At 42.0% G+C, this 144,179-nt stretch overlaps 4 protein-coding genes and 1 long non-coding RNA gene across 8 annotated transcripts; all 5 read right to left on the bottom strand.

The window, feature by feature from the left end:
* Positions 1 to 30,828: 30,828 nt before the first annotated feature.
* Positions 30,829 to 68,504, bottom strand: impg2a (interphotoreceptor matrix proteoglycan 2a). Its single transcript, XM_075478502.1, has 21 exons — positions 68,426 to 68,504; positions 68,090 to 68,320; positions 64,690 to 64,856; positions 64,592 to 64,607; positions 64,440 to 64,472; positions 63,218 to 63,303; positions 62,969 to 63,124; positions 61,924 to 61,982; positions 61,771 to 61,791; positions 58,741 to 58,949; positions 56,609 to 56,652; positions 43,136 to 43,316; positions 41,352 to 42,394; positions 40,316 to 40,597; positions 40,001 to 40,220; positions 37,777 to 37,987; positions 36,485 to 36,673; positions 34,125 to 34,326; positions 32,410 to 32,489; positions 31,885 to 31,948; positions 30,829 to 31,349 (listed from the first exon to the last, which is right to left on the bottom strand). The coding sequence occupies exons 1-20, from the start codon at positions 68,502 to 68,504 to the stop codon at positions 31,912 to 31,914; spliced, it is 3,546 nt and encodes a 1,181-aa protein (XP_075334617.1). The 3' UTR covers positions 30,829 to 31,349; positions 31,885 to 31,911.
* A 3,930-nt stretch (positions 68,505 to 72,434) lies between these two features.
* Positions 72,435 to 95,428, bottom strand: LOC142396489 (uncharacterized). 2 transcript variants are annotated; one of them, XM_075479293.1, is made up of 23 exons: positions 95,276 to 95,428; positions 92,972 to 93,060; positions 91,504 to 91,569; positions 91,297 to 91,412; positions 88,375 to 88,638; positions 87,705 to 87,853; positions 86,612 to 86,730; positions 85,282 to 85,612; positions 82,549 to 82,709; positions 80,666 to 80,806; positions 80,535 to 80,568; positions 78,476 to 78,703; positions 77,810 to 78,270; positions 76,806 to 76,933; positions 76,467 to 76,583; positions 76,111 to 76,227; positions 75,674 to 75,769; positions 75,425 to 75,597; positions 75,249 to 75,295; positions 75,093 to 75,136; positions 74,195 to 74,263; positions 73,959 to 74,109; positions 72,435 to 73,790 (listed from the first exon to the last, which is right to left on the bottom strand). In XM_075479293.1, the coding sequence occupies exons 2-23, from the start codon at positions 93,029 to 93,031 to the stop codon at positions 73,635 to 73,637; spliced, it is 3,228 nt and encodes a 1,075-aa protein (XP_075335408.1). In that variant the 5' UTR covers positions 93,032 to 93,060; positions 95,276 to 95,428; the 3' UTR covers positions 72,435 to 73,634. The 2 variants fall into 2 exon arrangements, with proteins under 2 accessions (XP_075335408.1, XP_075335409.1); XM_075479294.1 differs by having other exon boundaries at positions 87,705 to 87,829.
* A 906-nt stretch (positions 95,429 to 96,334) lies between these two features.
* On the bottom strand, positions 96,335 to 98,116 carry LOC142396120 (uncharacterized). The gene is made up of 3 exons (XR_012772512.1): positions 97,980 to 98,116; positions 97,349 to 97,438; positions 96,335 to 96,965 (listed from the first exon to the last, which is right to left on the bottom strand). It is a non-coding gene; the product is annotated as an uncharacterized LOC142396120 (long non-coding RNA).
* Positions 98,117 to 98,747: 631 nt separating this feature from the next.
* Positions 98,748 to 105,532, bottom strand: atp6ap2 (ATPase H+ transporting accessory protein 2). Its single transcript, XM_075479292.1, has 9 exons — positions 105,423 to 105,532; positions 102,795 to 102,925; positions 102,521 to 102,649; positions 102,330 to 102,425; positions 102,087 to 102,224; positions 101,884 to 101,937; positions 101,614 to 101,763; positions 101,394 to 101,513; positions 98,748 to 100,519 (listed from the first exon to the last, which is right to left on the bottom strand). The coding sequence occupies exons 1-9, from the start codon at positions 105,496 to 105,498 to the stop codon at positions 100,325 to 100,327; spliced, it is 1,089 nt and encodes a 362-aa protein (XP_075335407.1). The 5' UTR covers positions 105,499 to 105,532; the 3' UTR covers positions 98,748 to 100,324.
* A 5,449-nt stretch (positions 105,533 to 110,981) lies between these two features.
* On the bottom strand, positions 110,982 to 141,619 carry bcor (BCL6 corepressor). 3 transcript variants are annotated; one of them, XM_075479289.1, is made up of 14 exons: positions 140,772 to 141,619; positions 132,343 to 132,424; positions 129,032 to 132,163; positions 127,513 to 127,569; positions 126,821 to 126,992; positions 125,609 to 125,929; positions 124,354 to 124,638; positions 122,496 to 122,809; positions 121,196 to 121,471; positions 115,106 to 115,272; positions 114,628 to 114,773; positions 112,629 to 112,706; positions 112,297 to 112,450; positions 110,982 to 112,173 (listed from the first exon to the last, which is right to left on the bottom strand). In XM_075479289.1, the coding sequence occupies exons 2-14, from the start codon at positions 132,343 to 132,345 to the stop codon at positions 111,843 to 111,845; spliced, it is 5,436 nt and encodes a 1,811-aa protein (XP_075335404.1). In that variant the 5' UTR covers positions 132,346 to 132,424; positions 140,772 to 141,619; the 3' UTR covers positions 110,982 to 111,842. The 3 variants fall into 3 exon arrangements, with proteins under 3 accessions (XP_075335404.1, XP_075335405.1, XP_075335406.1); XM_075479290.1 differs by lacking the exon at positions 140,772 to 141,619 and adding an exon at positions 135,324 to 135,478; XM_075479291.1 differs by lacking the exon at positions 127,513 to 127,569.
* Positions 141,620 to 144,179: the final 2,560 nt, after the last annotated feature.

The following is a 144,179-nucleotide window of genomic DNA, read 5'->3' as shown; positions in this document are numbered from 1 at the left end:
ACCCACTTTAAATATGTCTCTGAGGGCAGCAGAGAGCCACCAAAAACTCAATGTGGTTTTCATTTTGTGTGCTTGGTTGTGTGTTAGTGTGTGTGTGTGATCACTGCGCCTGTGCAAACGTGCACAAACTTTCAAGTGTTCTGAGAGATAAATAACCACATTACATGGGAGGATGAGGCCTGCAGCTTAGAGCTGACAGTAGATGGATACTAATCCAGAGAGTTAAAGCAAGAATCTGGTTCTGTCATAAAAACACATCAATTCCAGTCTCATGAAATGTTTTACATGCATTCTGCGCTGCTTATTTAACACCCAGTCGTTTTAAAAAGTGACAAAGAAAATAGCGGTGTTTCAATTCCACAGTAAAATGATCAGTTTAATATTGTTAATTATGACTGCTAATGATCACCTATGAACCTTGAGAGCTGTTGGTTTTTCAGCGTGCAAATAGACTTTTATAGCAGCCAAAATAAAAATAACTTCTAAAATCTATCTCTCCCAAACCCTTCACTGCCAATTAATCACATGTTTCAACGCACTGGGTGCTCCTTTATCAGGATTTTTCAAAGCAAACGGAAGTAATCCAGAACTGTATTGTGTTGGGTGTTGAAGTTAATAGCCATATGACTTCGAGGTTCATGCCCTGTGCCTCCATTTAAAGTTTTCTTTATTGGTATATTTCCTTGTTGTTCTATTCTTCCTCCTCAGAGGCTGTTTGGTGAGGTCCAAGCACCAAATGTACCTACTTAGGTTTAGAAAAACCATTGCCGTTTGGATTGACATGCACAAATTTAAGAAATCAAACTTATATCAGGCAGCTCAGTTCTTTCTACCTTCTTCTCCGTTCTTCCTTCCTGTTCTGGATTTGTGTGATGCTGAAATAACCCAATGAAAGAATCTGGCTCCGGGCCTCAGACAGCCTGCCACCCTGCATGTTGACAGATGACACTGAGGAGATACCCTGTGCATTAAAACTTGATGAAATAGATCCTGAATAAGATTCCCAATGTCAGGTGGTAAAAGTAGACTAGCTGTTTTGTACTAAGCCCAGTCCAACAACAACTGGTAGACAGGTTTCTGTCAGGGGGCTTCTTTTCTGTTAAAAAAAAAACAACTAAATTTGGTCAATTATGGTTCTTCTGACCCTAACATGGAAATAAACTGTAGCAAATGTTTCCCCTGCAACTGTACAGGCCTGGTGGGCCAATGAGAACCCCTGCCAGGCCAAAAATATAATTCTTTCGACAAATATCCATTCATCATTATTACGTGTTAGGGCAGTTACTTGGACGTCCTGTTTTTATTAAAACAAACAACAATGTTCAGGCAGCACTGGCCGTTAAACACAAGTATCCGCAGGCCTTTTGTGGACTACATTGTTTTACTTTTGAAACACGTGCACAAAGAACTTTAGGGTCACATGCGAACGGTGTGGTAGGTTTTTTTCAAACTTGGGTTTCACAAAGACGCCTAAGCAACTTGGTTAAGTTAAGAAAACACAATACCCGGTTAAGGTTAGGGGACAGTATATTGCTCGGAGTTCAATACAATCCCATTTGCAGAAAAATAATACATGAAGACAGTGTGCTCATTAGTTTAAAAAAAAAAAACACGTGCAATCATTATCTGTGGAAAATACACATGGGCTAGAACATTAAGATTTGCATATAATGAAATAGTCCCTTAATGGACACTTTTCATAATTAAACATGAACAGCAAGAAATTAATTCTACTTTAAGCACGACCTAAAAGAAACACGTTAATGCCAAAACCATAAAGCTTTGACTATCACAGATTCAGTTTCTTTGTCCTTCACAATTATAAAAGTTATGACTGTTTAGTTCTTCAAAACTAATTCAATCCTAAAACATTGGCCAAATTTGTTTTTCTGTAAACTGCTAGGGAAGTGATTCATTTCAGATATCTCAGTATCACATTCCTCAAAGAAAATAAAAGAAACTGGATGCATGTCCAAGGAAAAGTAGATCTTGTGTGTGTATTACCTTCTGCAGCGTAATGACCTCCCTTAAATAACTTTTCACTTCCACATATGCTTTGTGCGAAATGAATATAGCCAATATCACCATCAACTCCATCCATGTCCAACATTTATGCTGAACTAAGCACTTAGCATGTGCTGCACTGACTGGTGTTAATGTTCTGTTTTTGTTGTTGGGGTTAATGAGTGTTTTTGACAAAAACCTGCACTCTACAACAGGAACAAACCATTCTTAGTCTAAAGCTGATCAAATAAACTCTGCGAATAAGGGGGGGGGAGTATGCATTAAGAAAAGTCAAAACTTGAAGGTCATTGAGGTGTGTTACCATTCAACCATCGTAAAACATAGGCTGCATTCTCCATGGTCTCACCAGTCCGTTAAGTATCCAAATTCAAAACAGAGACCAGTAAAACACAAGGTTCAGACGATGGCTGACAATGTTTAAAGCAGCAAATACTTTACGCAACACATTTACGACTAAAATCACAAAGCAGATGCAGATCTTGCAAAAATCATTTTCAGACTGGGACACACTGAAAACTATTCAACTCGGCCTCCTTTTGAGCCCCACTTTGTTTTAGAGTTAGGACACGCGATCAAATAATGTTTCATAGTGGAACATTTAGAAGCAGTGCGAGGGCAGTCTTGTAATGTACACAAGTACACAGAGTGGGTCAGTGTGCACACAGCAGAACAAATACAGGAGACCGCAGAAGTGTAAGAATAAACTGTTTAGATATATTGGTAAACAGCACACATCCACTTTGAATTTTATGGTGTATTGTAGAAGTTAACGCCGTACTTTTGGACGGCAAATGGTTTTCTTTTTTTTCGGGCTTGATAGACATAGATGAGTCTTTTACAATGGCGTAGCTCAACCATACACAGTAGTCAGCCTTCCTTTGAATTGAGCTGTTTAGTTCTGGACCAAATAAAAGAACTTTGCTTTGATTTCGGTGTAAACTGAGAATGTCTTCTGAAAGGAAAACACATGTCCGACTAAACAAACATTCTTTCAAACAGCTCAACTCCTTCCATTCAAGTTTACATTTTTTTGTTTTTCGTAGCTACAGGGACATTCTATTCTAAAGCACAAGAGAAACACAATGTACAAACTCAGCTCAGATGCTTTAGCTTCTGGATGAGGATAACTGATTCTGGAATGTAAGGAAACTTTTGTTGCGCAGGCAAAACACGATACTTTAAACTCTACAAACTGTAAAAAACATAAATAAATAATATTTATCATAAAAAGTCATTTGAAGTACATTTTGCCACCAAATTCTTGCCTGCTTCAGACAATGAAAACCATAGCATTATATACGCAATGTGTTGATTCATTATCTTGGACCTGACTTTCTCTTTTTTTACTTGCTCTTCGTAAAACAGTCTTTCTATGCATTCTACGGATTGCTGTCCTGGTTTGGATGCAGTGCTGCAGGAAAGGCTTCAGCTGGTAACTAACACTTATTTACACCTGCTATGATACATAGCCATGGCAACAAGAAAGTTCGTAACCTACTGGAGCAGCTAACTGAGCTTTCCGAAGCTCAAGTAATACCCCAAATCAAGATCAGTTGAAGAGGAGACATCTAGGATACAGAGCAGGAAGAAAAAGGAGAAAAGGGTGAAAGGGAGTTAAACTATTTCTTCCCTTGATCATCATGGGAAGTGTGAGATCACCCACAGATGAAAAGGACAAGCTTGAAGCCCTGATGACAAACACTTCTCTACTTATCTTGAAGACCATACGGGACACGGAGACTGCAGACAGAGAGGTAACAGTGAAGGACGAGGATTACAGAGCTTGTTAACAACAGATGGTGTAACCCTGAACATGTCACTGTGAAGGAGCATCTCTGCACTCCAGATGTTTGAACTGTTGGCTGTGAGTCCCTGTCTATTTTGTCTACTGAGAAAGTTCACCTGTGTTACCTGCCAGTGTTGCGTGTGCACTCATCAGCTAAGTTGTATAGAAATAGTATTTATGCAATACTGATTAATAGTGCAGCAATATAATAACTTCCCCTCTGGGATTAATAAGATATTATTGAATTGATTTGAAATTAATTGAGTCTATCAAACATTTTGGAGTGTGAAATGGAAATGAAAGAATGAGAGATTTTACTGGACGGAAGCCAGAATAAATCAACATGTTATACATGATGAAGAGGCTGTAAATGTATAGGCTACAGAGCAGTCCTTGTTTAACCTCACAGGAGATACATATGTATATAACTCTCAACAGGTGTCTCTGTAGAGCTTCGTCTATTTGTCTTCATGTCAAATGATGGAGGGTTGGCGCAGCAGTAGAGTCTGTTACTGCATCGTGAGCTGGCAAGGTTAGGCTTATGATTTATTCACAGTATGATAGATTATGGGAGAGAAAATGGAAAAAGTCCGAAAAAAGTATGACTGTTTAAGACACATTGCTAGTAGAGAAAATTGATTCACTGCCCAGTTTAAAACAAAGAATCAGGTTTGTTAGCCAAGTATGAGCATACAAATTATGTTTCCTGGCCTCTACTCCACAAAAGCAACATAGAAAACACTCAAATAGAGCCAAATTGAACAAGGAAAAAAAATCTTAAACAAAATCTACAGTCTATTTTGAGACAATTGTGATCATTTTTAAATGGGATGTACATGTTTGAAAGGAAAAATGGAATTTGCTATGAAGAAAGAGGCGAGATGTATGGTATAGACGAAAGAGCCTGAAACTGGATGTCATGCAACAAATAAATAAACTGAACATCAGTGGAGTTGGAAACTAAGTTTGAATTTCAAGTTCGTTTGAAAGGATCAGATGAGGAATGTGCAACCAGTAAGTAAACAGTGGAGTTACAGTGTAGTCCAGATTAGTTAAACAAATGGGTCTGCAAACCGACTGTTTCTGTATCACGGAAAGGTGCCAAAACATCAGTAAAAAGCATCAGAATTTAAAAAATTCCTTAAGTATGATTGGCCCCAGTTTCCATCAAAGTTTATCATTCTTTTTCAAAATGCCTTGGAGCGGGGCTCATTGTGGTGGAACTCACGGGGAATGGAAAACTTGGTTGTGATCCGCAAACTATTTTTGTCCAAAATTCCACCTGAAAAACAGTCCCTAAATTCAATCAGTAGCTGCAAAAAAACTCTAACAATCTCGGGCAACAATCTGTGGAAAATGAGACAATTTGGATTTTGGAAGACATTGGTCTTCTGATTACTTGACTACCACATCAGAGTGAAGTCTTAAGGACATTTTTACATCTATCTCATAGAATCAATAGACCTACATGGAAGTAAATAACCACCTCATAACCAAACAAACTTAGACCAATCAAACGTTGCTGTTTAAATAGATGGTAAAAAGTTGAAATGAGTGAACAACTAAACGCATAGTGTCAACTTTGCTGACACGCATAGCTAAAGTTTGTTGAATTATTAACAAAATATTCAATTTTAATATTAAAACCTGGCATTTTCTGGCCACTTGAGGCAAGATAAACAAGTTTTGAACACAATAGTAATCTGAAAACATTATCCCCTTTTAAGGCTATCGTACAAATTTGTAGGCAAACATGTCTATTTGCATCAAACAGTCATCAAACCAGTTTGTGATCCTTTCATTGTAAAAGAAAGGATTTTAACAACTCTTTTGGACTAGATCTAGTGGTTTAGTGATATCTAGTGGTGAAGCTGACAAACAACAAACAGAATAGAGCCGGACTTAGGCAAGGCAAGGCAAGGCATCTTTATTTATATAGCGCATTTCATACTACAGGCAACTCAATGTGCAATACATAAAGACAAGGCATTTAAAAGATAAAAATTAAAACACAGTTAAAAGCAATCAAAGAGGGGGGAAAATAAAAATATAAAAAATAATAATAATTAATTAATTAATTTAAAAGTGAATTTAAAGGAAATATGGACAAAAACATTGACTCATTGATCCTTCTGTTCATGTGATCCCGCACATATGAAAGGTTATTATATTTCTTTTTTTGACAACAGATCCAATTGGAACTTGAAAAAAAAATAAGGGCATGAGTTGGTATATTCATTGTATGGCCCTTATGTTAGCTAACCAGAAGACGAGATATGAAAATCTGGATGGATGCATTGGATTAACAACTTCTTATGTAATATATGTTTCTGTTTCTAGTGATTTTTAAAAGAAAAAAAAAAAACAATTTGACAATAAGACAAAAAGACAAAAAGAACAGGTCAAATCTAGCTAAGAATTAAAGATAGGTCAGACAAGCAATGTACAAGTGATGAAAGGAATTTCAGACGTTACTCAATGTACAAAAACATCCCAAAAATAACATGAAACTTGTCATGTACCCTGGAACTACTGATAGCAATTAAACAAAACAACAGAGATCAGACAAAGGCTTCAGGACACCAAATTAACATCTCCCAAAAGGTTGGAAAGGCTCATATAAAATGTATTAAAAATACTCTTAAGACTGAGCACACACTGGATGCAGACTGAGGTCTGAATGTGATGAATCCAGTCAGCACAGATGCTGATACTCAGTACATTTTATCTTTACTGAAGCATGCTGCGTCCTCAGGACAAAACATGCAAAGTGAATCTAAATGACAGCCATTGTGAGCGAGTAACGCAGAGCCGTTGCCTGAAGTCGGCAGTCCCGGCAGAGACGGATTTCGTCCAACTGTCAGACAGACACGTGAACGAGTGGTCTGTGGTTGTTTTCTGTGTTTTCCATCTCCGAAGGCAAAAACACTGAACTGTCATCACATGGACTCACAGGACGAGAGAGGAGAGAAGTCTATCCTGGGGAGGATCACAAAATATAACTCTGGACAAAAGGGCGGTAACTTAAAATTGCTTATCATGCAGAAACTGCATCAACAGCGCCTGTTCCAAAGAAGAGCAGCAACAAATGCCTACACAGAATGCAAATAATGAGTTACATTTTTGATTACTCCTAAGCTGATCTAACAAAAGAAATTCCTCTCATCTGTTACACTTGTTAAAGCAACATCCAGAGAACTTTTTGAACCTTTGCATTTTGAAGTACACTGACTTTTGTTCTGCATAATATCGACCAGAGTTCACAACTTTAGTTTCCACCTTCACACCGCACCATTTTTTCAAATTCATGTAAAAAGTTCCTGTGTACGGCTGCACCTTTGCAGGGCTCATACGGACATTTGTTTTTATGATCGTGGTGTGACATCCCACATCTGTAGGAGGTGCCAAAGAGCAAATCTGCCAAATTCTCTTGTGTTATTTTAGGACAAATGCAGCAATTCATCAATTCCTCAGCTAATCAGAAATAATCCAAGCAAAGCAGATTGTTATAAAGCATGTGATCAAGACATTAAACAAATAAAACAGTTTTAAAAGAACAAGTCTAAAAATTAGAGCTGCACAACACAGATAGCTTCTTTTTTTTCTTTTTAAAATTGATTTCTCAAACTTTCGGCGAGGGTTTAGCTTACTAGAAAAACTCATAAAATCAATTTATCAGAGGCAGCTCCCGCAGAACTTTTTTAAAATTTATAGAAACTTATAGCATCCACATTTTATGTTTAAAATGACAGAAAATGGTGGAAAACAGGTGCTCAAAAAAAGGATTAAGCCTTTACTGCAGTATCTGTATGACTAACACACATGCAATAAATCACAAGACACACACACACACATCTGTCTCAATTGCCAGTGTTTATCTTGCAAGATTATATTTTTCCAGACACTTTTTTCTTCTACAATCATACTTTCTTCTTTCTCAAGAGGAAACAAACACAAGTGAAACCCATCAGAAAATTCTGGCACCAACCCAAATTGACCCCAAACATGCACAACTGCATCCAGCAAACAGTCGAAAAGTGAATAAATACACACCAGAAAGGCGCCTTAAGGGAAGTGGAGGAGGCTGCAGTGAACCTGACATGTGCAGCATGTGGGAGATATTTTACAGTACAGCAGTCAGAGCCAGGTCTGTAACCACCTCTCTAATGCTTGATTGCATATAATTTGATAAAAATGAGCACATTGTTCGGCTATATACCAGAAAGCAATTATTACTTAATGCTTCGATTTATTGCTAACAGGCTAGTCACATCAAACACAAAATATCAATTCAGAACTCTGACTTTCTAAAACTCTCTGTCTCTCTGTGCTGCAAAGAGATGAGCTGCTGCTGTTATACTACGATTCCCTGATATACTGCTGAAAGATTCCTGACAGAAACAGGCCAACGGCTAATTGGGCCTGAAGAGGGAGGACGTTCCAGCTCTTAACTCTTTTTTATTATTATTCTTATTATACATCCCTGTGTTTCACATTAAAATAGTTTCCAACCACTTAGAAGAGGATTTGAAACAGCCAGCCTCAGGTAGTACCTGCCGGAGCTTTTGCCAGACAGTTGGGCCAATTTCTAGACTCTTCTCCTGATGTTTAACTTTTCCGATGCAGATAACTTTCAACCTTTCAGCTGCAAAACGTTTTGTTCTAGTCTCTCTTTTTAATCCGAAACACAGAGACGACTTTGGACGTTCTGTGTTTAAAAAGAAGACAAATGACTGGTGATTGTCGGATTGTTGTTTTCTCTGTGTGTTCTGTCACTTAGAGAAACACATGAATAGAATTGTTTTAATCACAGTTTTAATTTCACTTATTGCTTAGAACCAGTCGAAAGTAAATAAAGTAATGTTTCTGGAGATGGCCGCATGAAAAAGTGTGTGTCAAGTAAGATATTTGAAAAGGGGGCAGGGGGAGTATATCAAAGTAGTTCTATCAGATTTTCATCCAGATGGAAAACTTCTGGTTTTATTTTCTTCCCCTTCTGTTTCCTATATCTTACAGCTTTAATAATCTCTGTCACTATAATGGAAAAAACAGTTCAACAACTACAGTTTCGGGCAAGTTCTTCAGAACAATTTGATCGTGAAATAAATCCAAATCAGAATCATCTTTGTTGGCAATGTATGAACACACAAACAAGGAATTTGACATTCTTTTCTCTCATTGAAGTAGAAAAAAAACAAAACAGATGACAAATAAAAAAGAAATGAAGAAAAATAATGGATGTATTTACAAGCAACGTCAAAGTATCACAGAATTAAATAGAGTGATCACTTTGTGCAAGTGTTTCTTAAACAATATGTACAAGTTTTAATACACTATGTTCAGTAAGGTATACAGAATTTACAGGTAAGTGTGCAGTGCGTACAGTAAGTAAAGATTCAAAAGATGGTAAGTGTCCAAGGAATGACCAGGTGTGGATTTATTTGTGGGCCATCAGGGTGATTATTGCCTATTGAAAAGAGCTGTTCTTGAATCTATAAGCAAAGTCAACCAGGGGGCTGAAGCTGGAACATGTGGTACCCAGGTTCTGGGGGGGGGGGTTTCTCTGTTTTTACTGTTTTGCTCTGTGTTTCCTGATTCTGGATGTGTAAAGGACCAGAATGGAGGACAGGTCACCTCACAGAAGAGGCTCAGCAGCTCCTGAGGCAAGTTGAACGTGCTCATCTGGCACTGTAGATACTTTAACTCGAAGATAAGCCTGCCTGGTTCTTTTGGTGGGTGGTTGTGAAGATACATGAATAACACATTGACATTTACTGTTTAACAAGCGTGTTCTTACATTTTCTACCACCAAAATAAGTTATACTCTCAGACTTTTTGGAACACACACGAGCCCTGCATCCTGGGTTTGGTGCAGCACTGGATTATTACATTTGGCTTGACTACATATCAAAAGAAAAACAAAGTCTCTTTTCTAACTATACTCAAGATTTGAACAATACCATTCTCCACCACTGACTCAGGGATGTGGATATTGGTCTGGCGAGGCAGTAATAGAATTATATTCTGAGGGAATTTTGTTGAAAAGAAAATGAATCAGGGAAATCATAAATCAACATGACTTGTTTTTCTCTTGTTTGAGAGACAATCAATGAAATAGTGAAAGGAATAGATTATGAAAATAATCCACAACCTTACCAACTCATCATCTGTCCATTCATCCATTTCCTGTACCTGCTTGTCAATCCGTTCTCACTCCCAACCCAACACATGGTTAGCAGGCTGCATTGGTTTTGAGTGCAGGGGGCTTTCAGTCATGAAATTATATTACATTGCAACATTGTGTGTAACCTTAACCACTCAGTTTTAATGCCTAAGCCTAACCGTCCAGCTCAAATTTAAATGATTGCCTCTTAATCCACTTGTTACTAATATTACCTTCACCCAGGACATTTTCAGTCCACCTCCTTCCTTTGTCTTCCTTGGACCATCCTGATCCCCCCTCCTTCTCCAGTCCCCCCCACTGGAAGAACTCTGAAGAAGGCTCCATCTGAAACCTCAATCGAGCCACCTTCCTCTTCCTGTTCCACCTTCTTTCATGAAGGAAACACACAGCACAGGTACCCGGGACTGCATTACCTTTGGCTCGCTTTTGCAAACTGTTCTGATCATTTGACTGATTCAGAAAGAGTTATCGAGACAGATTTGATGTAAAGTAGTAAAGCAAGAAGTAAAGATTTCAAAATCAAAACCAATATCAATGGATATGTTATCATCAAACTAAGCATATTGCAATCCCAACACAACAGCAAACTACCATCTACTATGTTGAGGAAGAAAGCACAAGGAGCAGCATGGCAGCTGACATGGTAAAGAAAATGAGTGAAAGTGGAAAGGCTCTGCTGCTAACAAAATTGGACTCCCACAAGTATCATCTGATCCTGTGGGGAAACAAATCAAGAAGCTCAGCCAGTTTGCCAACACTTTACCAAACCCAAAAACAAAATCATATGTTAAGCATATGTTTCATCTCCATAGGCATACAGCATAGTTGACAATAAAGGCTTTAGATTTAATTCAGTCTTAACTTATTATACTTCTATAGTGACTCCAGAATCATTCTTACAAAAGAATTTATTTCCAATTGTGAATATTTAGATTCACAGTCCTATTACAGAAGTAACAAGTTCTGGCGCCAACATCATCCATTATTTCCCAATGATGGCCACCACAGCATGCTTTAAACCTGACTTAAACTACTCTTTCAACAACAGGTTTAAACCTGCTTGAAGAATTTGGGAGGACAAAGAGTCTTACAGCCAGCATTTTATGTACATAAACAAATCCTGCGCTGTTTGTCTTAAAGCAGAACCCTATGAAAGTGTATTTCTATCCTTTAATCCTTTGGTCCTAGCCTTTGAAATGTGACAAGACAAGTATGCCCCTGTGATTTCAGAGGCCACTGAAGGACAGAAGAGCAAAGTCATCTAGGTCTGAATGTGAGCAGGTGATTGGCAGGGGAACAGCAGTCAGACTGGAAAAACTGCCTGTTCTTCCAGATGCCAGTCACCTGAACTGGCCCGTCTCCCTCACAGGCCTTTTTAATTTTCAAAATATTCCCTAATCCACCCGGCCGACTGTACACACAGCATACCCAGATATGTGCAAACACACAGATACACATACCTTCTTGTCATGCATGATGTTACCAGTGCATGGAAGTGTACATGGGTACAAGTACAAGTTTCAACTTAAATAAGGCTACGTTCAGACAGCACACTGAAGTGACCCAAATCCGATTTTTTTTTGGCCCTATGCGACCTGTATCTGATCTTTTCATGACAGTCTGAACAGCACAGATGGGATTTTTTCAAATCCGATCCAGGCCACTTGGATATGTGGTCCTAATTCCGATACGTATCTGATCTTTTGCCATGTGACTGCAGTCTGAACGGCCAGGGCGCATTTATCCGACCTACGCGTCTGAAAAGCCGCTCACATCACAGTCCCACCACTCCTGGCTACGACGACGCACCCAAACGTGTCTTTGGATAGACGATGCCACTGCCCCACAAAAGGCCAGGGCCAAAAACCTAGCTCTTTTTCTTTTTAATATCCTCTTTAAAATTATGCCGTGCTTAATGTGCTGGCTCCGGCTGGACAACAACTTTAAAATCGCAATATATGCATTCCTACTCTTTCCATCCATGGTGCCCGCAAACACTAGTATGACGTCATCGTACGCTCTTCTGCGCATGTGGGATAGTATGGGGCGGCAAAGGCTGATTGAAGGGCGGATTATAGTTCTGCGTCTATCGTCTTGACGTGTTGCTTTGCTCTGGTCGCGAACCACTTTTCATGTTATGGTTCTGCAACCTCGGTCTGGAATTTCTAGGGACGCACAGCAGTGTCCCCTCGCGAGAATTTCGGTGGGCGGTGACGAGAACTTTCGGCGGCGCCGGCGGAAGTATTTATCTTTCAAAAAAAAAAAAAGTGTATGCAAGATATGGATCTGGAGTTGCTCGACATCGAAGAAGAATAGCTTCTTTTATTGGAGTTGGCGAAAATGCAAAGGAGGAAGCCACACAGACAACCGGAAAGGCACACCGAGGACCAATCACAGCCGCTTTTGTCTGCGCACTTCCGTTGGTGGTCTGCGTGCGTCTGTCGCGTAGTCAGGATTTTTCTGAGGTGCTGAGCGTCAGAGGCTTTGCGTCTGAAGCATAAATCAGGCTTTATGCTTCAGACGCAAAGCCTCTGACGCTCGGACGCAGAGCCTCTGCGAGTGTCAAAATCTTGACCACTCCCCCACGCAGAGGCTCTGTGCGCGTTGTCGTGCACCTCAGAAAAATCCTGACTACACGTCGGACGCACGCAGACCACCAACGGAAGTGCGCAGACAAAAGCGGCTGTGATTGGTCCTCGGTGTGCCTTTCCGGTTGTCTGTGTGGCTTCCTCCTTTGCATTTTCGCCAACTCCAATAAAATAAGCTGTTCTTCTTTGATGTCGAGCAACTCCAAATCCACATCTTTCATACACTTTTTTTTTTTTTGAAAAATAAACACTTCCGCCCGCGCCCCCGAAGTTCTCGTCACCGCCCACCGAAATTCTCGCGAGGGGAAACTGCTGTGCGTCCCGAGAAATTCCAGACCGAGGTTGCAGAACCATAACATGAAAAGTGGTTCGAGACCAGAGCAAAGCAACACGTCAAGACGATAGACGCAGAACTATAATCTGCCCTTGAGCCGTTCACACACCAGGCCACATACAGGTTGCATTTAATTGCAATGTGAACGACCTCACAAAAAAATTGAGCATCAAGGCCTGCAGTCTGAACGTAGCCTAAGTCAAGATCTGCAAAAAATTTTGACATAAAGACAACAAGGAGATCGGGAGGTTTGTGAAACATACTAATACATAACAGTATGCAGCATGCAAGACTGAGTTCTTCATCTTCAGCTTGCAAGTTAGTGTGGAAGCCACAAGCAGACACAAAGTGTTGGAGAATTTGTTTGGGCACAGAACCATCTGGTTTCCATTTGTCTGTCACAAACATGTCTAACAGTTGGCTGGCTATTTAAATAAAAAATAATCTGCATTGTTATGATCAGCAGCTGGCGTCCCGAGGAGAACAGAGAGCATCTGTGATCAGAAGAGATGGATTTTTCATGCAAGTGCTGTTTGTTGCACCTCAGACTTAAATCAATTTAACTAAATGCAGCACTTGAACCTTAGTCCTTTGCTGTCAGTCACAGAACATAGAAATAAGTCAGAGAAATGAAATGTAAAAAGACTGATTGTTTCACAGTGATTATGTTTTCAACCACAAATCCCAAAATCCAATGGAAAGGTGCTGCATTGACACACCTAAGAGGAAAGTGTTTGTGTATGTCTAAGCAGCTGTTAAAACTTATCACTGAACTCATCTGTGGGGTTTTGACACAAGGAGAAAGCGGGACATGATGTAATTTTGCTTTTTCAATGGCAGTGGGTGGAATAAAAAGATTAAGACATGAAGGCAAGAAGAGAAGGTAAACCAAGAAGGGAATTATGTTGGACAGAGCAAGAAGAAAACACATCTGTGCAGAAAATGAAATAGGAACTACAAGGTTCTGTTTAAGAAGTATTGCAATGACAGATGACATGAAACACCCTCTCATGTTTAGCCTAGAATGTTATTTCTGCTTTAAATGGCTTGGTAAGCCACAGTTTCCTCCAAAAACACAGTGTATCTAAACTATTATCGCTGTCGACCACAGATATGATGAGAAATATGTCAGTGAAAGGTCCAAGCAAAACATTCTGAGGAACTGAAACCCGGCAGGGCGGATACAGAAACAGTTGTATCAAATCTGTTTTGCTTCACCATTCCTTTGAAGTTTTCCTTTAAATGACATCAAATGTCGTCCTAAATGTATTCCCTTTGGTTCTCAAGCGAGCCAGCTGTCGGTTATCTTTGCTAAGCCCAGACGGGAAAAGGGGAAAAGGCTACAGTAGCCTGGCTCTGTACACATGTGACAAAATCTGTCTGACCAGTTCAATAAATGTGGTTTATGAGAAAGTTTATTCATGAGAAGGGACATTCCCTGGCAGAGAGGTAATTTTACCTGGCAGAGAGATGACGGTTAGTCATTTACTCTTTTCAAACATATACATACAGTTGTTGATCTTATTATGTGAACACTACGAATATATGATGTTGCAGTAAAATACTAATTTCAGAATCCTTGAAAAGAGAAGGGTTCAAGAAAAACAGATCTTCAGGATGTGGAATATTTGAAATCTATCTGAGCAGGGATAAAGTACCACCTTTTACAGTAGCTCACCACAATAAGTTTAAAAAATGTCTTTACTTAAAAAGATTTTTAAAAATGCACCTGATAAGAAGAGTCAGTTGTCCAGCGGCGCTGCAGCAACCTGCGCTTGTTTTCATGTGGTCTCACACAGTGTTTTACTGTTCTGGCTTTATTGCTGTTCTGAGGCCCAGCAGGACAGGCTGTCCCAAGAGAAAGAGATAGGAGCTTGGGGAAGATTGTCTGCTCCTCATCTGGTCCACAGCACAGCCTCAGACAGTGAACAGTTTTATCTCTGCTATTTTTGGCCCACAGATAAATGATCTACGTGTGGAATATACATGGCGATCTAACTATTACATCTACCAGTTGTTAAACATTAGCTACTTTCTCATAGATGGAGGTAAAAAGCAAAGCTGGATGAACAGTTGGGATGCAGTCAAATGGAGACTTACTTCATTCAAGCATTAAAGGTGTGACACAAAGCAGTTCTGTGGTGCCTTGTTTTAAGCAATCAGACAGGTAACTGGTTACATATTTTGGTCCACTCACTGCCGGTGGTGTATATTCTACTCTACATCACACTAGCCAAGATATTTGATTGATATTCCCCCTGCAGGCAGTTACTGTTGTCCATTACTTTTAGCACACAAAGAAAAGATTAGTTAAAATGGTCAGTCGATCGCAGTGAACATTAAGCTGTGTTCCTTTTTTTTATGTCCAAAGTTACACTCCGTGGTGATGTAATTTTAAGTTGGACGTTGAACAAACTCACACTACCTTTTTCCTGTCATCTACTGTGGGCTTGGTTATTGTTTGTCTTCGCCACGTTCCGCCAAGTTTAGTCTTCAAATGAATTCCTGCTGCCAGCTGCAAAGAACTGGAACACATTTTCACTGTGATAGATAATGTTCTACAGATTTACCGTCTCCTAAATTCGATTTTCATACCACTGTCAAACAACCAGAAACCTCTACTTACCTGTGAGGCAGGAAATCTGCATCTGGCGGACTTTAGAAAATGATCAGCAATAGTCATCAACTTTATATAAACCACATCACAGACATTTTTTGTGAGTATTCAGTTGGTTGAATATAAGCTAAGTTCAAGCAAGTTGTTTTGACAATATAAGCGGAAAAATGAGAGCTTTTTGAAAAAGAGAGCCAAAGTGAAACTTTGAGGTTACAGTAGGGAAAAAAAAAGCTCATAGTAAAATATATTAAATCATAGAATATAAAAACAAAAATATCCCAATGAATGAAAAGGAGTTTTTTTTTTGTTGATAGTAGGGTGAAACTGGGGTTTAGAGGTCTGGCTGGATAACACAAAGGCCTATAGCATCATGCAGGTCATATATGGAAACAAGGTGACTGCTATACGGTCTCCTTAGCTGCAGAGGGACATCTAATTATATACCCAGTGCCATTTTTCTTGTCTGTTGCATCATAGTCTAACTGGTGGCCTTTTAAGGAAACTAACATACACTTTATTCTTGCTCAGACAGTATAAATCCTGGCTGCAGAGAGCTGACCTTCAAAAATGATGCATGTTGTCTTTGTGGGCTGTATCTGCATTTCTACTTTCTGTAATACAGGGTTTTCATCTTTCTTCCCACCTGACATCCTCTGTGAAGCTCTTTTGTGATAGGCAACATTATTTTTTTCCATAATGGTGACGCTGGTAACAACATATCCAGCCCTAGAACGACAATAGACTCTGTCAACAACTTTCATGCAACTCAGATCCAATGCAAGCTTTGATTTATTCTTGATAGGAAGAGAGAAATTCTGAAGATGATATATCTTTAAACAGTGGAGAATAAGGTTCAAGAAATCACGTGAATTATGTTTGCACACAAGACTGTTACAGGAACTCTTTAAAAGACCACGTGTGATTTGTTAAGAGTTTGCACCACATAACCACTTAACTCTTAGTTGATTAGAGTAATGACAAGTAGTGAATATATTGAAAAGAAATTAGTAAAATGATTTTATTTGGCAGTTTTTCTGAAAATTCAGTTTAAATTTATGAAAAACTGGCATCAAAATCAAGCAACAGACCTGAAGCAGTTTGCAAAATTGTCACAAAATGTAATAAATTGTCACAAAAATTTTTATTTGCCTTTAGCAGGCTGGAGGAATGGAGGAGGTTACAAATGTGGCCATACGTGCTCCATCTACAAAGAAAAACATGGTGCAGGCATGTGTTTATTTTACATCAAAAAGAACCACAACTTGAAAACCACACAAGAAATTAGTAGAATGTACCTTTGAGCAGTAAATTATTCTACAGTTTGATTGATTCCACAGTTAAAAATCTTACTGTAGGGTACATGTAGATTTTCGTGTCAATGCAAGAGTAAAACATAAGAGTCATCTGAACCGTTACCATGCCAGCGCACGCCAGTTGCTGGAAATAAGAAGAGTCTACAAAACCATTCAAACAGCGCATCACAGCTGGCATGCCGATGGATGCCACGCACGGATCTAGCAGCAAAAGCAGCACATACACCCAACATCATTGTCTAGGAGTTAAAAACAAATACAACGTGTCTGATTACCAACACTGACATGGTTTATGATGCACTGTCAAATCTAACATCTGGAAATGATTTGATTTTATTCAGTAAGAAGGAACAAGCAAGAACAGCAACACACAAGATAAAGAAATTGATATTGAAGACAAAAACCATACAATGCTGAGAGAGGCCATGCTTGAAAAACGTTGTTTTTTTTTTATATCAATACCTCAAGATAACAAAGCTCATTATGCATTGATAACGGGTTAATTATGTAATTTTCTCAAGATAATAAGAACTGTTTTCTTGAGATAACAGGTTAGTTTATTTTGTTAGCTCAGACATATTTTGTAGTTTTTGTTAGTTTGTTGTCTGAAACCTACATGAAACCTAAGTTTATTTTCTCTTTATAACAGGTTATTATACGTCATGATGTCATGAAAACAAAAGGCCATTCTCTCATGACAAACTGGATTAATTAACTTGTACTTAAACAAGATGACAGAATAACCAACTCATGACCTTGAGATAATGGCATCAAAATGATAAATTGCAGGCTAAGGCTGCTCTCAGCTTCTGTTGAAAAAAACAAAAGCATCGTCTTTTATCAAAAATGTCTATGTGAAGGTGGCTTACAAATGCCACAGTGAACACTATATTCTAAATCAAACTTCATCAGAACTGCATCAATGTGGCCGTGGCTCAGTAGTAGAGTGGGAAGTCCAATAACCTGAAGGTTGGCAGTTCAAATCTCAATCTCTCTGCTGAACTGACAGCTGGTGGGGTGGCGGTCCACATCCTTGCCACGGCCGAGGTGCCCTCGAGTAAGGCACCGTACGTGTTATGTCTTGTTACATTTAGTTGTGTTCATGTTCAAGCACTTCCTGTTTTATTTTGTATTCACCTTTTCCCTTTGGTTTCAGGTTACTTGCCCATCCCTCATGTGTCAGCGGTCTGATTGACTTTCCCTGATTCCTGATTTTGTTCCACCTGTTCCACATAACCCCTGTGTTTAAATAGTCTCCCTTTGTCTTTGTCAGTTCGTCTTGTTCTGTCCAAGTTAAGTGTATGTCAAGTGTGACCTTCCAGTCTTCAGGAATTATCGTGTTTCAAGTCAAGTTAGAATTATTATCGTCATCCTCCTCGAGAGCGTCTTTTGTTGTTTTGGAAAATAAATAGTTTTTGTTGGATTATCTCGTCTCCTGAGTTGTGCAATTGAATCCATCTGGATTGTGTCTCAGGTCGGGACAGGACCCCCCCAACATCTGCTCCCTGGGTGCTGTATGTGAATATGGCTCCAGTGAATATGGCATCTGTCTCTATAAGTATGTGACCCTGTGCATGTGCATGTGTGTGTTCCAACAGGTGCCAACCTGGATGGGTTAAATGCGGAGGAGTAGTTTTTTGTATCTCAACATGATTAATAAAGTTTCATCTTAACTTAAATCAAATCTCTATAAATCTATGAATAAATATTATAAATACAGTTTTCTTGAATTATTACCTTTTTTGATTCGTCTAAGAGCGATATACACCTCTATCATGCTGTCGAAATAGCAAAGATTTCAACCACCGACAATATCGCAAAGACAATTTATCACAAAACGGTTTCTTCTAATTCTAACATTCAGCAGAGTGCCCATTTAAATCAGAATTATACAGGACCGTTACACAGAAGTTCGGTGAGCAGCTTCTTCCTCACCCAGAGCAGACCTGTCCCATAAGCTAGAGGAGGTTTCCCTGTAACATGTTTGTTCCCAGCCACCCCCGCTGAGGTCTCTGCTGACAGATGGTCTGGAACAAAACAGCTGAGATCATGTCTTTCACAACCTTGATTTAGCATTTCGGTGCAGTTATGAATGATATCCCAGAGAAAATGCTCCATTACGCCGATGTAGTCGAGCAGCAACATGACTGGAAAAGATTAATAATCACGTTTCTAATTAGTTTTGTTTTCATGATTTCAGTGGGAACAAATGCCTCATCAAAGTTTGTAACATTGGATTTCCCAGCCTGTGACTGTGTGTTGAGTGTTTGTGCAACAACACAACAACAATCACCAAAGCAAAGGGACAACCAGAACCAAAATTTAAACGCGAAAAGTCATTTTGCTGCCAAGAACTCTTTGGTGAAACTTCCCCTGATAAATGAAGGGTGACAATAAGAGCTATTTTTGATCTTTGATCTTAAATCTTGTTTAAGAACATAAATTAATTTTATCAAAGAGAAAATACTTCCTACAATGTGAAATCTGCTGTAAAATACATGCTGCCTGTGAGTGCGGGTGAATTGATGAACAACAGCATCAAAGACGCATGAAATGGACGACTGAAAAAGCAGTTAAAACACTCTCTGAGTAGACACAGCTTCAACCTTGAGTACATCTGATAGAACTATAACTGCAAAAAAATGTGCCTATTTAAACAGATACTTAAAAGAAGGAATGTCATTTCTGTAGAAGAGGAAAATAAATTAAGAAAAACTCAATTTTTTCATTACAGGACCTTAAGGGTTTCTTTGGACTACTCTCTGTCACAGCCAATAACGTTACACTCACCACACAACCACATACTCACTTCCCAGCAGGATCACTGCTCATCCCGAAACATCTGTGCGGAATAAATCACCTCTCAGGGTGACTAAGAGAGAGAAGCCCACTGGCAATTTTACAATCACAAACAGCTATACATCAATTTTAATTGATAAAACACTAAAGTCATGCTCAGAGAGGGATTTGTGGGTGAGTAGTAGAAGCAGGCTATGAAATGAGGTGATGCAACGGCAAGTTGAAATCAACACCCCATTATGGTAAATGTATCTCCAGAGGTCTGCATAATCTACCTTGGATGCTACCATGCTACTATGAATTATATGAGGCAGAAAGGGAAGTCCATATATTGTGCTATCAGGCAGCTGGCTGAGGGTCATCTGTTGCCTGTGGATCCACGTCAGAATAAGTTAAACAAAAATGGAAACTTAGAAAGCCAAATGGAGTGAAAAGATATTTTTATTGAAAACACAGAGTAGGACATTTATCAAGCAAAGTTCTCTTCCTTGCTGTAGCTGTGAACCGATCATGACCATATAATCGTCGTGAAGACGCGCAATGTGGATTTCAGCTCTGTTTCCATTCATTCCTGCCCATCAAAAAAACACTGTGTATGATTGAGGTCTGATGATCGGTTTGGGTTTCGACTTCTGCTGTCATCTGCCTTGTTTTGGATTCTGTTATTTATGTTCACGATTATTATATATATATATATAAATATATATATATAGCAACAGCAGTTGATTTTTACTCCAGCTTCGTTACATAATACAGTTTGAGTTTGCTCTTCATCCACTGCCTCCCTCCTTGTTTGCTCTGTGTTTTGGTCCTCTACCTTTAACCTCACTTCATGACATGAGGTTTAACACGAGAAGAGAATAAAACCCAAACTCATGACAGTACGTGCAGTAGCTTCATCAGTCCATAGTGCAAAATATTGCAGTTTCACAGGAAAGGCTAAAATATTGCACAACTATACTTTCCTCATCATATTGCCCTCACAGACATTGCTTATAAGTCAACATTCACCGTCTCTTCACCCGTTTCTACCTTGGGGTCCACTTTCCACGTCTTGCTCTTGTTCGTTTGGCCACAAAGTTTGTAAGGAGATGACGGCAGAGAGCCCTAATCCATTGGATGTTTATAGAAGAGATTTTGTCTTGGAGTACGTTTCCATTATTATTGCCCTTTTCTGCAAATGTCTGGGGTTAAGAATTAAAAGTACATGATTAGGTTTAGATATTATAAAATATGTGGTTGCACAGTTACAAAAATAGACATGGTTAAGGCTGACATTTTACCATTCATGAATACTGCCTGAAAGAAAACATCAGCATAGCCATGCATAACCATAGTCATTATAGATAATATAATAATAAGTACATATTCAGCATTTGATGGTGGGGCCAGGCTGAGAACACACTAAATTCTTTGCAAAACAGAGTTCCCTTTTAAATTTTTGCTGCGATCTGGGTCACAGGTAGGAGGATTAAGGAGAAAGGCAGACAAGGAGGCACAAATTATTTAAACCATATTAGCCTTATAGTTGCAACATCTACACGTCCTTAGTCCTGCAGCTGCCTGTTTTACGCATCCTAAGCCAAATATAAAGAGCATACTTGTGTATTACCGTCAATTGTATCTTTTTGTTAATTTGTTTACTTGTTTGTTTATTCATGATCGACTAGCATGTGCGCACCCTAACATTCGAACACTACCATATATTTCTGTAACACCATCACTAACGTTGGGTGCATTTCACCTGATATAATACAGCCCACGATGAAATATTTCTCATCAAAACGTATTAAAGCAAAACAACAAATGGAAAATTGAAGTACTCTTCTAATGCACCTGGGAACTTGTTCTTCATTCCACCCGTTCCTGAGACATGTGCGCCACATGGATGAAAATCACCCGACCTTAATGTTCTAGGGTTAATCTCCTATCAGTCAGTGATTTCCTTAACACCCATAGCATCCATTACACGGCTGGGAAAACAAGTGAAGTAAAAAGAGGGCAATAATCCAGCAATGTGCCTTTTGTGACTCTTTCCCCTTCAGTCCAATCCGGGGAATACACATATGACGGGGAACATATTTCACACATTCAAAGGTCCACACCAGACACACAAAGAACCTACAATGAGATAAACTAAGGGGGGAAACAATCTGAGGAGGCACCAGTGTTAAAATCAGGAATGCAAAATTATCATGAAAGTCAGTGGAAAGTCACAGACAATCTTGCAATAAACTGCCTTCTGGCTTTATTTGCTGCAGTAAAACACAGTCTTTATGAAAGCTGATGTGCCTCAGGACATATCAATTTAATATGATCTTTAACAAAGAATGCCCCCTAGGATCGCCTAGAGAAGTACCAGCTTGCTCAAAGTAAAACCATTTCAGTTATTGTATGGCAGTTACAAGAGACCAACGATATAGACCACCTTTCACAGCCAGCTGGTGACAGCCAAGGTTCACTTCCTGCTCCTTCTGTCATTTATCTGCTCATAAATCAGTCGACGTTTATAAGACACTTAACAAGAGTCGGCAGACACACAACGAAAAGAGACACAAGGAAAGACTTGCCATATCAGGTAACACCTCCACAGGCTCATCAGCATAATTACAAGCTGTTGTTGAGGCAAAAGGGAGATCAGCCATGTATGGATGCAAAAGAGTTTTGCAGTCAGACATTTCATCAGATCCATTACAAAATGTGAAAACATTGGTACTGGACAAAAAATAAACAATATTTATAAACATAACAATTTATAATCCCATTTGAAGAGTTGAAGCACTCACACACTTTGTATGGCAACGTAGCAAAGGCTCATAGTGGCTCTAAAATGTCTTTGTCTGGTTACTTTAAAAAAAAAAAAAAAATCCAATGCCCTTGTGTGCAAAAAAAACTTAATATTCATCTGTTTCAGCCTCTAAACTGTGATGATTTGCTGCCGTCAAAGATTCAATTACCTGGCGCTTCATCTCTCTGGGCTCGATAAATAAACTGCTTTCATTACAGTAATTGTTACAGCTGGCAACGAGATTGTCTCCAGGAAGTCATTTGGCATACCTTAACCTTTTCACCCCGTTTGCCTTCCTTAAAAATGACTTCTCGGAAGCCACCCCTCCATGGAGACCATTTCTGAATGGGCTTCAGTAGATGTATCAAGTGAAGGTCCAGATTCATCTGTCAGGTGTTTGCTGGATTTTTTTTTCCTGTTCTTAAGGACATCACTTTCAGTTACTCTTAATCTGCTGTAGATCGTTTTTTAGGCCTGACACCTGCTCCAGTTTCCTCTAATCGTTTAAGTCCACACTGTATTCAATGCTGAGGTGCCAAGCTCGTTCATCCCTCGAGTTAGATTCCTATGCATGAACGATTCACTATTCAGTGTGTGGTGGCTTAACAAAAAAAACACACACACACATTCCTCCAAAAAACGATCAGGTTGAAGGACTGGACTGTGAACGTGTGAAAGCAACCAATGTCCAAAGAAAAACTTTGAAAGACCTTCAGAAAGCCTGCAGAGCTACAGCTCAAGACCACCTTAAAAGATTACAAGATAGTCTCGCTGCTTGGAATCAAATTCCAAAGAAATTAAGAGTGGATCAAGATTTTTTTTTTTTCAACAGTACTGTGCGTGCAGTTAATTAGTAATGGAAAAATGAAGTGTCCTTGTTTACTAACTTTCCAGCTGTGTTGTTGACATGCTAGTTAGTAACTATGGAGTATGACCGTAATGAGTAGTATGTCGTATTTCAAAAGCCACTTTTTAAGCTCTGCCACCTTTTTTTTTTTTTTAAAGTGTTGCCACTTTTCAAAGTTACTTTTGGCTCCAAAAACATATTGAAAAAGGCCAAAACAAAAATATGGCATTCTAATCAATCCACCCGTGACTCTAGGTGAACATTGCTACAAATCTGAAGCAATTCCCTCAAGGTGTTCTTGAGATATTGCTGTCAAAGTAGCCTGGAAAACCAGCGCCAACTGCTGGACGGCAAAATGTTTTGCCTGCGGTTGGGTCTGGCCTCGATCCACTTGTCATTTTGAAAATACTGCCCTGAATCTGGCAGATGGCAACTAAACCAATCACAACGCAGAGATGTGTTTTGAATCAACGCGGGCGGGCCAGAGGGTTCTGAGGGAGTGACGACAGAGCAGTGCGACGTTGGGCAGTGGAAGCGAACATAGACAAGCGAAAGCACAACAAGAAAGATGGCGGCGGCAATGGAACAGTGCTCGTTTGATTCAGCCTTGGCACACAGCCATTATAACGAACAGCCTTGCCACTCTCTATTAAGCCCCATTGTACCGGCTTTTTGGCTGCAGTTCCACCAGAATTCCACTGGGAGCGTCGGTGGAGACCAGAATGAATGGGGCCCAATGGAGCTAGATGCTACAAATGGTCAGTTTCACCTAAGTCTCCTCAAGAGCGCTCAGATTTGAATGTAGTTTCTGAGAGCTCAACATGGGTTTCAAGTAAAAAATCAACTGAACGAGTACATATATCCCTTTGATTTCTTACTGGTTGGCTTCTTGTTGTCCACAACGCGCTAGCATTGTGCTAATGACAGCTGGTCGACCAGCTATGTATGACGTCATATACACTTCAAATCCTTTTTTTAAGCAAATGAGTGGCTCTAAAAATCTAAAACTCAGCCATGGGTATTTTCTAAACACCCTCTTTCGAAAACAACATTCGAATTACTAGAGAAAAAATTATATCTTGAGATAAGGGCACGAAAGGGCGTATAGCTCCATAGGACTCCATTCATTCTGGTCTCCAAAATTGGGCGCCCCACGTGGAAAGAGGGTGGAACTGCAACCAAAATCGCCTCGTTGGAAACCGGAAATGCACCGTGAGTGGCGTATCTTTTTTTTTTTTTTTTTTTTTTTTTTTTTTTTTTTTTTTTTTATAAACTTTATTGAAAAATTGGTCATTACAAATTCAAAAAACAGTTAGGTATTCATAGTATTACATTCATATATTGTTAAATTCAAAGAACATTACAATGCCAGGGGTCACAGTGTTCAAAATAATATATAAGCTTTGTTAAGTTAGTCCAGTAAAATATTATATAAAATGCATAGCTCAGTGGTCTTGATGGCTTTTTTGTTTGAAGAATATTGGATTGTTGTAAAGTATTGTTTGAGTTCCTTCTCAAAAATTAAAAATGATGGATTGTGATTAGAGAATTTGGATTTGTGTATGTGGTATTTTGCAAGTAGAGTAAGCAAGTTGATGAGGTAATAATGATCTTTGTTGATCGCAGGATAGGAGTGGAACCCAAACAGCACATTCACATATGAAAGAGACACATCAGACAAGACATTCAGGGAAATAAATGTACAAACATCTTGCCAGAAAGCACATGAAACAGGGCAGGACCAGAACAGATGATAAAGATCTTCTTCACATTGGTTGCAGAATGAACAGTCCACAGCAATGTCTTTTTTGTATCTACATAAAAATAATTTACAGGGATAAAATCTATGAATCATTTTAAAAGAAACTTCTTTAATCTTGTTTGTAATCAGAAATTTAAAAGGAAGGCACCAGATTCTTTTCCAGTTCAAGTCTGAAGTAAGGCTATTCCAGTGAGAAACTACATTTGGAACAGAGATTAAGTCTTTTTGAAATAAAGCACGTATATTACAGTTGTTATTACTCTTCTTCGTAGAAAAACAAATCTGACCAACAGTAGTGACAGCAGGGTCTAATTCCAAAAAAGACAGTTCAGATGTAATGGAGCTTTTAAGTAGCATAATCACACCAGACGGAACAGCGTCAAAAACAATAGCATATTCTTTTGGCGAAATGGGGATACTGTATTTGTTGAGAAATTCAGAGTAAGACATTAAAAAGCCATTAGAGTTGAGAAGCTGTTTGACTAAATAAATACCATGGTCAAACCAGTTTTCCAAAAATAAAGATTTTCTTTTGTATAATATATCTCTATTGTTCCAGATATAATATCTGTGAGGTGAGAAATTGTGCTTATAAATTAAAGACCAAGAAAGAAGCATTTGTTTATGGAAATTAGAAAGCTTTAGAGGAATCTTTTCAATGCTGTAGTTGCAAAGTAAAATAAATTTAAGGCCACCAAGTTTAGAAAATAGGAAGTTTGGGATAAAGTTCCATGTTGAGGATGGGTTTTTAAGAAATTGTTTTATCCAATTTATTTTGAAGGTATTATTTAGGGTTGAAAAATCAAGAAAATTCATTCCACCGTGTTCATACGAGTTCCTTAGAACTGACTTCCTAATATAATGAATCCTATTTCTCCATACAAATTTACATAGCATATTATCAACTGCTTCAGCGGTCTGTTTGTTCACATCAAGAGACAGGCCAGCATAAGTCAAACGGGAAATGCCTTCTGCTTTGGATAGCAGGATTCTTCCTCTAATCGACAGGTCTCTTTGGAGCCATGAATTCAGCTTTTTCTGTACCTTACTTATAATGGGGTTGAAATTCAGACAGCATCTAGTATTTTGATTTTTGTTAATTGTTACGCCGAGATAGGTTACAGAATCTTTCACAGGAATGTTAGAGATGGAGGATACATTACAATTTTTGAGAGCTAACAGTTCACATTTACTGATGTTTAAGCAGAGCCCAGAGGCATTAGAAAAAGACTTAATTATGTCAACAGCTACTGAAACTTGAGAAGCATCCTTTAAAAATAAAGTGGTGTCATCAGCCAGCTGACTAATTATGATTTCCTTTTCAGCTATAGTAATGCCTTTGAGGTGGCTGAGTTTAATAAAATCTGAAAGTAGTTGAGTGCAAATTAGGAACAAGTACGGTGAGACCGGGCAGCCTTGTCTAACACCACGCTCTAGGTTAAACCTGGGAGATGTGCCTGCATGTAGTTTAATTGAACAGTTAGCATTATTATACATGGTCTTGATGGCTGCACAGAAGTAAGGACCAAAACCGAATATTTTTAGGGCTTGAAACATAAAATTATGTTCGATGGTATCAAAAGCTTTCCTAAAATCTAAGAACAAAATTAAGCTGTTATCATTGCAAAGATCAGCATAATCGATAAGGTCTAGTACAAGCCTGATGTTATTAGCTATGTGTCTATGTCTCATGAAACCACTTTGTGTTTCATCAATAATGTGATCTAAAACAGATTTCATTCTAATAGCAAAAATTCGAGCTAAAATTTTGTAGTCATTGTTAAGAAGGCAGATCGGTCTCCAATTATCAATCAAGAGAGGATCTTTTTTCGGCTTTGGAATTAGGGTTAAGAGTCCTTGACACAAGGTGGGAGGAAGGGTTTGTTCATCAATGCTCTCTACAAACACACCATGGAGGAAGGGGGACAGCTGCTCTGCAAAAGTAATATAGAATTCAGACGTTAGGCCGTCAACACCAGGGGATTTATTAGGCTTTAAGTGTTTGATTGCAAACAGAACTTCGTTTGGAGTTAAGGGACTATCACAAACATTTTTTTGGTCTTCACCGATTAATTTTAATTCAGTGAAGTGTGCAAAAAAGTTGTCGGCTTCAGTTTCATTATATTGTGACTCATATAGGGATTTATAAAATGTGGCGCAATAATTAGCTATCTTTTTAGGATCATCAGTGATAATATCATTAATACTGAGTTTTTGAATAGAGTTGCTTTTACCACGCGCTCTTTCTAACTGAAAGAAATATGCAGAGTTACGTTCCCCCTCCTCCAACCATTTTCTTCTTGACCTTACAAAGGCTCCTTCTGCTTTCATTCTGTATATGTCATTTAACTTATTTTGTTGTGAAATTAACTCTTGTAAGTCATTTTCTGATAAATTTTCAGGAGAAATTTGAGTAAGTGTCATTATTCTAGAAATCACATTTGTTTCTTCGATATTTCTAGATTTTGATAACGATGCACCGAATTCTCTCAAATATATTGATACCTCAAATTTAAAAAGTTCCCAGTTTCTGAAAAAACAGTTGTCAACTAAAGCTTTGTTCCAATGGATGTGAGTGGCGTATCTGTCCTATTATAGAATCTGTGCTTGGCATCAGTTTTGGAAGAGTCCCCTCCCACCAAAGCTTTCTGTCGCGCTTACTACGTCACAGTCAGTTGCGCTGATTGGTCAGAGCGTTGGCCTATAGGCACAGACGCGGTTTGAAAGACAACGGGTTGTGCTCATCAACAATGTTCCGTTGTATCCATTGATCGGTGCCAGACTAAATTAGACATCCAATCCATTTAGGCTGGTTTATCAGGCTAGCTGTCAAAGTATAAGATGGACGGACATCCCAGAAAACATAAAGCTTCCAGCTACATCTGGCGCCAACGTGGAGGCAGAAGAGGGAGCAGCTGGATCCAATATTTCCTGCATGCAGTATAATGACACTCTGTTTATAGTTGTATTGTTTCAGCACGTTAGTGGTATGTTTACAGTGTCTAGTGCTTGTGAATAGGCGATAAATTACATGGCTTGATCTCAGCACACGAGCTCTTAGTGTTTGTGTTTGTCACACAGTGTGATTACTGGTATGCCCTCTTTTAGAAACTGTAATGGCGGCAGATGAGCCTATAAACCACACTTTTTGAGGTTAATCTCATCTCCGGATTATCCGAACAGAACAGCTGAACACCAACAACAGCTTGACATTAGAAAGAGCAACGTCTACTCTCCAATTCTACAACAATATTCAGCTTCGTCACAAGTAAAAGATTTATACCCACAATGTTGCCTATTAATAGTTTTTTACCTTGCAGATATGTGAAGCGGTATTTTACTTTTGTGGTAGTGCTTTTACTCACAGTTGGGTAGTTTATCTGTAACAAATCATCCTATTCCAGATGCTGATTTGAAAAATATTATCTTATATAATGTATTAAATGTAGCACAGCATGATAAAAAAAATTTATGTAGCGGAACTGCAAAGTTGGAGTAAATGCACCTTTTTTGCAGTTAATCACCAGACTAGTTTATGCACTTTTATTATATAAAACCTTTTATTTTTTTAACCCATTATACTTTTTTATTATACACAGCTGCACAAGATGATAACAGTGTTAACATGGTAAAAGAGTCATAAGTATAAAAGGAAGATGTTCGCATATTGAAACAGACTCACGTGATTGACATCCAACAAAACAATACAATTACTGATAATATCTACAATGTCATTTACAAGACAGAACTCTGTATCTTAGAACTGGCTGTTTGTCCGGGTGACAGATGCTGAAGGACATTGAAGGAAACTGTCAAAAAAAACAGGGAGAATCATAAAAAAAAAAAAAACTGAACAAACAGAATGCAAAAGGCAGGACAATGTCACGAGGGTCTGCTCTACAACCGTTTTCTACTTGTGCAGAGAGCTAAAAGAAGAGCAAAGTACGCAAAGCATGAAATGTAAACAAGAAGCTAAGATGTGATCTATGTGTGAGACTGTGACCTCGGAACAGTACTGACGGTCACACTGGCCGACAGCAAAACCAAAAGCCCACAGATCATAATCAGCTGCAGCTGTGAGGGTCCACTCAATGGACGATAAGGGTCAAGTACAACAAATCCAGAGAGGAACGCATATGAATACCAAAGAAAACACCAGAATTAGTCTGTCCGAAGGTTTCAGATTGAGGAGCAGCATTGCAGCCAAATAGGTAGTCACGGGACTGATCCTTCACTAAGAATTCCTCGCTTTTTCAACACTGGATGCAGCTAGAGATGGTCTTTCCAGAGAGCATATGTTGTTTATCAGCTTGTTTTTCTTGGGCTTTTTCTTGTCCTCTAATTTGCATTACATGTGACATCTGAAAGCACACTATTTGACCAAATCCCTGGGCCGCATGCCTCAGAGCATTTTTCCACTGAAATGTGTTTTCACTTATTTCTGGAGCGAAGGGTTCATGCTCTCAGCCTCTCTTTCCTCAGCACAGTTTCTTTTCTCTCTCGCCTACCTTGTCATACATTTGCAGACACAAAAGCTTCTCACTGATGCAGCTCTTAGAAAAAAAAGGCAGAAAAATGACCTGCCAGAAGAAGAAAAAAGCTTAAGTAAACCTTCTGCTAAACCTTCAGACTGCCAAATCTTATGTTGATATTAATGAATGATACTATACATACAGAAGCATATATTTGGCGGCTTTAAAGGAAAAAATATTATCTTTCTGACATTTAGGTGTAAATTGGAAGGCTGATACACTTTCACATCTGTGCATTGAATATAATGCTACAGCCAGCAGCCATTTAGCTTAGCACAAAGCCTGGAAACAAGGGGGAAATTTATAGTACAGCTCTGTCTGGCTGTGGTTGCAAAATCAGCACCTCTGATGGCGAATCCATACAGAAAGCATTTTTTAAGCATGATCATCACAACAGATTTTGGGGCTTTTTTTAAATGGTAGAAGTCCATGTTTTTCCTTTGGCTCATTTAGTGAAGCATGACCTAAAATTGAATCTATTCATATGTCCTCAACTTTACTGTTTACGGGCTTACATTGGCTACAGTATTAACCACTGAACCAACGTGCCACCCTTCAGTGTATCCATACAGGAATATTTTTCTATAGTTTTAATAGTTTTCTTCCATCTAGTGAATTACAGCCAGGTCAGAATTGATGTGGGCTGAATGGATTACACTTATCAATATTTGCTCCATTTGTTTCTATTTCTAACTCCTGTTAAAGGTTACACATTGGTTCTGTTTGTTGAATAAATACAAAAGCTAAATTGTAGAAATGACTGTTTGCCATCCCCTGAGCTGATTCTGGTGGATTCAAGCAGGGAAACAGTACAACAGCTTCAATTCTGCTGGAAACAGTCGTGAAAAAGTAAGCCTTTGAGTCCAACATCCACTGGGGCAATGTGTGCTTTCCTGTTTTCGAGGTGGGGTGGGGGGAGGGGGGGGAGGGGGGGGGGGGGGGGGGGGGGGGGGGCAGTAATCCAACCCATCTACACAAGATACCCTTTGTCATATGAATGGAAGAATGTGCGTCCGCTGTTTGCATCAGTGTGTCAACCACGATTTGGCCTCTTGTGTTTTTCCCACAATGTTGAGCCATTCTTTTAATATACAGTGCAAAAGCTGATCTACTGGTGTTTCAGTCTAGATGATTAATCATAGATCGATATGTTTCAAAAAGCGTTTTGAATTATAAATAGCACCGTGGACTAAAACAGAACAGCTCTCTCAGCGCGTCCCTGACACTTAAAAAGTCAATCTGAGCATTCGAGACAAAAAAAGACAAGCAGAGTCGAGAAAACTCTGACCCGAAACTGAAAACTGTTTAAATATAATCTTAACTAAGCAATGTCAGTTGAACTATTTACATTCTCACAGTTTATGTTCTTCCTTTTATGTAAGGGGTTGACCCAACATGGTAAAAAGAAAAAAAAAATAAAGATGCCAATAAACAAGAAGAACAGCTTAGTATATTTATGTGTCTGTCAACATTTCAAGTAAAAGGATGCAGTCCACTTTGCCTTTATAGGGAGACATTCAGTGGATAAGCAGCAAACACATGAGCAGACACAAGCCTTAATGTCACAGCAAGCTCACCCAGTCAAGAAAAGGCACAGAGGAACATGGAGTCATGGAGTCATGGAGTCGTCAACACATGCAGCCTTACTGTCAAGATTCTAAAAGCGCCCGGAAGACAGCACATTACAAACAGTGCCATCTAGGCTTTGAAGACCATGGCGAACAAGAAGAGCGTCTTTACAGGGAGCCTCACATTTAATCAGAGACGCATGTTTCTGTGAAGCAGAAGAACGCATGTCAGCATGAAAATATACCAAATACTTGGCACAGAAGCTACACAGTCCTCTGCTACTCTATCTTTAGCTGCTAATATCATCTCAAACATTGTAGAAAATGGTGGACTTTGGCAGCTAGACATAGCCTTGTTTTTGTTTTTAACCACAGAGAGAATGTATCATCTAATCCATCTCTTCTTAAGAAAGAAGCTAATTTTCAGAAACATTGAGGAGTCATAGTACTGATAAATGTTTGAAAGATGAATTTCTTTCACATCTGCAGTGACCTCATAACGTGTGATTAGTAAAACATGTACAGTTGCTCAGCTTCTCCCCATCTAGCTTTTACAGTGTTTTGTGCAAACCAGTCCAAGCCTGTTCTGTGGTCATTCTTTAGAATCTGAAGTGATAAACCATAGTTCTCCTCACTGTGTCATTTAGTGGATCACATTACTTGTATTTATTATCATATATAAAAATGCCTCCCTCAACCATGAAATTGCACAGAAGAGTGTTCAATTAAAGAAAAAAATACCTTTTTGTCCACAGGACAGTTTCGTGTCTACGTGGTTGAACTCTCTCTGCGGGTATCCACGACACTGCAGGACACGTAGAAACAAATCAGACACAATATTTATGGGTCAATCAGTCACATTATTCACTGCAGAAAGAAAAGCACCCCCAACTGAATTCAGCTTCATCTAGCATGAAGATTCACCACCGTACGCACAGGGCTGATCTAGATCCAAATAGGACTCAAAGAACAGCCACTACCATTACACACCAACATACTGCTACTGCCAGGCTGTCGGCAGTAAAAGAAATGTCTGCATCTCGTGGCTTCTGTCTAATTGCATCAGCTCCAGGCCTGAATAGTGGCTATTTAGCAAAGACAAACTCAACTCCTTGTCTCCTCCAGCCCTGGACAAACAAACTACCCCCCCTTTTAACTCAAATCTGTCAGCCCTCTTGTATCTCAAACCCACATCCCTTTCCACCCTCATTTCCTGCTATTTCCTTATCTAAAAATCTGAAAGGGCAAAACAAGTCGAGCACTCACGCTTGGTGGTGCCTCACGAAGTCCGCAAACTGCCGGTCCTTGGCGTAGAGCTCAATGATGCGTATCCTATCTTGGATTTCCTGCAGAAAGACAAGATATCAGAGGAGACGGAACATTACATGGGCACAGACAGTTTAACGGCAAACTGAACCCGGCCGGGGACGAATGAAGAAAAATTCACTGTGAGAACAAACTTTGACAGCAATGATAATCGTGATCATGTTAAGGCTGCACAAACGAGACGCTGACAAAAACAAAGTTTGTAACCTCAGTTCACCTGATGAGGTCAAATTTGGGATGCATAAATGGAAAATAATCAAAGCCCATCTCTATCTTCACTTTGGAAAACTATAGAAATGTTTACATTTGAAAGTAGGTACTTAAAGATACATCTTATCCCCGTACACCCGTGCAAAAATCGAGCTTTGACAAAAAAGTTTTCAAAGTTTCAAATTCAATGGGTACCCTCAATGTTAGACTGCATACAGATACAGGAGATGTTCTTGAACAGCAGCACAAGTAAAATCAGGATTTTTTTATATTTTGTTTCAAATTAAATGCATGTAATAATCTTCTCAGGACCTGAAGACAGCCAAACGCTAATCACAGTGGCAACGCTGGGTACCAGCTTCAATGCTTGTTGGAGTTTGTTTAATGCAGTGTGTAGTTCAGCTAGCCAGGAACCAGCAGGGTATACAGTTTCAGATTTGTTTTTTTTAGTAGTTGGTTGGTAATGAATTTGCAATTCAATTTAAAGATATACAGATGTCGAACTACGATGAAAAAATTCTGCATAACAAACACTGGAGTAAGACTATGGAATGGACCGAGTGTGGATCTGAAACAACGTCAAAGCATCAACCAGTTTAAAAACAAATATAAGCATGTGATTTTTGCAAGATACAATAAAGAGGAGACATGAGGTGTGTGTGTATGTATGTACGTGTGTATGCACCTTAAAATCAATCAAGATTCCTCACAAATTTTTTATTTACTTGTTTATTTATTTTCTATTGTTAAGCGAAGGCAAATATGTTTAGTTAGTTGTGTTTTTGAGTCTGTGATGGGGATACAGAGGAAAGTAAACTAATCATAAATTAATTACGAAGCGGTTTCAGTTGTTTTCAATTATTCTTAAGTGTTTTCTTTTGTTCTTTTTTCTGTTATTATTGTTCTTTTTTTTTTGTTTCCCTTTTTGTATTATTTTCACGTGTTCAAAATAAAAGCCTTCATTCATTCATTCATTCATTTAGACTGTGGAAACACATTTCCTCCTAGACTATATCCTGAGAAAGAACTCACAGCAAGGAGCGAGTATTGCTATAACTGCCTTTAGTGAGATTCAGTGGGCTATGACTCGGTCATTCCGAAACTCTCCAACTCTTCATTGAGCGAATTCCCTTCCTTGAACTTTCACATGCACTAAGGAGCATTACCCTGTTGAAAGGTTGTCTTCGAGTTCAAAGGCGATTTTGACACAAGTGGCTGTTCTCCATCTATAAACTCCCGCTCATTGTTGGAGCAGAGAGTGAAAAGCTGCCAATTCTTTGAGACGGCAAAGCAGCCCTAAACTATAACCATATAACTAAACACTGTAGTACCAAAACTTAGGCTCACATTTTATTTGAAAGTTAAGGTAGTGGAGTAAAGAAAAGTGAGCGTCCACTTAATCATATGACTTATTATTTATCCAGTGGATGGCAGTCCCTACACACCTCTTTGGTCAGTTCGCTGTTTTCATAGATGTGTCGTATCTCCTCGCTGCTGAAGTCAGTGGAGGCCTCCACACTGGCACTGCTGAACACAGGAGCTTCAGGGTAGCGTCTGTAGTAGTGGCTGTAGCCCATTGTGGCCTCACTCTCGTACATGGGGTTGTACTTGGTTGCTCTTTCCAAAGATGGGAGACTCTCCGCTCTCCTGCAAAATGAGACAGAGAAATATAATAACTGAGAAATCCGCCACAACGTGGAGACAGATCAATCAATTTGAAGTTTAAGGCTTCTTATAAATAGATCTGTACCAAATCTGATCAGTTATTTGGCAGAGGTTAACACAATGATTCTGAAGAGGCTGTTCTGGGAGACAAAGTCAAAGGATGGGGCAAACCAGAAGAATATAAAAGAAACACTAGACACCAAGCTGCCAGACAGAGGAAGACAGTGTCCAGACAGCTGTGAGTGAAGAAGGATAAAAAATTTGAGCTGACTTTGGAAACAAAGGATTTCTCATCTAACTTTTCACCCTCAATAAAATAACCAGGCCTCTTTCGTCTAAATTAAAGCAACTCTGCCCACTATCAAACAGAAAAATTACCTTTACACACATTCATGTAGAGCTTTTGTACAGCTTTTGTAAGCTGACAAAACAATATTGTTAAACTATCATCTTGAAATTTATCCGAAGGATCGATAAGATTTTGCATAATGTATGTCAAATACACTATAAACCGCATGTTCCGATTCTGCTGTTTCCAAACCCACTAACAGGTCAGAAACACAGTTAAGAATAAAGAGAGCATCCCAGAGAAGCCTACATCAGTAAAGACGTGAAGGGATTCATCACATTGTGAAAGACTCTAAAACTGCACGTAGTTTCTCAATTTAGGAAAGTTTGTTGCTGAAAAACTGCCAAGAGTTTGGGGATTTCACCAAATATTGTGAATCATGTAATGATTTAGAGAACCCACAGAAATGTCTGCATGCAAGGGCCAAGGCTGAAAGCCAGTATTAGATGGCTGTGACTTCCAAGCACTCAGCTGGACTGGTTAAAAAGAAAAGAAAAGAAAAAACAAAAGGAAACAACAGCCTGGACTTTAGAGCAGATCTGAAAATCCCAATCAGTGATCAGTTATCTGTGGACTCACAGAGAAATGTTAAAATTTAACGAAAGTATACATAAAGAAGATCCAAAAACGCAAACTCTTTACAGAGGAACAAAAGCAAAGTGGAAAAGTGAAATGTGTAACTGAAATGAATTCATAATTCATTGCAAGTTTTGGAGCACCACATACTGTCACCGGACAGCATCTTTTTCAGGGAACGATGTTGCTTATTTCAGCAATAACTTTAGCAAAAGGTTTTCACTATAGATTCAAAATAAAAAAAATCTTGCACATATTACAGCACCACGAATACAGTAAAAACTGCATTGACTGCATACAGTCAAGGGCCTGTCACCCACGGAAAACATTTGGAGCATTATGAAATGAAAATATACGTCAGAAGAAACTAAAATCCAAGATAATGCAAAAATTGGTACAGTGGTAAACAAACTCCTGTCCAAAAAAGTTTGCATCAAATTCAAATTTAAATAAATAATTTTTAAGCAAATAAGCCAAAAAATACAATCTGATGTCAATCAGTCCAGACATTTGATAAGTTGTCTTTGTACCACTTTTGATGTAAAAAGGTTTTATTGATTGTCAAATAACTGTATTTGTTTTTTATTCATTTCCATAAACTGTCCCAGCTTTTTTTTTTGATTATTTGTCTGAAGTGGAGTTGAATGCATGTTATATTTCGGTAAACAGAAATTTTCTACGCCTTTATGTTTACGCATTTGGCAGATGTTTTTATCCAAAGCGAATTGGATCTGGGGGGGTCTTGCCTCAGGACCCCTACCGGGGGTTCAGGATTTGAACCCCCTGATCACCCACAATCTTGGTGGCAATCTTACCACTACACTATCCAGTCACTACTTTGCAAACACTACAAAAAGTAGATAAATGTTAAGAGGCTGAGCTTAAGAGGATAAGAGAAGATTCAAGGGTTTTTCCAAGATTAGGAATCACTTCAAATTCAGTGGTGAAATCAGGAAACCCTTTTAACCTCCTTTTTATTTGTCACTTTTACACTTGTACCAATAAAGAATATGAAACCATTAAGTACATAAAGGCCCAAGGGTGTAAACAATGCAGCAGTCAAACAAGTATTAATTCTGAAAAGTAATCATATCCTTCTAGAGTAAGTCCACCTGCTTATGCTGTTTAAAGTGACATGGGCCAGATGACCTCCTCATGCACATCTCTAATCAGGGACGAAAAGTGGGTGAAAAGTATTTGACTGGTAGTTCTCACCGTATGTGGTCCTCTGACTCGTCCTTGTCGTACTGATCCCGTAACGTCCTGGCCAGGAAGAAGAGGACTCCAGACGCCACCAACAGGAAGCCTGCTACAGAGGCGATGGCTATGCCGACCACCAGCGGCTCGGATACGTACTCCTCACAGTGCTCACCTCTGTACCACCAGTTCTCACCGACACGGCACCTGGGGGTGATGAACAGTATGAGAAAGGGATTTCTAATGCTGGAAGGACAGATGACAGAACCACAGACGGACGAGAACAGCAGAGGATCAAAATGTTACAGCAATAACACCATAACAAGCTGAATGATCGACTCATGATGAAACACACGACGATGTTTTCATTTTTGCCCTGAAAAAGCTGATCAAATTCTCTGCAGTTCTGCATGTGTCATTAAATCTTTTGATACCTTGTTGTGGAACAAAGTCTTTTGTTTGTTTCCTGTCTCCATGGAGCGATGTAATACTTTTGGTTGGATAGCACGAGGTAGATAACAATCCAGCAGCATCTGGAGCTGCCTGCATTTTTCATGACGTGGTAGCGGGTGTGAAACAAAGGTTAGCACTACTTTTGGCACACATTCTCCCCCCGTGTCTGTTTATGATCACCCACGTTAAAGTGGACCTCATTTTTAGAAAAAAAAAAAAAATGCACGAGCAGAGATAGCACATTTCTGTCACTGATCAGGATTATCAGCTTTTCATCTTTAACACATCTTACACACAGTAACCAGTTGAAATGTCTGTCCAAACAAAAAAAAAACATGCATGGACACTAGAATGCATCCAGCAGAATTTGTTTCTGTGTCACCTAAAAAAAATTGAATTTTCCAGAATTACAAATAAACCTGAAATATAAAAAATCATGACTTGTTAAAAAAAAGTAGGTTAAATCCACCTTGGAGCAGGAAAATTCATTCAAATTCTTATCATACCTTAGTAATTATATCTGAACAAGTAGTAGAGATTTGTTTTAATTTATGAACAGCACATATGCCTTTGGCACGCAGTCATTTTCAAAAAAATCTGAAATGACTGAAAATGAAAATGACTCATTGCTTCTTAAAGCCAACAACGGTGTAAAACAAAATCTAATTAAGTCCTATGTGTCTGTAATTCCAAGCTAAACCCCCATGAGCCACGTAGCCATGCAGACCTGCTTTAAGACTGAGAGACTGAGTCTGTTTGGGATACGTACTGGTAAACCTGCCTCACAAAAGTGCAAACTCAGACACACTTTACCGTAAACATACACACACACAGGAAGATAACAAATCCCGACCAACCTGCAGATGGCTCCCTGGCCAGGGATGATGTCACACTTGCCGTCATTGAGGCAAAAGTCTGTCTGCAGCTCACAGATACTTTGGCAGGGTAGGCCGTCTACACTGAAATAGCCGGCATTACAGACACACTCGGCCTCGCCCGACCACTTGTTGACTTTACACTCTGCATACTCGTTGCAAGCCTGGAACTTACAGGGGTCGGCCTGATCACCTGAAAAATATAGAAACAGAGGAGTTGACTTGAATTAGAGGGCAAAACGATAACAAAGGCAATTATTTTAGTCTTTTCATTAGCTTTCTCATTTCGTTTTCACTTTCATCCTCATTCATTTTTTTCCCGCAGTGAAAATTTGGAAAACTTTTGATTGTTTCATATGATGTTGGCTCAGCTGAGTAGAACAAAAAATCTATGTACTTCAGGTCACCGATCAGGATGGTTGTGAGGATGTTTCTTATGTTACAGATCAGTCAAATCTGATCAAACCAAAGCTACACGGCCGTGCCCGTAACTTTGGTTCAGATGCAGAAACAACCAGCTTCACAGAATACCCGAGTGGTGTCATATCAACAATTTATCATTTCTACTCTTGTCATCATGACCTGCTGTTAGATGCAGATATACGATACAATACTTTAAAACAACAGCCTCATCGGCTAAAATAAGAAATGAAAATCAAAAACGTGTCATAAAATTTCATGTAACACTGCTTACTTTATAAAACTTGCCTTGTTTGATGTTCCATTAGTGACAAAATCTCAACAAGTGCAAATCGGATTTTATCAGCATATCCATGTTCCTTTTCAGTACCATTTTATTTCTATTGTGCATCCGTGGGAATGTTTAAATAACTCTTGTGTGTCTTTATGTGAAACTTTGATAATGTCTGTTGATTTGTCATAAACGACTCAAAGGAAAAATAATTTGATGAAACCAAAATTTGAAAGTGTTTCTAACTGTCATCTAGAACTATATGAATGAATCAAATTCCACAATGTACTCATATATCACAAAATTAAATCAAAAATACACCAAAAGGAACCAATGGAGGCGATACAATTAGACACAATCAGCCTGTGAGTTCTCACACAATAGCCATCTATGAAAATGTTTGCATGTTGATACACCAGAAATGGCATGGGGCACTATAAATACATCGATGAGGGAAAAAAAGAAAGGGATAGAAGTGTAAAGTGGAGGGGCAACGACCTTTAGCAGGAATTTTCGTCTGTACCGTGTGTCCCAGCCAGGGTGTTGACAAAATCTTTTAGTCTGCCCTCCTGACGTCCAGACAGACATATAAACACCTGCCAAAGTACTCAAAACCACATCTGTGGTAATCAATGCTACAGTAACGGTCTTTGGGAGCACATTTGGCCATGATGAGACTCACACACAGGCTCACAATGTGAAAACAATACCATCTACACCAACCCAGCTGGTAATGATACTGTCTTGCGCCAGAATCTAAATAGCTCAAATGAAGTTTTAAAAATTACGTAATTACTTTTTTGAATGCAGAGCAATACAAATGGTTACCACTCTCCTATAACTTCCCAGGCAGCATCATCTATAATGCATACTGGGCTCCAGCGGTGTGTTTTAGCAGAGTCAATCTGAGCCTGAGCCACTGATATCATGAAAGCCAGGCTGCCTGAAGCTCTTTCACAGAAAACCTTATTATGGAAATGGCTGTGTGGCAAACTTTCCCTTTTAGCAAAAAACAGGACTGTACATAATATTGTGCTGGTCAAAGTGCAGCTAGTATGTGTAAAGGTCCATGACATGTGCTTAAAGTTTCATTTGTTTGAATTAGTTTGAATGATGCCAACCGATGCAAGTATAGGACTGACTCTGATAGAGGATTTAACACCTGGTTCCCCGGGCCTTTTCATACACTAATATGACTATATTATTCTACTTCATTTCCCCCCAGATATACTCCATTTGCTTTCTTGCCATCAATTAGATTGAAAGAAAAGGATGTACAAGAAATGTGAAAATGTATAAATGAGCAACCAGTTTGCTTAGCTTATCACAAAGACTATTAACCAAGGAAGCTGTTAACCTTGCTTCGTCCAAAGGTAACAAAACTCATCTGCCTCCAGATGGATAGATCACTATTCACAAGACTTCAGCGCTGGAGGAACGACTTGTCATTTTTACGCAGTGACTTCCTTTGCCATCACCATGAGCAAAGAAGACAGTGCATCTGTAAAAACCCACCTGACTCCACGTCCAGCGAGTATTTATCAATTGCCAGGTTCATGGTCTGGTAGGCTGTGTTACAGAAGTCTTCCAGGATCAGATAAACAGTGGTGGTGACGCCGCGAGCCACAGGCTTCCCAAATTTCATCCGGCTGTTAACGACGATGCTCCCATTCCTGAAGTTCAGGATCTCCAGGTTCTCAAAGTGACTTAGGTTGGACTGGAGGTAGGGCACGAGCTGGGAAAGGATCAACAATAAAACAAATGATGTTGGAAACCATGCAAAAGTGATGTTACTGTGAAGCACAAGCGTAGTTAAATGTGTGCGTTTACCAGCTCTAGGAAGCGTTGCTCTAGAGCTTTGTACTCTGCGGAACTCTTGTTAAAGAGGTCCTCGGAAAATATCATGTTGGTCACCCTCAGGCTGAAGAACACCATCAGAGCTCGTCCGGGGTTTACAGGCATGGCCACACTGGGCAGGTCTGTGCCGTGCGCCACACTGAACGGGAAGCCGGTGCTGCCCTCCTCTGTGTGGTTGGTCAAACCATGACCATAAGAAGCCACATCGTAGCCGTGGTCACCAGTGGTGGCATCCTCCAAGTCCTCATGAGAGGTCTGGATCAGGGGGGGAAAGCAACATTTTGAAAAATGACTTCTGACGGGTTTGCTTAAATTTTCTTACAGCTTAAAAGAAATTCCTGCAAAGAAGTCGATGCGAGCATCCTTAGAGATTATTTTGGCTTCAGTTATGAAATAATTCAAATATTTCTTCAATTCTAACAAGCATGCATGAAGTTTACCCAGCAAGCTGTTTGCTGTTTGTATAGCTCTGTGTGTGACTTTGCTTGGGGGCAATGTGTGGATATCTGCGGTTACAGTATTTGCTGATGCTTCAGAAAGGATGGGACAGGAGAACTCAAACAAAAGACACCAGATGAAACATTTCACAACTAATAAGACTAAGTTGGAACATGTAATTGGGTATCAAAAAGCATAACAGAAATAGTGAGTGTTTCATGAGTAAATATGAGGAGAGGGTTCTCATCTTTGTTAAATAGTGCAAGGGCAAAAAGCTGGACAATTCAGAAATAATGTTTCTCAAAAATAAATTCTATAGAATTTGGGGGCTTGCTCATATGCAATGCATGATACATCCAACTGATTCAGCAAAAAGAGAGAGATAAGGCTGGAAAAACACCACTGCATGGACTTCTGAAAACTGAACACGGTTTAGTTGGACAGCTTTCCAACATTTTTGGATTCAGGCTTATAAATTGTTGTCAGTTAACATGTTTTATGTATGTGGACATCTTACAGCACATCTGAAAGAGGCAACAGACAAATGTTGGTTCATTTTCTTTTGCTTTACCTCCTCAAGTGATGGCATATCTGTGTCAGGTTGGCCCTCGGAATCTGAGCCGATGTCAGAGATAAGCGTGAAAGGGGATTCCATCTCTGGAGACAAGACAGTTGGTTGAGGAGGCGCTGGAGAATCTGTCACTAGTGGTTCTGGGTCGTTTATGTTCACAAGTAAAATGTCATCCTCTGTAAGATCCTCTGTTGAGATCTTTGGTACTTGTTCCGCCTCTTCGTCTACAACTGGAGCTTCGGCCGAAGTGTCCTCCTTCAGCTCCACTCCCTCATTCTCTGTTGCCTCTTCTGAGCTTTCCTCTTCAAATGAAGTCTCCTCAGGTTGGGTCAACACCACAATGTTGGCTGCATTTTCCTCAGGCTGTTCGGGGTTAACGTCTTCGCTCGCAGGTGGAACTGGGAGGTCAGAGGCCTCTGGAGCCCACACCACTGGGTTATCAGCATCAGGAAACAGAACCGTTTCCGCTGCATCATCTGGCTCTGATACTTCAACTTTTATATCTACAGCCTCCGATAGTGGCACTAAGGCAGGCAGGCTATCTTCTTCTGTGGTTTCGATTGCAACTGTAGAGATCTCAAGCACCTCTGGACCCTCTGTCTCATTCACTAAAACCTCATCCTTATGCTTCTCTGTTGCAGTTTCTTCTTCCACTGCAGCAACTTTCTCTCCATCTTCAGATGAATCTTCTGTACTGATGCTGATTTCTTCTGTTATCAACCCATCCTCTGATGTAGTCTCCTCAAGAGACACTTCCCCATCCTCTGATGTAGTCTCCTCAAGAGACACTTCCCCATCCTCTGATGTAGTCTCCTCAAGAGACACTTCCACATCTTCTGTTGCGTCTGTAGGTGGTTCACTTAGGATGTCCAGTTCGTGTGGGCCTGATCCAGAGGTCTCAATTTCCAGTGGTGATTCAGGCAGTGGGGCACTCGCTGGCAGGTCAGGTGTAGGATCTTCTGGTGGGAGCTCTTCGGGTAGGGGGGTCTCTGCGGTAGGAGTCTCTAAAGTGTTTTCTGGCAACAGACCCTCCTCTTCAATGCCTTGAAAAGCAAAAAACGAAAAGAAAATTAATATCTTGGATTCTGTTATAAATTGGCTTTATTCTTAGACTTTATGTATTCATATTCTGTAGTTCACTAAATAATCTATGTTCCTAGTTTGTACGTGTACACTCTGCTCATACAAACGCAATGTATGTCCAAGACTTTAAGATGACGTAGCAGGACAAAATAACTGGGTCAGATAAAGCGTCTCTATTAGGACAGATAGATCTGGTGCAGTAGATGCACGCCTGAAACAACACTCGCACACACACATCGCTTATCACATCCAAAGAACATGACGAAGATGGTGGATGGCCTGCTCACATCACTAGTAAATGTTCAATGATACGTTGTCAAGTGTAGGTACAACCTCTGAGATAAAGGTGAACATAAATATGAAATGTTTCCGGATATCGTGACTTGGTCGGACGGATTTCATGCGAGAACTCTGTCTCTCCAAGTCCAGCTCTGATACTTGACTTGTGACCACCAATAAATACTTTGTTTAACTTAAGACTGCTCCAGCTTGTTCTTGGGCTTCCAATAAAAGAATCGGGCTAACAATTCCTTTTATAGAAACTGGTTATGTTTTCCCCAAAATCCCAAAGAGAAATTATATACTTTGAGAGAATCAGAATGACAATTTAAGGAAATAGGAATATTAACTTAAAGTAGGGACAGTGAGCATTTATACGTAAAAGAAAAAAGGGTAACATGTATGTTTGTGTTAACACTTACTGCCAGTTTCAGGTGCATTGGTGGTGACTGTAACAGTAGGAGGCACAATTTCACTCTCTTCCATAACAACAACATCCTCTTCCGTTGCGGCGGTGTTGGTTTCTGATGGCTCAGGGAGGATGTCATCTCCAGTGTCCTCTTCTAAGGTCAAGACCTCTGGTAGCTCATCGGCAGCAGTGACCTGTATCATAAACAGGCTTTATTATCTCAACTCTCTGGCGTGTGTCCACTTCTACACTTCTCCTGCTCCATGCCAGGCAGACATACAAGGGCTCTGGTTGGTCAGGAGTGGGAAGAAAGCAGGAGTTCCACATGAAATCAGTCTAATCAGAGCACCCACTGCTGCTCTGTGATTAGACTTCTTTTCAATAGCACGACTAAAGCCATCCTGAAATAGAAATTGTTAAGCAGGAAGAAAATGAGCAGTATTACTGTGGATGGAGTACAGAAGTAATTAACTCCCTCACAAACCTTTTTCCCTCTTTTGTTTTTTCCTCCAAAAGCTTCAATGTTGTTGAAACCATCTCATTTCTTAAAACTCTAAGCTAAGTCTTTATCTTTCTTTTTGATCTCTGAATAATGATTTTTTTTCCTCTAGAGCCCCACTTTTCTTGTCATTTAAATTATGCAAATCTATTTTCAAGTCATAGACTCTAACTTCTCCTCATAGAGGGACGTTTTTGGATTAAAATACCATTTTATTGGCTGGCTCCTTACAGGTGACTACTTAGGAAATGCCTCCCTTTGAAATTTCAGACAAATAGAAAGAGAGATCACTATTTGATTCAACTAATGTATTATTCCATTCATTTACTCTATCTTTCAATAGAATTTCCCTGTTTTACTCAGGTTATCATCAGGTGCCATGTTGCTGATAATGACTTTTTGAGATCTAATGAGTCGTCAAAGGATGCCTAAAACACCAAAAACTTTGTCCTTGAATATCCTGTTGTGACTTCATTAGCGTAGCGTGTTTGAGCTAGTTCAAGGGAACTAGAGTCCCTGGAGAGGAACATGCTGCACTTACCTGCTCGATACATTTTGGAAATCCAACTTTGAACTGCAGCTACAAATTAAGAATGACTTAGAACTAATTCCTTAATTGAACGTGATCTTGATGATCTGTCAAGAATCAAACTGCTTTGACGTGAATATCAAACTTGTGTGTGTGATTGCAGGCTTGACAGCCCTGGGAAAACTATTTTCCTGGCCTTTCAGTTTGACAAAGAAGCAATTTGATCGCATGCTCAAACTTCTGAAACCGATGCTAACTATTCCCTTAGCACAGAGATACTCATTGCGCGGCTCGCGAGCCACATGCGGCTCCTCAAGCTTTAATTGGTGGCTCCCACTGGCACAGCAGCTTTTAACAATATGGTAACAATAACAAAAAAAAATTTCAAATAACATACAGTGAGTACTGCACAGTATTAAGTATTTGTATTAAGTTTGATTTTTTGTAGTATTAAGTATTTTTATTAAGTATTATTTAAGGCTTAATGGTGTTTCCTAAAGGGGGGACTGTTAAACCTGGCAACGCAGCCCGCTTAAACCCTGCCACTCTCCTCCCCAGACCAGACGATGGAGAACAACATTACTGTGTCGCTGTTCTTCAAGAGATTTGCACCCCAAGACCAGACCTACAAGAAACAAATCCTGACTTGATTCTCTTTGTAGATGGATCTGCTTCACGCGACCCACAAACTGGTCACAACAAAGTTGGTTTTGCTGTTGTAACTAACCATGAAACTCTGGTCTCCAGTTCACTCCCCTCTCACTACTCTGCACAAGCGGCTGAACTGATCGCCCTGACGGAGGCATGCAGACTAGCAAGCAACAAAACTGTAACTATATACACTGACTCTAGATATGCTTTTGGTGTTGTGCATGATTTCGGCACTCTGTGGAAACACAGACAATTCCTAAAATCTGATGGAAAACCCATTCTCCATCATGACAAAGTTGCAGCTCTACTGGAAGCCATCTTGCTCCCGAGGTCAATTGCCGTTTGTAAATGCCTCGCTCACACTAACAACTCAGATCCAGTCTCTCTAGGAAATGCAAGAGCCGATGCCGCTGCAAAAAGAGCGACACTTCAACCCACTGCTACTGACCCTTTGCTTGTATCGATTCCTGTCACAATTCCCACATCTCTTACAGCGATACAGTCCTTCGCCACACCACAGGAAAAGACGCTCCAATGCCGCACAAAAGGAAGCTGTGTGATGTGGACCTGACGATAAATCTTTCCTGCCTAAACATTTCTTTCCTCACTTTGCATAACTGACACATGGGTTGAACCATGTGTCAAAAGGGGGGAATAATGCCATAACCCAACACTGTTTTCACTAAAGGATTTTCAGATTTTCTTCAAGTTTCGTCAATCATGAATGGTTTGTGCAACGCATAACAGGTAAAACAAAACGATCACACCCACTCACCCACCACTGACAAACCATTTGAACACCTGATGATAGATTTAATAATTGCTTAGTAATAGGTCGACATGTGGTCGAACTGAATTGAAGTATTCCCAGCAAAATACCAAAAAAGGCTCTGCTAACAGAGATTATTCCCAGCTCACTTTGTCAATTCTGCAATAACCCAAATTAATACATTTCTTACTATTAACCTCAAACAACATTGTTTATAACACCCTGCCAGAAAATGACACTCTAAAATCAAATTAGCTTAGTGTTGTGAGGAAACAGGACTGCCATGGACAAAAGCCTATTGTCCTTATGCACATAATGGAAGAGAGGGTACCATCAAGTGAAAGCCTATTTCTTGTGTTATCTTACTGATTTTGCGGCTTCTCAGTGAAGTAGCAAATTCTGTCCTTCCCCTCACACTGAACTGGCCACGCTCACTTGAATCGAGTAACACTACACTGCTGTAGTGAGACAGCGCTGCGTTACCAATCAGATTTCGCCTTGGCAGACTGATGTAATGACAAGCCGTTTCCAGTGAATCAACGATCAGAGAGGGATTAGACATTCTGCTGTGGTCCAATCATGAGTTTAAGCATTCGGAAATTATAGAACGAGAGTGAAAAAAAATCAACACAGAAAGAAAAAATGATCTAGCATGAGATTTCTTTGTTAAGTGTGAGAGCGTGACACTAAGTCTGAAAGAGTGAGTGTCACGGCAGATGCGTGAGAGTTGGCAACCCTGCAAGTTGGATGATTCTGATTCTAATTCTTCATTAAATTTGCCTTTTGTTACAATAAAGTATTTTTGAATTTGAACTGTATTTCTATCATTGGAAACAAAAGTGGTCTCTTTTCCACACCTCACTGGATACACTTTATTTCTTGTTTCTGACAAATTTCTTTTAGATGAATAGAAAAACTGTGCCAGTCTCCAGCTCCACCATAAGACGGAGAACCCTTGCAGATGTAGAGAAGCCACTTCAACAGATTAGGGATGACTCCACAAAATTGACTGACTTTCAGATAACACATGAGCGAGTCAACAGGCCAGTCAAAAACGCAGAGGAGCCTGGATCTGACTGGGGAACATATGATGTGCGCATACTGAAATCATGTGGTAAGCTATTTATCATTATTTAAGAAGACATTTACTTAAGTAGCAAACTATATTTTTCATGTTATGACTTCATTGTCTGAAATGTTTTTCCCCTGGTTTTAGATCAGTACCTCGAGGTAGTGATGTGGCGTTTGAAGCGAGGCCTTGGAGCGTGTGTCGAGCATGGTTTGAGGCTTGTATCGTTTCCGTAAAAATCACGTGACTGATGACAAAAACGAGGCCTCGGATTCAGTGTACACGTCACTGATTCATTTTGAGCGTCACTACCGCATAAAAAGGGTTTGAACCTCGCGGCACTTCAAGGGTTTTGAGTTGCCGTTTGGTATTGGTGAGAGGTAGAGTGTGCGTTGGTTGTATCAGAGTTAGTGGTTAAAGGGATAGTTCGCCTCTTTTGACATGAAGCTGTATGACATCCCATATTAGCAATATCATTTATGAACATTGACTTACCCCCCGTCAAGCCACCTAGCGATAGCCGCACCTGTTACGGTGTTTGCTGCTCGGAAGCAGGGGACTGCTCGGTCTGCTCTTCGGTCTGCACGGTTTACATTGGACGCATTGATATCAAGGGAGGCAAAAATAGCGCCAAGCGATGTGAGTTCTGACTTTTTCATGCACAAAGATTTTGTGATGCAAATGTATTACTCTTTTGAACGCATATTGTTTTGAGAATCAAAACGCTTTATTTTTCTAGCCCCAGCCAACTAGCCGGACTACCTTCGTGGACGCCAAAACGAGGCTGGAACTCCGCTCACAGAACGCAGTGGGGGGTAAGTCAATGTTCATAAATGATATTGCTAATATGGGATGTCATACAGCTTCATGTCAAAAGAGGCGAACTATCCCTTTAAGTTCAATTATTATATCAGTCATTATATCATCTATCATTATTATTATTATTATTATTATACTGCATTAGAATATATCGTAATTAGGTTAGAATATTGTTAGAATAGTTATATAGGATATAGGACCTAGTAGGATATATAATATCCTAATATATAATAAACAGTAATATTATGTAATCTCAATTATTAATATTTTTTTCCCCCTTTTACTATAGGTGACCTTTGGCATCTGCTGGATAGCACTGTTGGACAGAGCAGGTAAAGCTCAAACGCGACAGCAGATGCAACAATTGAAGTAGACCGCTATTTAGCTGAGATTAATTTGGAGAGACATGAGGATCCACTCATATATTGGAGCAAACAAAAGCACCAGTTTCCACATTTGTATCAGCTGGCACTGACATTTTTATGCACTCCGGCATCCTCAGTGCCATGTGAAAGGTGATTTTCGAAAGCTGGCGAGATTGCGTCAAAAAAAAAAGGAATCGTTTGAACCCGAATACTGTTAAAAAGCTTATTTTTTAAAATAAAAACCAATAACTTATATTTGTCTTGTTGCCCATACTGCTCTGTTGCAGTTTATTCCTGACTCCCGGTCCCATAAGCACTTTCCCACTCCCAGTTCCATAAGCATTTTCATACTCCCAGTTCCGTAAGCACTGTAGTCAGTGTACATCATTGATATATTTCATTTGAGTGATCAACACCATAGCACTCAATAATACTTCCATATATGCTGTTTTTACACATTTATTTTCATTGAGACACAGTGACAACAATTGTTTATTTTATATTGCAGGATGCTCTAACTCAGGGTTAATTTGGTCTGTCATATATTCCTTTTGCACAGCAGGTGTCACTAGAGAGACCGTTTCAATGAGGCTTCGGGTAATGAACCTTTGGGCTGGAAAGCCTCATTGGTTCATGAAGCCTCGTTTTGCCATCATTACCTCGAGGCACGTCACCACCTTAATAGGTCACTGTCATGCAACACTTCTGACTTAAAAAGTGAAGAGGAAGAAAAGGACATTCGACCAAAGCGAAAGGTGATGTTAGCGTCTTGTAGTTTTATATTAACCTATAAATTCTACTTTTACTGTTTGAAACACACATGCAAAAACAGCCGTAATGGAAAACAGTGCCGTGCAGATGTGCACAATTAGAGTATATCAAATCAAATTTATTTGTATAGCACATTTCATGTACAAAACAATTCAAAGTGCTTCACATAAAATAAAAACATTGCAGCAGGGAGTTTAAGAAGCATTAAAAATACACAAAAGAATATAAAGAGAAACATGAAATAATTTTAATTTAAATTAATTTAAAAACAAGCAACAGTCCAGATAAATTAAAAGATATCGTGAAGATTTCATGCATAGACACATGAGAAAAGAAATGTTTTTAACCTGGATTTAAAAATGTCTACATTTGGTGAAAGTTTAATTCAATATATATACTTATGTGAAGTTAGTTTTAAGTTGGATATTCAACAGACATTCGCAAGCCACTCCAACATTTCAAGTGCACCCGTATTGCAGACTTTACAGTAAACACACGGAGAGGACGACTGCAGCGTGTTCCAACTTCCTGTTTTCAAAATAAAATAAAAATGAAAAAAATTTGATATTTAAAGGCGGGGTAGGGGATCTTTTTCTGGAACATTTTTTTACATATTGCGTGAAATACTCTTCACACCCCCATTGCAACCAATTAATTAAAAGTTTTGACACAAATATGAAAAGTTTTAGTGGCCTCTAAAACGTACAATCTAGGAAAAACAGGATACTGATGCCGTCTATCAAAGTGCAATCAGCTCCTCCCTCCCCCTCCTTCCCCCTGTGCGCGTACCCTGCTCCGTGAACGAATTACGCGTCCAGAAGCTTGGCAGGAAGCAAAACTAGAGCAAGCTTGGCTAGCACCTAGCATTATTAAACGTATCATATACTAAATACGGCAACGATCGATGCTTGCTGTCAGAACAGCGCTCGTGCACCTTCGTGCTCGTGCACGTTCATGTACTCTAGAGGCGTGCCTTCGGGAGGAAAGTGAAGAAAAGGGTTGGGACTTTTTACCTGTGTATTTTCAAAATGCAGCTTCGCTGGACTCAAAATCCAGGATCTCCTACCCTACCTTTAAAGCAGAGATGAGCTACTGTGTATAAAGTTATTGAAAATTATGAACAGAACTGAATTGTAAAAATAAAACGTGTATCTCATGTAGCAAGTGTAGTTACATGACCCCACACTGATTTGGAGTCAATTGATCACATGACCTGGAAGTTATTGAGCAAAAATGCTAATATTTACATATAAAAATTGATAAAAAAATATGAACAGATCTGTGGGATCATGTAACTACACTGGCTGCATGAGATACACCTCTTGTTTTTACATTTTAGATCTGTTCTAGCCTGGCTGACGCGTCCACAATCTCGATGAGATGGTGGTCTGGGAACTAGGTGTGCATTTTCTCGTATTTGAGGCGTGGTTTACGAATGCCTAGAGCCGTTTATTGGGCGCTACGAATGTCTATCAAATGACGTCAGGTTCTTCCCATGCTGCTTTGCGCGCGATTCATAGCCAATTGTATCACTTTATACCAGATGACGACAGAAATTCGAGGAAGAAGAAAAAAATGGAAAATAAAAGTAAACTTGCGCTCTAAGCTACTCAAATTGACAACAAAGTAGGCCTATATGCTATATTCTACATGAATTTTTATGTTGTAGAGTTGTGAATTTATTTTAATAATGGAGAAATTGAGCAGCCTTGCTTTGTTGTCCACAGTAGTAGATCAACCCTCATCTTACTTTGAAGCTCCCAGCTCTCTGAAGTGACGTCGACGCAGCTTTAGCTGCAGAGAAGCTATCAGGCTTGTGTTGATGATAATAATAAACTCCTGGACTATGTACAAACTTCTAAATGCATCGTTTTGTGAGTACAGACCATATTTGTGCTACTGTAGAAGTTTGGTTCCATGACATGTGATTTTAGTGTGGTAATTTTGGAGATACTGCCAGGGTCCGTTAGCGCTTGTAGCCTACTAAGCTATTCGGGATAACTCTGTAACTCAGCTGATGTTCAGCCAATATCGTAAAAACTTCGGGTGGGCTACTTGGCTGGATGTCACGGTTCAAATGACCCTAGGGTGAATCTACTCCGAAACACTTTCTAAGGCTGCATTGAACGGTAACGTTGTGTCCGCTGTCATGTTGGATTAACGCTCTACAAGCTTCGGTGTAGCGCATAGACGTCGTCATCGTCTTGCTGCCCCCCCGTTCTGTGATTGGTTCCCAAACTCTAGCAAAAATAAGGGCGGTGGTTTCCAGGCTGACTTTGCAGTGAGAATGAAATCGAGCGCAAAGCAGCATGGGAATTCCCAGGCTAGATCTGTTCATAATTTTCAATAATTTTATACACAGTAGCTCATCTCTGCTTATCACATTTTTTCATTTTTATTTTATTTTGAAAACAGGAAGTTGGAACACGCTGCAGTCGTCCTCTCCGTGTGTTTACTGTAAAGTCTGCAATACGGGTGCACTTGAAATGTTGGAGTGGTTTGTTGCGAATGTCTCTCGAATATCCAACTTAAAACTAACTTCATCCAAGTTACAACAGAGTAGTTTAGCCTCTTAACGGGCTGTAATTACTATCAAACCTGAAAGAAGCTGGTGGAGTAAATTCACATGATCCAGTCAGTAAGACTTTTTATCATTTCTAACATAATATTTGTGTTACAATTAGGTCATTTGATTATACATTTACTCTATAACCCATTTTACATCATTTTTAATGGAATCCATTTTCCACTATAACTTTGTAATATAATGTGATGTTTCAATGGGATCAAATATAACAGAGTAATAAATTTTGTGTTATGGGGCGGTCGGTGGCGTAGTGGGTTAAGCAGCCGCCCCATGTACTGAGGCCACAGTCCTCGCTGTAGCTGGCCCCGGTTCGACTCCCGCACCGAGCGGCCCTGTGCTGCGTGTCCCCCCCCCCCCCCCCCCCCCCTGCCCCTGTCTCTCTCAAACTGCCTTAACCATAAAGGCATAAAAAGCCCCAAAAAATACTTTAAAAAAATAAGTAAATATTGTATTATCTCTGCAGGTTTGAACATTTTCTCATTGCATTCAGCTTTTACAACCTATTAAAGTCATTTTTCTTTTTTATCATTTTTTTGCTCAGGTGATTACTGCCACCTCCGTTTCCGCTGGGCCGCTGACTCCAAGGAGACAGCTTGGCAGTGACTGGGTGAAGAAATCTGTTATTTCTTAAAATATCATAACTTGTTACTGTCACGTTCATGGGGTTTTCCCCATGTTTTTGGTTTTGCGTTTTTATCATGCGTAGTCATGTCTTAGTTTTTAAGTCCATGTTTAGTTTTTGCCATTGCTTTTCACTCACATCACCTGTATTCATTGTCCCCAGCTGCACTCATTCACCCACTTCAGTATTTAGTGACATGACATGACATAGCTAATTTGCAAAGCTTCTTTCGCTTTTAACACTTTAAACACCTACTGTTACTGTCTAAAGATGTAAAAGTAAACTAACAACTATAAAAAAGCAAATAAATGACTTATTCTCGTAAAGTATCAATGCACTGTATAACTATTAAATCAAATGGAACACAAACTTCAAGTGTAGCTTCTCTTTTTAAAGGGATTTTTTTTCAGTATGGTTGTGTGAAGTACTTCTAAGTAGTCAGTGTTCTGTTATGGTAAATTCGATGTCTGCTAACCTTTTGTCTCTTAGATGACACCTTGTTGTAAATCCAATGTCTGCAGACTATTCGTCTCTTGATTAACACATAGAAAATAATCATTTGAATGACCATTGTTACCAGATTCTACACCCTTCTCCAAAGCGTGAGACTTTCCCCCTGGGGGTGTGGCAAGGAGACAGTTGAAGAATACACACCTGAAAGAACAAAGCCCCTTCCTCCTGTATAAATGCTTTTGATTCCCCTTGTTCTGGGTCTTTTTTCACCATGAACGCTGACTGGTGAGGACTGACCTCTTTTGCAGAAGAAAATAAACACGTGGCCGGCCGGCAGAAACATTGAAAGTCTCTATTTCACTTCTCATCAGATGTAATAGGAAGGTAAGCAAAATCTTAATAGGGAGTTCAGACAAAATTTCCACGACAGTTTTGGCGTTGTCTCGGCAGGACTCACGCGCAATCGTTCGGGGCAAAACACGGGAAGCGATTGGCCGTCCTGGATTATATAATTCAGCCTCCGAACGTCTGTTTAGTTTTTAAGACGAGAGGGCTAACCGTGTATTTGTCCTGAATCGTTGCCGCTGAGATTTCAACGAACATAATTCAGCGAAAAACCATCTGGTGAGTACTGAAATATTGACTTCTAAATTAGTATTTCAAATTTGGGTTTTAGCATTTCCATTTCTCATGATCTTACCAGGTGGCAAAGTTTTTTTTACTGCTTGTGAACTTAAGAAAACGAAGCAGAGGGACGTTAAATGTTTGTAAATGTTTATCTAATGTAGTTTTTTACTGCTTGGGAACTTAAGAAAAGAAGCAGGAGAATAATCAGTCGTACGACGCTTCCTAGTTGGGGTGGGAAGCAGGGTCCCCGTTGAGGGAGCGCGGCCTCCGGGGAGGGCCACTTGTTGACGTTATGAGAAAGAAATGTGGGGAAAGAAGTTTAAAATATCTAAATGTTTGGACAAATGAGTTTGGGTTCCCAATAGGGGGATCCTTTATTTTAAAAGACATATCAAAGTTAGAAGAAAAACTGAAGAAAAGGGAACGGGAAATAATAAGACAGAACAAAATTCAAAGGGATTGTTTACAAATGTGGAGGACAGAGGCAGAGACACGAGGTGAGAGATATACACAGATGCCGATTCCATTTACATGCGAAGGAGTTGAAACCAATGGCGAGTGGATTATGTGGACTCCACACACACGGGGAACAACAGGGGAGGGACATGGCCGTTACAGGAAACAAAAGAAAATTCCAAGAAAAGTGTGTTTCACCTGTGGCCAAAGCGGACACTGGAGACGTGTCCCAGAAACACCTCATTGACACCAGCAGATAAATCGGACTGACAGTGGTTTGGAGGCTGCCAGAAGGAAATGGACTCCTGCTGATGAGCCAAACCAACTTGCAAAGAAGGTATTGTCCTATTCAAATTTGTAGACGGGTCACATTTAAGCTTCAAATACGCATTCTTGCTCTCTGAAGTCTGTTCTATTAACTTGATAGGTAGAGACTGAATTTGCAAATTAGGCTTTGTCTAATCTCAACGCACCAACTCCTTCACACACCTTGTCTACCACACCCTGAACATGACTTTTGCTAACCAATGGAAATTGCAAACTTTAACATGCTTCTGAGTTTTGTTTCAGCCAAGAAAAGCAAACGACTTTAGGACACCAGAGGACCGGGAATGCATTCCTTATGTGCCACCTGATGAATCATATGAGGAAGGCTGGTTAAAGGAGAGGTTTGACAAATTCGCATTGAAACACATTTATTGGACACAACATAAATGTGCTGCACTAGTCTCATTCAGGCCCACACATCCCACTTGAAAAACACACATCACATAGTTGGGAAGATTTAAGCCCCGTCATGAAATCATGTAAGCGTGCAGCCGATTAGCAAGAAAATCTGATCAATCTGGTTTCTTTTTTTCTCACCTACACTGCAGTGATACAAGAAAGAAAAAAAGAAAAAGTGATATCTATGTGAACACCCAAAGGAAAAATCCAGCTGGTAACTAAAAGCACTTCTAAAAAACTTTTGTTGTTTGTCCAAAGAAAACACTGTACTCAAACAGCCTTACAGGAGGTCTCCAAGTCACTGTGGACTGTCTGTAAGTATGCTGTTTTTCAAAGTTTGTGAAAATGTTGTCATCACTCCAAAATCAGACTTTAAACTTTGTAAGTCAGTCAAACAAGAAGCCATCGATAGGATACCACCATTCTTTGAGTCTCTTAAGACAGCAGGAGTCATTGTCCCAGGTGATGATTCTCCAAAACGCACACCTTTATTTCCTGATAAGAAGATCAGAGATAAAGATCAGCCAACACAGTGGCGTGTTGTTCAGGGTCTGCAAACAGCACACGAGGCCATGAATCCACACGTCTGTTTCAAGAATACTGTGAAAGCCAATGAAGCGCTCAGACAGTCTTGAATCCTTTGTTTTCTCTCCGGACACTACTTCGTTACAATATGCTGATGACTTAAAGATTTGCATCCCACTTTGCAGGTCTATTCTGATGTAACTCTCCTGGTTCCACATGCTGTGTCCATGATTTTACTTGAACAGAAAACGTCTCACCTTTCCACAGCACGATGGCTACGATACAACACTGTACTTTTAGAAATGTCTAACATCACTGTCAAACGCTGTAATATCTTAAACCACCGTCACACTTGACCGCAGTGCACGCTAGCTCCTTTAGCCAGCGCGAGATGCAGGCACAATGGATCGGTTTTTAATTAAAAAAGGGCAAAAACCAGCACAAAAACCAAATGAAAATCAGCATGAAGACGCCAGAGAGGGGACGAGCAGGCAAACGTCGGATGTACCGCGAGATGCAGGCACAATGGATCGGTTTTTAATTAAAAAAGGGCAAAAACCAGCACAAACACCATGCTCATCTTGAATGTGTCACTATGATTACAACAACAAACTACAAATACAACATGAAGAAAGTTAAGGACATGCATGCCAGCTTCCTCTCATCTCAGTATTAAGGTAAATATGGTCTTAATTGAAAATGTTTTGGGTGTTTTATTTGTTTTTTTGTGGGATGTTTTATATGTAGAAATGCTTATTTGCAAAAGGGGACTTTAGTATGTTGTCGTAAAAGTGGCTCTTCCCTTGATTTTGCTCTGCCAATGTGGCTCTTGTGAAAAAAATAGTGAGTATCACTGCCTCAGCAGGTGTCTCACCTAAGAGTTTCAAATCTTTCTTCAAACAACGCGTATGCTTATACGACCCATTAACATTTCCACACTGAAGTAGACGTTGTTCTCAAGTCATTCATTTTAGAATCCACAAAGGCTTCAAAAGGAGGAACAATATTGGATGGATACTGAATGATATTCTTCTAATGTAATTGTAGGTCATATCAGCTGGCATAGACATATGACCCATGGGCATGTTTTGAAAAAACTACAGGCATGATCTTTTTTTTTTTTTCTCATTAGTGGCAGCCTGGCCAATCAGTAGTCTTTTTAAACATCACTAACTTGATCATTTACAACAAAATCAAACGTTTAAGTTTGTTTAACTTTCATATTTAGAGTGTAGGTGCCCTATTAGCAATGTGGTCGTAACAGGAAATGCTTACCATCATTCCTAAAGTTTTCCCCTTGCCCATAAAGTTGTATTGAATCTTTCATAAACTGCATATATCATAATGATGCCGCAAAAGTCTGCCATCATTTTTATGGACAATTAAAGCTTTGACAACCAGCAGCTACATCTAAAATGTTCCAAATCCGAACCAGGACAGAAAAGTGCTTAAGAGGCACAGTGCAGCTTGGTGCACTCACCTGTAATTCAATAACGGATGCAAAAAATTTCCAAACTCTCCCATCTCTTACAAAGAGTCAAATTAATTACTTTGCCAGCTGGTGTATAACGTGAAGCAGCAGGCCCATTGAATGCAACCCAAACTCAGATTGTCATCAAAGAGCACACCCGACCACAAGACACCACGATTAAAGACAGACTTTAGATGGTTTCAGTTTCCTGAATAAACTCATACGTGCAGTCTCTCTTGTGGGCATTGAGTGGTGTGCTGCACTGTTGTCTTTGCACCAAAATAGCAGTGGATTATTATAGCAAGAGCCACCCTAATCCTCAAAGCTTCACTTCATCCTTCCTGGTGAGCTCATCCGCTACCTGCACTGGTGAAGTCTGGATAACCTCTCAAGCCATTCACAGGTTATCACAACATCAGTCATCCTACAAGTCATACTACAAAGGTCAGCATCCTGACACACGAGTGATAAATGGTTTATATGGGTGATAAATAGCTGGATTGCCTGCAGGCAGATTGCCGTCAGGATAGTTGTGGCGGTTACTTACCGTGGCTCTGTCTGCAGTGCTGATGGGCGCAGGAATCTCGAACACTGAGGAACCAATAAAGAAACAAATATTAATACAAACTGCCACATAAAAGGCAACCTATGTTTGCCTAGTAGAGTCTACAAAATGCTGTTTAGCTGTAACTATTTCAGAAGTAACATTCTGCATTTTGTCAGTGTTACCTCCAGCGGTAAATATCTCCAAATTACTACCAAAATATGGCTCGTGTGTCAGCCACTTTGGGCCAAGCCAGTTTCGGAACCACAGCCAAAGCAGAAAAACTAAGCCAAGCCGTGCGCCTTTTTGTTCCTCTGGCTCCACATGTTGGCCAGATGAGAGTGTTTAGCCAAGATTTCAGATGTCACAGCCTCTAACTAATGTGAGCATCAGAGGGCCTCCATCTACAGAGCAGTTCACTGAGGTTTTTTTAAAAACATGAGCAAGGAGAAATCTCAAGGGAGCGAAAGGAGACGTTGTCACATCACTCAAGCGCCCCGACAAAAAGAAGTTAAGCTACTTACTGACTCGATAGTGAATGTGCAGATTTTGTGTGTACAGGAGCTGAAATTTAAAGTCCACTAATCTCACTTGAAAAAGTCTGTTTTACTCAAGTAATCTCACTTAAGCTCTAACATTATGAAGGTGGAGACGAAAATCCGTTATTTACTTTTTCTCAACCACAGAATATTCAACAAATAAGCAATGTTGCACAGTGTCACAACACAGGCTCCCGTCGAATAGTTTTTTTGGGTTTTTTTTTTTACTAAGAGGGTTCCTAACTCAATGAAATTACCCAGAGGCATCTGAGCAGCAGCCATGATATGAAATGTTTGAATTCACTGAATACTGAAGAAAGGTGTTTCAGTGCTTCCTTTAATATCTCCTTTTGCACAGGAAACAACAGGCAACGCTCGATTATGTTCATCAGGGCGTACTAACTGGGATTTGCGTGGATAAATATGAGGACGGGAGCGAGAGAGTGAACAGCCTGTAACAACAATATCTTTCCCTTCTGTGCCTTTTCTTTCCTTTTCAGATTATCATAAGAAGATGATCACATATGCTATATTTGTTGGTCTATATAAGATTGCATTAGACATGTCTAAGGCACTTTTTGTTGAGTATTTATCAAACATCTGCAGTTTCAGTGCTACAGACACAGCTTCGTCTAAATGTGGTCAGATTCTCACTGCAGTGCAGTCATCTTTTCCTAAGTCCTTGTAAATGTATCATATCATCTTTCTTTATCCTTATGACGCTTCCAACAAAGTCAAGAAAATAACACCAAACATTTTTTGACTATTCACATGTAATTGTCTGTAATTGTTATTGAAGTGAAGCAGAGTAAAAGTCCATGATGCAGTGTTCGAATGTTTGAAATTTTTGAGGTCTGAGTTGTTTTAGATGGAGAAAGATTTGCTTTTTTTGAGGCCCTCGTCTGAGTATCTTTTATCTCATTCTCAGCCTGTACAGCAAACCTTTCTGGTTCTCCAAACTGAGAGAACTCTTACTGCTGTCTCCTGCAGGAAAGACAGTGACTACTCACAGGTAGTTCACACATCCCTCCTTCAGAATTTAAAAAACGATTGCCAGATACCTCTGCCAGGAGTCTGCTGGACTTTCGCACTGCTGATATGACCATAAGCGGGAATTCACGTGAACCAAACAGTTGTCTCCAGCGAGAAGTCATGGGCTAGTATCAGACCAGCATCACTTACATGGTACAACCCATAACTGAAAAACCAAAACCCAGAACAGAGACAAGCCAAACCAAGTAATGGAAAAGGGCCATATGTTGACAACAGTGTGCCTTGCCAAGGAAATCAGCACTAGCATTTGCTTAATAGTGACAGTTGTTCAATAGCTGGTGGGTAATTTGACTTCTTTTATACAGTCAATGATCATGAGTCACATTTTAATAGGGATGTGATTCTCAGTCAGTCAGTGAGGTGCTATTTTAAAGGTTAACTGTAAGGTCTACAGTGTATGAGCCAAAATCGTGGCTTAAAATCAAGCCCAAAAAAACCCATCGCAAGGACTGAGATCTCATTAGCAGACCATTTAATGACAAGGATTTAACCATCCCCTGAACTAAATATGCTGTTTCTATAAATATTATCTGTTCATCTCACCGCTCTCCAGCTCGTTGATGTGAAGAGCTTCAGTGAAAAGGTTTTTGGCCTCAGCGATGGTGTAGGCCACTGTGGAGCGCTCCTCAATCTTACGATATGAGTCCTCCACCAGGTTGGACTGCAGAGTCAAGTAGTTCAGTTGTTCGGAGCTCATGCCAGCTCCCTCCACGACCACGGTGACCGCATAGTCCACCACTATGCCATCCGGCCTGGGAATACAAATATGAGGCTGTTACACATAATTCTTATGTGAAGACTTCTGGAGGAAATGTGTAGTCAAATTATCCAGTGTCACAGTTTGGCCACAGCGGTCTGTCCAAAGTAATAGTCAAAAGCAGAAATATGTAATGAATGTACCAAATTACACATCAGTTTGATTATTTAGTAGATTTTGCAGAAATACTTTCATTCATCCTTTCACTGTCATAAGTGTTCAAACACATTTGCATTAGGTGGCCTTGATCTTATGAACAGATTTGCAGGATGAAAGTATTATTGACAGGGTTAGAGCATTATTATCTGAGACGATGATAAGTGCTCAGGCATTAACTTGATTCAACATCAGTCCCGTAAAACGAAACGGTATTGCTTACACATGACTGATGACTCCAGTAATTCATTTCTACTTGGAACGCAGGAGTGCAACTGTATAGGGCAAAAACAGCCGAGTCAGCAGAATTATCACTATCATCATAATAAACATGGAAACCTTGCAACGGACTCCAGGCCCTGGAAAAAGCCATCCATCAGCCCACATTTGACTACTGGGAGCCCTCCACTCTGACCTAGTTTGTTGGCTTATTTGGCAGACAGCTGAGCACGTGCAGGCCCAAAGTTGGCCCCATTTTGAAAGAGATCCAGTTTTCCCTCTTATAGTCTCACAGGCAGGCAGACGGACCGAGTTCTGCTTTTGCCATGCCCTGATATCTGCATTCAACAGTCACATACAAGACTTATAAGAGTAATCAACGTATATCTTAATGTAGCTAAAGTATAAGTTTGCACATTTATGGCTAAATAGCATATATAAAGTAGAGTTAGATGTGTATTCTGTCTCTGATTCGCCAATTTTTGGAAGCCTGGTAATTACGAGCTGAATTGCAACTTCTACCAGACGAAATATAAACAAATCTGTGACCAAAAATAAAAGAAAAAAAATTGGAGATCTCGAGTGCAGAGCTTTAGGTCCACTGGGTTTAAATTAGCATACGTTCTTCACATATGACACTGTGACATTACAAATATTCATAGAAATTAAATTAAAAAGAAATAAAAGCATTGTCAATATGAAGCCACATTAATTTTGCAAACAGCATTTTGAAGCAGCTGACCCTGCTTTGTCTAAAGTTAACAAACTCCACAAGAAGTACACACAAAACCCATTAAATCGTGTGTATCTAATATGCAAAATATTTCCAAAGCAACTGTTTTAAGAATAACAATGTGCAGGACTGTTTCAAGACTCCAGGAAGTGTTGGTCCAGCCAAAAACAACAAGACACAATGGAAATAAAATGCTGCATTGTGATACCTACTCTGCCATTTTTGTCCCGATTAAACAAACCATTAAAAAAGTTAGAGTTCCTTAGAAATGCCATAATAATAAAGTTATTTTAGGACAAAGCTGTGTGTTTCCCTCTGTTTCCAGTCTTTGTGCAAAGCTAATGAGGTGCTGGCTGCAGTTTTACATACACCGATCAGCCACACCATTGAAATCACTGACAAGTGAAGCAAGTAACTCTCTTCACTTTGTTACGATGCAATGTTGTGGTTGGAAAACCTGCATCCTGGCATTCCCATTGATGTTATTTTGACACTTGCCACCTGCTTTTAAAGTATTTGCAGACGAGAACCCCCTTCTTAGCAAGGGCTCCAAGAACACAGCAAAGAGCTTGAGGTGTACAGTAAACCTCCAAACTCCCCATGCACTATTCAACTAGGATCCGATGGCATGTGTGGGAAGCAATTGATAATTGATGGATCGTAATGCTCATGCTGATGGATGTGCGCCATACAAATATGAAACTGATATCAACCCCCTCATAGAATAAAAGGAGGGATGGAACTCTTATGGAGTTTTTAATCGAGTGAACAGACTAACGACTGTCTCAAAGTGGACACAGAATGAAGGCAGGCAGTTCTGTGTCCACTTTGACTGAAGATGCAGTCGTGTCGAAACACTAGTCTTTTAAAAACCACATTAGAATCAGTGAGCTCCAGCTCTGCTATATTCTTTGATAGCTGACTGTCCTTCAGTTGAGAAGCGTCTGATTCGACTGCATCCTGCAGGATGATGCACTGAGATTTTAGTTTTTTCAAGCTCTATCTATCTATTTATCTATCTTTAATAAGCAACCCTCTCATCTTTGTCTCCATTGGAGAAAATATTTATTGTCAAATTTAAAACTATTCTTTAAACATTAATCCTTCTTTTCGCAGTTTGTGTTGCTTCCTTCAGGGCATAGATATATTGTGGCAAGATGCAGAACAAATCGGTTAAAAAGAAACTTATTTCTGCTGTTATCAGTCTTGTAAATGACAGTATGTAAGTACAATCTCCGCTGATGTGTGTTCTTGTTTACTGTTTTCATTTTGCGTATTACTGCTAGCTGCAGACCAAGTTACCCTTTGGCAGTGAAAAAGACTGATCTCCTCTCAATTTTTTTTTTCCCCCTCCTGTTTTCAAATTCTTTGACTTTGTCATGTTTCTCTTGACCCACACCATATCACACACCCTCTAATCCTCCCCCTCTGCACCTTTCAGCCAGATACTGATTGGTGAGGTCATAAAGCGCTGATAATCGTCTCTATAGAGGAGCAACTGTTTACCTGGTAGGGCCCATGGTGATCCCACTTAACAGGTGAGTGACTGCACTAAGACCATTAACACAGGCAACTAGTGACACACCTTAACACGTGCTCTGTTCACAGGTTTAGAGGTCAAACCAAGATGATAGGGATCTGTGGGATTAAATACAACATAGCGTGTGGGGAACTATTCAGGGTCAAATTAATATAACTAATGACTCACCCTTGCGTGTCCTTCTGTGGTCTACACAAGACAAGGAGGAGCTGTTAAACATCTGCTGAGAGCAGAGATGGTATTGATGCAACAGTATAAGATGTTTTTGGCCTAAAGTGGGGCCAGTTGTTTGGTCCATCAAATTATGGGAGACAAACTGACCTGAAGTCGATTACAGACAGACTCTTAAATCCAGGAACCCCCTCAAGAGCCTCTTCTATCTGCATGAAACAAAGATTATCTGGCATCAGACTAAAACAACTGCTCATTTCTTTCTTACTTTAAGGGGCCTGTTGTGAATTTGCCTGGCGAAATAAATCCTATTAATTGTTCGAGAATGATTCATTTCATTCAAAGTTATTGAAACGTCTCTTGTGCAGACTGCGGCATTTCCTTAGGATCCCCATTTTGCTAGAGAAGGCCTTGCTTTTCGACATAACCTACATTGTTCTGCTGACCCAGTTTCAGTATTTCTTTTGGAAAAAGAAGGATGCATAAAGGGCTTAAGGGCCTCAAGTCTGCTGACCTGTTCTCCAATCCTTCCCTCTTTTCACTAATTTATCTCAGTCTTCAATCCCTGTCCCCCCGCTCTAGGTTGCATGAATGCAGAATGAGTGTTGGTATGTAGGGCTGTACGTGAAGGTGTTTGCAGATTTATGCGTCCAAGAAATCCCCACAGAGAACACAAAGCAGGTCAGCAACCAGGAAAAAAAAGGACCACAGTAATCCCAAACACACTCCATCGCGCAAACTCAAGCATGTGCACAAGACAAACTTGAAAACATACTGATTGTGGTATTGTATATGATTATTATTTACAGGTAAAGTGTGTGTTTGTATGTTTATATGACTGCAAGGGAACTTTTGCTAAATTTTCAAAGCACCTGTAAAACCACTGAAGTTGTCTCTTAAGGGCACCTGTGCAAATGCCTGCATGTGCAAGTTTATTTGTTCCCTAAAAATCTCACGAAGCTGTACTTTCAGCACATACATTAGTTATTTCACTGTTATCCGCTGCGTGTTAAAAGATTTGTGTGCGTAACAAGCCCATGCTGCTGGATTTAATTACTGCTGCTGATGAAGTGTGTCTTACTAAACATTAAAACCACAAAACTAAAACCCCATCGGTCTTTGCAAATACACAGCAGCACTAAGGTGAGGTATAGAGATACAAGATATTAACAGACTAGATAGACTAGAGACAAACCTTTTCAGCAACATCTCTGCTGAGCGTCTGGAATTTGAGGCTGGCTGGATCGTTGAGTTCGTCACTGAACGTCTCTCCACTCAGGAGGATGCTCAGCTCCACCACCTGCTCCAGCTCAGTGGCGGCTGTAGGCTGCAGGGTGATGTCATTGAACAGCTGCACAATGAGAAACACACACATAGTTACGCTGTATATGAGTGCACGTATTTGTGAAACGTCATTTTCTATACAAACTGTGTTTATACTCACTGGACTTTCCTTCACTTCTGCTGAAATGGTAGCTACATCATCCCCCTTCCTTTCTTTACCTTCATCTTCTAGGTGGTTGAGGTCATCTGTACACATAAAAAAAAAAGGAGGCAATCTGGCAATGTGATCTTAGGCATTTGGCAAGTGCCAAGATAGCTGATGGGTGTATGGATTACACTGTCCTGACCCTGAATTCTCTCTAAATCTTAGGCTGACCTAAAGTCCATCTCACACACCGGACACACAGAAAGACCAGGAATACCACAGACTCAGAAAGCACATGCCAGATAACAGGCTAACACAACGAAACCATTGCTTGTGTACAGACACTGCTTTTGTTTATATAATATTATAAAGAATGTGTTTTTTCTGCAGCTACTTGTGTCCTTTGTGAAGTGTGTTCAAGAGTGGCACTGACCTAACTTAGGAGCTTCAACGGTATCTGCCGTTGCTGGTGTTGGTGTGCTGTAAAAGATGAAACATTTGCTGAAACAAGGCTAATGCCACATCACAAAATTAGTCTAAAAAACCCCAAAAAACAGTCATTTACACAAGGCTATGCACACAGTGGGTGATACCTATCAGTGTGGACCGACAGATAACTTTACATTGACTCAAGATGACGAGTATTGTCTCAGCACAGCCTGACATAATTCCCGCTTTCTCATAAAATCATTGCATTATAGCACACTGAGTTGTTTTATAATGTGAAAAAATACGGTCACTTTGCAGAATGATCATCCGTGGAACATTTGTGGTACGGAATTGATCTGTAAAATTTCTTTTTTTTCACTAAAAGTCCAGCCACTCCGTGTAATCATCATCCATTTAGCTATATAACTAACCTATATTTCTAACTTTAGTGCTACAATGTTTAACAGTAAGATTGAATAATCTTCGTTGTTACTTTTAACATAGCCAGTTGGCGGAATCAGTGCCCTTTTGGCTTTGTTTTTCTTTAAAAAGATATCATATTCACCTGTTGTCAGATTCGTAAAATGCATTCTTAAATCTTAACTGTAACTTCATGGCCAAGAAATCTAAAAGCAGTCTTACAATTACCTACATTTAAAAGGAATAAATAATGCAAAAACCTAAGTGGAGCGGCCCAATGGCACAACTCATGTGAGTTTTTAAAGAGTTTAAGGATGACCATGATGATAGTCATGTTTAATAACTGGTGAGTGCGAATATGAACAGGTAAGGTTACCTGCAACCTTACCTGCACATGTGCTGCCAGGACCTGGTGGGCTCACTACAGACAGTGGAAAGAATGACACGTTTATAAAACACAGACTTCATGATAAGAAAAGACACGCATCACTGAAATGTTACAAGAGTAACAAGTGGAGAGTTTCCGTTACCTTTTCAAACCTGCATGTGACATTACCTGAAAATGGAAAACAGCAAGAAAAGCTAAGTATCACCTGATACAGATTTACAGTTTTCTCAATCATTAGTGCTCTACTTACCTGCTTAACATGAATGTGATGCTGCTCTGATTGGCTAAAGTAGATGCCAATATCTCCTGCTGTGACTGTGCCCTGCTGACACTGGCTCATCCAGCTTTGGTACTCTTCTTGTTCAGGGATGTGAGCCCAGAAGATCTTAAAAGCCTCCCATACGGTCTCCTGGCATACTGGTCAGACCAGGGGAAATATCTTAATAACCAAATCTTCAGAACCTCAATGTTAATGTTTTAGGATTCTAAATGGTGTTCATTGGAAAGATGTATGCTACGACATAAATACGACAAGTATTCATGAGCAGGTATATAAAATCTTCAAATGTTTGAAGTGTCACTGTGTGTTTCAACTGTAATTTAAATAGATTTTGGGGGAATTTTAACATAAAAACAAAAATCTACAAAGCAATAGTCTAATTTGGTGAAGCAAAACAGAATCATATAGTATATACTATATATAAATGTATAAACATGTAAATACATATGTATATTTATGAACACACACACACACATGAAGAGGAATCAGTAAATTGAAAACTTTGCATTTCAGCTCAGCTCCCTCTTCTTAATAGTGCACTGGTCCAGTGCCCTCATTACGGCTGACTTAGACCCAGTTCACCTGTCCATCGCTAATTCAAGTTGCCATCACTTGTGAACAAGACATTTAAGATATTTAAATTCCTCTTGAAGCAGAGACTCATCTACGACCCAGAGGGAGCACTATACCTTCTTTTTAGATGAAAAGCATGGCCTTAAATTTGTAGTGACGTACTCTCATCCCAGCCACTTTACACTCAACTGCAAACTGCTCAAGTTCATACTGAAAAGCATGGCATGACGAAGCCAACAGAACTGCATCAGCTGCAAAAGCAGAGATGCAACCCCCGAGGTTCCCAAACCAGTCACCCTCCTCACCCCAACTATGCCTCAAGATCCTGTCCATGAAAATCACAAATAGGACGACAGGACAAGTCAAGTCACAAGCTCTTGCTCTGGAAATACAGGGAGTAAATAGCCAACAAGCAACTCTGGTACCACGTACTCCCGCAGCAGTTCCCACAGAACCCCTCGGGTGAAAGAGTCATAAGCCTTCTCCAAGTCAACAAAACACATGTAGACTGGATGGTCAAACTACCAAGACCCCCCTCGATAATTCTGCGAGGGTGAAGATCCAGTCTACTGTAGCATAACCTAGGAGAAAACCACACTGTTCCTCTTGAATCTGAGAATCAACAGTCAGTCGGAGCCTCCTCTCCAACACCCTGGAGTAAACTTTCCCTGGGAGGCCGATAATGTGATCCCTCCACTCCCCAAGGGCACCATCCTGGTCTGCCACTCCGCAGGTGTTGTGCCAGACATATATATATATAGATACAGAAATAGATATTTAGATGCCCACAAGCAGCATGGGTTTAGTCAGGGTTTTGTCAAATATGTCCACCCAGCCATGTCGCTGATTACTTTTGTTTAATACCATGAAAAGGTCATCTGCATTAGATGAGTTGCGCCAAAGGTTTGAAATAGAATGGTCACACATTAAAGTTGGTTTACGTGTCCTAGGAAAAATAGTATGTTCAACAAATCAAAAGCTATTTAAATCAAATCAAAAGTTGGGCCTCACTTTATTTCTTCCCCTTGGCCTCACCACATGGCCCTTCCCTCCAATTTGCAGGGATAAGGCGCCCCTTGTCTTTTGGGAACAAACGAGTAGTGGTATTCATCCAAATGGGCCCCCAATGCTCCAGCTTGAAGTCGATTTGGGCCAGATGGACCCAGGGCCAAAGAAGCCACTACTCCTCGATCCCTAAAATAAAATTTGCACCTTACCCCTACTAAATAGAGAGCTAAGCCCAACTGGTGGGGCAAAGGAGAGTATTGCAATTTGTTGTTCCTCCAGGGGACACTGTTTAAATTTGATAAAGCCTCCCAAGCCATGTCATCTGAGGCTCAGATCAGGATCAGTTTAGGCTGAGGAGGGTGTTAGACGGTGGAAAAGGCAACCTGAGGTTGCATAAGCCTCTAAAAGTAATGACACTATAAATGTCCACAGCTAGAAACATCAGACAGAATTAAGCTGTCACTGACATTTTACAATTTATTCAAGAAAAAGAAAAGCTCTCAGCTGGTTTGGGCTGTGTATTGCTGTCAGTCGGGCAGACTCTTGGATTAGTTCATAATTTTCTATCTGTTGAAATATATTTGTGTAGACTACAGCAGATATACTCGTATCTGACATGACAAGACACATAAGAAAAATATCAAGTATTATCATTGAATTGCTATTATCAAAAATTACAGTTACCATTTTTGTAGCTGTTGCATCCATAAATACAATTTATTTATTTTTCCGAGCATGAAATGTTCATTTAAAAAGTCTGCCAGCGGTAACTCAATATTGTTATGAGGGGTCATCCCTGGCTGTGATGGCTTTCTAACATTGTGTAAAGGCTTTGTCTTTTGAACTTTTGTTCAGTGTGAATGTCTGACCCAATTGTTGGTTTTGAGCTGTGCTGTGGGCAATGAAAGGGTAACGAGAGAAAAAAAAAGAAGGCAGGGAATGAGAGCACTACATCTGGATCTGGTGCATGAACTTGAGCATGAACTTGATCTTTTTAACTGCACCTCGTGATTCTGATGTTACATGTGTGTAAAACTACACTAAGTATAGTGTAGCATGGTCAAATGAAGTAGAATCACCTCTAATTGGAGATAAGGTTTTTCTTCATTTTGTTTCTTTTTTTTATGGAAGACCTGCTGGAAATTAAATAGAACAAGTCTGAGATACTTTTGATGGTAATTTAGGTGAACTGAGCTCGTCAACATGCAAATCTCTTAAAGTCCCGCTCCAGCATATGTCTGTTCTCCAAACACTCATCAGCTTTTTGCAACATTCTTCATTCTTCATCATCAAAAGTTTTGACAAAAATCTGCTGGCCCGCAGATGCCACTGCCTGCACAGTCTCCCCTGAAGGTGGCACTCTAAAGAAGAGCAAGCTCAATCTATAGCTTTATGCAATTTTTGATTATAGCTTCGGGCAGAGAGTCGCGGCTTCTCCCCTCAGCCTTGCTTTCATTGTCTTCTCAGCAAAGCTCATGCTAATTTCTCCTCTTCTTCCCAAAGAGCATGCAAAACCAACCAGCAAATTCTCAGAACTGGCTTCTCCAGTCTTCTGGGTAGAACATACAGGCTTATCTGCCCTTGCCAATCTAAGACTGCAGGTGGTGCTCTGCAGATTCAAAGCAGAACTCCATCATATGTCTTGTAACCCACTAAAAAAACAACAGCTTATGGGTGAAACGTGATTTTGATTGGACGATTGGACTACCAGAGTAACAATGTAAAATTCATTGGCACTGCAATGCATTTGTGTTGCTGCTGACCTCACTGCCCGCTGCTCGAGTCTTACCTCTGAGATGAAAGTAGCTCAGATGGTTCGCAACAACTTGCTCGACAGTCTCTTCTCCACATAGTTGGAGCCCACTCTGATAAAAGATGTTCCTTTTCTGTCGAGAAATAACTGCTTGGCCTTCGGGAGATGCCTTCACATCAGACACACGAATGATGTGTGGAAACACCCCAGGCTTCCGAGCATGTGGTGGAGCTAGGTATCCCATAGAGGAGCCTTCCAGTGTTGCATCTGGAGTACCACACCAACAGTAACAAAACTGAAAAGTTAAGAGTTTGCCTTTGATGCGTTAAGATAAACAATAGATTGTACACCTAGTTCACAACTGATACATACCTGTCCATCTGTTAAAGAATATGACCACAAGAGTAAATAGAACAGAGTAGATGACACCTTTCCGGGATGCGGTGCCCATGTTAAATCCGCGATCGTGTTTAAATCCGTGGACTTGGAAAAGGATCAAGAAGATATGTATTTCCTCTCAAGTAATGTAACAGCGATCTGAACAACGTCTTACAAGTTTGCATAGTTCAGAATTCTCCGGACGCAGAATAGTAATAAGAAGAAAAACATTTGACAACACAATCTTGCTGGTTTCTTGTTTTCCTCTGTGGCTAAAGAAAGGTGTGTGTGTGTGTGTGTGTGTGTGACACTACAGAGTACAGCTCCGGGCTCAGGTGAAGAGGCAGATGGCTCGTGGAGAGAGGGGGATTTTTTTAATGCTCTCTAATCTTGTTTACTTTAAGCCTGTTAGAAGCGCTCGCCAAGAAGTTACTGGAGCAACTGTGTGAAGGGAGGGCACAGAGTGTGGAGGAAACATAAATTGAGATAACAAAAAGGGCACAAAAACAGCAAGCAAGGAGATGCATAAACATATCAGGGGGACCATTCAATGTGCTCTCCAAGAACTTTTGACTTTTTGTGCAAATGTTTGAACTGTTTGTCACACAGTTGACAGGCGGTCCCTTTAGGTGTCACGCAATCAGTGAAATGCTATGATCCCATCCCAAAAACCCCAAAAAGTATTAGTTCAAATGCAACAGGATAATAAAGGAGCTAGGAAGACGTAAGAGGCCTCAACTATCCAGCCACTTACACGATAAAAACAACTGAAATCCTCTCGCTGGTTATATACCAACAGCAGTGAAAGTCAACTGCTGATCCTAAACTCTTCCTCCTTCTAATACTGTTTGTATAAGAGAGATTTGCTTCATTTTTTTTTTACTGCTTCATCTTTATGTAGCTGTAATATATAAGTGAAACTAAAAGAAAAGACACAATTGAAAGCATGGGCATGATATAAAACTTTGGCCTTTATGTCTGTTTCTGTAAGCTCAATCTTACAACATTCTGGGTAGTTGATTCGTCTTTTAGGTCGTTTTATGTATTTTGTTTTTTCCCATTTTAAATCTCTTTCAGTTGTTCTTTTGTCTTTAATTGCAAATTTACATACATTTTGAATGACTGTTTTCCTATCGCAGTTTAGTGTTTGGTAATTTGCTCTTTTTTTCCTACAACTTTGCAGTCTCTTTGTGATTGATTTTCTTTCCTTTTCTTCTTCTTTTAGTCATTTTGGGTGCCTTTATATGGTTGTTTTGCTGTTATGTATTTTTGCAGCATTACAGTGTTACCAAACCTTGAGTTCATGAAAGCCCAACCCAACTTAAAACCTTGCAAACATGCAGCAGCTCTTTTACGATGTCAGTATGCTCGTAAACTCAGTGACAATGCAAGAATGTGAGCAAATATTTTTTATAGCTCAGATTGCTAGCATGCCAACACTTGCAAACTTAAAACTAAGCTAATTTCCTCTAGCTTTGCATGTACGTGTACATATCAACCTTTAGACACTGGTGTCTTAGGGGTGGCGATGACTGTTGTAAAAATTTGAAAATTACCATCTGATATAATCTGGACTGTTTGAACAAAAAACACTACATCTTTGAGCCACCCCACACAGAGGCTAGCAAAACAAAAAAAAAGATTCACCTGCAGAAACCCAGTTGACTATTCTAAACTGACACTATTTAACCTGAAACAATTTACGTTATTAGGAGGAGAAATTTCAAACAAAAAAAACTTTTTCCCCAGTGTAAGTAATTAAATCAAAGTGCTGCTAAACTTGTTCTCACTGTTCAAGGCATGAAGCCAAAAACCTGTAGAGTCATGGCTGTTGTGCAGCAGGAGACTGAACAATGTTTAACTGAGTGCGACTGATCCTGTAAACTGAACCTATGAAGCCAAGAACATGGCACTGGCTTGGCCCTGGTAGTTTAAATTCATTCGAGTCACTGAAGCTGCGATCCTCTGCTTCTAACATGACCATAAGCAACACTGAATGCCTACAGTGGGGAGGGTTTGCTCTCCATCACGTTTTGGTTACATAAACACCGTTTTATTTGAATGGCTGTAACACAATGCAGCACAGATCAGCGTGAGGATTATTGAATCGGACAGTGAGGAGATCTGACTGAGACAGTAAATATACCTAAACTGAATATGTAACATTGTGGACAGATTATAGTGACAAGCACTAGCAATGTAAAGGTGCTTTCAGATTAAACTTTTACTTAAGAGGAAAGGTGATGAGTGAACAAAATAGACTTTGTGACAAAGAAGACCATTTGTATGGAATGAAAAGTACTGTATGGCAAAGGAATTCAGGGTGTTTATCAAACTCTTGTGCTCATTTTGCTAAGAAAACCATGAAGTGAAAGAGTGAAACATCTAAACTGCAAATCTTTCACCAACAATTAATTGAAACCAGACAGGGTGTGCTAAATGCTACGGAAGCCGAGAAGTGCCATGAATTTTTTTTAGTGGTGGGCATAGATTAATTTTTTTAATCTAGATTAATCTCACTGAAATCTTGAAATTAATCTAGATTAAAATGGCTCATTCAGGAGTCCGACAATCCGCGGGGTTCGCGGAAACAGACGTGTAAACTTTAGTTCCTATCCAAACAATAGTCGTTTAATCCTGAGACCGTTGCAACTGCCGTGTCGAGTGCTTCAATACAATAGTGTAGTAACCCCACGCATACCTTTCTCACTGCAATTAAGTTTTATTTCGGATTTATTTCGGATTTTATTTCGAATTTAGTTTCTTTTTCACAGCTGCCTCTGCTATTCCTGCTCTTCTCAGGTGTACCTAATGTAGTTTTACATAATTTGTAACGTGATGTATATCTTGTATAACAAATTGTAAATAACAAAACGTTTATTCGTGTCCCTGCCCTCACTTTCCTCATGTTTTTTTCCGCGGGGGTGCAGCACAGCCGCGGGGCCTTTAAGAATTGAACATTCTAAATGTGACGTCACGAGCTACCGAAGCTACCAAAGCAAATTCTCAAGCGAAGCTTCTCCAGCGAGGTCGCTCTTGGTGTACACGCAGCAGGCAGACCAGCTTATTCACATGCATGGCTCCAGCAGTTTCTCTAGCTTCGCCAACTTCTCATATTCAGCACTTGTTGGGAGGGCCAGGTGGTGCTGCTGTTGCATTGTGTGCAGTGCGTCTCTGTTGCGCCACACGCGCAGTATCCTCCCTGCGGCCACCATATTAGGAGCGCTGTCTGTTCCAACAGAGCAGATTTTGTCAACTATCCCCCACACATAAACTGCCTAGCACAGGCTTCTGCAAAGTGGCGTTCTTCTGTTTTAATCACACCTAACGGCAGACAAAGTACATCAGCCCACACCCGAGCTAAAATATCAAGGTAAAAGTCATCACAGTTTGCTTAGGCTACCTATTTTGACCCAGTTCCCAACCCAACTTTGAGAATAGATTAACGGCGATATTTTTTATATCGCCCGATAAGACTCTCAAATTATCACAGCACGTTAACGCCGATAACGGCCCACCACTAATTTTTTTATTTTTTTTAATCTCTTCTTATTTTGTTATCTTGACATAACAAAGATCATTTTCTCGTGATAACAAATTAATTATTTTGTTACCTCAATATAACAAAGATCGTTTTCTTGTGATAACGAATTCATTTTTGTTCGTCTTGATTTCAACCTACAAGAGCTGCCAAGAACAACTTCCGTAGCCACTGGCTGTAGCTAACCGGTAACCCCTAAACAAACCCAGTCAAGTTAACAAACCAACGTAAAGTGTAACTTATCGGTAGGCTACAGCTACAGCTAGTGGCTACGGAAGCCGTTCGTGACAGCTCTCAAGACGAAAACATTATAAATTGAGTCGTTATCACGAGAAAACGATCTTTGTTATATCGAGATAACGAAATAAAATGTTTTTTTTTTTTTTTTTTTTAAATCTATGGCCATTCTCGGCTTCTGGACAAAGCAAGTTTTAATTGTAAAATAAAAACAGTAACAAATCGTTCATTCTACAAGTTTTAATACACCAGTGAAACCAAATGCATTTTGGAACCATTCTGATTTCCATTTCACACGTCTTTAAAAAAAAAAAAAAATAGCATTGGGGATGTTTTTAATGTAAGAAAGAAACACAATACATCTAAACAAAAAGCAAAGAAACAACAAGATTAGTCTTTGCCAAGATGAATTCACACAATGGGTCTTCAGCTTGTATTTGAAAGCAACACGTGTCAGTGCCAGTGCGCCCCTGAACCTTTTGCAAGTTAGATGTAATTTCAACAAAATGAATTCCCTACCTGTTGAATGTTAAAAAATACAATAAAGTTAAATTACTTTTTTTTTTAACATGCACCTTCCTATGGTTTGGAAAATATGATGTGCAACCAACTGTCCTGCAAGTTTGTACCAAAATGTTTTCTATTCAGTTTCATAAAGAAGCTAAAGTTCGTTGTTGTACGAGGATAACTTTTTTTTAAATGCAAGGTCACACAACAGATAGTTGTCATCAGCTAAAAGCAGTGTCCATGCAATATCTTTAGGCCTGTGATGGATTGGAGGAGAGTTGCACATGCACAATAGAAGAGCTTTACTTTATTGCAAAGACGACTACAATGTCCCCTGTCTAAAAGGGAAGCCAACGGTGAAGTCCTGAGGATTCAGCAGCGTTTGACTTCATCTCGTTTAGTTAACATGGACTAATGCTAAAGAATCAGCTGCGATTGAGAACCACTTAACTAAACAACTAGTAGTTACACAGAGCATAAACGGTCTAACAAATGTCAGATAAACTTAGGTAAAGCTCTTCTAAATTCTGCCTCGTAAACTAGGTTTTACCACCGTAGCACTTTCACAAGCCAAACCAGTATGTGGTTTGATTTAGGACAGCGGATAGAAAATTAAATACAAATATATTCTTTATAAAATATCTAACTAGCATAAAAACAAACTGTAAAAAGTCTTGAGGTGTTCAAACCTTTTGGACATGTAGATTTCACTTTTTGATTGGACGCACAGACACCTCTTTATTTCATGTTAGTTAATGCCTGCAGAGGACCCACACAGGTATAAGTTTCTGTGATGCCTTGCAACTCATGACTAAAATAACAAAAATCTAAATTAAAGAAACTACTTTTAGTTGACTGAAATGTCTGTTGCTCAGTATGAGCAGTGATGTATAATGGCTAATAAGGAATGCAAACGGCTCAACAGGAGAGCTGCTTTGCGTGTTCAATGTCCAGGTTTTGATGTCGATAAAGGTTAAGAATCAGATCTCTGATTTCATCTCGTTTCCTCCGAACCTGCTGCCGTGGGAACCATTGTTGTAGGTTTAGAGGGAGGTCAAAGTGTACCACGGGGTCCTAAGAACAGAAGCAAAATTTATGAACATCATATGCCTTAAAAATATTCAGCCCTATGAAGTTTTCTGCCAAACCTAATGTTTAAAAGCTGTTGCGGTTTCAATATCAAGGCGTGAAAGTCTATGCCATAAAATCCAAGTCTTACATAGGAGCAGATCGCATTTTTACCTTTAAAAAACACTCGACATATTGGAGCAGGTAAAGGCCACAGTCGCTGCTGTTGTCCTGAAGGGGAACTTTGCAATGTGAGCTTTTCATCTGGTCGGGGCTAAAGTCCCTGGATGAACCCCGTCGGACCTCCCATTCGGACTGCAAGTACCTGGGAGACGAATACGAGTCATTCTTTAGCACACCGATCAAGACAAAAAAAAAAAACCTGGATGGATTCACTATGCCTTACTTACTCGCGTAAGAGTTTGAAGACTCGCTCATGGAGAGAAAGTTTCAGGGAATCCATGATGAGAATACATGGCCTGCAGAGAGGAGAGATGTGAACGTCAAGTGGTGCCTTTTCTCAAATTCTTAAGATGGTGAATAAACAACTGCAGAATCAACAACACTTTCGTGTTGGTGAGTATGGGCTGTGTTTATTCTATGGAGACAGAAAACAGCCAAACATTGTTATGATCAGGCATTAACAGGTTAACTGCATCAGAACTTTTTATTTTATTTATTTATTTATTTATTTATTTTTTAAATCGAGGGGTTGTGCGAAGTACCAATGAATAGTCCGTGTCTTACCTGCAAATACCTGACTGCAGCGGCTAGGAGAGGCATATGCACACATGCACACAATATCCAATCCATAGATACAAATGACCGACCCATAATTTACAACGTAAATCCTAGATCTGACTTTCAGATGACGTCACGGGACAAGGAAGTGTCAGCGTGTTCGTTGTTTACAGCCACAGGTGATGATTCTTTCTGACCAAACGTTCTACAGCGTTTCCGTATCACCGTAAAGTATAGGCTCGGCTTTGCTTGGAAGCTCGGCTGAGGTAGCGCGAAGAAGAAAAAAAAAATCTGGTAGTATCAGTTACTTTACATTTTCAAAGAAAGTGACCAGCACCATACCAAACCGTACCGCACCGTGCAATGGAAAAGCACCATTGGCTGAATATAGACTGTTTTAATAAAATCTGAATTAGGTAGAAAAGCACCTTATACTGCACCGTACCACTGATGCCTGCAGCAAACCAAACAATTTCAAGACAGTTTGTTTAAAAAAAGAAAGAAAGAAAAAAACTGCACCAGCACTTGAATGTCAAGAAATCACTGAAGCGAAGCAGCCAGACTCACCTGTTGCAAACTGTCTTTCTCTTGCATGTCCGCTCTGTGCAACTCTACAAACAGAGACAACGGTGCGGTTAGCAGATTAAGTGCAACAAATCCGGCGGGTAGAAAACTGCAGGAAATTAAGAAAAATTCTGGTGAGCACAGCAGAATATTCCTTACTACTGGGCAAGGTGGTGGATCTTTGGTTGATTCTTCTGGGGGTTTTTCTAAAAAAAACAACAACACACAAACCAAACATTACCTTCAGCATTTTTCAGCTATTACTCATAACGTCACGATCCAAATAAAGACTTCAAAACAATCATGTTAAGTAAAAAAAACAAACAAACTGTCACCTGTTTCTGTTTCCCCGCTGTCACGAGGTTTTGACGTTGGTGGTGTTTCGTCATCACCATTAGAGATTTTACAGCCTTGAGCCTCATCCTCACTCGGTGACTCTCCAATCCAGGCATCGCATTTAGGCTCATCCAGTCCAGGAAAGCAAATGACCACCAAATACCAGTGAGCTCTAAACACAGAAATCATAAAATTAAAAAAAAAAAAAAAAGAGCTATCCAATACACCTTTTTGTCTATTTAACTTACTCCTGATTGACAGGAACAAACAGGAAGTCCTTTTTGAAGATGTCCACATGTCGTGTCCATGTCTTTACACGTTGGTGTCGCCTCTGCCTCTGACAGCTGGGTGCATGAAACAACGCAGGTTTAAACAGCGCATTGGAATGTGATGCCTACAACATGTTTTAAACAAATTGGCGGAATGTTCAACAACTAATTTGGACAGAAGTTCTAACAACAAGTTAGTGTCATGACTCAACCTAAGCATCGACTTCAAGATAGGCAGAACATTTCTCATTGTCAACAAATCCTGAGTTGTACTGTTGCCGATTAGATAAATGGTAAACCATTTGCAAATCGTTGAGTTCTGATTTTCTTTGGATTTTGCACGACGTCTGAACCTTTTGAAAATGGTGTTACATTTCCTGGAGCCGGGAAAGCTAGATACCGGGCGATGCACTCACGAGTCACTGCTGCCGCCCTCACTGGCGTTGTCCCTGCGCGTCAGCTGCTTGTAGAAGAAGCTGCTGAAGATGTGGGTGCGCTCGACCACAGCGGCAGAGGAATTCTGGAGGAGGTATCTGGTTCAAAAAAACACATCGGCGCAATCAATTCAAACTCATGAGGAACAGGGCTAATGTGTGGTGGTGGTTAGAAAAGGTTTCAAAACATGTCTTGCACTCCAAACAGACTTTTGCCATACTAATATTGTACATGCTGATACTGATGTGGCAGTGGTGACACATTTCCGATCTATCGCACAGCCCTAATGAGAAACGCCTCAGTTCATTGCGTCGGGATAAGTATGTATGTCACTTACTTGAGGTAAAAATCAATGATGACATCATTGAGATACTGCCCACTGTCAAGGCACTGCAAGTCTTCCATTGTGACGGTTATTCCTCCTTTCAAGGGAGGTGGAGGAAACTGGATCAACCTAAACAGAGAAGGAGGGGTTTATAATGAGGGAATTTACTTCAATGATGGGAAATGAAAAGGCAAAACCAGTATCGGCTGCATTAAAGTTCAGATGAGGGAATTCTTATCATTACGTCAGCTGATGCATGCATGTAAGATGCTGCTCGCACTAGGCTACTTAGGACAGATGCAGCCAATGTAAAACCAATGTAAAACATGATAATGCATGTAGACGACTTGCCTGCGCGTTATACCCTGATGCTTATATTTAATCCATTTGGAATCTGGTTTACTCAGCGACACAGAGTAGGATCCTTTGGCTCTACGACGGCGAAGTGTGTATATAGGCTTGGCTTCCTCTTTTCTGCTCTGTGGGAGTAAATGCATTTGGTAGATCAGAGGTTGTCACCCTGGGGGTCAGAACCCCAATGGAAGTGACACATAGTAAAACTGAGAGGATGCAAGATGTTTACCAAGGAGGCTTTTCTGCCAAAGAGGTTCCAGTTCTGGTTTGAAGCCAGAGGCCAGCTTCGAAAAGGTTCTTTCTGTTTTGACCCCCTAACCTTTTGCTACACCAGCACCGACGCTTTGGTAGGCCAAAGCAATGAACTGCTTATGTTTAAAATTCAGTAGCCAGCGTTTCATCTAGTCTACTTAATTCAGTTGGAAACAAAAAAAAAAAAGAAAGAAAAACCTGGGCGTCAACATGGGAGTAATAGCAAAGAAGCAGAGGAACATGAGCTCACTGTTACTCTCATTTGCCAATAGTTTCCATGTTTAAAAGTCCCATTTGTAAACGATGCCTAATGCGCCCATAAAGAGTGGCGTTCAAAATAACAGTTTTCATCTGAATTTATACGCGTTTTAATGATTGCATGCTAGCATATACAGATCCTTCACAGAACAGAATGTTTAACTCTGCAGCACCATTGATAAATACCAGTGAAAGTTTGAAAAAGGTGCCAGTTGGCAAACACCAAATGTTGTTGAACAATGCCGAAAAACTAGATGGGTGATATAAAGACACTGTTTTGCAGGAGAACCAGTGGTAAGATAAACTGTCCACCTGCACCGTGTTCCTCTATAATAAATCAAAATACTATTAATAGTAGAATATTATCAATAATAGAACATATGTAGACATATATTGGAAGAGATGTTTAGAGTGATGTGATGACGTGGCTCTGATCGCTTCTGCGCTGCACTTTAACAGGTCACAACCCAAAGAAGTTGGGAACCATTTACCTTGGGGGGATCATCGAGCTCTTCCTCTTTCTCTTTCTGATCCTCCTTTAGTTCGAGCTGAGTCTCTGTGTCTTCCTTTGGTGCCGTCTCCGGCTCCAGATCAGACTCTTTCTCAAGGTCTGGATCCACCCAGATGTGAGCTGTGGGGATTTCATCCACATCAGAATGTGAATCGTCCCAGTCAGTGTTCAGCTCTGGGTCAGGGCTTTTCACGCTCAGCATGACGAGCAGGTGCGAGTCCAGTCCAGTTCTTTCAATCAGCTCTACACTTTCATCCAGAGATAGAAAAGGAGCACTGATATGTTCCAAACCACTAAGTCTGTCTTCACCGGGGGCTGCAAGGTTTTGTGAATTTGCCAGATTGTTGATGCAGTCTAGTTCCAGGATAGAACGCAATAAAGCTCCCTCCATTCCCACCAGAGGATCTCTCAAAGTGAGCAGAACAAAGGGGCTGGCTTCCTCTATCAAAATAAATAAAACACATTCAAGTATCAAAAACAAATTATATTAGAAAGCTATAACAAAAAATGTCTGGGAATCTTGTCAATTCAAACTACCAAATTGGAAACATTCAGCGCAGGGACCAATGAAAGTCAAGTACGTATAATTCAAAATCAAACACTTTTGGTCAATTTGAACAGGTTTATAATGTTCCAGTTGTCTCACCAGTATTTATGGCTCCATCTTCTTTGATGCAGAGCTGGCGAAGGTCCTGTTGTATAGCTGCTGCTGCCGTTTCTGACACATAAAACAGCAGGACAGCGGCTGGAAAAGGCTTCTCATCACCCTCTAAGCGAATCAGTCGTTCCTCCAGCTCCTCTTGCTCCCAGATGCTGTACTTCCTCAGCTCTTTGCGCTCAAAGGTTACCATCACATCCAGCTGCTTACTTGACCCTGAGGATGAGAGGAGGACAGGTAAACTTAACACCTGCCATCTTGGGAATCAAAACGGTGAACATGGTTTTCTCATTTTTAACCACACATCACACATAATACAGATAAATCTAAATAAAAGACATGAAAGTAAAAGCATGCAATCAACCACTGTAACCGAGCTCAGTCATCAGCCCTTTTCTACCCGTCTGTGTTCAAGGTGGGACGGATGCACCTTTGTTTTGCGTCGGTGTCCTGTGTGCAAGTGTAGAAGCACAACAGGTGTCAAAGTTTATATTTTACCAATATGCCTCTGAACCGACAACAGAGGCATTCATAGAGGTGTAGAAGTATGTGTGTAAGGCCACCCAGCACAGCAGAACAAACTAACAATGCTGTTTTCACTCGGCTCATTCCACTCGGTGCACACTGATGCAGCGCTGAGACCCTTCTCTTTGCACTGTGTGAATACCCAAAGGGGAACAGCTGTGTATCAAAAAGGACGACTTTTATTACATCATTGTCTTCTTGTGGCAGATTGAAAGTAAGATTATTGTTTCTTGATTAAGCGTTTTATGGATCCTGCTGGAAGATTGAACTGCGTGACCTGGCTGCGTTACGCCCATCCCAAGTTCTTGTTGCATTGTAGCAAGGATGCGACTTTGAAAAAAATAAAAATAAAATAGGTTGGGATATCAAAAACATAGACCAAACAATGTTTCCTATCCATTTTATTTGCAATCAATTATAAGCAAAAGGAGCTAAAGGAGCAGCAGAGTAGCAACAACAACTGTTACCAGGTTGCCTTTAAATTAGTGTTTTACAATGTTAATTTATTGTATTTTGCATGCAGCTTTTGCCTGGTTATCTGACACTCATAAATATAATTAAGCCATTGGTTTTACTACACAGTCTATTTCCACAATGGCCTCTTTCCAGTGTGAGGACAAGAACCCACAAAGGAAAAACCAACATTGCAAGTTGTTTCACATATTCTGAACAATGGCCCAATGTGGCAGAAAAAAAGTTAGATGTTGGTGGGAACTGCAGAACAGACTAGGATAGGCTCCAGCCCCCCCGCGACCCTGAGTTGGATTAGGCAGGTACAGAAAATGGATGGATGCATGGGATTTTTAATTTACTGATGCATTAATTTTAGTTTAGCAGACACTATGCAATTGTTTAGCATACATAGAGTTGGTTCACCCAGCTGTCATCACGTGTAGTGTAACAGCAAAACCTAAAATAATTCTAATAATATTTAGAATCAGAATTTTCCTGGACACTGAGTTGCTGATATTTTGCACACTTTAATTTTCTAGACAAAATTAATTAATAAGGAATTTTACAAATGAGAGTTATTTAGGACTGAAATTTATTTTTAAAGGAAACAAACATGTTTTCCATGCTGAAAGTTTTTCTTTAATAGATATATTTGTAACAGAAACAAAGCCAGGGTCACATGTCACTGAACGCCCACCTTAGTTCACTGGAGGGGGACATTCAGAGGCTCAAGAGGTGAAAGTGCTCTGTGGTCTAGAAGCTCTAATCCAAGAGAGCAAACGCACTTAACTAACTGAAATAGACCGCTAAGCTCAGAGAGGATGGTATGCAGACAGCAGGATGGGTTCTTTTTGCAACATATACAACCCAGACTAAAGGTCACACATAAGCTACATGTCCTGACATCACTGTGAACTCTTCAGCCAGACAAGGGTATCAAGGCATATCGTCCTCAGGATTCATAAGGAATAAGAAATGTTTCAGAGACTGTGACCCATGGGAATTAGTGTAGACGCTCAAGTGCATTATGAATAGAAAAAAACACCATGTACAGGTGTCATCGTGTTACCTTTGAGTGGGATGATGATTTTGTTTTCTGCTACCTGTGGAAGAAGAAAAAGAGATGTTATACGCCCAAGTTCTGATATGAATAACCAAAAATAAATAAATAAAGGATTGTGATGTTAACACTGGGGTTACCAGGAGGCTTCCATTTGCTCTGCCTTGGTAACCTGCATAGTGCAGCGTGCAGAAGGCCACACTCATACAGGAGTAGTCCATGTGGTGGACAGGAGACGCTGGCGGTGAACAAGAAGCCTCGTCGACCTCCAATTGCAACATCTGCAACACAAAAGCATACGTGCACAAAATTGGTGGAAAGGTGGTGGTGCAGAAGGCACAGCAAGAGCACATCTTTAATGACTCCTTTTTTTTTTGTTTTTGTTAAAATGAACTGAGTCAATATTTTTAAGCCGCTATTTTTTGGCTTTGGAAATTCCTTTCAATGGCACCATCTAGTGGTGGACAGAAGACTTACACTGTGTTTGATGGCAATGCACTGCAAAATTGATCAAGGCATCATGAAACTGGGTTAAAAAAAAATAAATAAATGAAATGCACAACTCTGTACAAAACTCAGATTAAAGCTTGCCTACAGGAGGTAACTTTGGTTTTATAATCTGTCATTCTGACTCGCTGCACGATGAATGAATGAATGAATGAATGAAGCTCCTGTGTGATCAGCCCTTTTCATATCATACAAACCAATTTATAAGTGAAATGTGGAATTTTAAAGCACTATCGTGTATGCTTGACTGCATACTCTTAGCAACAAAGCTATTCTTGGGTTATTTCATCGGATTATACATGAATGCCAAAAGCTAATTTCTCATGTATTGTATGAAACTGGTTAGAACGAACACCTTTCTCTTGGCAGATTCCATTTTGTGCGGGAACTAAGGGTGTGTTTAAACTTCACAGGTTGAGTTTAATTCAATTGAACTCTGATGCAATTACTCTGTTTGTAAAGTTAGCTGCTAATAAAGTTAAGTAAGTGTAATGCTGTCATTTGGCATCACGGTGCACACCAAAACAAGCAGGCAGCAACCCCCTGAACCGGAGGGGTTACGCACTTGGGATTTAAATATAAATGCAGAACAGACCAAAGACGTCCAAATGCGCAGCACTGTAATCTTTGACTTAAAGCTTACTTTTGTTCCTCTAAACATAAAAGTCCATATACACAAGTAATTAACGAGCACATTTAGCCTGACATGCAGCATTCTTTGGTAAGTTTGCAAGTTCCACTGGAAAATATATGTCACATTGTTTGTTTTTTTACTAAACCTTTGTTAACATGAACCAGGTGTAAATGTTTCATTTCAGCTAAGGTCAGGGCCAACAAAAAAAAAAAACAGAACTCCAAGTGTAAACACATTTTCAATGTTTTTGTATATTGTTGTATATAGTGAGTATAAAACTTTTAATTCTCTCCTTTGTTGATGAAGCCATTTCAATCTTTCATCAGCCTATTATGGTTTGTTTTCACTGACTATTATGTTAATTACTTGTCGATATTGCACCTTTGAATTAATAATCCATAAGTAGGTCTTATCTAATAGCTCTAACATTTATGGTTTAATGTTGTAAGACTGTATTATTTTGTTAGATCATGGCCTAGTAGAGAACTAACCCTTTTGTACAATGTAAGACACTTCCCTTGTATGACCAATCTGTGCTCTCGTGTCATTAGGTCAGATACAAAACAAAAAGGTTGCTGCATAGACAGAGTGTTCTTATTAGTTTTATTCAATTAACAGACAGTCAGCAGGACACCCTGGGGCTGAACTAAAACCTTAAATCCCAGCATGGCGTCTCTAAAACATTGTGATCTCATGATAATCCAGGCATTAACTCAGCTCAGTTTAGAAACCAGCATGAGGTCGTTTTCTGTTGCGTAGTTTAAAAAAAAAAAAAAAAAAAAAAAAAAAAAAAAAAAGCACATATTGAATAACAGTCTTGGAAGCACATTTCAGATCATTATGAAACATGGTTCTGATGTAGTCGGTAACTGCGCTTTCTACCTGAAAGTCGTGTTCTCCAGGGGCCTCCTGCTGTTGGGACACGGCTTCCAGTGAGGATTTTCCCTGTACGACTCCGTCCTCCTCGGTGACCAGTGCGCGGACCACTCGACTGCGGCGCTCAGAATTGTCACCATTTTCCTCATCATCACTGGACAGCACAACTGAAACACAAATGTGAAAAGAAAAAAAAAAAAAAAGCATGACGCTAGCGTAAGCTTTTCTTGGAAATAATGCAACTTCCCTCCTTCCCAAGTGCTGGACACTCGAGCAGGCATAGGCCTTTTATTGACACCGCATGAGGAAGATGTAATGAGCTTTGAAGCAGCATGAAGTCCTAATACTGTAGTAATACTAGAAAAGACACGAGGTGCAGCTATTGAGAGGAAACACAACAGCAACGAAGATGAGCAACCAAAAGGTCCGAGACAAGATATTCAGATCTAATTCCTTTACTTTTCAGTTGTCAAAGAAACATGGTGAGTGTTGTTTCGAATAAAACTGCACATAACACAACGTAACTGTAATACTGATAGAATGTAATGAAACATTTTCCAGACGAAAACCCATGAGATTCACATGAAACGCAAGCTCGTGAAATGCGATTAAGAGGACCCTGGATTCAATTTTCTATGTGTATGAAATAACAGCTTCCACGATAAGCGGACACTCATCTTTGCTTGTTTGAATAGATCGACGTGTACTTTTTAAAAGCTTATAAAGAGAACATTCCCACCTCTGCCAGAGCGGCAGCTAACTACGTAGCAGAGGAAAACCTGCCCAGTATAATAATCATATATGTTCAACCACAATTACAGAAAGTGTGAGAAACTGTAGAAATTTCCGAACAACGCTCTCCAATTTAAAAATTGTGAAGATTTTCAATATTCCATCATCTACTGTACATGGCGTCATCAGAAGGCTCAGAGAATCCGGAGACACCTCTGTGTGTAAGGGACATGGTTGAAATCAACACCGGGTGCCTGAGATCTTCAGGCCCTCATGCAGCGCCGCGTTTGAAACAGGCATGAGTCTGATTGGAAAATCACTGTGTGAGCTCAGGAAAACTTCCAGAAATCTGCCGTACCATCCACAAATGCAGGTGAAAGCTCTATGATCCAAAGAAGAAGTGATATGTGAACATGATCCAGGAACACTGCTGTCTTCACTGGGCCAAATCTCGTTTAAAATAGACTAAAGACATTTTTTTTAAACCGTTTCTGTGGTCAGATTAATCAAAGTTTGAAATCCTTTTTGGAAATCATTTGACTCTTTTCCACTAGTACCTACTCAGCTCGACTCGACTTGATTCTACTAAGTTTAGGTCATTTTGCATTACAGTTGAGTACCACCTCAATGTGGGCGGGGTCGTTATAGCAAGACGGCCCACAATTCCTGTGACGTCATTTGTATGCGACACCAACACTGCACAACCTGCTGCTCGGTCTATGGCTTTGCGTGTAGCCATTTACATCATTAGCGATCACAGAAATAATAAAATCGCACGGTCGCTCTGGCCGGGTTTTTAAACATGTCGGGGTTCTTGTGAAGGAGACGCTTTGGTGACTCATCCAGTGTTCGCTCCCTGGCCAATCAGTGCCCGTCAGTCTGTAGACGTCACTATTTTGGGTCGACTCATCTTGCTTGGAACCCCTAAAAACAGAGTCGAGTCAACTCGAGGAGATGGACTATCTGGCTTATTATCAGTACTAATGGTATGAGGCTGCACTAGTGCTTATAGACCTGACATTGCCAATCTAGACGAATCCTTCTTCAGAAAGGGCCTAGCATATTTCAACATGATGACGCTACACCGCAGACTGCATCTATTACAACAGCACGGCTTCGCAGTGGGAAAGTCCAGGTGCTGGACTGGCCCGCCTGCAGTCAATACCTTTCAACCCACTGGGAACATTTTGGTGCATCATGGTGCACAAAATATCACAGACAAGACCGAGGACTTTTGAACAGCTAGCATCCTATATCAGACACAAATGAGACACCATTCCTCTACCAAAGATCCAACAGCTGATTGCATCCAATTGTTTTAGAAGAGGTGATGCCATACAGTAGGAAACATGGCCCTGTCTCAACTTTTAGAGAAGTGTTGCTGCAACCAAATTAAAGATAAGCAAATATTTTCCATGTAATTGTAAGATGCCTCACTTCCAATATTTCATACGTTCTTTCTATGTTCAACTGTAAATCAAATATTTGTTTAAGAGATATGCAAATCATTCCTTTCTTTTTTTATATACATTTCACATGGAATCCCAATTTGTTTTGGCACTGAAGTTGTACATACACGTATTTGCATTGCAAACACGTATTGGCAAATAAAGCCTGACTGATAATATGTTAACCAATAGCAGATACACATCGGCACGTGCTGTTCGCATGAATCTGCATACCATTATATTAATCCTCCTTAGACTTGAAAGCTCAGTGTCAAGCTCCACCGATAATTAGGGCATACACACATCAGCTACGGTATTGAAACCATCAGCCAAATATTATTTAGCTCCCTCTCAAGACTTTTTAATCGTCTAGGATTGAATCCAACAAATTCTTTGCAGTTGACTGCGGTATCAGACACAGGTGTTGGGTTGTTAAACTTACACATTTCAGACTTGCTTTAAAAGCACAAACTGTAAAATAATATATATATCTGCCTTAACACAGACTCTCTGGCTAGCAGGTAATAAGGACAATCTGTCCTGTGTTGGGTTTACTCACTGGGATCAGTGGGGCTGGTCTGAGTTGCACTGTCCTCACTGGATAATAAGCTTCGACTCTGGTTGCTAATAATGTCTCCATCTTCCAAAGAAGGGGTGGGGACCGGAACCAGAGCTTCCATCTGATCATCTTCTCCGACCGTGAACTGTACAATGCAACGGCCAAGATTCTCCATATCTATTTCTTCTTCCCCGTCCTCCTGACTAATTGATGTAGGGGTTGGTCCTCCAGCTCCTTCGTCTTCAATGGTAAAGCGAAGCACACTCTCACGGTGCCGTTTGGGGATGCTTCCTCCATTGCACTGGGACACCGATTCCTTCATTTTACGCTTCTGGGGAGACATTTACAGCAAAGATTACAAATTGATAGGGCAATAAATACAGAGCTATAATAAAGTATCATAATGAACAAACTTCCTTATATGATTATCTGTCCCCAAGGCTGTTCAATGGGGGCTCATTTTAGGTGCTCTTTATGCAGTTATCCAAAGCTGTAGGGTGCTTGTACATACAGAAGTCTTGTGGTAAACATCACAGGGACAGCCCAATATGACGCAATACACGAGGACTATTGGCATTACAAGGACATAACAAAAGCCCTTTCCAGTTGCCTTATTTGCTGATAAAGATGTCTTGGTTAACTGGTGGCTCTTCCCCTCTGGTAATTCAGATGCCAAACAAAGGTAGCTCAGAGTGTACTTGCACACATCAAGCTGGCGTTTCGGAATTAGCCGGCATTGTGAAATTAGCCGGGTAACAGCAGTATTGTTGGTAAGAGTGGCATGTTCCACTATGCAGGCTTGCCATTACATACATAGTCCATTTTGCCTCTATAACCATTTACCTTCCCAGCTCAGAGGCATGTTGGCAGCAGATCAACTTTGTATGCGAGGACTTTTAGCATTATGAGGACATACTTGGCAGAAACAGTATTTTTTGATGACAACATTTTTTGAGATGGAAAATAATGTTAGGTAAGCTTTAAAGGCTCATTTACAGCTTTCTTTTTGTTTTTGCTGTAACTTAACGCTGAATGGTGAGGAGACTGTCTGGAAACTAGAAGAGACGGGTGCTGCAAAGGTCTCTTTGTGAGCTGCGATGAATTCATTTATTACTTTTGCACTCGTCACTAAAAAGTCCCAAAGACATTTTCTTTCTAAATTCAACCACAGCAACAGCAACGCATTGACTCTGGAAAATTGCCTGATAATGGCCAAGAAAAGAGTGATGAAAATTTAGGCCAAAATGTACATCCGAACTTTTGATTTTTTTCCTTCTACCTGGTAGGGGTTTGATTAGAGTAAATTTTGGGTTTAAAAAGCGGTACTCACCAAACTCTGTTGTACATCTTTTTCAGAATCAGACAACCTGTACTTGATGCCGTCTTGGGAGAATTCATTACAGTCTGCTGCATCCTTATCATGCTCCCAGCTCAATGACAATCCACAGTCTGTAGGAGACGACAAACAACCTGTGATGCTAAAATGAACACGTACATCAATGACAACCTACAAACTAAACGTCCTATCCTCGAGCTATTAAAAAAAAAAAAAATTTATATTGTATCGCTAAACTGTTAACTCCAACATGCACATAGATAAATGGAGCAAATTCTGTTTTATACACCTGTTGTTGTTTTATGGACGTTTTAAGCGCAGCATTTGTTTATTCACTCTGCCAGATTCTTTACGTAAACTGGCTGGATAAAACTTGAAGCCTCAATTAAGACGCTTTCACACTGGAGTGTGAACTATACATCGCGGTTGCTTGTTTGTTTTTGTTGTGAACAAGCCAGCTAAAGGGCATGGATTTCCATTATCGGTCCTGTCCTTTTTCGTCATGCTTTTTTCCTTCCTGTTTAGTGCTGTTGAGCAGCTGTTGTAAACGGCGTGACGTTTTCCAGGCGGTTTGGTCCGCCTTCAGGTTGAGTGCGAAAGTGAACCAAACCAAATGACGGCTTGAAATTTTCCAGCATTCCCCGCCCAATCAAACCGAGTCCTTTGATGTTTCAAGTGCAGAAAAATGACCGCGTACCGTCTACTTCAGTCTGGAGTTTCAAGAGAAATGTAAAAAAACTAATAAAAAAAACAACATTGCATACACAGAAATCCCTTGCCAACTGAGAAGCTGACATAAATTCAACATTCAGTTACAATAAAAAGTATTGACTTTTTTTTTTTTAAATTTACATTCAAAATAAAGTATTTTTCTATTCTATTCTATTTTAAATATGGAAAACATCTACGTTAAAAACCTCTCCTTCAGCAAGAATCAAGGCACAGTGAGGGAATGGACATGCTTTCCAAGTATCATGAACAATTCATTCATGTTAAACCCTTGATATTTTTATTTTTTTTGTTGTTGTGTACAATTTCATCAAAACAAAAAGAGGAGAAATTGAGTTGAACAGAGAAGCATACGCACCTACAACCTCCGCAAACTTGTCTTCTTCTCCACTGTCTCTGCCTAGTATCACCTCCTTGGTATCTTCGCTTTCGTCGTTGTCCTCCTCCTCGTCCGCATTTTGTAGTTTTCTTCTGAGTCTTGACCTGAAGATGGGAAAATATCCACATCTAATCTCATTAAAAACATCAGCAAAATTTTAGATTTCACACAGAGCAGCCAAAAATCAAGCAAAGCCTACATCTATTGAAGCTAATTCTCCCAAAACTAATTGAAAAGAAACTAATTAAACTATGCTAATAAAGAATACCGCCCGTAGTTTTATAGCATTTTTGGTTGGTACTGTGACCTTCGAAGATTAGACTGCTTCTTCAACAAATATCAGTATGACATCATGAGTAAGAGAGAAGAAAAGGAAGCGTTGACTGAAATTTAATTAATATCACCATAATATGACTCTTCGTTGGTTGTCACTTCAGTACGTTTGTTCTGGCTGCCAAGCAAGAAATAGCAATTCAGCAAATTGCTGTCAAACAGAAACTTCACATTTAAGCATACATACCTTAAAGTATATGAGATGAGTTGCCAGCAAAAAAGCTTTAGGCTTATTTTGGAAGGATATGGGGCTGAAATTGGTCTTTTTGTTCATCCAATTTCCAAAATAAAAAATCTTATAACAATGTTTTCCTACCTCTGAGAAGATGAGGAAGGTGTGGTCTTCTGTTTGCTTCTAGGGGTTACACTCTTGCTCCTATTGTTCCTGGTTTCCTGGCTCCGAGTGGACCGAGTGTCTCTGCGGGTCGGTGGAGATTCTTCCCTGCACCGACCCCTCTCCCTCCGTGGACTTTTCAGCTGTTCTCTGTCGCTCATGGTGCCAATATTTTCTAGCTTTTCCATGTAAGCCTTTCCCAGCTCCGTCTTTAAAACATCTGTTAAGACCAGCAGAGGCTTCTTCCTGAGGAATGAAACAGAGAAATATTTACTTCCAACTTTCCTAAACAAATGGTTTCTCTGCGACTTCATAAGCCATCAAAGTTTTCTGACTTAAAGGTCATTTTTCACAACACTTCGAGCATACCAGGTGATCAACAGGGAGGGGTCGAGTGCTGTAGATAAGCCACGTGTGTTGTCAAGATAAGCTTCGCATTTAAGTCACGATGCTTAGAGGCAACACTTCCTCCAAGTAATGCAACTTGGAGCAGTGTAGGGAAATATTACTGTGCAAGCAGGCAGTGGACATGTATGAAATATTTCAAATTTCACCAAATATGGTGAATTTGACACAAAAGCAGGGAAAACACTGCATCTTTTTTTTTAAATGATATCACATTTACTCACATCAAAAGACCACCATTGCTTAACTAGTGAACCAATTTAATGAAATATGAGGAAATGATGAGTCATACAGCTGGCTGGCTGCACCCTGTATCTGTGGTGGGACAGAATGTTACTTGCACCATGAAACTTAAAAACACCAATTCCGGAAATATTGGGGGTGGGGGATCTCGTAAACCGATACTTTATTGACAACAGATTTTACCACGTCATCAACAACATTTGCCCATCTTGAATTTGATGGCAGCAACTAGTCTCAAAATGCTTGGAATGGGGGCCACAAAAGTCTGTAAAAGTATTAAAAAGTAGCACCAGGAGGATCACGTTGCAACTACTGTAATCAGGTGAATGGGCAACAGGTCAGTGACGTGATTGGGTGTAAACTAAAAAAAAAAAAAAAAAGAGCACCTCAGAGAGGCAGAATCTCTTAAGTAAAGATAATTAAAGACTATTGTTCCTACTAATAATAATAATAATGCTTTATAAGTCCTATTATACAGTCAGACAGTTTAATTGATTTGAATGTTATCTTGATTAATCAGGTGAATCCTGGATGTTATTTAAAGGATAACTGCGGTATTTTCAACATTAAGCCTCTTTTCTGAGTCGTCTGTAATGCTTTAGAACCCCCCTCACCGCTTTTTTGATGTTTACTGCTGTCTCCGGTATTTGCCTAATTTTGATTCATCTCAACCTGCTTCAGAACGGCAAGTCATGCGCATGTCTCGAAAGGTCCGTAAAAGCACCATAAACGTCCGTTTTCAAAATAATCAACTCACCGGAGTGGTTACTGGTGTGCACTGGTATTCCATATCAAATTTCGTTGCGAAAAGTTGCTTCTGTCGTGTTTTATTTGACATTTTGTAAATCCCATTGAGTTCTATGGAAGACTGGATGTTCGTTGATATTACTCCGATTACGTGCCGAAGGACAATGAACAATCGCCATCAATGGCGCCATCAAGTGGTGTGGACTATAGCAAGTCAGATTCAACTGCTGAGCGGAGGTTTATCCACGGCTGTGAGGTGGCTAAGAAAATAGTGCGAGCATGAACGAGCTGCCAAATAAAACACGACAGAAGCAACTTTTCGCAACGAAATTTGATATGGATTACCAGTGCACACCAGTAACCACTCCGGTGAGTTGATGATTTTGAAAACGGACGTTTATGGTGCTTTTACAGATCTTTTTGGACATGCACCATACTTGCCATTCTGAAGCAGGTTGAGATGTATCAAAATTAGGCAAATACCGGAGACAGCAGTAAACATCAAAAAAGCGGTGAGGAGGGTTCTAAAACATTGCAGACGACTCAGAAAAGAGGCTTAATGTTGAAAATACCGCAGTTCTCCTTTAAGCAGTACAAGTTAAAAAAAAAAAACTTAAAATAATTACAATAATTACACAGCATATTTGTATTGTGTCATTAGATGAAAACACGCTCATAAGATGGCGTTTGTGGATTATCGGAAAAATAAACATGCAACTGCAGTGGTTAGGAAGAACACACTTTCTGGGATATCCTGTTACACCTTTCTACTACTAAATGGAAGATTCCATTTCATTAAAGAATCTACCTTAGAAATACACAGCAATACATGTTTATCTACCATGAATTTATTGCTGAAAACCTTCATGGTGCAGCCTGTATTTAGGTCTTAAATGGGGATCTCCCTCAGAGGTGTTTTAATTTTCCTGTGCTTCTGCAACAAATCCAAGGCGGTCTGCTGTGCCTCACACGGTGCGAGGGCCCCATCTTGTGAGAGTCTGGGAAATTGCAATGGAAACACCAAAAGAATTATACAGTGTTTGCCACTTTCAGCTGAGCGGCACAAGAGTCACCAAGTGTGCAATCAACAGGACCAACCTCTTTTTTTTTTTTTTTTTTTTTTCACATTTGGATTTGGAAATTTAAAAAACGTGTTTATATTCCACCACATGGCTGAGATCCTCGTCATTTAGCAGACGCTTTCATCCAAAGCGACTTACAAATGAGGACACAACATTACAGCTGATGTCAAAGCTAACAATAAGCTACATAGCAGGAAACCACAGGGCTACCCAAATCCGGTCCTCGAGGGCCAACGTCCTGCAGGTTTCAGATGTTTCCCTGCTTCAACACAGCTGATTACAGGGTAATCAGCTGGGATAGGAGTTTCTTGAAGATAGACAGGGAAGCCCCTGTTCTTGTAGCACTTGGTAGGTTATTCCACCATCGTGGAACGACACAGGAAAAGACGTCCATTTTTCTTGGGGGGGGGGGGGTTTGCCTGCTTACCTGGCCATTTCCAAAGAGATCATAGCGGCATGGTTGTGATCACACATCATGGATCCATTTTTATGGTGTGGATTCCAAGGTCTGAATTTGCATCCTGCAAATGCAGTCCAGGAAACCTTTTTTTTTTAAAGGGGAAGAAAAACAGTGCATGTTAGCCCCTGATAGCATTTGGTCATGTGGTCAGACAGAGCCATTGATTTGCTGTACCTGTCCTTCCAAATTCCCACAGTCTGATGAAAGACACGTCATCGGGATTCTGAGCGGGTTTTCCATCTAAGAAAGAAAAGAAAAAAGGCACAGGGTGATTCATTGCCCCAGCAGAGTGCGACTTGAGCAGCATAACTGAACTGATGGCTCAGGGTCATTCAGGCCAACGATGAGCCTAATCAAAAAGGAAAGTTTCAAACCTAATCTAAAAGGAATGGAAGGTGTTGAGCTATGTAAATCTTCTTAACAGTGGGACATTTGTGTTGTAAAAATAGTCTGCCACACCATGTGTCATTCAAAGAGGCTTTCAGAAAGGATGTGTGGCCAAGCTCTGCTCAGAACAGGGTTATACATGCGGTCTGTGTGCTCTGCATTGAAGTAAAAACTTGCTCCAACTTGATCGCAGCGCTTTGTGACGACACGGCGGACCTCACCTGAGACTGGACGTGTCGTCACAAAGCGCAGCGACCAAGTTTAGGTTTGAAACTTTCCTTTTTGATAAAGCTTATCGTTGGCCTGTTTATCTGCTGATTAGTTCCGTTTTCAGTTCAGTGTCCAGACTGTCAGTAAATGATTGCTGTTAAAGAATGAATAGAGTAATAATGACTGAATTGTATCATAGTTGGTTTTGACTGGAAGCCATCTAATCACTGTAAGGTTGCTATATAACTGAAACCTGTTTAACGTCAGCGCTCTTAGATGACTTATGTCGTACACCGACGTGTATAAATGAACTGAATTGAAAAAAGATAATGACAAAATAAACAAGTGTCTGATGCAGAAGTGACGCAGTGTGAAAATCCACTACATAGCACTAAGATTTTTGAGGCGCGAGTTGCTTCAGATGGTGAAAAATTTGCTCCTTTTATGTTTCCCTCAGCTTGGTTCACCTTTTAGAATTTGTGTCCGATTCTGCAAACTGTGAGCACCGAGAGCTGTCTATTGCACATAAGACACTGGGTCTGCACCATTTACATGTAGGTTCAGAGAGCGGCATTCTGAGTGGGCAGAGTTGGGACTCCATCTAAATGGCGTATCAGCATATTAACCAGCAAATGAATGCCAGTCATTTTTTTCCCCCTCTTTGGCACATAACATCTTTCTAACCCTTGATTCCTCTGCCAGATCATAGTTGCTTTAAAGTGACGCCTCCTCCCACTGGCAAACATAATCCTTTCCATTTAAGAGATCAATTCCATTTCGACTTGTCATCACTTCTAGCTGGCTCATGTGAGGGCAAAAAGAAAAGGAGCGGACCAATAGACTATTAATAAGCAATAAAAACAGCCTTACTGTTTGTTTGTTTGTTTTTTAAAGCGAAATATCCCTTTAATTGAGCCAGCTGGCAGCCGAAAAGCAAGCATCGCTATTCAAGTATGTCTTCGTGAAATGGTGTAAATGCTGCAAACTCACACGGCCAACACGCACATACATGGAACTGGGTGTTGCAAGAGCTTCTATGTTTTACCATTTTCTCTTTGTCAACTGTAAATGGAATAGTTAAGGCTCTTCTTCGCTCCATCATCATCTGCGGTGTTATAAGGCACAGCAAAAACCCTGCAAGAAAGAAAGAATGCAAAAAAAAACACAAACAAGTGTGTCTGTGAGAACAAATCGTGCCTTGTAATGACGGAGCTCTAATATGTGCCTTAAAACCATATCAATCGTCGAAGACTTGGGACAGGCAGTAAAATGTCAATTAAAACAGAATGCAATGATTTGCACGCCTAATAAACCGTTATTTGATTAACAATAGAACATAGAAAGAGTATCAAATAATGAAAGTGAGACATTTTACTACATCATGGAAAAGATTAGCTCATCTTGAATTTGATGGCAACACCAGGTCTCAAAGAAAAGTTGGGACATGTTTACCACTGCGCAGCGACCCCTTTTCTATGAAGCCATGCTGCTGACTTAGATGCAGTACGCGGTTAATGCCAAACCACGTACTGCATCTAATGCAACCGCTTGACAATGCTAGTCTTGCAAAAATATGCTAGGCCTTCTCTGAAAATGACCCCATGCAGATGGGAGCATGTGTTGCTCTAAAAATGTGTATATCCCCTTCAGCATGGATAGTGCCCTTCCCAGATGTGCGGGCTACCAGCTCCATGGGCACTAATGCACCCCCATCCCATCAGAGATGCAAGTTTGTTTAACTGAGCGCCGACAACGAGCCGGATGGCCACTCACCTCTTTCATTCGATTCCATAATTTCTAATGGGAATTTCCGAATTTAGTTTAATTTGGCCACAAAACAGACTTCCGGTTGGCCTCAGTCCACTTCAAAGGAGCTTTAGCCCTGAGAAGACGGCATGATATTCGAAATCTTCTTAATTTCAAGATGAGGAACTTTATTATAGAACTCTACACGATTTGCAAACACTTTTTTTTTTTTTTTTTTTGCAGACTGCTGATCTGCTGCCATGTTTTACTTCTGAGAGACACCGTCTCTCCTAGATGTTCTTTTTATTCTCAATCATGCTACAGAACTGTTGCCAATCATTCTCATGAGTTGCAACATATTCCTCTACTGCTTACTTTTACATCCTTTTGTTGTCTCATCCCAACACTTTTGAGATATGCTGCTGAAATAAAAATTCGAGACTCGATATTTTCATTAAATATATATGTTACATTAGATACACGCCTAAAACAACACACACACACATTGTTTATTACTTCCCAAGAACTTGACATAGACAGTGGTTGGCCTGTTCACGTCAGTAGTAACTGGCCAATTATACTCGGTCGCGTGTAAGTCCAACCTCTGTAAGATAAATGTGAAGAAGATAAATATGAACAAGTTCAGGGCTCGTTCTGACAGAGGCTCTGTGAGAGCTCTGTCACACCGAGCCCAGCGCTGCCGTACTTTACCTGTGACCAAAATAAGTACTTCGTCTGTGAACTCAAGATTTCTCCGGTTTGTTTTTGGGCTTCCAATCAAAAAAAAAAATCGGGCTGAAATAGGATACTGCCTTATGCTATTTGCAAATCACAGCATTCTGTTTATGTTTACATTTTACCAAGTGTCCTTACTTTGTTTCGGTTTTTTTTTTTTTTTTTAGAGATAAGGTTGTAAAAGGTCCAGTGTCGGTGGCTCAATCATTTACCTTCAGGTGTTATTAGGTTGCTATATAAGAAGTTACATATCAAACTGCAGACTAAATGTTATCAATAATTACAAAAAGGATGGGCAGAACTGTAATATGGAGTTTGAATTTTTTTAAACATATTAAAAAAAGATATTGCTAAATTGTGCTTCTTTTTGACGATCGTGGCTCTATTGGGCCAGTGGAGCATCGTAAGCTACAACAAGTGTTGCAATACAAAGACACAAGGACATCAAAACCGCTGCTATAGGAATTATGCCCATGCGAGTCTGGACGTTGATACGTTTAGAAGAAAACCATAAACGAAAACTTGTGCTCAATGTATAATACCAACTTGCATCTTAATAGAGGGAATCGATGTGTAAATTATAGCAAACAAAAGTGAATGCTTCTTTTGTCATTGAGGCTGATGTTTGTGTTACTTCTTTAGCACGTGCATTGTTTCTCATTTAAAAATAAAAGACCACCCCTGTCTATGTCACACACACCTCCACATCTGCAATATGTTTGTTTGTTTTTTTAGATGATTTTCTCTTCGTGAATCCAACTGAAAGTAAAAACAAATCCTATCAGCTAGCGCTAGCCTACCTAGCTTGCCGCGTTTATGCTACACTTTATTCACGATGCAGGCTAAACGTAGCAAAGCCAGAGCTTACCCCAGGCCAGGGCCTCCTTTGATGGTCGCACACTAAATGGAGAAAATTACTCTTCCATGAATGTTCCCATCTGTACCTTGCAGGTGCAGAAAGAACACATATTTCTGGGTCCAAATCCGCACTCAACAGGAGTTTCAATTTTCTACAGCAACTTCCGGTAAGAAGCGGAAGTACCTCCAGAGGGGGAAACAAGAAAAATAAAGTTTAGGTAGCACCCATGGTGGAACCACACTTTGAGAATTAATTCATTAATAAATCGTGCAACTTATAATACGGCATGAAAACTGAAATATAGACAAAGAACATTACCAACTTGTTGATTATTTCATATTTCAGTGAGCAGTCTAATTATATATTTCTATTTCTAAATAAATCAAACGATCAATATAGAAAAAAAAGATCAGTATTGCAATGTAAAAAACAACAAGATTAAAAAATGATTGAATATTAAACTCAGCTAAATAATGGAATATCAATATCTGAATTTGCAAATTACAGGGTTTTAGATAAACGTTCGAAGGAGCTAAAACTCCTGCTTCGTCATTTTAGCCATTTTCAAAATTTGGGCCATTTGTTGAACGAGGCAAACATAGTGACAGTGTTACTTTCCTCTGAAGTATTCAAATCAAAAAGCTGCTCGGAAACGCCACTAAAGCCCAAGTCCACAATTTACATGTGTAGCAGTGCATGTCTTCCTTTAAGTGTCCGGAGACTCGGGATGTGCGTGATGGGAGCAACCTATAACGTCATGGAAAAAAAAAACCTACCCACAAGTTGCAAGATACGGAAGATACGGAAGACACCATTTTCCAAAGTATTTAACAGGTAAAAGTTTAACACAATTTATGACGAAGCAACACTATGTAATAATAATCCTTATTATTACATAGGATTTGATTTGAAATATCTTTTCTTGCAGCTGCAACCTTCTTTGATTAAGAAAATATTTACCTAAATCGCTTTGTTATATTCAATTACATTACAATAATTATATGATCTAATAGCACCTTTACTACCCTACCTGACACGAAGAGATGCAAGTAATGCCACACAAACAGATTTCATTTATTAAATTGATTTATTCATTTATGCAACAACAGAAACATCAGGCCCGCTCAGCCCCTGGGTGGAGAGGTTGATGAGTCAGCCTTCAAACACTGCAGTACATAAATTGAGGCCTTTCTCACACGGAGCGTTTTTGACCAACCATTCACACTCAGTTTTCATTACATTCAGATGTGCCAGACCACAGTCCTGTTCGGTGCAGGGTAGCTCGCCAGAAAAGTGAAAAACTGTCATCATCGTTGTCATTTGTTATTAGTTGCACTTACGATGAGAAAAAGGCCATCTTGTGTGTCATCCTGAGCTGTACACTGGCAACTGATTACAATTTGGATGCTGAAATATGCCGCAATGATAGTTTTGTTTTGCCAAAATAAAACAGATAAATCAACCACTTCATTCTCAATGAAATCATTTTCACGTGCTTCAAATATACACATTGAACCAATTTTATTTTGCCATCAAGTTGACCACAGTCCCAGTGTCCAGCCAGATCTTTAGCGTCAGGAGCCACATTTCTGCACAGCTGTCTCTGAGGACGTCACCGTGGCTGCTGCTCCACCAACATCTCCATTGGGTTCCGGAGTCAGTGCAGCAGCAGAGGTGGATCCGAGCGACTTCATTTCAGCTGCAAGGCAAACCCAAGTTAGATATGACAGATCCAGATTAACACTCCACCAAAAACCCAGTAGTTTCTGTCTTTACCTCTAATACCCCTAATCTCATGGACATGCTTCATGATGTAATGGTCAGATAAATTAAGAACAATGATATAAGAGCAGGTAAACGTACAAAAAGTGCGACATGTTTGTTGGATCAGTATATGATGGCATTGGAATAAAGTCATAAAATCATAAATTCACTGACATGTTACATGGTGACCAGGAGAGCAGTAACAAAGGTCTCACAATCTCTGAAGACTTAACAGTAAGCAAAATATTATGACATGATATCTGACGAGAATCCTTCACTCCATGAGGACTATCTATTGGAATTTGTAATCAGTCTTACCTTTAGCGCCACATGCTGTTAGGATGGGCTTTTCCAGTTTCTCTCCCTCAGCAATGGAAGCCTGGATCCTCCTGACCACGTAGGCGCCAGCTGTAATGTGAAACAATAAGTGGCTGCATTGTGAGGAAGTACAAAACCAATAGATTTTCTTCATATATTTAGCAGCGCTGATAACTCAGCTTTGTTTTCTTGCTGTCATAAGAACTATTGCTCGCTGAATAGGTAGGAAAAAACACCTGCATGACCATAGTTTTAAGGACTTCTTATACCTACTATCGCTAGTAGTCAATAAGTAACTGTAGAGATTCACTGGACGTCAATTATTGCTACATTAACGTTGAATATGTATAGCTGGGACTAATTCTAAGTACTCTATGTAACAATATGTTGACTAATAGATAATGATACATACAAAAGTAAAATGGGTGATGCAGCAAGACTACCAAAGAGCAAAATCTATAATAATATACAGTATAGAACAGAAGTTAAGGAAATGTAATTACTCTGTATTTGTGGTTTCGGTTCACACAACAGACGTGCGGAGAGAACGATGTGTACAAACAACGCTGTCTCTGCACGGTTACGTGTCACGTTCAATACAAAAATGAATACAAATAACAAACATTCTTACCTTTTATTAGCAGTCACACCATTATCTTGTCCTGTCTCAGTGTTCGGATTTGACAATCTCGTTTGTCTCACTTGATACCGCTTTCCCAGTCTTCGTGCTTTAATACCGGGACGTTACAAAAGCGCATGACACCGTGCAAAACATCAGAGGCGGGACTTAGAGCCGGTATCTGTATTCTTATTGGGCGAGCGGTTACACAATACAAAACACACACACACGTGACGGAATGAAGAAGAAAACATAAGAGGATAGCGATGAGCCGCGCCCCAGGTGGAATGTGACGTGATAACTTTAAGACAGGTTTCTAATCATGTAACCTGTAACACAATTTTGTCAACACTTCTGAAAAGGGTCGTTCATTTTCACGTTTACTTCCCTATAGTCACCGGTTAAGATTTAAATACTTTGCTAAGAAATAAAGGTGAATGTGTTTAAATTTGCCACTATTTTTTTATACTTGACACACTGGAGGAGTCACTTTCTTAAAAGTTTAATTTAAATATTTATTTCTTATTATTTAACAGACAAAAAAAAGCATTAAATTAGCAATCGATTGGGATTGATCTATTACAATTGCCTATTGTTTCATCTTTTAACAGTAGCTTTCAGTTCCATACTTATAGACTTATAAGCTTGGATTCCACTGGAATTAAATAACTTCCTCAATCATTTGCTTAACAGGTACGTGCAATTTTTTACATCTATCAAAACCGTACTCCTAAAATAACTTTTTACATTGTAGTCTACCAGAGTGAGCACACAAGATCATTCATGTAATAATTTATTGTTAAGCATTTATTCAATTTTTTACTGAGCTTCATTTGTCCTCCATCAATCTTAACAACAAAGATTATGGTAAACCTTTTTTTTTTTTTTAACAATTTATCCCAACAAACATCTATCACTTGGAATAGACCTACCTGGACATATCGTCTCACAATACGAATACAGCAGTTTCTCTTACATTTGCATATTCAATATATACACATAGATTTAATTTAACTTAAAACGGTTCTCACACAGCAAAACAAGCACAACTATGAACCCAGGCGGATCACATTCTTTCATAACATTGTTTTGTTTTTTTACAATAAAAAATACAGTTGCAATCAACAGGGGGAAAAAGATGAAACAGTTAGTGAGGAGTTGAAGTTGTAGGGAATGATGCGTGCTGTGAAATTGAAGGGAGGAAGTCTGAATATTGTTCATTGCGTACTTTAGATGTGGATGATATTGCTGTAGTCAAGCTTGAAGGAGACATATTATGGATTGGTCACTTTTCTGTACTCGAGAGCATACGTTCAAACCCTGGCACCGAAGTTAAAACTGCTTTCCCATATATATGCAGTGGAAACTTCTGTCTCTCTACAAGGTTATCCAACCTCCTCCATCTCCACTTAGCGTCAACTTCAGTTGATGCTGCATTCGCTGTACCTCGCTTCGCTTTTAACATAAAATCTTATAACTAGGTAGTTAACTTAAGAAAAAAACATAATGAGCTAATACCACTCTACTAGTACTTTAGCTCTTCTAAATGCTTTGATCTTCTTTGATCTTTTCATTAGTCGGAAAGTTAGAAATTCCAATTTGACCCTGAATGTATCAGCAGTTCAGCAGCAGTAACGATGGTTACAAAAAAACCCAAAAAAAACATTGTTGAAATATTGCCCATGTAAGCAACAGTTATTGTTGTTGGCCGCTAAAAACCAAACTCAAGAGGAATGGAGCTACATGGAAGTCCGGCGAAGTTACAAAACAAGATTTGAACGGCACCGTTAACCAGCCAGCAGCCGTTACGTTCTGCGGTCTGCGTTTGAACACATGACTCACGACGAGACTGTGCCTAGAGGAGGGATCAGAAGACTACCAGCTGTTAAGAGCCAAACTGCAGGGGAGGGTTATTCAAGTAGGTCGTGTGCTCTGAGCCCTCTGTCTATTTACTGTATCAGATCCTGAGGAAGAGAGGGGAAGATTGAAGTCAAGTGGGTCACCCCTTGGCCTTAAAATAATCCCCTTAAATAGAAATGTAAATTAATGGATCTATGAGGAGCTGCCTGGAGATGTCACAGACATTTCATTAAGACCTCAGTAAACTGTCAGCTCGTGAAAAAAAAAATTAAAAATTCAGCATAATATGTCTCCTTTAAGGACTAACACTGTAATGCCAAGATATTTTTGTCCGTTACCGTGTCGATGTTGTAAACACAGAGGCGATTCAGTATTGGCTCTTCCTCCCCTCAAACTCACATTTTTTTTCTTCTCCGTTTGTTTTTACTACACAACACCTTACACAAAACACAAACATTCACTGAAAGGGCTCTAAGGGAGTGTTGATGGTCGGGACTTCAGTCCATCCGGATCTTCTGATTGGTCATCCTATAAATGATGCTGTCATATCCGGGGTCCATGTTCCACAGGTTGTAGGCTATGACGATGACGGCGAGGACCAGAACGATCATCAGCCACAGCACGATGTTGAAGATCACGGCGTATTCAAAGTTGTACTTGTAGGCCAGGTTGAAAGGGCTGCCCGGGTTACTCTGGAAAAAAAAAAAAGATTTGCAATATTCAAAACAAGAGACTGACCACCGAAATTATTCTGCAGTCTAAACATAACAAAAGAAGAAACATACATCTGCGATGTCATCAAATTCAAGTCGCTATAAGCAGTAGCATGGGGGGTTAAAAGCATCTAATGGCATCTTAAGCTTCTTTCACGTGAGATGTGCAACACTGACGACTGCCAATCTGTTAACCTACAACATTCCGTCATTGGTTCATCCTCCTCTCGTGTTCATCACCCTTCATTCAAGAAATGGCAGCGAAACAGAACCAGGAAGCAGCGGTGCGTACGCAATAATATTCAGTCGCATGAGACCGAACGGTACATAAGGTGAGGGATGACATAACAGTCTCAACAGTCACAGTTTTAATAGGGAATGTCCTATCATAACGTTCATAAGTGTGCCAACTGCACAGTGGCTGCATAAATGGAGCTGAAAATGTCAATTTTGCACACAAACAGTCGCTGTTATACTTGCGAGGGTTTAGTTGAGCAACGGTGAAGAGCATAGTTGATATAAACATCAGAATAATTCGATTTTTACTTTTTTAAAGCCAAACCGTTTTCATACATGTCCCCTAAAAGGAATGACGGCAGATGGGAGGAGTTGGAAATATTGAAATACGAGCAAAAGACTTCAGACTTCAGCCATGTTGAAGTGATACACTCGGTCCGACATAGTCGTATAGCTGCCACAAAAATACTGCGGACAAGCACCACGGTGACAATTCCCACATGACTCAGGCGCATTCAGATGACCCTTTGCCGATACAGATGGCTGGACACCTTTTTAAATCTTCTGGTGGGAGAATTTTTCTGTTGGCACAAAACTAAAACTGTACTAGACTTACAATCTGTTTCGATTCCAGGATGGAGCGGGACTTCCTCGTCAAAGGAGCTTCAAAGGTCTTCACTGTAACAACCTCCACCACAGCCCTGTTGCCATAGAGACGGTACAAATCCTCTCCAAACTACAATAAGAAAAAAAAAAAGAAAAACATGATCATCATTAAAGATGAGGTTAAATTCAAGGTTCTGGAGCTGTGTCACACCTTCTGATGTCCTGCTTACCTTCTGAAGGACAGAAGCAAGAATGGTTGTGGCATCGCGATACTGAGGAGAGTCTTTGCCATAAATTCGACTCAGCTCCTCCAAGCCAGACAGCTCTAAGGAGTAAAGGTCGGGGGAGTAGTCCTTAGCCAAATGTCTGTGCCTCTGCAGCTGTAGGAGAAGGGGAAGATGACATGGACTTTTAAGTCAAACCTGGTATATTACTTTCTTCGTCAGGAGGAAGAAAAAAAAAAAGAAAAAAATGGCGTCAAACTAGCTGTGGCAGCTTACCAGAGCTGTGATATCATGCAGTACTTGGACCTCAGACAGGAAAAGCAAATCAGCCTGTGAAAGAAAAAAGAAAAATAATTCAAAAGAAAAGATAAAGAGGGATTTTGGTTACGTAGCATTAAAGTCCAATCGCGGTTTTTCTTTAGAAACATCTGAACCACCAGTTAAAGCCAAACCTCGGTGCTCTGCTGTTAGTAACTAACCTCGGAATTTCTGCTGAGGGAGTTGAGGGGAAGAGAAGTCAGCACTGAGCCGTCCTGGGACAGACGAGCGCGGATTTGCTGCAAGGTGACCGGTAGGTCCTCAAACACAGCATTGGCCTTGCCAAGCATATAGAGCCGCTGAGAGACACAACAACAGGTCAACAATGTAACAGGGGAAGTGTCTTTACAGTGCTGTCACAGATGCTCGCTGTTCTCTGCCCTGTGTTAGCAGAATGTTCGTACCTCCTCACTGGGGGCCAGCTGCAGCACTACAGGGGTGTACTCGGAAAACAAGGAGTGTACCGTCTCTGCAACACTATCCAGGGTGAAGGGGACCGGCTTGAGGAAAGAAAGTAACCCAGAGACAAAGTCAGCAAACGCATTCACATTGTCATTTTTCAACTATTCAAGATGTACAAAGTTGTGTGACTCACGTTCTCCAGGGGGTAGGAGGACACACTCTGAGGAAAGGAGAGGCTGTCGACTCCTCTCACCACTACTAGCACATTAGCCCGGGGCCGCTGAAATAACGGACCAGCCTGCAGGCCTGGCCAGGACAGATCCTGTGCAAGTAAAAGAAATACAATGCAAATATTAGGCTAGCATAACCACAGTTTTAAACTGCTTCTATAAACAAAAAGCGTCGTAAACATTTTGGAGCATTATCATAAAAAAAAAAAAATTTTTAAATAAATAAAAGCAAAGCACCTCCGGGACAGAGAAGCCCATGGTTAGAGCCACCAGGTCAGGAATCTTCTCTCCTGATACAGGCCAGTTGCCTTTCTGGAAGGACACAAACTCAGGGGCCTGCAGCACTGTCAAGCTGTCGCCATGGACACCTGCGGGACAAGTGAGAGGACTGTGAATCCAAGCAAAACTCCCCTTCATATAAGAGGAAAACCAACATTTTCACAACCTCAGACAAAAAGTGTGTTTGGAAGCTATGCTAAATGTTTACTTAATATGTTAAAAAGCATCCTCAATAATGTTCACTGGGTTTGAAATCCCTACGAGCTATAACTTGCAATGACTTTGACTGCACAGTTTCTCAAATGAGAAATGTATCCACGATCGTATACAGTAACAAAAAAACAAAAAAAAGTGTCATGACAAGTGTTACCAAACTCTGATGGTAGTATGAAACAACTGCGAGTTTGGATTTTAAAGAGAAATGTGAATAGAGGCACGAATATTTCAGACACAGCAGTGCATGACATTCCAGTAAGAGTGCAGATGGAGGTCACAGTCAGAATTTCCATCATTTCAACCTAAAAGTCACCAGATTTGTCCTCAGATGTTCCTTTGGGAGAAAAAAAAAAAGAAAAGAAAAGTCCCTGAGGGGCTCTCAGCTCTACGATAACGACATACGCAAGCTTTAAGTATAATTGGCCTATCACATCTTGTGACTGAAGAACACCCACTCTCATTGGTAAAGCCCTACTTCCATTCTTCAGAGACCTGTCAGAGATAGCGAGAAAATTAACTGGAAAACTCGGCAAGGTGGCACGGCTAATTTGCTTATCCCTGTAAATCTGAGGTGGGGGGGGTCACTGAATGATACACTTTCCAATAAATGTGACCCAAAACAAAATTAAGCTTTTAAGTTGGTGGTGCCTTCAGACACTCAAATAGGTGCTCTCAAGCACGGGGAAAGAAAAGAAAAAAAAAAGGGGGGGGCCATTTCTTTTTCCATAATGAGTCCCAGATAAGGAAATAAAGGGACGGACCACATCTGTCAATGAAACAGCTTTCAAGTCAACAGGCCAATTACATCTGAGCCCCTAATGAAGAGGGGTTTACACGTTAAACGATTTATCAAATCCTAACCCTTCCTCAAGTTCGGACTGTTGCAACATCAAATTAAAGCCGGAAGTCTTTTCCGAAGTCCTTCCGAGTGACGTCACCATGTGTGAAATTTGAATGACATTAAATAAGCAGGGACGTCACAGCGCCTTGGATGGATGGAAGCCCGAGTGGATCATAACTATACGCGATTGTATTTCCAATAGATTGACATTTTAAAAAGTATATTGCCAATGTAGGAACAAAAAAAAGTGCCCTGTGTATCTATTTTTCGTAATTACCCTTTTCACACACGTAAAAATCATTATGATATCGTACACTTGCTTTGAGTTAAACATGCAGGGAATAATCAAAGATTTTTTTAAATAGAATTTTGTATATTCTAATATTGTATTCTCAGAATTTTCACTATAAAAGTGCACTAAAAGGATATTTTCTAATATGATTATTTCAACATCCTATTATGTAGCTTTTGTATTCTTCAAATTACATTTGAGCACCATTTTAAATGCACATCTTATACTTGCATTTAAACCTACAAAGCAAGAAAGTATGTTCCTCAGTTACTATCAAATACAAATTGTCAGTAATAGAAACGTGCATGCGTCATTGAACATACTATCAATAGAATAAGATGATAAAAGACATATTGCCTTAATGTTAGTGGCACTTTTGCAATAAAAGTTCAGTGTTCTTTGAAAAACAAAGTATGTAAACTCTGCTAAATGAGTACAAACACAGCCATCTACGTACGTGTGCCAAGTATACTTTAAGTTGTTCCCCTATAGCTCACAGAAGTACAGTAAATACACTTCAAATTAGGCTTTTCTGAAACTTTAATACGTCGAAATTACATCTAGCACCGAACTAGTTGTTCGAAAATAGTCGCTTCAAGTTCTAACTAATCATTATCACACTTAAAGTATCATAAGGATTAGGCTGACTTGCAAGCACACTCAAGTATGCTAAAGCTGAATAAAACACGGAGCACGTTTTTTTTTTCTCGACAGGGGTCATACACTCGTGACAGAAAGCAGATGATGGATGTTGAAGAGGAACTACAAGTCAGAGGCCTGTCACATGACAAAGCTGACTAATTAGTAACAAGCCACTACGAAGTACTCTCCTTATAAATCCCACTGAAATACGTTTCATTCTCCGCAACACATACAAAATACACATACGTCTCCTCGTTGCTAGCGTCAAAATTGCTAATGCGCTGAATCTGATAGCGACGAGCTAACGTTACGATCTTTGGCCGCAGTTAACTAGGTTGCTAACATCCAAGCTGATTCATTATTCAAAGCACCTGGACTGTAGACAGATTATTTTACACATCCCAATCCATATTCTTGCGGCATAACGAGACTTGACAGAGTAAACTACACGGAAACGCTAACGGTGTTCCTGGATTTATTTGGGACCTGTCATTGGCATATTCAGCTCAAGCACGACGCTGTCGCCCTGTGATTAAACCAAAAACAAGCGGTACAAAAGGTGAATAACTGCTCTCCAACGTTAGCATTCTCTTACCGGTTCTGACAAGCAAGCAGAGGACAAACGCGACGGAAAAAACAGCCTCCATCCTCAAGCACTTCGTCAACGACATCTTCTCCTTGCTACAGCAGCGGTCAGCTGACCTGACGTCACGACAGAGCAAAGCACGACGGGACAGTGAGAGAAACAGAGCAGCTACCTGCTAACAGCTACCGGCGTTTGTTCGAATAACATCAAGTGAAATGAAAGAAAAAACATTCAAAATACCTCAGGATTTATCCAACCAACACTTTAAACAAAAACACGCGGAAAATCTCCGCCCACATATGAAACAACTGTTTCATTAATTGTATTGATACAGTTTGATTCAATATTGAGAACTTTACAAGGGGTTGTGATCAAGTTTTTCCTTTTTTCTTCTTGTACATTTTGTGCACGGTCTCATTTGAGTATTTATATGCTTAAGTTCTATGTTGTTGTTTTTTCGTACTTTACAAAATGTTTTAAAAACCTCTTTCTTTCCCTCTTCGACTGTCAAACACAACACTACCACTTGTTCACAAAACGGAACACAATCTTTATTAGTATCATAGAAACGAGGTTTGTCTATACAGTGTTGATGAGCAGCAGCAACCAATTATCAGAGACCTCAGAGCAAGAACATGAATATGGGATCAGATCAGCTAAAACAGAAACACGTATATCAAAAAAGATCAATACCAGATAAAAAACGCAGATGGGACTGTTTCCATTCCACCAAGAGATTCGGTCTCAGTTAGTCAACCCTTTTTTTTTTTTTTTTTTTTTAAGGACTCCAAATGAAATGCCTTGGTTAAGCAAACCTTTTTTCTCTCACCCAACCACAAAATATTATTCAAGAGCTCTAATTTAATCTTTGTGAGACTTGTCTTAATATCTGGGGCGTTAGGAGCATGGCAGACAACTGATAATCAACAAGTGAAAAGCTGATCTTGCTTTCATAATAAATTATTTTGACATTTTGAATAATGTTCAGTCGAAAGTGTAAATATGGAAGATGTTTGGCTCATCTGGTTGGCTTTTTGGTTTTCCATTAAGCGTAACCTACCCACCTTGACACTGTTGTGCAGTTGCATTAATAGACTCCATCCCCACCTATCTGCACTCACACAATAAACAAAGAGGAATTTGACTGATACAGTTACTGTTGTTATTTTTATTCACGATAGATATCTCAATTCCTTTTGGAAACTGCTTTGGATACAATAGTAGTTTGGTGAAAAACTTGATATTGTGACAACCTTATTGATTTCAGCTTCTTTTTTTTAGGTGTATTTTGTAGTGTTCTTGGATTTGTTATAACTTTGGGACTGCAGCTTGAAACACAAAACAATCATTTTTAATCGTAACTTATCATCGAAGAAGCAAACAGCTTCTACCGCCTCTGTAATATCAAATAAAGTTGTCTTTGGACAAGATGTCAATAAAGCAATTTGAAGGTGCCACTACAAAACATTTTTTACTTTTAAAAACATATTTCCGACATTTAATTGAAAAGGGATTAAACGATCAGTCAATCCACAGCAAACATAATCAGAAATCGTATTTCTGAAAGGGACTCCTGCAAAAATAGGATTTAGTATGTCTACCTCTTTATTTTTTACACTGGGTGTGTTGTATTATTTGAGCTGATGTTTTGGGATTTCACGTTTAACCACGTTTCGGTGAGTCCTAATGTCGGGGGAAGAGGTTGGTGAGGCTGTGTTAAGATCCCTGACTGAGGTAGAGGGTGACCTGATGAAGGTGTGTACAGGTAGGATGTGTTGCTGGAGGTAACGGAGGAGCATGCCAGTGTTGATCTGAACTGAACCTACTGAAATAAATGTTGACCTCATTGACTCTGTCCAGACTGCCTTCCATCAGTCTGATCTTCTATTACCTTCAAGCCTTTGATCTTTTTCATCCACGGCCACACATCTCTCATGCCATTCCTCTGGAGATTGCTTTCTAGCTTTTATGCAGCCACATTTATTTTTCTCTCAGTTGGAAATTGATTCAAAATCATTTACCCGGCAAAGTGAAAACCTACAAAACGCAACAGAAACCTTATGGCGCAAGAATGTGATTTTTCAATTCACCTGACAGTTACAAAAGAAGAAACCTAAGACTAGAAATACTGCCGAAAAATAAAGACGCTACTGGTAGACAGCAGCGGGAACGTGACCAAATCTGTCACCCTCACTCAGCAGGATGTCAAGAAGCTCTCCAAAAATGCACTTTGAGAACGACAAAGTTAAATACAGCTACTTCTTGAGCTCTGTCTCAGTTGGAGAGGGCTGCTTTGATTTAGTCAAAACTGGTTGGCACACAAAAGAAAATAGCTGCCTTTCAACAGCCCTTGTGGGATTGAAAATATTGTTCTGATAAGCTCTGGTGGTCCTGAGACACTTCAGTACTGATTTTAATGTATTTCCCACAACATTCAATGGAAATGTTCACCATCACTTTAACGCCTTTCCGGACCGAATTAATGATTATGAAAAATCTCATTGAATCGTACACTAACTGCCAAATGGAGTTTTGCACAAGCAATCATTTTCCCGTGATTTCCTCAACACTTAAGAGAGAAAGGCCTCTTTCTTTACAGTAGGTGACCCATACACTGTAATCCAGTGTAATATCTACACCTTTTCTTCATTTAGATGACATCCATTCATAGGCCATAATAGCTGGTTATGTTCAGAGGCAAGTCGTTAAATCTGCAATTAAATGCTGCTATTCACTAGAGAGGGAATTCAGTTCGAGTGGCGTATTCCACGCTGAAAGTGACCCTGTTGCACGGCTTCACCGATTGGGCTCGGAAACCTGATTCTTTTTCAGCATCTCAGTCGGCTGTCTGACCGCCTCTGACAGCTGACACTAATCTGACTACCTCCTCTCTGCGTGTGGACCGCAGTGAAATCGCAGACCTCATTCCACAAAGCTCTCTTGAACCATGTCACCCAGTGTTTCTCTACAAGTTTATTTATGGCCTGAAGAGGTGGGATTGCCCCATGTCCCTCTTTGATCTTAGCTTGCGGCTCACCAAAAAAGAGAATTTCTACATTAGCAGATCGAAATGGATCTTTTTGCAGACACAAAGCAGTTGGCTGAACTCTTAAGTGCTTTGTTTGAGCGACTTCAGTACATTCCTCACAGCCTCACAGATTGTCGCTTTTGTCTGCAGCAGCTTTTCAATCCAGATATTCAGTAACTGATTGGAGGCATTCATAGGAGAGAGAAAGAAAAGACTCCTCAAGTTGTGTGGCAAATAATTGTTGGATAAATCCACTCTGGGTTATCAAGGTAGTTCTGTGAGCAGCGCCAAACATCATTGAATGCATTCAGTCACCCAGCTCACATTATAATTTGCCTAAAGCCTTAAATACCAGCCAGTTCCCCCAGACTTTGAAGCGAGCAGCACACTCTGTGAGAACTGCCTGTTGGGAAAGTCACATGAATCTCTGAAAGAAGGAGAAAATGTCAAAAACGTGTCTGTCTCTAAGCCGCAAACCTCTGCTTCTTACTAAGATGTAATCATTTAAACATGAACCGCGATAGCATTTGTAGCGAATGTGTTGGGACTATATGAGCAGGTTTGTGCGATAGTATTTGTGGCAGCAGGATGGAGTGTGCGGCACTTCCTTCAAGGAATAAAGAGTGCATTTAAGGGGAGAAACATGCCTCCCCGTGCAACAATGTGGCCGTTTCAAAACAAGTAGGGAAGCTGAGAATAAAACACTGTACAATTAAACACAGAACACTGTGATTTTCCAAACATTCGGAAGCTTTTTTTTTTCTTTTCACTGACAGTTGGACAAATATAACATCTCAAATGCTGCAATTTAAAAAAAAAAATGTTGCTATCAATGAAAAACATATGCTAATTTTGATTTTAAGCTATATCAGCAACATGGTTCTGATAGCAAAGACAGGGGAATGTTTGTCATTATGTTACACCACTACTTCTTTGAACAACACTCAAATGCTTTGATATTGATGTCAAATCTGTATTTATCGCATTAAGTTGCCCTCACCAATATGCGAGTTCCACATCACTAATCTCACTCTCGTACCGTATGCTGACTTTTGAACTGTCCACTAATAGCGAGTGGGACAGTCTGCTCTGCTCTGCAGTCCAGAGGAGGTAGAGACCATGATTGCCGAAAAATGATTTAAGAGTTTGATTCAGATCAGACCACAGGCCACTTTTCCCTCTCACCTCCATCCAGCTTGGACCGTTTCTATCATATATCTCCCCCCCCCCCCCCCTTTTTTTTTTTTCTTTGCATGGTAGAGTCTTCATTTGCATCTGCAAATGATGGATTCTGCTTTTCTAACAGAGTCAACATTACAATCACCTCCTGACATCACTGGTTCCAGGTAACATCAGTGATTCTTCCACCACCACCCAACCCCTAGATTTGCCCCATCTAATTATTTTTTATTTTTCTATGCATTGCAGGCAAAGTACAAAACAAACGTACACTAAATAAATTCAGTTGAAAAGAAAAGAAAAAATGAAAAAAAATGTAATGAATCGCAGTTCTTTTTCTGTTTTCATGCCGACTGAATTTTTTTATCATTTTATTTGGGGTAGAAAACTGGGTTTGCTGACGATGGCTTTAAGAGGTGTTCACGAGTCCAGTGGCGATTGCCACCACAGAATCAGCTCTGCTCTTAAAGCAGGGCTGCCCGAGGGCCAGAAGCTCAAAGCCATTCAAAGTTGGTTCTCAGTGCTTGCAGAGATTGCTCTCTGATTCTCCAAGTCTCTGAATCGTGTTGATGAAAAACTATTTTTAATGACTTAGCTCTTCTGAGATTCTATCTTCTTTACACCCAACAATTTTAACAACCCATTCTCAATTAGCCTTAAATGGTTCTGTTCCACCAAATCATTTTATTTGGCATAAAAACAACCTTTGAAGCCTTTTGACACCCCTGTCCCAACTTTGGAAACATGTGGCTGGCATATTTTTGTTTCAGCATTTGACGTGTACCAATCACTTATCAGGTTTATATGTTTTGCAAATCCCCGAAGTCTATATCAATTTACATTTAATACACCCTACCAAACTCTTATAGAGACGAGGATCCCAAAAAGCAGTTTACGGACGACATGAGTCACTTGATGCTTTTCTTCGTTCATAGCAAGAAGAAAATATAAAACGAGGCAATGAGATTAGATTATTAACACCCTTATTTTAGCCAACAACTTGATCAACTAGTGCATTTACTCAAACTTTGACACACGCAAACAGGCTTCCAGTGTATTACTGCATCAACATCCATGCAAAAGTTGGAATTTGAACTTGAGCAACATTTAATGTAATTTGCAGTTTTCTACACAAGATGGCGCTGCGGACCACTAACCTTTCAGAGGCGAAGTTGGAGTTGGCGGCTTCTTCTCTCGGGGATGCAGCAGTACGACACCTACGATACTATTTTTTTCCAAGAGAGGGCAATGCAGGACCGCGTTCACATACAGGATGATTTAGTCAATTAAACCGGTTTGGCACCCTTTCGAAACTCGAAATCTCAGACTTGGAATTAATTTTGCGACACAATAAGCAGCAGAAGACTTTATTCATCTTGCAGTTTGTATATTTATTTTAAAGCAACTTCTTTTGTAAAATATAAATACAAATTATGAGATAGTTTAATTACAAAGTTAAAACAAAAATTAACACACCAAAAAATTACTTTACTGCAGAAGCCTCCTCGTTATATACAAGCTCTGTGCCGCAGGGTGAATATCAACATCATCTTAAAACTTTTTATTATACAAACATTGCAGTTTTGCATGTTAAATTACAGACTGAACAGGAAGCAAAACTTGAAAATAAAAAAAAATACAACAAAATAGCCCCTGAGGCTCAAGCGAGCGAGGAGAGAGAGAGAGAGAGAGAAAAAGGAAAAAAAAAAAAAGGAACATCATGTGCTTCCTATAAACACAAATACCACATTCAATAGCACAGCCTCAGTACTATTCTGTACAGCTACACACATGCACAATGTGCTGCGGGCTCACACACTCCATCTAAATCGCTGACAACACGACCGCACTCTGTTGCCATACAAAATCTTTGCGGAGTCGTAAGCAACATAAAAAAACCCAAAAAAAACCTCTCTTGATATCATATAGACCGTATATATATTTTTTTATTTATACATATATTAATTTATAAAAATAAGACCATCATTAAGTCTCTTGAGTCATAAATGTGTTGATCCTCAGTTAACGGAGGGAAATGTTTTCAGCAGCCCGGTCAGCCGGTAAGGTCAGTCCATCTGTACAGTTCACCAGCGCCGGTCCAGAGAAGGGCCGAAGCGCAGGAACTAAGGGTCAGGCTAAGGCATGTCAACGTAACCTCTGGTTGGTTCTAAAGCAAACTCTAGTCGGTAAAGAACAAGGTCAGAGTTCAGCAGGTCAAAGGGTCAGGATGAGCCAAACTTGCCAACTGCCTTGATTTTGTCTCTAAGTTTGTCCCCTGGGTGGTCCCAGCGGTCGTCCAGACACTCCAGTGTTGAGCCCAGCAGAGCGGCCAGCTCCGCGCTGTCTTCCACCAAGTCCAGCAGCTCCTTGCTGTCTGGGTGGAAGCCTTCCAGCTCCTCGGGGCAAGAGAAGAGCTGCGACAGAGAGGCTTGCCGGTAGAACTCCGCCTCCGCCACCGTCACCACCTCCATGTGGGGGAAGGCTTGCCGGAAACCGCGGGCAGACATCCGCAGCCGCCGGAGCACGTCGGACAGCAGCAGCCAGTTTCGTGGTCTGAAAGAAGGACAAGTGTCGAGAAATGAGACAGGCTGAAGCTAAAAGAATTCACCAAAAAAAAAAAAAAAAAAAAAAAAAAAAAAAAAAAAAAAAGGGTCTGCTCCTGAGATCAAAGCTCACCCCTGGGAGAGGGACACCTGGATGTTGTAGCAGGGCAGCAGGGGTCGGTCAGAGAACTCAAACTCAAAAACCTCCCTTTTATCGTCCTCTTCCTCGTCGTCTGGGCCTGGGGGGTCTGCCAGGATGTCATAAATGCCGCCCTCTTCGCTAGACTCTGACACGGAAAAAAAGAGTCACCATCATAAATCTGCCTTGATTAAAAGAGGGGATGTACCGACTCTGATATTTAAAAATAAAGATCTTGCAAGCACTACAGGACACACACACACACACACACACACACACACACACACACACACACACACACACACAGAGTGCTGATCAGTACTCACCGCACACAGCGCTGCCATAGAATTCCCAATAAAGCCCTGGGTCGTCATCTGAGCGGCCCTGAAGGTCAGCAAAATAATCTGTGGAGAGAGGAGAGAAGCGAAGCCTGTTATTCAAGAGCCAGAGCCCCGGGGACAGGCAACGAGGCAAATACAATTGCCCTTGGAGACTACAGCAGAAAAATGGATAAAGAGCACAGTAAAAAAAAACAAAAAAAAAAAGAGAGAAGAGGAGGAGGGGGAGTGTCAGAGGAGAGAAAAGAGAAACAAACAGAGCAAATGTTTCAGGGGGAGGAAAAAGGTGGGGGTGGGGGGGCGATGGTCAGAGGCCAGCGGCTGTACAGCGGGGGAGGAGAGTGGCTGTCTCCGCTGGGTTTGAACTGGCTCAGTTTAGAGCCGGGCCACAGACGGCTGCCAGGAATCAAACAAGAACCACACACAGTCGCCGAGTGTGCGCACACACACACACACACACACACACACACGCACACACATGCGCAGGGTGAGAGCGAGCTGGGAACAAACAAGCAGAGAGAGCTGCATCAGCACACACAGCCGGAGCGGAGTGTGAGTTCAGCACGCGCGCACACACGCGCGCACATTTGCAGAGTGAGAGCTGGGCTTTGTGCCAGTGCTGAGGCGTGGGGCGTCTGGCGTGTGTTTGGAGGGATTAATGGCCTCCAGATGAGTGGGACCAGGTGGAGGGAGGGCAGCAATCGCTCGCGCTCGCTCATTTTCTCCGGTGCTCCATCTCTCTCCCGACATCGATCTATCCATCCACGCTCCATTCAAAATTCAACACCATCTTTCCAGTTGTCTGCGTGTAAACCTCCCTCTGCCACCTGTTCATTTTCACCCTCGTTCGACGATCATTCCTCCCAGCGCGAGCCTCTGGTTTCTCTCACGCGATAGTTAGGTGCTCAGGTAATATAAGGCAGCTGGCTACAGAGGAAGTGTGTGCCTGTGAGGGCTTTCATTTCCCTCTCCTTCTGTATACAGACTCGTGTTGACTCAACTCAACTACAAACATCCAGACAAGCGCTCTCGCAGCACACATGCTCCAAACACAGACCATGTCAGACTCCAACGTGGCAGCCTCGTGAAACGACAAGAGCTCGCATATGAAAGCAGACTCTCCGGCAGAAGCGAAGCCCCTTTCCCGCACGTACGTTGAGCAAACACTGTCGCCGTTGCTTAGTAACCAGATAGAGGAGCTCAGAAGCAGCAGCAGCAGCAGCCCGCACCCCGGCGGGCTGAGACTCCCTATCTAACAGGTGGCCGAGGGAGGGGGAAGAGGAGTGTGGGAGGGCACCGGAGGGGAGATGGGACGACAGAGATGGACATGTCGAGCTGTTGCTCAGAGGCGGAGGATGAGGATTTACAGAGCGGGACTCGTGCCAGGAATGCTGCACAGAGGTCAGAGCATTGAAAGAACAGCAAACAGTGAATGAGCCAAGACGGGGGCTTTTGGGAACTGGGTTGGTGACCAATCTTTTGAACGGTTTACCCTGCCCTAACCTTCAGGTCTACTCTCTGGTGTGCCTCATCGGCTTGTTACCTCCTTTTCTAGCATTTGTCATTTTATGATCCGTTTATGATCATTTTTATAAATGTCGGTTTTCCCCAATCCATTGGAGGAAAATTGCTGCCATTAGGTCAGTTGAAGGCATTAATAACCATAATTATATTCTGGCTTGTAGATTCCAGAATGTGAATTTCATTTTGTGTGGGGATTTTTTTTTTTTTTTTTACAATTTACAGAATTAAAAGTTAAACTTGCTCATGAGCACATGGTGTGCAACTCTCTGTGGGCTTGCTGTTTGTAAGTCATTTTTCAGACTTAACACAATCAGGCCAAAAAACTACACGTGCATGGCGTGCAGTCCATTTATCATTCTAATGTATTACTACCTATAAACCTTTAAAAAAACAAAAAATAAGCCAAAGTTTTCCACTGAAAATCATACACAGAGTTAATTGCAATGTTGGAAATCAGCTTTACCGGAGAGGAACCGCTCCATGCTGTCGCTGTGGGTCATTTTCAGGAGGCCACGGCCAGAATACGTGGCCAGAGTGGGGTCGGCGCCATAAGACAGCAGGACTCTCACCACATCCAGGTGGTCGTTCTCCACGGCATCGTGGATCGGCCTGGACACACAAAAGAGCACAGGTTTAAAGGGGTCTCGAAAAATATAGAACCAAATCTCTGATGAGAATAAGCGTGTTGCATGGGAAGCAAAAGCAGCTCCCTTTTAAAGCTGAAGCCAATCTGCAAATCACTCGTCCGGGTGCAATAGCATACGCTAAATCCTAGAAATACCGTTATGAGCAAGCTCACAACGGGTCACAGCATCGACGACTTTGGCTTGCCTTATCGGACGGAGAAAAATAAATAAATAAATGGCATCGTGTTTGCATTGTGCAAAGGAGGGAGGCTATGCCAGCTTGCGGTTTATGTGTGCGTATGAATGCTTGTTTACCTGGTGCCATCCTGTGCGCTGCAGTTGATGTCAGCCCCATAATCCAGCAGGTGTTGGACAATGCTGAGCCAGCCACGGGCGCACGCCTCGTGAAGAGCACAGTAGCCAGCGTAGTCTCTGTGATTCACCTCACAGACTCTGTTCTCCAGACAGTACAGCACCACCTCCTGAAGCAGATAAAGAAAAGGGCAAACACAGAGGGAGAGCAGGGTTTAGCGTGCAGGACTGTTTTTTTTTTTTTTTTAAATGTCTGATGACGAACCAAGTGCTGTAAGACCAAACACACAAGTCACATGGAGCAGACGCAAATGCAAATAGTCCTTCCCTTTACAGTTCCTGTGGGAGAAAAATTAGGGAAATGAGGAACTGAGTGTGTTCCTGTGCCGGACAAACATGCACCGGCCTTCACAAATGCTCCATAATACTAGAGCTGGCGCCAAACACATTGAGGAGACCAAGAGTGACTCAACTGTATGTTGCCTGCCAGACTGTGCTCGCACGCGTACACGTACGTGTACGTGTGTGTGTGTGTGTGTGTGTGTGTGTGTGTGTGTGTGTGTGTGTGTGTGTGTCTCTGTGCCATGGCTGGGACTGGACGCCACCGTGGCAGCCAGTTACAATGGCTGGGCTCTGAACACAGCATAATGGAAGCGGAACAAAGAGATTTGATAGAGGCGCTCAAGAGCTGGAAGCATTTTCTCTGGTCTAAGGCGGTGACAGTTGCCTGTCCAGCACTAAGTAGTCAGAGTTTTTTTTATTAGACTGGAGGAGCGTCTGCTGCTATTAAACAGAGAGAGAGGGAGAAAGCTGCCTGGCAGTGCATCTATACAGCGTTTGTCCAAGTTAGACGGCGTGTTTCGACACTGTGGGCGTTTGTGGATATACAGTTTAATATGGGACTAAGGGAACCCTTCAGGACACAAACAAAATCCCAAATTTTTGTATCATTTATCATGCATTTATATATGTATACGAAAGTGTGACTCATCCAGACGCATTCCTACTGCTGTCCTGCAAACAGTTTTGTACTCAGGAGAGGAGAGCTGCTCATCTGAACCAGGGAAACGACTCCCAACTTCCATTTCTATGCTAATTCTGGTCTCCCATCTAGTCCAAGTGTTTATCTCGTTCTCACTCCCTCTCTCTCTCTCTCTCTCTCTCAGTGTGGAGAGGATGGAGAGGGGAAAGAAAGAAAAAATAAATAAATCAGGCAATGGAGAGAAAAAAAACAGTCTGACAGAGGGATGAGCAGAGGACGGAGAAACGGGAGAGACGAGAGGCAAACACCCCAACAGATGACAGATAAATGAATCTGTGGATGAAATCTGCTGGGGCCGTCCTTTGGGCCACAGCTGATAATAACAAGAGATGAAAGGGCGGGGTGTGTGGGTGGCAGTGTGAATCTGGGGGGGGGGGGGGGGGGGGTAGCGATAGGAGTGATACTGAGAACGACTGGAGCTGGGGAAGACGGCGCGATAGCGAGGAAGGGAGAAAGAGGGAGAAGCGGAAATCGGGATCGAGACGAAATAGTGAGCAAGTGCGAGGAAATGAAAGCGCAAAAGAAGAAGAGAAATGTGTGTGGGGGGTTGGAATATGCTGGTTTTTCCTCTCGCTGCCAACACTCTGTTTGCCTGCTGGAGAGAGATTCAGGAGCGCTGTGCCGAAGCTCCCCTCTGGGGGATTCCACTCACTTTGTGCGTGCGTGCATGTGTGTGTGTGTGCGTGTGTGTGTGTGTGTGTGTGTGTGTGTGTGTGTGTGTGTGTGTGTGTGCGTGTGTGTGTGTGTGTGACAGAGAGCAAGTGTTAGAGAGACTGACGGGCAGGGAGTGTTGATATGCAGTTTGCCAAAGTGTGTGCGTGTGTCTCCACATGTGTATTTTTGTAGAGCTTATGTGTGCGTGTGGCTGTGGAGGAGGCACAGCGCTAAACCTCCGGAGCTGTGTTTAATATCGCTGGGAGAGAGCGAGGAGCTTAGCACGAGAGCCCCGGCTTTCCGCCAGAGACGCACACACACACTCCTCCGCAGTAAAATGAGACAACCCTCCCCCTCCTCTCTTTTGCTCTTTCCCTCCGTCCTCTAATCTCCCTCTCTAGAATGCTTCCCTGCGCTCCTCTGCAATCAATGCATCACTCAGACATTTAACCCCTTGCAGCACAGCCTCCCGAGTCCTCGCATGCAGAGGATGTGTGCATGTATATATGAATGCATATCACACGTGCAGTCGATGCACGACTGGCTTTGCCTGCGTGATTAAATTCACAGGAAAGTTGGTGCGTGCTCAGACAAGTTAAATGCGTGGATAACGGAGTGTATGCCTTGGTGGTGTGCAAGAGCCTTCCTTTCACAGAGTTAATTAAATAATCTACCACAGACGCATTCAAATGCTATCAACCTGACTGAAAAAAAAGAATAATAATAATTTTTTTTTAAAAATAAACAAAATAATAATAATAAAAAAAAATAAAAAAATAACCTGTTTTATGTGTAATCGTTCACCAAAAATGCCATCATTATCAAACAGCAACTTGCTATGCATATTAACACTCATCACCCACATACAAATCTAATCATTCAAGAGGTTTAATGTCAGTCATTGACAGTTCTGGTGGTATGTTGGAGCACCAAAGGGGCAAAGCAAAGATGACGGCGATCCCTTGAAAATGCGGGCCGATGAAAGCTTGGTCTTGTGGCCATTTGTGGAGCTTGCAAGTCTGCTGGCTGCTGTCATGCTTGTTAGGTACCCATTTAAGCTACCAGGTAATCATAATATGGTTAAAGAAAGGAAGCAAACACCAAAACCAGTTCTTTGATTGGCCACTTGAGCCTCCAAAAGTTAGTCAAAACCCATACAATGCCATGGTAAAAAAAAACAAAAAACTTTATGGCAGAAATTATTATATTTACAGCCTGGTACCAAAAAAACAACAACAAAGCATTTCCACGTAGTCTCGTACTCTTAATGATGAACATGTTGCTGAAACCTCTTTAAATATTCTGTACTCTGAGCAGGCTACACAAAGCGGTTTATAACCCTCGCTCATTTGCAGTTGGAGTGTGTGCAATAATTGAATCCCTAATTTTGGACAGCACTTTGAGAGCTGGTATTCAAGGAAGGATCTACACTGAGCCCAGATAGATATGAACTGAGGCTAATTAGCTTAAGAGCCAACTTAACATCAATTTGAAGGTAGTCGAGGGAATGAACTGGTACTGGTCCTTCTCACCGGGCTATAGACCATTCATTCCTCTGGAGGTGAGGTGTAGACTCAAGCCAAGGAAAGCATGAAGTATGAAATTGGACAGGCTGATGTTGCTCGTGTGATGATCCCCTCTGTTTTGTAGATTAGAGCCCGTCGTTCAAGACTTTTGCCATCAGTCAGTTTATCTTTAAAGGTGGTGTGCATTAACCAATCAAATCTACTGGCAGTGATTTCCCTGAAAGTTTTTGCTATCATAGATGCCGATCCAACGGGACACTTAAATGAAACGTAGTTTCAGTCTTCTCTTGGATCCCACTCTGATTTGAGAGGAAAAAAAAAAAAATAATAAAAATCAGAAGTGTTTCGCGACAGGAGAATAAATGACAGACTGCACCTTTATCTGAGCTTTCAATGGGCAGAGCTGAGGGGCCCCCGAGCACCGGCATGAGAGGGATGAAGACATCCGCAGAATCTCTCCTCATTACCATTTCAAATGTTCGAGGAGCAAGGCAGACGAGCGAGAGCGGGAGAATAAAAGGGGAGTGAGGGAGGAAGAAAGACAGAGAGAGTGGGCTTTCATGTGCAGAGGCACGGATTGCAAACCTAAATGAACATGAAATATGCACAGTGCCGGCCGGGCATCGGGAACGGCACAGAACGGTGCGTGTGTGCTAGATTACACGCATGAGGTGATTCTGCGTCCTGCGTGCGCAGGTTTAACAGGAAGGGATACCCGTGCGTGTGCAAAGAACCGGCCTTTCTCTTTGGTGGCGTGAAGTCGTACTTTGTGCGCGTCCGAGTGAAAGCGCGAGGTGCTTCTGAACGCGTGTGCGCGGGTCTGTGTGGGTGTGCGACAGCAGCGAGCGAGTGCGGCGTGTCGTCTCTCTGTGCAGCATATGGAGAAGAACACGTCAGGGATGCTTGTGCATGTGCTCACTGGGTCAGAGCGGGTGTTTTTCTGTGCATATTTCCTTGCACGCTCATAATCAGCATGTGAGCTGTGTGTGTGCCTCCGTCTCACAGGCCCTCGTATCTCTCTGCCTGTGTGTGATAAGCCCAGAGCTTGCGGCGCTAAAACACCAGCGTGAGACAAGCGCTCTGAGCAGCTACAGGCTTGTGTGCATGTTTGTGTGTGTGTGTGTGTGTGTGTGCGGCAGTATACATAAACTGGTGTGTCTCTCTGTGCACATCCTTGTGTGCATGTATGCGTGTGTGAGTGTGTGCACTTGGGAGCCCCAGGGGCCTGCCCCAGGCTTATCACACACAGGCAGTGAGAGACGAGCTTCCTGAGAGAGGGAGAGGGAAAGAAAGAAAGGGTGGGAGGGAGCGAGGGGGTGGGGGGGGAGATGGCGGTGTTGTTTGCGCAGCGGTCAGCGCCTTGTTTGTGTAGTCTCAGGTTTTCTCCTCCCTCCTCCCTCTTTGTCTCTCCACACGAGGAGCGCAGGAAGGGAAAAAATGTGAAGGGGGATGAAAAAAAAAAAAAAAAAAAAAGGAGGGAGGGAGGGGAAAAAAACGTTCGAGAGAGACGCATAAATCAGAGAGACGAGCCAGCTACTCTCGAGCACGGCTGACTGAACCCTGCTGCTGCGCTGCACCCCGTGTGTGTGTGTGTGTGTGTGTGTGTGTGTGTGTGTGAAAGCCAGGGAGAAAAACAGCCGCCGCCACTGCTAACCACAGTCACCACGGCACATTAGAGGGCCATTAGAACGCGATTATACTCCCAGTGCTTACCTCTCATTCACACTCTTGCTCTCTCCCATTCAGCCTCAGACACAATCACTGACACACACTCCCCCTCGTCATCATAAGTGTCCAACAAACACGCACAATAGTAAAGCAACTTAAGGATAAACAACAAACGCCACGCCGAGGTGAAGGATCTGCCGTTCATGCACACACACACACGACGACAGCAGCATAAAGGGGGACAGAGTGGACACCGCAACATCCACAGCTCAAGAGGTATTAAAACTACTAAGATCAATAAATCAGTTTGTAAAACCTGTCAACATCGAGGGAGAAACATTTAGGCATGCGAACAGAAACGCACGGGAGAACAAGACAGCGGGCCACCCAACTTTAATTAAAAGCTTTCAGAGCAACGGGGGTTTGAGCGATTCAGCAGAATACACACAAACGCTTCCTCTTTTGTGCGTGTGTGTGCAGAGAATGAGAGTATCTGGATTAGGAGCGAAAGATCGGCAGCTAAGCACAAAGACGGAAAATAAACTCCTGATGCCGGAGAGAGGCGGCGAGCATCAGTCTCCGTGTAATGATCCCAGTGATCCCTCATGCAGCCTGCGCACGCTCATGTGCGCCTGCGTGTGTGTCACACTTCGCCTCACGGAAAATTAATGAGATGTGAGAGCGTTGCGAAGCAAGAGGAGGGGAGGCAGAGAGCGTGGTGTGTGTGTGTGTGTTTGAGCGAGTGCACATGTGAGGAGGGTGAGGAGGAGGTGGTTGGGGGTGCCAACGACAATCTGAGTCACAAAGAGAGGAAGAGAAAGAGAGCGCCGAGAGGAAAGGGGGGGAGGGAGAGAGTGGAAACCTGAGAGAGAGAAAGAGAGTAAGAGAAAGAAGATGGAGCGTGCAAAGACGAAATCATGAGTAAGGGTGAGATAGAGAGAAATGATGAAAAGAAAAAAAAAAGAAAAACACAAGGAGCTAGAAAGAGGGAGAACAGGAGAGATGCAACAGAGGAATCTGAAGCATTCTTAAAAGAGCCGAGCAACGTCTGCCAGAGTCACACGCAGGAACAAAGTCGGGGGAGAAAATGAGCTCAATTTAAGAAACGAGAGCGAAGATCCGGAGGAGACGAAGTGTAAGAGCGTAAAATGTGAAGAAAGCAAGAGATAAGGAGAGGGGACGACTTCAAGAGAAGCCTATTACCTCGTAGCCCAGCCGTGCAGCTCTCTGCAGCAGAGTCTCTCCGGCGTTTTTGTTCACAATGAGACGCCGGGCCTCCGGTGGGATTGGACGCACAGCGGAGGGCTCGGCAGGGGGGGTCCTGTGCAGTCCCACCACCTCTGGCAAAGTTCTGCCGTTCGCCTGGGGCTGCAGGGTGGGTGGACAGAGCGCAGTGGGGGAGCAGGGCTTGACTGGAGAGCAGGGATAATGATTAGGAGAGGCGGCTCTCTTCCTCGGAGCGATGCGCTGCTCAGTCAGCTGAGGAGAGAGTGAGATAGGGAGAGAAGTGTAAGAGCCACTGCCACATAGACGGGACAGCAACACTCAAGGGCACATGGATGAGACTACACATATTTGCACAAGCAGAAGTCATACAAACCTGACTTAAGAATGACATTTGGCTTTGCTTAAAAAACAGAAAATGCGTCCTTTTGTCTCAAAGTAAACCAACCACATTTTTAAAGTTTCCAAGCTTTATTTTCACTCATTATCTCGAATGACTTCTAGATTACCTCTTTATCATGCTAATCGTGCAAAGATGATTTTTTTTTTTTTTTTTTTCCCCCACACGTACATCTAAAAAGGAAAAATAAACAAATAAATACAAACTCAGCTTTCACAGCAAGAGTTTACGCCCCAAACACAGCAGGCTGGCACACTACTTTTCTTTAACCGCTAAACCAAAAGAGCCCTCCGGAGCGCAACACACCAGAAAGGGAGTTGCCTGTGTGAGAGTGTGTGCCCTCTCAGTGGAATTCCATGTCGAAGCAGCTGTCAGGCTGAGGAGGAGCAGGGGAGGAGAGCAGCGCAGGCGGAAAAAGAATAGCCCCCCCCCCCCCTCCTCTTTCCCCTCAATTTTTCCCTCGTGCTCATTTCTTTTCCCCTCCGCTTTTGAACTTCATGCGCTCCACCAGGGCTGCCACATTCCTCACGCTCACTCAGGACCGAGTGTGATGTATAATTGCTCCGGGGTTTTGTTGTCGGGAGCGCTTGCCAACACGTAGACACTCACTCACACGCAAAATAGCACAGATGACACACGTTCGACAATTAAGGCCAGAGACAAACACGCACGCGGGGCCTCCGCAGGGAGTCGCTAAGGGCACGGGGAGGTCAAAGCTCCAGCAGCCCTCTAAACATTGTAAACATACTTCCTTCCTCCGTCCCTCCCTCCCTTTCCCAGCTGCATAATCAGAGGCGCCGACAGGCATACTGAAACAGCCTCTGTTGCTGCAAACATCCAGACGCCTGTATCGTGGCCAAACACCATATCAGCACTCACCTTGTCATCCTCAGCTGCTCCCAGATCAGCCGCAGAGAGCTGGCCTGGGCTATTAGGTGCGGCCTCTTTCCTCTTCTCCCGCTCTCGCTCCCTCTGGCTGGTGTGTTTGGTCTTGCACGGTCGCTTGCCCTTGGGTTTGTCCGTGTCACTATGGCGACGGGGCTTGAGAGGAGGGGTTCCTCCAATGCACGGCTCTGGGGCCGGGGAAGGAGGGCCCCTCCTGGGCTCTTTGAGGCCACGGTCACCTGAGAAGGGGTTCGGCGGATGCGCTCTGTCCTTCAGCTGGCTGGGGGGAAGGGTAGGAGCAGCCACTCCTGGAGCGGGAGGAGAGGAAAAGAGGGAGAGGAAGAGTGTGAGAGCTCAGTGGAAAGGGAGGACAGGAAGGTATTGCAAGGCCATCTCTCACCCTGTGTTGGTTTATTAATGAGCACACAGAGCTGTCTGGGAGCACAGCACGCCTGCTGGCCAAGGAAAAAAAAAAAAAAAGAAAAAAAAATTTAAAAAGGAAAAAAAAAACGCCCTCGCACACAGGCTCAGATAAACACCCCTATAGTGTCTCGCATGCACTTTTTCACTGCCGCAAGGACCCTTCTGGGAGCAATATCTGCAAACGGATGTGGCACCGTTTGGTTTAATCTGCCGATAATCCGTATTCATTCATTCATTCAAAAAAAAAAAAAAAAAGAAGAAAAAAACAAATTTTTAAAAAAAGAAAACCTGCCCTTGAAACCACAATGTCAAGATACGGTTTAACAGCTTATCGGAAACACATTTGCTATTTTCCATGTAATCCGGGAACATTGTTTCAGTCTGGTTTCAATACAACTTTTAAAATAATATTTTTTAAAACCCATTAAACTATCTCTGGACTGAAAGCGAGAGAGAGGCAAAGTCCTGTCACAAATAAACAAATAACTAAAAAAAAAAATTAAAAAAGAGAGATTGTGCGAGTGCTTTCCATGTAATCCCAGCTGAAGGAACAACACCGCAGAGTCTGACATTTTTAACCGCCGAATGAATGTTGCTTTGTGCAATTAGTAAATTGGTGTTATTTTGAGAAAAAATAAAAAGATCACAGCCCTGACACGCAGTGGAACAGCTATACCTGTTGGGAAACACAGCAGTTACCACGGTGATGTTATCTATAAAGCTGAAAGACGGGAAAAAAATAAGAAAAAAAAGACTCAGCGGCCAATCAAGGCTTACAATTTTCTTAGCAATTATAAAGCCAGAACCTTCCCATGTTTGTTCTCTTCCTTTAGCATCTCTCCCGCTCTTTTATTCTTTGCTCTTCATCAGAGCCACCCTTGGCCTCTGCTTGGGCATATGAAAAATGGAAAAACCCTAGTTTAAATAATACACCGCCCGCATCCCCCATCCCTGACATTGGTCTTGAGGGGGGGGAGACAAAAAGAAAATCCTTGTCACATAGTCACACTAAACCTGCCCACGCGTATCTCCACCGGCCACTTTCCTCATTTGCTCTTTCATCGTCCTTACAGCGCCTGCAGCAGACCATTTCAACACACGTACACAAAAAAAAAAAGAAAAAGAAAAGCCCAAACCCAAGGGAGGGTGTGGTGGCTTGATTTTTAGTTTTGTGGTCCCTGTGACCCTTTTCCAACTCCCCATCCTTTCCCCTAGCGGAAGGAAGAGTCCCCTACCTTGTTTCCTCTGCCCCCCTCCCTCCAGCCCACACTTCTCTTACTGCTCTTGGGAAATCCCCTAAACAGACCGACTGCTCAAGAAGAAAGTGAAACGTGAGCCAAAGATAGATTTCCGTTACCCTAGCTGACTCAGAAAAAAAGAAAAAAAGAAAAAACAACTGTGGTTTGTACGACTGGTGGTTCACTCTTACCATTAAGAAGCTTCTCGCAGCCCCATTTCCTGTTGATGTCATTCCTATGCGCTGTGGCTCTGTCCTCGGGCTCTCCGGCCCTGTTTTTGCGTTCCCGTTGGCTCTGGGCCGGGTTCACCAGCCGGGACTGGGGCCATGGCCTTTCCTGTTTGACGTGGGACCCGTCAGGTGAAGCAGCACCTGCTGCGGGCTTGCTGAGTCGCAGTCCCTTGAGCTCGATGCATACCTTGAGCTTCCGCACCTCCTCGTCATCATCTTCCTCAGGACTCGCCTGCTCGCGCTCATCTGCAGAAAACAAATGTAAAACCTGAATGCTTGAAAGAAGATAACTCACCCCCACTTATGAGAGGCAATTCAAGACAAAACCACCTTAGAAATGTCAGTTTTTTTTCCAAGTGACTGACATTTTCGACAGATGTTTTTCAGTCTTCCAGAAGACACCAATTACAACATGCATAAGTGCTGTGAATAGGGACATAAAAGCTACAGAACAAAAGCCTGAATGTCTAAATGCATATGAATGGCAAAACCTCATCTAAGCCTTCAATTTAACACACACACTCACAGGCAAGGGAAAGCCTACTGAGGACTAAAAGGGGAGAAAAGTTAAGAATCGGGTAGAGAAACAGAGAAATAAAAACTAGAGGGAGGATTCTCCCCGAAGAAATACACAGGGGATGGGTAGTTGACTCATCTGCCAGTGCTGAAGAGCGCAAGCCGGATTCCACATGCCAAAAAAAAAAAAAAAAAAAAAAAAAAAAAAAAAAAAAAAAAAAAAAAAGTAACCCAAACAGATGAGGGAAAAAAGAAAAGAGATGAAAGTGGAAGAAAAGAGCAGCTTTGAAGAGGGTGGGTAAGCACAGTGGTGGAACGGCAGAGTTGAAAGAAGAGGGAGAAAGAATGGCTGTCCCTCTTCCTCGCTTCTCTCCCGCGCTCCGCTCAAAGGCAGGATTAAACACTCCTCAGAGTTGGCTGCCACACAGAGCGAAACAACGGGACAGAGAGTGGGAAGGGAGAGGAAGCGCGAGCGTTGTGATGGAGCAGGTTTAACGTGGGATTGATTGGGAAGGAGGGAGCAACAAAAGGAATATTAAGATTTGAAGAAGGAACAGGGGATGAGAGAGGACTCGGCGTCACACGGAAGGGAAATAAAAGGGCACGAGAGATGCATGGGAAGTAGATGAAAAGCGTTAGAGGATGATTTAAAGCACAGGGTGGAAATGTGGGTGACAAGGCACGTTTATGAAATTCTCACCCGTAGAAAGCTTGGCTCTCTTCTCTGGGTGGGACACCCTCTCTCCTTCCTGTGTGTCTTCCTGCTCTGCCTTGAGAACGACTGGGCGTTTCCTAGCGGGTCCAAAGCCGGGGCAGGCCTTCTCCTCCAGAAACCCTTTTGACAGTGTGAGAGTGGGAGGCACACAAAGACCTTCCTCAGACTCTCTCTTCCTGGCTCCATCCTTCAGCCCTCCTTGGTGGGCCTCATCTTGGGTCCCGTGACCTGGGGACAAAAGCTCCCTATGGCCCCCACACCTCTGGAGGACTGGAACTCTGTTGTTTGTGTACGCTGGTCGGACACCTGAGCAAAGCAGAGTGGCGTGGAGCAACGAGAGAAGTGGGAAAGGGAAGATGAAAGGGCCACAAACCAGACAGACAGAAAGCGAGAAGAGGTGGGGGGTGGCGGGGGGTTGACAGAGGGAGAATGCCAGTTAAACACCAGGCAGCTTTTATTCTGCTTTAAAGACAGGCAGTAAAACTTTGATGGGGTAAAGACTTTTTAATCTGATGTGAGCTGAGCCAGCGGGCGGATGGTTCAGTGCAGCCGCTTGCACTTCCAGCGTAGACAGGCAAGAAAACATCCTGCGTCCACTTTGCTCACCGCGACTCCCATCCCTCCTCTCCCTTCACTCTGTCCACCCCCACAGCATGACCGCACCACGCCCTTCTCACACAGAGCGTGACTCTACACTGCCCCCCCCCCCCCACCCCCTTCTCCCCGACTCCCTCTCTCCGCCATAATTAGGCTCACACGTCAGCCGCGGCCTCGCTCCAACACACAGCTGGGCTCCCAGCCAATGTAACTACCCCCCCTTTGCCTCCTCTTTCCGTTGCGCTCTCCCATCCGCTTTCACCCACTAACTCTCCCCCTGCTTTCACTCACGCAATCTCTGCTCCTCCTTCTCTACTTGCCCTCCCTCTCCCTCGTCTCTCTGCGCAGATAAACACAAAAGGCTTCTTGAAAATAAAACTCCCCCTCACCCGTCTCCCTTGTGCGCTCATTGGCCTGCCTGGCTTGTGTGTGCAAATGTGTTTTTGTGCAGAGGGCCTTTTTTTAGAGTGACCCCAGACTTGCCTCAGCATTTGCTGCAAGTGCACGTGAGCGAGAGTGCACACGCACCTTTTCTATTGTTTGTGCGTCTCCTCTTGATGTGCGTGCGTGCATGTGTGTGTGTGTGGTGCTGTTACTCACCCTCCCTCTCTGCCTGCCTGGTGATGTGCTGGCAGTGCTCCAGCACTTGCTCTCTATGCTGGCCGTCTGCCAGCTCCCGTCCTGCTGCTGCTGCCGAGGCAGACACACACACACCGCCGCCGCCGCCCTCCTTCTCCTTCAGCTCCAGTTCTGAGAACCGCATCATTGCCCGCTGCGCGTACACACACAAAAATGCAGATAGAACCCATGAAAACCACTCATCATCTGCCCACAATGCGCACATACACCTCTCTAAGCCTCAATCTGGCCTCAACAGCTACAGAAGCAAAAAAAATAAAAAATAAAAAAAAATTGCATCAGAAATCACATTGTCATGAAATAAAAGAAAACGCCAAAGAAATTAAACCCACACACACACACACACACACACACACACACAAACAAACAAACACACACAGGACAAAAAGGAGGACAGATAAATCACAAGCATGACATCAAGACACAGGTTAGACAACTGCAGCCACTGTGAGTCCATGCGCTCTGGGGCTTAAGTCCTGGCATCTCCCTTTCCTGAAACATAAACATGGCTAAGAAACATATACATCTAAGCCCTGAGGCAGAGAGAGGAGAGAAGAAGAGGAAAGAAGGGAGTGGGGAAAGGAGTGTGCAGCGATACAAAAGGAGACAGAGCCCATCAGAGGCAGATGTGATAAGAAATGTAAAGAACTGACCTCCCAGTTAGCTGCAGGTTGGCTTATATTACTCCCCTCTCGTGATATGACTTCCATCTAAGCAATTAGAATGGGGGGCTCAATATATCTGTCCAGCATTTCATCTTTCTTTTTAAATTGATTAACGTTTCTCCACATGTTTCTTTACACACAATAGGCAGCCACAAACCCACAAAATGACACAATTAAATTAAAGTGACTCAACAGGTCAAGTAACACTGCATCAAAGCTACAAAGTCATTTCTGAACTGTACGGGTGGCAAATCTGAGAAAAAACAAACAAAAAAAAACAAAAAAAAAAAAAACAAACAAAAAAAAAAAACAGGAAATCAACATAACATTTAGAATAATTGAAAACATTAATTCAGTTTTAGTCCTCTCATTTCTTTTTTTTTTTGCACATCCCATTTTCACATGATCAGAAATGCAGTGTTGATAGCTTTGTTGCAGCTGTGCATCGACAAGCATGACACAGACAAAACCCACATTTTCTAGAGTGCATTCACAACATAGACAGACATGTGCAACCTATTAAGATATCTGCCTCAGAGCAAGTAGTTCATATATCAGAGTTTCTTTGTGTTCCTGAGCATTGAAAGTAAGGAACCCAAGAGATAACAGTTCAAAACGAGTAATTCAATCTGTGTGTATAAATGACACTGGATGAGAGCCAAGTGTATGGGGATATTGCTGTAATTGTGTGTTTATAGAGGTCATGTGATGCATGTTATGAGACAGGGTCTTTTAGCCAATGGGATGGGGAGAATTATGACCTTGGACAGCAAACAGGCAGGGGCAGCATTGGCCATCAGAGGGAGGGAGGTGGGTTGGGGGAGGATAGTGACTGGAGGGTGTGGGCATGCAGAAAGCCTTAGAGGAACCCCAAAAAGGGCAGCTGTTGGTTGTTAAGTGCACTACAAGCCCTCCACTGCCCCTAACCTTGGGGTTAAGCATAGCCAAAGGCAGTGTGAACTGTGAGGGTGTCACAGTCATGCTCTGAAGCCGCCACTGTATGCGTCTGTATAGCACAGTCAGCACTAACACATGCTTTAGCCCCCAAGGCAGTCACACAAGGACAGGCACGTACGGACACACAAACACGCACGCACAGAAACAACCTTTACAATGGCTGCTCACTAATCAACACACAGAGATGGCAGTCATGTTTAACCTTTGAACCGCCCACACCTGAAAGAAGGTCTAAACTCCAGACAATGAGAAACTAAAGAGGAGGCCAAATCTATGGCCAAGACAGTAGCATGGCGGCTCTTATATGATTTTCTACTGTGTTGTAAATGCAGAGTATGCCAATTTCATGCAGGGATTGTTCTGAATATTGCAGCAAGGAATAGACAGCAGCCTACGTGGGTTCATTCCTGTGTAGTTTTATGTGTTATGCGTCAAGGTATGTCTGAAATGTCTGCACGTGAACAAACAAAATTGGTCATAATGACCTCTCTGGAGCCCAATAACAAATTGATTTACTGTAAAGACACACGACAAAAGTTCCGGCACTTACCTGCAGCGCTCTCTGTTCACGGCTCAGCTTGCTGGAGTCAGCGTACAGCTCAGTGGTGACACATTTAAAGCGGTCGCCAACGTAGCCTGAGGAGTTAGCGATCCTTTTGGCCAGGCTGGATCTACGAGAGTTTTTGGATGAAGACTGGCCACCCTCATCTTCTTCTTCGTCATCCCCTTCCCCTTGGGACTCTCCAAGATCAACAATACTGTCCTCCTTTTCAGTCTCCGTCTTGCACACTTTTTCCCGCTCCAGCTCCTTCACCAACCCAGCGCAGTGATGCAGATGAGGAGCTCGGATGTCCCGGTCTGCTTTGTCCTTACCAGAGCTGCGCTCCCCAGAGGTGCGGGCACACCGCAAGGTGCTCTGGTCTTGCTCTGCAGGGTCCAGGCTGGGGCTCTGCTCCTCTGAGCTCTCCTCTCCTTGGGACACCTGCCCTGGAGATGTTGGAGATGTGCTCGATGTCACCACAGGACAGACGGCATCCTGGTGAACCTTCGCTTTCCCAAAGAGACTTTCTGACTGTCCGTCAGTGTGGTTGGGCTTTAGGTTGAGGTTCTCTCCAGAGTGGATTGGATATGGATGGTGTTGGTGTTTTGGCTCATAGTCAGTCTTTGTCAGATTTTTGTTATTATGACATTCATTTTGGTTAACCTTGGTGCCAGCCTCAGCAGAGGGTTGTCTGTGGACTGTCGGAGTAGACTCAATATCAGTGTCAGAATGTACAAGGTCGATGCAGACAATCTTTTCTCTGGATACTGCGGATGAAGACGAGTTTTTGTTTTGACTGCCACCCTGGCCTTGAACTCCTGCTTCCCTGTCTGACTTCATTTGGTTTCCTTCGCCTGTGTCTTTCCCCGTGTTGTGATCTCTGTGGTTCCCGCATTCTTCCACAGCTCCCCGCGATTTCTCCTGTCCCCGAGGCTTCAATGCTGCATCTGCCCTCTCTGGCAGCTTGTTGTCAGAGTGCGTCTGCATCAAGGGATGGGCCATCTCCTGTGAGTTATAAGTGAGGTATTCCCCCCCTGGACCAGCTGGGAGGTTGTGGTAGGATAAAGGGTGTTTTGGCACCAGGTGGGTTGGGTAAAGGCTATTGTTTCCTAGCAATACTGGGTGAGGATAGACTGGGCCTTTCCCTGAAATTGGCACAGAGTGTAGCGCCATGCCATCAGGGATGGGGTAGTGCAGATATCTGTTGGCATAAGCCAAACTGTGGTTCAGATAAGCTTCACTTTGAGGAAGGTAAAGGTGACCATTCTCTAAACATGGCCTCTTGTAGGACGACACATCTTGAGCCGTTTCACCTCTCTTAGTGGTCTGCGAGGACTTCTCCATTCCCTCTCTGTGATTCTCTGACTGACTGTGGCTATGTTTGACCCACTCACCGTTCGGTTTGGGAGAATGCGCCCTCGAACTGACCAGAGAGGGGCTACAGTGTTGAGTGGAAGGAACATTATGATTAGGTTCTCCCATCCTTGGACAGGATGAGCTCCGTTGCTGCGGGTGAACTCTCTCCAGACCCTTGTTTTTGATAACAGACGGTGAGGAGCCTTTGGCTTGTGAAAGGCCCAAATCTGCGATTGGCCTCGGAGAGGGCGGCAAGCCTAGTGTGTGCTGAGTGTGGGAGGGAGATGGACTTGGTACAACCCAGGAGGAGTGTAAAGTGCTGATCATTTCTGGCCTCTCTGAGACCTTTGAAGAAGTGCTGCTGACAACAGAATGAGGATGGGAGGAAGGAGAGAGGGACAGATTTTCCTTTAGTAACTCCCGGCTAGGGGGATGTCCATAACGAGAACCTGGTGAGATAGTGTCCATCTTAACTGGAAATCCATTGGCAGGCAGTCCTAACTCCAGCATTCTTCCAGACAAATCCAGTGGCTTCTCTGCTGAGTCTTTGGTTGCTTGGGGTGGGGGAGCTGGCCTCTCAAAATTTACTTTGGAAGGAGACCTGCTGCGTACTTTCTCAGCCCCGACACTTCTGTGCTCAGGGGCCCCATCCCTCGGCCTGGGCTTGTGGGGGCTGGGTCGGGCAGGACAGGGCTGCTCAGATGCCATGCTGCTAACAGAGAAAGGATGAGGAATGGACTGCGTAGATGAGGATGACACAGATATTGAAGATGTGGAGGAGGTGGATGGTTGTCCTATCCTGGCAACTGGCCTTTGCAAATCCAGTGCTTTGTCAAGAAGAGTAGGCGGAGGGGGAGGCTGGGGGAGGCGAGAAGACATATGAGAGGAATCAGCAGGTACACTGTTATTATTCCCAACACTGGTGCCACTAGTGCTGGTACTACTGGTGTTATTGTTGTTGCTGGAGCCCTTCCTGGAGGGAGGCCTGCTTGGTCTGCTGCTCCTGCTCGGGGACCGTTCTCTGTCTATTACAGCCTGATGGTGCTGAGGATGAAGCTGCTGTGCAAACGGAGACGCAACACCAAGTCCCTTGTCCTGGCAGTGTACCAGTGACGTGGGGGCAACTGTGACTGTGGGAATCCTCATGGGAGGTGCCACCAGGGCAGAGGAGATGGGGGAGGGAGGGTAGGGGGGCATATAATAGAGCCTCTCAGCAGCAGAAACAGCTGCAGCAGAGGTGACGCTGGCCCCCTGGGCTGAACACAGAGGTGGGTATGGCAGGTGCTGAGGAAGATAGGGGTTGGGCTGGCTGAGCAAGGAGGCTTTGTACATGTTTAGAGCTGCGTACTTGGATGTGTCCATGAAAGGATACATGCTCGCCTCGGGATAAGGGCTAAGCCAAGGCATTCGGAGGTATCCACCACCACCACCAGCCAGGCCAAGTTCTGAGGCTTTTTCTCCTGGCCCCACTCTGCGTTCCAAGCCTAGAGCCTCAGCTCCAGGAACCAGCACAGGCTTGTGGAGACTTGGATGGGTGCCCTTGTAGAGGCCCAAGTAACCATTTGCAACCTTACGACTGTCAAGAGGGCCATCGGGCTTGTAAATTAGTTCTGGGAGACCATCCCTGTTATAAGTGAGTGGGAGGGAAGGTGCGTCTCGGCTCTTCTCTGCCGACAGTGCTCTGATCCCCGGGTACACAACCCCACTATGTAGACGAAGACCGTCATGCATCAGAGTGCTTCGATCCAGCCCCATCGCCGCGAGGGGCGTCAACCTCGCATCCACCTAAAAAGATATGAAAAAAAGTCGTTTTTAGAATTAAAAAAAAAAAAGAAAGAAAAAAGAATTTGATTATAGATTAAAATTGATTATGAGATCAGCTGTGTTTCAGATTGCATGCAAAAGCACCCCAATATGACAATGACTTGCGTCAATTGATATTTAGAATGAACCTGGTGACTTGCCATGTTTTGTGTGATGTGGTTTCCTTGTCTCAGTTCCAGATTAGTTTGTGCCTCAGCATCGACATCACGAACAGATGTTGCCCTGTGGAGATGAGCAAACAGTTAGCAGTCAGTATCTTGGCTCTGTCACACACACAAACACACACACAGACACTACAGCTATGTTGCTATAACACTGCCACAAAAATTTTGACAGGACAAAATTGTAAGTTTCTAAAGAAACAACACATTATAACTTAGGGTTACACGTACTTAAAAGCAAGGTTACCCACCCCCCCCCCCCAAAAAAAGGGAAAAAAAAAAAAAAAACTTTCAATCAAGTGACAATGTGTAAGTGGGCTCCCCTCTCATCTGTCAACACGCCCTCATCCACCTCCCACCCCCCTTGCTCCCTTTATCCCCACACGGCGGGCTTGACGAGCACAGCGGGGCCGCGTCTATTCAGTCACGTTCCTCACACACTGATTTTTCTTTGCCCTCTTTGACCTGCTCTCTCGGCTGCCTCAGCCAGCCGAGCGAGGGAAGATTATGCATCACAGACCACTTCGGTGGGAGACCATTTACCACCCGCCAACACAGAGCCACAGATCAACAACATATTCACACCAGAGCACACACTCCAAACTAGAGTCCAGGAAAAAGAAGACAAGAAATGTTTCACAGCGAACCAAGAACTGAGATTAAAAGATAAATAAATAAAAATAGTTTGAGAAAAACACCATGTGAATATTTATTTATTTATTTTTTTAAGTTCATTAGTGAAAAAGCCATCGAGATCACTCTGTCTGCGTGGAATATTCTTTAATTTCTGAATGTTTAGAAAACACACATTCCACATACACACACCATTCATTCTGGCCACAGTTTGTTAAAGGACAAATTCCACAATTTGCTGCTGAACCAGTGCTCCTATCAGTTTGGTGCCGTTCTAAAGGGGAAACAAAAAACAAGCCATAATATACTTAAAACTGGTAATGTGTTCATAAATCTGCTGCGGTTAAAAACAGCTACATCCCTGAACATCGATGGGCTTTACTGGGTCAAGTGGCATCTTAAGGTGGTCTTCCTGGTTTCAAGAGGCACAATCCAAACAATAACGGAGAAACGTGACGATATCGCCCCTCTTAGATTCGAATTAAACGGAAATGCGCAAGTTCGAGGGATGACTTGATTACTCTTTAGTGTGGCTGTTTCCACAAGGCAGCCCTGTCACAGGAGCCGGCGGAGGAATGAAGTGGGAGACGGTGAGTAAGAGAGGCTTTAAATAGAAAAAGCGAGGCTTCGCGGAGAGCAGAGGAGAAACTCGGCTCCTCGATCACCGCAGAGAAAACGCCTCGCGCGCCACTTTTATTGCCATGACCCGGGGCACATTAATCAGCCCCCCGCAAAAAAACAGCCCATCCACCCCCGCCAGTCACAGCTCCTCGCCGCCGGTCCCGCTTCGACTACATCCGCATCTGACGAAACCGAAAAGGTGCACGCGCGCTTCGTTTGAAGCGCAACGAGCGTGCGTGCCACGTGTGTGTTTCCACCTCCCGAGCGCAAAGACTTATTGAGAAATCTCATCTCTCCCGTTTCCTGTCTCGCGCGGAGCGTCACACGTGCAGTATACGCCGACACCGGCTCAAGGGCGATGGTTTAAAGGCTTTTGTTTTGTTCAACCAAAGCCGACAACACGGTCGTATTTCACTCTGGCATAGGCTAAGCATAGCTCTATGTTGATAAATATATATATATATATATAGGCCTATATAGCCTATATATTAAAGACAGCGAGGGAACAGACTACTCAGCGGCAACAGAAATACTTTCTGGTGGCTTTTGACGTCATTTAAACTACACAGTGTGGTAGTCATGGGTTGTTTGGATGTCCGCACATCAAGTGAAGAGCATCCAGCAAAGATGAGAGGCTACAGGGCAAATGTCAATGGCGAACTGCATGGTCTGCATGCTAGCCCACTCAAATTTCTGTTATTTTTCAGGCTCTTAAGTACTCCCATATTCTTAAAAAGCACTAAACAGCCCGAGCCACGAGCCTGTTAATATTGCAAAAGCACTAAAATAGAACATAGAGACATTTTTAGTGGGCTAGCGTGGACTGATTTTTAGGTAGGCTATACTTAAGGCAATAATGCTCATCTAACACTCCAATCAATAATCCATGGGAGAGATGAAATGCGGGGCCTGTGGGGAGTCAAATGTCCAACAGCCTTGAACTAGAAGCCAACAAGTCTGGTGTCTGAGTAGAATCTGGGACCAAATCCGGATCTAATATCACACCATGAGGGGAAGGAGAGAGAGAGGAGGACAGGCAGGGGATAGGAAAGGAGGAAAAGGCGGCGTGCTGACGCCCATTCCCCGCAGCTAAGAATAGTTTGTGCCACAAACAACTCCCGACGGCCGTCCAATCCATCACACTGGTCGGCGGCAGCAGCAGCAGGCAGGGGGAACAACGGGGGGAGCACAGCGGTCGGTGCTGCGTTTATAAAGGAGACTGCTGAGCGCAGCTCCGACTTGCATGATTAAACAGAAACCCCTCCCTCCCCGTTCTTTTTTTGTAGGGGAGCTGGGTTTGTATTTCTGCACTTGGTCCTCATTAAAGACGACGAATAACCCGGAACAAGTGATAAGTGTTGTCATAAGTGATGACAACAAATCAGAGGAAACTAGACCGTCTTCTCCCCCCCCCCCCCCCCCGCTTTCCTTCGTTTTACCCGTTTCTGACTTGAACTCTCCTTGACCCGCCGTGTGCGAACGAAAACAAACACCGGCAACGCGCATCATCTCCTCCACGGCCGAGGCCTCCCTATTCCCTGTGCAGAGCAGCACCACATGCAGGCTCGTCTGTGCGACAGCGCGCGTGCTGGTGAGAGAAGTGGTGCGATGTCACCAGCAGAAGCTTTTCTTCTCTCCTCACAAGTTGATTCACGACCAAGAGAGGCAAACGCGAGGTGAAAATGTAAATATATGCAAACAAGCACCTTCTTTGTGATCTGATCTTTGTACTGTCCCGTTTTCACGTTCCCCGGAGTAGCTGCATAGCGGGGAATGTAGGTCTAACCGTGCGTCGGCTGAAGGCGCCCTCGCGCTCTTTGTCCCTGGAGCTTTGCCAGGGCCAAGCTCTCTGAAGCGCAGAGCTCCGATCAGCCCTGAAGGGGAAAAAAATGCAGTGTGACGCAGGATAATCTCCGCAGCGACGGGGGTGGGGTGAGGATAAACACGGATTAAATGCGGGCGCACGCGCGCGCACACACAAACCACATACACTTAACCGGCGTGTGCGCCCAGAGCGAGAGGAATTCTGAACACGCAGGTGAGCAAAACAAGGAATCAGTGGGAACAAATCTGGCAGGAATAAGCGAGGAGCGTGGACCAAAAAGGGCAGCCCGGCTGCAAACTGTTCCGTCTCGGGGCACGCGTTCGCCGGCCTCAACACCCAGCGTCGTAATGAGAAAAGGCGAGGAAGAGAACGCCAGCGCAATTTTAATTGTTATTGATCATCAGGCTGACGCGTGCCAAATGGTCCAATTGATCGTCGCGATGAAGACCCTGTGAAAAGTTGACACGTCGTTTCTCACTGTAGTTTCAGATTTAACGGAGGGATCGGGGAGGGAGAGTGCTGCTACTGCTGCTGCTGCGGGAGCGCAGAGCTGGAAGGAGATGGCGGCGGCCCTTCAGCTGTCACATTATTAGCGGCCGAGTTGTAAACAAGGGGCCCCTGCGTCCTCCCGGGCCGCTACACAGCCGCATGCAAGTCGGTGTACGGTTCAATCCCCCCTCCGCCTCCCTAAGCAGCAGCACGGCCGTCAACAACGGTGACATTGTGAGCACCACCCCCCCCCCCCCCCCCAACACCCCACCCTCCCTCTGTCACTGGGGCCCGGGCGGCGGCCGCTGAACTGGCTCTATTCATCCCGGGCCAAATGAGGACTAAATGGCCCTTTATGTCACCAAAGGACTCGATTGTAATAGAGATGCGCATGCACGAGTCTAAAGGAGCTTTCTTGGCCTTTTTGTTTCTATAATGCTGACTTCGCTCTCGTGTTGGACGTCCCGGACTAAAAAACTCGTGACGTTGAAGGCCCGAACCATCTCATAACGATAAGCAGACCATCCGCGCACTTTTACAAGCAGGGCGGCTGGATCAAGGAGGCTCGGTTAGCCTACTGCCACGTTTTACACACTTCTGACCAATATGAGCACACCAAAAGAAAGGCTCGTTCACATTGACTTGGCGGTTTAAAACCCTCCAACTCCATGTCAAAAAGCTTAGCTAACCCGAGCTCCATCCAAACAGCAGATAACACATTCCAGCTTTGAAGGCAAGTGGTGTAATAAACTTCTGTTACCCTTCTGCGCTGCCAAGAGTCTGTGGGATTTCGTCAGAGATGCCCGAGGCACCGACGCCTAAAAGCAAACGAGGAGGCCCGATCAAGACCGTGCCTGCACAGACGCAGAGGAGGGAGGAGAGGTGTGTCATCAGTCCTCTGCTGCCAAATCAATCTTCCGATAGGCCACAACGAGGTCAGTGAGCTGAATGCAATCTTGGTGAGATTTAGATCTTATTTATAGATCCCTGTATTCAAATCAAGTAACTGCGTCTGGCTTTTATAAGCGAATCCGTCCAGATGTTGCTTTTGGTGACTTCTAACGCTTTGAACAGTTGGAGAGCTTATGTCTAGGAACACGACTTAAACATCTGAGGGTAATCGGCTGCGGAAACATCAGTTTTAATATGTCAGACGGCTGTAGGGGTGGAGAATAAAGCGATGTGGCCGCGTCCCCGCTCGTCCCTGCGCCCGGGTGACACCGTACCGGGGGCCGACACGTCTCTGCGGGGTAGTGACCCGTGCGCTCCAGACCTCGTCGAAACAAAAAGCTTTGTAGAGCGCTGAAAGGAAAGAGAGAGAAAAAGAGAGAGAAAGGGAGGGGGAGAGAAGGGAGGGGGGCTCTCCCGTTTCATCGCAAACTCCCGTGAGGCCAGCACGGAGCATAGCTTCAATCAAACCGTGACGTCTCCTCCGGGAGCTGCGCAGCGCCTGGAAAACCGATCTCTCCGCGGCTCTGTGTCGTGCCTCAGCTTTTGTTCACATGCATGTCGCCTCGGCAGCGAGCGCAGCGCCGGCAGCAATGAAGACTGTTGTTTTATATCCAGGCAAGAAAAAGGAAAAAAAAAAAAAAAAAAAAAGGAAAAAAAAAAGCTAGCGCGACAACAATACAACAATAAAAACAGCTCTCGGTGCCTCTTGTCTGGATACAAAACACAGCACCGGCATTTCTTTTCACGAATTATACCCATTTCCTCGTCCATTTCCCTTCCAAACACATTAGGTTTGATGAGCAAAAGTGGCCCCGTGATTGTATTGACATACTCTCTCTGTGCGTAATATTCCCCGCGTGTTCCCTATTGATTCCAGATTAGAAAATAGAGACAAGCAAGAGGCTAATGGGTTTAAAATGGAGGCGGTGTGGTTGTCCCCTTTTTTTTTCTTCAACGCAGCAGGTCCCGTATCCGCCCCACGAAGCCTCACACTGACACAACCACTGTCACACATCACTCAGCGTGACAATGAGCCCCTGCAGGCCCGGAGCTGGTGCCGCCTTCGGGTTATTTATTTAATTATTTTTGTGCGCGTGTGTGTGTGTGCGTGTGTCCATCAACTTGCAAGTAACCTTAACTACTGTAGACCGCTTTAAAGCGTGGTCTCTCGGGTGTGTAATGATTCAGACATTAATTCACACAACGGAAATTGCGGAACGTTTATCACGAATCCACACCACGTAACTTGGACAGTTGATTCGTGGCACTGTTTTCTTTATTTCGCAAAAAAAGAAAATGAGAACCTTCACACCTCATTTTGACTACTAATAGGCCCGGGCAATTAAACACCGCGGGTGAAAGAAATGCTAAGTTCTCTCGTGTGAGAGGGGAGAGAGAGAAAAAGAAGAGAGAAGAAAAAAAAAGGTAGCATGGCAAGCAGCTCTCCCCTTATGTGCTCCAACACCTGGAAAACAGATCAGTCTCACGCCGACTTCACAGCGCACGGTGGAAAAATGATGCGCAAAACAGGGGTGCACTAAAAATAAACTCGGCCCACACAAAATGGGAAGTATTTTTCTTAGTCTACTTGGTCCATTACTGAAGGATCAGCAGCCATCAAAGTTTGTGGTTTGCTCAAATAGAAGTTTCAAGGTAGGGAAGAGATATTACTCCACACACACACACTTAATGTTACATTTAAAACCCACCAAAGTGGCACAGAAAAAACACTCGCACCAGAGGTCATAACGTTACGTACTTGAAACGGAACAGCGAGTCTCTGTAACCTGTCATTTGCATCCAAATTAAAGCCAAGGAAGCAGAGCGCCACTGCAGCACAAAAACAAGCTATTTATAGTAAATAACTACATGCTCTTATCGCACATCCAAACAGTCCAGATTTCCACATCTCCAAACGTTTTGTTTTTTTCCCCCTTTGTGCGTTTAAAAACTAAAAAGAAAAAAATCGAACTGCAGGTGTCCTTCACCTCGCTGCGCCAATTAAGAGCGCCGTTTAATCCAAACACAACAAAGCTTTCATTCTGCATCAAAGCCCCCATAAAGTAGCCCCCCCATCCCAACACACACACACACAGACCAGGTAATCCCCTGCCCCGTTTCTTCGAAACGCCCCCAACGCGACGTCCTGTTACCCCAATCTGTTCGCGCAGTCAGCCGTGCAGACGTTTGCGTTATGAGCGATCTCGCACAGTCTACCCAGCGCGGATTGGCTGCTGGGACCGAAGTGGTCTTTTTAGGCGCTGCTTCCATCGCTAAGCGCGTCAACGAGCTGGGGCCAGCCAATATGAGGCGCATCGATCGTCCCGGGAGAGAGCGTCCCCCTAATTAGTGCCCGTGTGGCTCCAGGACAGGCAGGACGAGAGGGAACATTCCCCGGAAAGGAGTCGTTCTCTGCGTTTTAGAACCGGTTCCTATCAACTTTAATAAAAAAAAAATACAATATCAAGTAGTGCTAACGGCTGCTTTGCTGGTCTTTGTAGCCCGCAGAGGAGCTTTAAAGAACTGTTATAATACCGTCTGGACCACATCCAACACGCCTTACAGTACACATTTCAATTAGGCAGCAACTTTATAAAATTGTGGTTCACGCTGACTGCTGTCACCCACAGAGGTGTATGAGGGAGGGGGAATAAATATTTAAAAGATGCCAATGAAAAAGAAAGAAAAGCGGCTGAGGCAAAGCCCGTAAAACTATGAGGGAAATCGTTGGGAAAATAAGAAGAGAATGTTGATTAGAGTGGGCAGTGTCGATGATATGAAAGTGTCAGAGGTGACACACTCGCTAACTGGCCCCACACTGATCCTCCGTGCGCAACGAATATTCATCTGGAAAGCAACGAGTCGCACAGTAAGACTGCGTGCGTGCGAGTGAGTGAGAGAGGAACAACACGCTGTAGTGGAAGTCATATCCGAGAACATCTGCAAGACGTGATGAGAGAGACAGGCAGAGAGAGAGATGGCACAAAGCCAAAGCGGTTTCCATCAACTAGACAGGAAGGTGAGCGGTGCAGTCCCGCGTCCAGTCTCTTCCCCTAACCCCCCGCACCTTTCCCCAACACCACCTCTGGGACCCATGAGACGACTGATCAACGTCCACTCTGTACAAACAAAGCCCCCTCCACTCCCCACCCCCACGCGCACACACTCAGCTGTCACAGCAGCACGCACACATCGCGGGGATGCCCTCCAACTGAACTGAACTGAGCTGAGCAGAGCTGTGTGTCAACAGCACCGCTCGCTCGCCTTTGGTAGGGCGAGGCTCGATTCCGTAACCTTGTTTAGCGCAGAAGCTCCGTGTGCGCGCACGCACACGCGTGCATACACACTCTCCATCCCTCGCCCCACAAGCGCTCACTCTCTCCGTCACACAACGGGGTGCGAAAAGCCTCAACAGTCACCGCCGAGGACGGCGCCACTTTCAAGTTCGCTAATCTCCAGGACGTCCTTCTCACCTCCGTCCGGTTGACAGAACAGTTGTTAAAAGACCAAACTCGCGCTGGGATCATTGTGTGTGTGCGCGCGCGCGCGCGCGTGTGTGTTATTTATCAACCACATGCCACTGCCCCGCCGAAACGCACAAAGACCACCCTATGCGCTATTCTTAGAAGTGACCGATCCTCTCCCAGTCTCTGCGCAGCACATCGGGACTATCGGGATCGGACTCCATCTCACAAGAAGGCTGTTTTTGATTTTTAAGAAACACGTCACGTGAAAGCACTGGATCATTTAAAACATCTTGGCCGTTACAGGAGGTGCCATTAAAGAGCACACAGCGCAGCACGTTTTCTGTCCTCGGGCAGGGGATTTCACATTGCACATCACACATGTTGATGGAAAAAACGTTCTCATATGTCATTGATTGCCTCACCTGGGTAATTGGTGCAAGTTCCAGCCGTGGTCCGACTCACGCCTTTTTCCTGTTTTTGTCAAGTTAACTCGGAGGGCAGCGATCGGCTGCGTATGTCTGGCCCCGGTTACGGTCCCGTCTGCTGGAGACAGACGATCCCGACCAAAGAAAAAAAAAAGAAAAAGAAAAAGACGACTAAAAGTGTCTAACAGGTTATCCACTTGTCACGAAACGACAGAAATCTTATACATGAACCACGATGGCTCGATTTTATTGTCTACGGACAACTCTCGTCCGTATCTTTTATTCAAAGCGGACTTTTTGAAGCTGAAAAAAAATGTCACTTGGGTTTCCAGAGAGCAACCAAAAAAAAAAAAAAAAATCTTGCGCCGCGGAAGAAAAAAAAAACAACAAAAAACACACACGTCAGGACACGGAGAAATCCACAAAAGAAAAATCCTTCAAGGTCCTGTAAGTCAGAAAGCTCTGCGCAGATCGACCCGGGCCCTCAGAAGGATACAGGTGGCGAGGTCGGCGGATTCGCGGAGAAATTAATTCAGCTTGGCCGTACCTCGCAGCAGCGCCATGTTGGGTTTCAACGGAGCACGCCGTCCTCGGAAAAAGCCCCTTTCTCCCGCTCTCCGTCACTCCATGTCCTCTGCAACGGCGGAGTCCGTGTGTCGGAGGGTTCGCTGAAGGTTATTCCGCTTCGCTTTTTCCTTCCGCTTTTTTACTCTTTCCAGAATCGTAGAGAAACAGCCCGGTCGGAGCCCCTCGGTTCGCACCGAGGACGCACGGAGCTGTACGGGGAGTGCCGCACAGAATGTATGAACGCTGCCGAGACCGAGCGACTCGCTCCACTCCCACTCGCGCAGACTCTACCCAGAAGGCCAGTCGGGAGACCGCAATTACCATAAGCCTCCAGCGCACGGCACTGGCTGCGCGCGCACGCACACACGGAGAGACACACAGAAACGCACACACACGCGCGCAAACACACACACACACAAGCTCCGCTGAAACTCAAATACAGGAGTAGGTAAGGTTTTAAGCAGACATTCGACGGCAAATACGTCAATAATCAGAGTCACAATAACAATGAAATGAAAATCTTACAAAAAAAATTACTTTGAAATTCAGTAAGGGGTAATAATATAACAAATAGTATATATTTCCATATGAGGGATATACAGTGTAGAGAATCAGCTTCATAGGCCAAGTTATGTGTTTGATGATAATAGATGGGAAATGTGAATAATAACAACTACATTTAAAGCTGTTTTGTTTGATTGAATTAAATGAACCTAATTAAGGAAGGCTCTTAACTATCCGCTCACTTTCTGCATATTTCATTTAATCAGATGAGACAAAGAGGATATATTTAAATGAAATATCAGTTTAGCTTCTTTCTTTTTTTTTTTTTTTGTCCAAGCTTAAAAATGAGATAAATCTGTGAAGCACAGGGCAGTAGAGACGCACAGAGAGAGAGAGTGGGGGATGGAGGGGGAGGCAGCTCAAGGCTGGGGCACATCTGTTAAGGCTCCCATGTCAAGTAAAGGAGGAGGAGGCTATGAATATCAAGCCTGAGGTGTGTGCATCATGTGCCTGCATGTGTGAGTGTGTGTGTGTGTGTGTGTAGGAGAGAAGCAGAAACGGACTCGGAGAAAGAAAGAAAGGCCGGCAGACAGACAGACAGACAGAAGCAGAGTAGGAGTGAGAGGGAGACTTGGCAATGGAAGGCCTGGCTGTATTTGCCGCAGCTGTTGAAAGTGGGAGTTAAACCAGACAGTCATACACAAATAAACACAAAGCTCACAGAGCGCTCACATATGGATGCGTTTAAAAAAAAAAAAAACTAAACTCATCTCGAAGGCCACACTGTCCAAAAGTTTGGATTAAGAGGCCGGAGGAACTGAAAGAAGGACTTCCTCTCTCTGTGAAATCAAAAGAAAAGGTAGCTGGGTGGATGCAAAACGAAGGAACAAAAACATTATTCACCTGACGCCCAATGACAAGCAATTTGTTGGAAAATGACAACGATAGAAATAATGATGAAAACTTTCTTTACACTCAAATTCAGGGTAAAATGCTGCACACGTTTGCTACGCTCAGCTCCACCCGTTTCACCTCTCACAACTACGAGTTACTATGACCACAGCTGCTAAACCACATGATTGCGGAGGCTATGATCACACATCTCCATCTCAAAAGTAGCGTTTGGTCGGGGGGGGGACTCTGAAAACTTGGAAAAGGGTTTTTGCAGCATCAGGACAGACTCAGTCCAGTTTCTCTGCTGAGACAATAAAACAGACATGCTAAGTAGACGTTAGTTCACACACGTTTCTGTGCTCTCAGACGACTAAGCAAGCCTAAATTAGCGGGCTGAGTCCAAGCATTTATCTGACAGTCCGGCTGCTTTCAGAGGGAAATTAGCTATCTGGGGGGAAAAAAAGGAAATGCATTTGAACACAGCCCTCCATTGACGCAGCAGGGGTTCCCCTGCAAGGCGGCTGCTGCACAAAAACAAACAACAAAAACACAGAACTGCCCGCAGACATCACCTGACAAAGTGCCGTGTGGCGTCCTTTTTACACAAAAAGTGAGAGTGCCAACCGCTCTGCTGCTGCTGCAACCGAGACTGCAGACAGAAGACATGGCTGCAAAGTCATCTCGCAAAAAAAATAAAGAGACAGAGAGAGGGTTTAAGTCACTGCCTTTCAAAAAGCTCCGTGAGCTGTCCCCGACTACAGATGCAACAAAAGGTTTCTCCACTCTGAAGAGCAAGTTTTTTTAAATAATATCTCAGCGCAGACAGGGGGCTAGAATGTATAAACACTGATGCTTTTAGCAGGTCAGTGTGATCGTAGTCTGTTGCTCCGTTGGCGCTTCAGGAGGGCATGAGCGCGAGCTGCTGACAGATACGATGGAGTGCAAAATACAACAGACGCCACAAACGTGACAGTGGATGGATGTAGACGATCATCTCTGAAAAGAATGGCCTCACCTTGAGAGAACAAGAACTGAGAAATATGTTCGTTACAACTATTTTCTCCCAAAAAGTTGGCAGGCACGTGTGAAAGGTAATTAAAACAGAACGCAGCGACTGGCAAATAATTGAAACCCAACAACTAGCCCAAGGACGACAAATCGAATGCTTAAACTGAGAAGTTTTATTGTCTTTTTGAAAAAAAATCTGCTCACTTTGAATTCATGCTGCATCGTTCTTAAAAAGCTGAGACAAAAAAAAAAAAAAATTGGACAAGTTGTGTCGCGCAAAGATACGGAGGAACATTTGGTTGGGTTTATTAACGGGCCTATGGGATACTTTTGCACAGAAAGAGTATTGTTGACAGGTTGAGTGCTTCGAAACGTATGAGGAGGGGCTCATCACTCTGAAAGACTGAAGGGGCAAATGGTTTAATAATTTAG

Source organism: Odontesthes bonariensis, chromosome 12 (genome assembly GCF_027942865.1).
Source record: "Odontesthes bonariensis isolate fOdoBon6 chromosome 12, fOdoBon6.hap1, whole genome shotgun sequence".
Lineage (NCBI taxonomy): Eukaryota > Metazoa > Chordata > Actinopteri > Atheriniformes > Atherinopsidae > Odontesthes > Odontesthes bonariensis.
The sequence above is the reverse complement of the archived record's forward strand: the minus strand, read 5'-3'. Positions and strand labels throughout refer to the sequence as shown.

What these genes read in the sequence shown, in the direction of transcription:
- impg2a (XM_075478502.1), bottom strand. Translation starts at nt 68,504, where the DNA reads ATGGGCACCGCATCCCGGAAAGGTGTCATCTACTCTGTTCTATTTACT. An exon ending in CAGAAGTGAAGGAAAGTCCA is followed by an intron (nt 63,125 to 63,217) that starts GTGAGTATAAAC and finishes CTCATTGTGCAG; the next exon opens with CTGTTCAATGACATCACCCT. An exon ending in CCACAGAAGGACACGCAAGG is followed by an intron (nt 58,950 to 61,770) that starts GTGAGTCATTAG and finishes TTGTATTCCCAG; the next exon opens with GCCGGATGGCATAGTGGTGG.
- LOC142396489 (XM_075479293.1), bottom strand. Translation starts at nt 93,031, where the DNA reads ATGATGATGGAGCGAAGAAGAGCCTTAACTATTCCATTTACAGTTGAC. An exon ending in CATCAGGGTATAACGCGCAG is followed by an intron (nt 76,584 to 76,805) that starts GCAAGTCGTCTA and finishes TTCTCTGTTTAG; the next exon opens with GTTGATCCAGTTTCCTCCAC. An exon ending in ATGTCGAGTGTTTTTTAAAG is followed by an intron (nt 73,791 to 73,958) that starts GTAAAAATGCGA and finishes TTCTGTTCTTAG; the next exon opens with GACCCCGTGGTACACTTTGA.
- atp6ap2 (XM_075479292.1), bottom strand. Translation starts at nt 105,498, where the DNA reads ATGTCGTTGACGAAGTGCTTGAGGATGGAGGCTGTTTTTTCCGTCGCG. An exon ending in TGGGCTTCTCTGTCCCGGAG is followed by an intron (nt 102,650 to 102,794) that starts GTGCTTTGCTTT and finishes TTACTTGCACAG; the next exon opens with GATCTGTCCTGGCCAGGCCT. An exon ending in CCTCCTACCCCCTGGAGAAC is followed by an intron (nt 102,426 to 102,520) that starts GTGAGTCACACA and finishes TCTTTCCTCAAG; the next exon opens with CCGGTCCCCTTCACCCTGGA.
- bcor (XM_075479289.1), bottom strand. An exon ending in GAGAGCCAAGCTTTCTACGG is followed by an intron (nt 124,639 to 125,608) that starts GTGAGAATTTCA and finishes TGTTTTCTGCAG; the next exon opens with ATGAGCGCGAGCAGGCGAGT. An exon ending in CTATGGCAGCGCTGTGTGCG is followed by an intron (nt 112,451 to 112,628) that starts GTGAGTACTGAT and finishes TTTCCGTGTCAG; the next exon opens with AGTCTAGCGAAGAGGGCGGC.